General features: G+C 39.8%; 7 protein-coding genes and 2 pseudogenes across 12 annotated transcripts; 5 read left to right on the plus strand and 4 right to left on the minus strand.

Annotated features, from left to right (window-relative positions):
* Positions 1-1,529: 1,529 nt before the first annotated feature.
* On the minus strand, positions 1,530-40,263 carry KLHDC1 (kelch domain containing 1). The gene is made up of 13 exons (XM_068965270.1): positions 40,168-40,263; positions 30,679-30,749; positions 30,110-30,227; positions 29,563-29,681; positions 26,592-26,670; positions 24,905-24,988; positions 18,582-18,665; positions 18,053-18,111; positions 12,955-13,067; positions 11,385-11,457; positions 7,286-7,370; positions 5,161-5,213; positions 1,530-2,783 (listed from the first exon to the last, which is right to left on the minus strand). The coding sequence occupies exons 1-13, from the start codon at positions 40,261-40,263 to the stop codon at positions 2,597-2,599; spliced, it is 1,221 nt and encodes a 406-aa protein (XP_068821371.1). The 3' UTR covers positions 1,530-2,596.
* Positions 40,264-42,391: 2,128 nt separating this feature from the next.
* On the plus strand, positions 42,392-71,985 carry POLE2 (DNA polymerase epsilon 2, accessory subunit). 4 transcript variants are annotated; one of them, XM_068964911.1, is made up of 19 exons: positions 42,392-42,472; positions 45,216-45,316; positions 48,140-48,215; positions 50,336-50,413; positions 50,546-50,639; positions 53,952-54,026; positions 56,350-56,433; positions 56,995-57,051; positions 57,764-57,812; positions 59,222-59,294; positions 62,072-62,244; positions 62,809-62,898; positions 63,062-63,116; positions 63,820-63,879; positions 63,966-64,043; positions 65,580-65,688; positions 66,504-66,680; positions 68,746-68,813; positions 71,948-71,985. In XM_068964911.1, exons 1-19 carry the CDS (start codon positions 42,405-42,407, stop codon positions 71,964-71,966), a joined length of 1,584 nt encoding a protein of 527 aa, XP_068821012.1. In that variant the 5' UTR covers positions 42,392-42,404; the 3' UTR covers positions 71,967-71,985. The 4 variants fall into 4 exon arrangements, with proteins under 4 accessions (XP_068821012.1, XP_068821013.1, XP_068821014.1 ...); XM_068964912.1 differs by having other exon boundaries at positions 63,823-63,879; XM_068964913.1 differs by lacking the exon at positions 50,336-50,413.
* A 2,663-nt stretch (positions 71,986-74,648) lies between these two features.
* On the plus strand, positions 74,649-81,760 carry DNAAF2 (dynein axonemal assembly factor 2). 2 transcript variants are annotated; one of them, XM_068963981.1, is made up of 3 exons: positions 74,649-76,487; positions 79,605-79,748; positions 80,641-81,760. In XM_068963981.1, exons 1-3 carry the CDS (start codon positions 74,649-74,651, stop codon positions 81,142-81,144), a joined length of 2,487 nt encoding a protein of 828 aa, XP_068820082.1. In that variant the 3' UTR covers positions 81,145-81,760. The 2 variants fall into 2 exon arrangements, with proteins under 2 accessions (XP_068820082.1, XP_068820083.1); XM_068963982.1 differs by lacking the exon at positions 79,605-79,748.
* On the minus strand, positions 81,710-84,980 carry MGAT2 (alpha-1,6-mannosyl-glycoprotein 2-beta-N-acetylglucosaminyltransferase). Its single transcript, XM_068963984.1, has one exon. The coding sequence runs from the start codon at positions 84,978-84,980 to the stop codon at positions 83,640-83,642; it is 1,341 nt and encodes a 446-aa protein (XP_068820085.1). The 3' UTR covers positions 81,710-83,639.
* Positions 84,981-85,617: 637 nt separating this feature from the next.
* RPL36AL (ribosomal protein L36a like) lies at positions 85,618-86,857 on the plus strand. The gene is made up of 2 exons (XM_068965275.1): positions 85,618-85,678; positions 86,356-86,857. Exon 2 carries the CDS (start codon positions 86,387-86,389, stop codon positions 86,705-86,707), a length of 321 nt encoding a protein of 106 aa, XP_068821376.1. The 5' UTR covers positions 85,618-85,678; positions 86,356-86,386; the 3' UTR covers positions 86,708-86,857.
* Positions 86,858-89,765: 2,908 nt separating this feature from the next.
* LRR1 (leucine rich repeat protein 1) lies at positions 89,766-99,650 on the minus strand. Of its 2 annotated transcripts, XM_068966288.1 has the most exons (4): positions 99,438-99,650; positions 96,203-96,301; positions 92,894-93,615; positions 89,766-90,006 (listed from the first exon to the last, which is right to left on the minus strand). In XM_068966288.1, exons 1-4 carry the CDS (start codon positions 99,648-99,650, stop codon positions 89,766-89,768), a joined length of 1,275 nt encoding a protein of 424 aa, XP_068822389.1. The 2 variants fall into 2 exon arrangements, with proteins under 2 accessions (XP_068822389.1, XP_068822390.1); XM_068966289.1 differs by lacking the exon at positions 92,894-93,615 and having other exon boundaries at positions 89,848-90,006.
* Positions 99,651-110,183: 10,533 nt separating this feature from the next.
* Positions 110,184-111,995, plus strand: RPS29 (ribosomal protein S29). The gene is made up of 3 exons (XM_068965997.1): positions 110,184-110,297; positions 110,532-110,631; positions 111,900-111,995. The coding sequence occupies exons 1-3, from the start codon at positions 110,236-110,238 to the stop codon at positions 111,906-111,908; spliced, it is 171 nt and encodes a 56-aa protein (XP_068822098.1). The 5' UTR covers positions 110,184-110,235; the 3' UTR covers positions 111,909-111,995.
* A 22,239-nt stretch (positions 111,996-134,234) lies between these two features.
* Positions 134,235-134,688, minus strand: LOC138074109 (small ribosomal subunit protein uS19 pseudogene; annotated as a pseudogene).
* A 3,063-nt stretch (positions 134,689-137,751) lies between these two features.
* LOC138096426 (DNA mismatch repair protein Msh6-like) lies at positions 137,752-142,605 on the plus strand (annotated as a pseudogene).
* Positions 142,606-143,840: the final 1,235 nt, after the last annotated feature.

The following is a 143,840-nucleotide window of genomic DNA, read 5'->3' on the forward strand; positions in this document are numbered from 1 at the left end:
TATTCTACTTTAGTGAGTTTATATTATTTCTCTCTCACACATACATACATGTAAATAATGTATTTGTGAAAACGTCACTTTGTTTCTGGGTTGGCAGTATGAAGTTCTAAATATTTTTAAGCTTCTATCAAGAGGCTAATAATTTTTAAAGGTGTTTTTGCAAAGATACTACTTGGAAAAGATACTACTAATTTTGATATGCCATTTACTGTATCATTCTAAAAACGATAATACCTCAAAAGGATCCTTCCTGACAACTGGAAGAATATTCTGATACACATAATAAAGATGGGCAGAAATTCTTTTTCCTTGAGAATCAGACTGGAAACCTATTTTGTGAACCACCTGGAAAAAGAAAAAAGTCAACCCTCTAGACCATCTTTCAAACAGAGAACCCATTAGGGAGGATTTAAAGTTATGAGGCAGATGTTGCCTTGGGCTCCTAAGCACAGCACAGGTCAGCTACAGCAAAGTTGACAGTAAAGCCTAAGAGGTAAGAATGAGGAATGAATACTGCTTGACTAGGGATTTTCAAAACTGGTTTTGCCAGCTCCCAGAATTTCTACATCTCTTAGTAGCAGGGGGGAAGATCCCCTGGAGAAGGAAAATGGCAACCCACTCCAGTACTCTTGCCTGGAGAATCCCATGGAGGGAGAAGCCTGGTAGGCTACAGTCCATGGGGTTGCAAAGAGTTGGATATGACTGAGCGACTTCACTTCACTTAGTAGCAGGGAAGCTCTGCTTTAAGGCAAGTTTTGGAAATTGAAGATCAGATTAGAATTCCCTACAACTCCTACCATGGGGCTACCTTAGAACATAACTTTTTGAAGTAGTATAGCATAATCAGTCAAATAAGAAGAGCACCAGTTTTGTGTGCCAAAGATAATATATAGATTTTCATTCTTTTAAAGCGTTAGTCAAGTGTGTGTGTTTTGAGGGGCTAATCTAACTTTTAATGTTTAGGTAAACCATTTATAAACAGAAGTGCTTTTCGAAGAGGCTAGAGAAGAGGCTATTTCTGAATTGAAATAATTCAGAAGCCATTTAAAAAGAGGTCATCCCACTCAGTGTCATCTATCACTATCTAATAGATTTAGATAGTTTTTCCTTATAGACTGCTGATACTAAAGTTCATAGTAATAAAATTACTTCTAAGAGCTGTATTACCTGTGAGACTCACTTTCTAAATCTGTTATTCAGCCTAAAAATAGTAAGCAGAAATGAAAACTTATGCTCAAGTATTGTTTGCACAATTAATTCTAATGACTGGTTCACACTAACAAAACTAGGAAAATAGTAATTCTATAGTTAGTATAATAAATAAAATGCAAACACAAAATATTTCAATACATAAATAGAAGTTTTACACATCCAAAATACAGTACATATATATATATAAAATATATCTCTAAAATTTAAGAAGATTTACAAACTACTGTAATTGTCATAAATTACACATATACTTCAATATAGAAATACATTTAACATTTTAAATTGCAGAACCAACTTGCATGGTAGTATGGTAGAGAGTAATTTTATATATCGAGTTTTCAGTAATTCCTTGTTATAATTCAATGGACGGATATGACTGTGATATATGAAGAACTTCTTAATTATGGCAAAAGTACTATTTAAGGACTACAAAGATAAATATTCACGTTCCATTTCTTTATAGGGAGTTAATACTGAAAGCAAATGGGAAGATAACATATTTTTAATATCCTGGGTCTTGAGCACCAACTCTGTAAAATGGTATGGGCCAAAATGAATTTCTAGAAAGATAAATTACTAGGTTATCATCCCATTTCATAATTCACTTAAGGTTACTTTTTATAAGTATGCCCCTAAGACAAAATGTATTTTAAGGTGTATCAAAAGTTAATAACTATACTGCCTCTCAATATGTCAAACCCTGTATGATAAATCTCCACTGTAACACTTTCAAACATTGTCTTTATATATACAGAGAAAAATGGGACAATCTAACAACTTAGAGTAACAGAAAGACAATTGAAGACATTCATTTCCCTACTCAAATAAAGATGACCAAGAATACTTTACTAGATAAATGCTAAAAGGAGTTCAATATTTAATCCCATACCAATGCTTGCCTGTTTTCTTGTTTTGGCCAGCTACATTAGTTATTTAAGGAGAAGTTCTTTAAATAACTGAATTATTTAATGGGAAACTTTAGGTGACTTTAAAGTGACTTGAGAAAAATCTATTCTTTCTGAAAGCTGACATGAGGTGTTTTTATATATCTATTTGTCTTTATGTTGGAGAATCCCTAAGTCCTTGGGGGTAATTTCTTATTCTTCTCAAATTTGTATAATCTTTTCTGTAAAGAGGACACAGTGAGTTAAAGTCTCTGACAATTGTACTTACTTTCAGAAAGTAGATTTTTTTCTGCAATTTACAATTAAATTAATTTACAAATATAAATTAATCTGCCATTAACGTCTTCTTCCCATATATCTCATGCCATACAATCACTTTAACATAGAATTTCTGTTTCATCTTCTAAATAAAGCCTCCAATTTGGGGAGTAAATATACAGTCTGATTAAAATGTTTAAACATATAACATATATAACAACTTAATTGCTACTGATCCACTGATATTTATTTTCTGTTTCTTCTTTTTGGGCTCTTTGTTCTTCCCGGTGATTAGCTGCAGTCCAAAATGTTATTTTTTTGAGTACTTGTTGGAGAAGTTTAGGAGGTAATAAAGATATCTGACTTTCTAAAATTATAGCATTTTTACCAATGCAGTCAAGACATGACCTGTAAGCCAAACATAACAGAATTATTACTTTTTGAACCTGAACTTATAAAATATTTATAGGCAAGTATTGTAAAAATAAAATTATAAAAAATCTCACAGGATTATGTACTCGCTTTGTACTGTTTGGAACGTGACAGGATATATGTTCTTTCCAGAGCACCACAGTACTTGTGTATTTTTATAGCACAGTGCCTATGTCTGACCAAAATCCAGTTACAACTTACCATGCATACTGTTATTTAAGTAAAAAAGATTCAGACTTAATTTTGAAGCAAGTTAGTCTGAAGCAGACTCCTTTTCACATATTCTTCCAACCCAATAACCATTTACTCTTCTCTGAGAACTGTCTTCTTCTCCATCACCCTGAGATGCAACACTCTGCATCCTTTCCATCCGCTGTAACCCGACCCTCCCTGCAGCCTGCACCCACCTCCAGAAATGATTTCACTGGCCTAACAGCCAAGCTGAGTCCCAGCCTCAAAGGCAGGCACATCCAGTGTCCTCTTCCCCATCACTGCTTATCTCCCCTTCCAAAGCTTTCCTTGGTGCTTTTTGGAACACCAGTTGTATCCACAAACACTCCTGCTTTCTCTGACTTTCTGTCCCTGTTTTAAGTGAAATCTAAGGAAACTGCCTTCTGCGCAGCCTTCTTGAGAAAAGGGAACAAATTCCCCCTCATCCCCATTTTCACACGGGAGCGGATACTAGTATGCATTCTCCGTACTCCTCCCTCCTGCTTCCAGGCTGCAATCATTTCACCCTCCAGTGCTGCCATCTGTTAACCTCCTGCTCACTTCCCCCCATTACTGAGGACTTTGGCCCTGGGCTCATCACAGTCTTGTCCCTAGACCGATTTTAACATCTGTGGAAAACCCTTTTTACTCTTATGACTTCACTCTGGAAAGTTCACCTCTGAAATCTTAAATTTCTATCCTCCTCTTGGACCACAACCTTATATTCTTTTAACTTTTATACCCCTTTCCTCCTCTGACTCTTTCCGGATCTCCAAATAATAACACCCGTTCAGCTGTAACTTTCTTACCTAACCAGCGTGTCCATGTTCATTTCACGGTTTACCCATACGCATTTTCCTGTCCGGATGCACTTCATTCTTCATTCTCTTGCCACTGTCCCTCTGTTTATACCAGCCTGTCTAAACTCAGCCAGCCATCTCCTTCCTGCACTTACAACCTGGCTGCTTCATGGTGGAGAAAACCACGTTTCTGTGGATGTAGCATACAGATTCTGTTCCATCTCAGCTGAGCCCTCCTGAGTGCTCAGCAGGACAATGTTGTATTGATACATCCCTCCCCAGCATCTGCTCGCAGTCTCCTCAGCAGCTGTGGAACATCTTCACCACTCTTAAATTCATAGCCTCACCTCTCCTCCTCCTCCTCAGACAACCTTGCTGTCAGCCAAAACCTCCTCAGTGCCCTGCCCCAACCACAAAATCACCTATTTTTATAGCTATATTTCCTCCTTTCCCCATTATTTTAAAAGTACTCTTCCTCCAGTCAAGGGATAATTCTATTACCTGTTTGCTAAAATCAATCTCCTCAAGAGCCTGCTCCATTCATTTTCCCTTCATTTATTGTGTATCCAATAGCTGACTCGCTGATGGCTTCTCCATAAGCATGGAAACAAATACCCTCACTCCTCTGGTTGTGGTGCTCACCCCCGAAGTTATCCTGGCTTCCCCCGTACGGTACCAACAACGTCTTAGTACCGCCACACTCCACGGCCCTTGCCGGCCCAGGTGCTCCGTGGCCTCCTCACAGTGAGCAGACGCTCCATCTGCAGTGCTCTCCCCGCTCAGGTTTTGTGCTCCATACCTCCTGCTTCATCTTTAACTCTGCTCACGCTCTTGCGCCTCCTTGTTCTATTCCTCAAATGTTATGAGTTCTTAATGCTCAGTTGTTGGCCCCCTGCTTACTCTCAAAACTCTTCCTGGGCAGAGCTGACCCACAAAGTCACACCACTAACTAAACAACAACTTTGGGATTAAAAGAGAAATTCTATATACTAAATGAGACTCACATATATGTGTCTAATATTAGACACACTCTGATTTCAGAAAAGTTAAAATATGAAAAGGTCGGGCCTAGAATCAAGGAAATACACTATGTTTAACACTCCTACATGAACTAAATTCAATTTTAGAAACAAAATTGTGACTACACTGTATATTTTAATTTTTAGAAATTATACTGGTGTATGGTTCATCATTACAAATTTGGTTATACTCTTAGGCAGCTATAAAGTTAAATTCAAGTGATAAACTACTTGAAAAATATTGTAACACTTCCCAAAAAGGAAGAAGACAGAAATGATCATATATTAATAACATATATATTTTAAAATCATGAATTTTCTTACCTGAGTAATGAATAAGGCTGTGTCTGAAAGATCAATAAATCATTACAATGACCCTAATCAACATAAAAAAGGAGTTATCAAGACTTTTAATAAAAATAACAATAACATTAATAACTGACTATTTTTATTTTATAAATGTAGAAGAAATTATGTAAAGCAGCAAATAAATCTCTAGTCACACACACACAAATATATACATACCTGCTAGCTATACAAACTTTGGGTATATGGTTACCATTTTTTCAGTGACCCAACTTTTAACTAAGCACAGCCTATATAACTGCAAATGTTTTTTCTTAGAACAGTGGTTTCAAAATGAGAATGGTAGTGGTTTTCAAGTTTTTTGTCTTTTAAGCATAACTTTTTCTTCCAAATGACTCATTTTAAAATCTCTTTATTCTGTCTCCCTTTTCCAGGTGATAGATTCCCTGGGAATTCCTAATTTGAAAATCACAGATTCGGATGATTTTTTGGATAATGACTCTCTCATCTAAAAGTTAATGGGGAAGAGTCAGCAAACATTTTTCTTATCCTTTCAAATAGGTCTTCAGAATTTCACAATTTATGATCATGATTTTAATCAGAATTCATATGTTAATGATAAAGTTTGTATCCTAAATAAATAGAGATTTCTAGTGCCAAGAAAACAAAGACAAACCACAAAATTTGCTTTTTAAATAAAGGTAAAGTTGTGGTTTTAATCTTTTATTAAAGCACTGAGTTCTTAGCCAAAGAAAGTTCTAAAACTTTCACTATACCTAACATTTGATTTGGAGGCCCCAGAACCTTACAGTAAACCAAATTCCCAGGAGAAAAGCCACCTTATTTCAGGGCTTGCCACTCTGTAGGAGCAACTCTGGAGAAAACAATGCCTGAAGAGGTGAGAGGGCACTGGGGCTCTTGCGGGCGGGCTCTGGCTCAAGCGTAGCCCATCCCTGCCAGCTCGCAGTGTCAGCCATTCCCCAGCGTCTGATGCAAACCAGAGCACGCAATCCTGAGCTCCTGGTCCATCATGTACAGACTGTGCCCATCTGTCTGAATTTCCCAGGGTGCTAGGAGGGAAAGAAAAATACTTTCCAAAGTGAAAAGTGAAAGTCATGTCCGACTCTTTCCGACCCCATGGACTACACAGTCCATGGAATTCTCCAGGCCAGAATACTTGGGTGGGTAGCCTTTCCCTTCTCCAGGGGATCTTCCCAACCCAGGGATCGAACCCAAGTCTCTCACATTGCAGGCAGATTCTTTACCAGATGAGCCACACAAGCTACAAAATCTACTCATTTATTCCTTTGACTTTAGTTTTATCAGATTTTAAAATTAGAATGCATTAACTGAACTCAATTGTAAAACAGGGGTGGATAAAGCAGTGGCAAAGGGAACATAAAATAGAAATAAAATATACTTTAAACATTTCAAAGTAGTTTCCTCATGAAGGGAAAAGCTAGCATTGATAATGTTCCAGTTATTAAGTTAGGTAGCAAATTTCAGGAGTACTTATACTTAGTAGTTTACATATACATTATATGTATTCTTTTCATGTTTACAAATATTTTAATTTGATAAAATTATAAATACCCAGACTATGGTAAGGGTCAAAGAGAAAAGGAAGAGTCATCTTTTTAAAGCTCTTCTTAATAACTTGACTAATTTTAAGTTACCCCACTCCAGTACTCTTGCCTGGAAAATCCCATGGATGGAGGAGCCTGGTGGGCTGCAGTCCATGGGGTCGCTAAGACTCGGACACGACTGACTTCACTTTCACTTTTCACTTGCATACATTGGAGAAGGAAATGGCAACCCACTCCAGTGTTCTTGCCTGGAGAATCCCAGGGACGGGGGAGCCTGGCAGGGTCTATGGGGTCGCTCAGAGTCGGACACAACTGAAGAGACTTAGCAGCAGCAGCAGCAATGTTAAGTTAATAGACCTATTTTGATTTATCAACTCCAAATATCCTGAAATGCTTCACAAAAGTCACTCATTCTGGAGATTAATCATACAACGCTGTAACATTTTGTGCCCTTCCATATTTTTCAGTGTGGGAATATCAATAATCTTTTTGAACAGCCATTTAGCTTCAATAAAACAATTACTCAGAGAAAATATTTAGATATGAAAATTTCTTACTGTATCCAAGGAAAGTAAATCATCTTTGCTCCCACCAAATACCATTATTTCATTTTCTTTTCCCAAACAGGCTGTGTGCCATAACCTGTGATTGAAAATTATAAACAGTGAAATGCTATCAAGGAAGAAGCTGTACATCACATATAAATCAATTTTAAACTGAACACTCTAAAATTGAATCTGTTTCAAAAGAGGCATGATTGAACGTAAGCCTATATCCTCAAAGAGGTTAGATTTTAAAGATTCCTCTAGAATCATTAGAGACTTAGGTTCTAGGGTTCATTAAATCACATTATTTCAATGAAAGCGATGACTCCCAATAACTCTTTCATATTGTATCCTTCAACTTTTTTCCAATCTCTTTATCTCATAGATGCTGCTGCTGCTGCTATCACAAAATAAAACGATTTTAAAAAGAACTGACCGGCCTATTCCATAAACAGTTTCCTTACTGCTGTCTGCCATGGCGCTATTATCATCATTCTCTTTACATTGTCACATCAATCACTTTGGGCACAGAATGCCATAACATGTTCCTCATTTTTCTGTCTCTAATCTCTTCCAGCTACATAGAGCTGATAAATAATGTATTTCAAATATTTGTTGTTTTTAAACATGGATATTTCCTGATCAGGAAGCACCTGTGCATTGTTCCTAGCCTAAAATTTATGATCAACAGCTATTTCTTTTTCTGATAAATTGTAATTCTTTTCTCAAATGAACCCTCCCTCCAACTTCAGCCACATTCATTCATTTGTGTCCCCTAAGAGAAAAGCTTGTATCTCTAGGCTTTGGTTTGCCCTGTTTCTTAGGCTTAGAATGAGAAGTCATTCTCTCAGGGCCTAAAAATAGGCTCAAAATCCCCAGGAAGCATTCCAAAGACCACCCAAATTGGCTCTGTTACCCTCTCTGCTCAGCATCTTTCAACATTTATGTGCTTATTTTATAATATCTTAACTTACATTTGAAGACAAACTGCTCTATCTACTACTTCAATTGTTTGATGTAATTTGTTTTCTAACTCCCAACAAAAATTCTATAAAGTCTTTAAGGTCAAAAATGGCCCCAGTAGTGTGCTGAAACCATGGGTAAAGCCAGTTGTGCCTGGCAACTCCATGTTCAATGATATGCTGGCCACAGTGGAAATCAGCAAATGCTACAAATTAAGGATTTTTTTTGGTTTTGTTTTTCTTGGAGAGCAGCTGTTAACTATGTACCAGCACACCACTGGAATTTGGGTAATCTAATTTTATGTTCTCCTTAAAAATACTTAATAAGGTTTTCTGCATCTGGTAGGTGCTCAAAAACTTCTGACTAACAAAAGCAAACACAACATATTAGCATAATTTACTCAATACACAAATTATTTCAGAAAGAGCTAGAGCATCTCATGTTGTTTTGGAAATGGTTTGATAGCTCATATTCATGTATGATTTCATATTATTTACCAAAAGCAATGTTACATTTTTATAAAATTCAATGTTTCTGGGGGTCTAACTCTCAGAAAACAGTATACATAATTTCTCACTTTTAGAAAATAAATGAAAAGTTTCACAAAGTCATTGCTTTGTTTCTGAGAGTATTTGATTGCTTTCCTTAATAGACCAAATTGCTGAAGGAACAGATGCCTCCCAAATTACCTATTACCACGTCTTTTATTACCACACAACTATTTTTAGTACATTAATTCTTTTTATTTAATTCCCACAAGTGCAAACAGTGGGACTGTGCACAGTTTGTTAAAATAGTTTTCTCAAACAATCATGACACATTTAAGGACTAATGCACTTGGAACCCAGAATAGAACTGAGTCACTAGAAATTTTGTTTGGGAAATACTCTGCCCAATTCTCCAACTTGTATGTTAGAATATAAATTGTATAGATCTTCAGCAACACGCAGATTATGTTGTAGAACTGGGGACAGGGTTTGGAGGAGGGACTGAGCAAAGGAGACAGAGTATAACAAATGCCCTCACAGGAAGGAACAGCTTAATTTTGAGAAGAGAAAGCCATGTGTAACCTTGGCAATACTCATGGGATCCAACAGTGCCTAAGGCTCTACATATCAACACTTTACTGGACATCTTTTACAGAAACAAAAAAGGGACCTTGCTGATAGCCACCAATATAGATGATCTGATCTGATTACATAGATGGCTATTCACCCAAGCATAGTTCATCTAAAGTGAGAGCTAGTGAAGAGAGTGCTAGACTGTAGCACAGTGGTTCCCAACCAGGGTCAATTTTGTCCCCAAGGGGACATCTGACAACTGAGATATTTGATTGTTATAATACCAGGTGTGTGTGGCAAGGGGGAGTGGGCGCAACACCACTGGCATCTATTACGTAAAGGCCAGAGATGCTTCTAACTATCCTAAAATGCACAGGACACACCTAACAACAAAGAATAATTTGGTCCAAAGCATCAGTAACACCAAAGTTGAGAAACCTTTCCGTAGAATTACAAGCGGAGGATTAGGCAGCTTACTTTTCAAATTATAACTTGGAAAAGTTTGCACAAAATGCATTTTGATGTTAAGTACACTCTTACTTTCATAAAAACAACTAGTATATATACACTTATGTATGTTCTCCTTACAATAAACTGCATCCCACCTGTTCTCCTCCTCACCTTGTAACCTGAAGATAGGTCTGCCTCTGTCTTATCTGCCTGAGGGGAACTCTGGCCTGGACTTCATCATCTCGGGATACTGGAAAGCCTCTCCTGCCTCGATTTGGGTGACATCTAGCTTGCAACCTGATGTTTTTTCTACAGACTGATAGTTTATGTCCTCTCACAGCTGCTCTAAACTTATCACCTAAACATTCTAATAAAGCATATGATTTACATGACACATCAGTTGAGTTCAAAGAAATCTCTTTACATAGCTCAGTTCTAACTAGTATTTTATTGATAACAGTTGTATGGCTCTAATTACTCATTAAGGATTGAAATATTAAACAGGAGCAATGAAAAATTACACATATTCTTACTACCACTTTGGTCTGTAAGTAATGCATCCACACAGACAACTGGAAGAGAACTAAGAGCTCCTCTAGTCCAATTCCCTCATTTCATAGGTGAAGAAATTGATGCTCAGCTTCTTCAAAGTGACTTTCCCAAGCCAAAAAACTAAGCGTTAGCCGAGCAAGGACTAGAACACTGTGCTTCTGGATTTTAATATAAAACTCTTCAAATTAAACAATATATTTCAAAAGACCCAGAATTGCTAATACACTCCACTGAATTTTTATATATAAGAATATAATAATCACAGATGAAGTTATGATAAGCTCTAAATGTATTGTGCATATTCATATAGATATATACAATATATATATATATTTTTCAGGCCTTTTTCTCAAGTATGTTACTTGTTATTTCTTAAATTTCTGAAATACATAACATTAGGTTATGCATTAATATATCATTAATTAGCTTCACATTAATATAAATAATCTATAGTAAAAAATTCTGAAATACATGATATAAAAAGGAATAAAACTGCTTGAATCTCCTATGGATATATCTTCATTACATTCAATCAAATTAGAAAAAATAAGAATTACAATATGAATGTGATTTTCTTTGCAGTCTAATAATGATATATTTTTCTACAATTTTTTACTCTATACCACAAATAACTAATACATTTTCAAGAAATTTACATTAATGAGTATATCAGTTAATAAACAAAATAATAATCTGTCATCTACTTGATAAACATGAAAGCAACTTCCTCATTAAATTGCTATAAACCACTTCAAAACCCAAATAACTACTAATAAAACCAACCTCATTTTCATCTACTTATTAAAAATATTAACATGATATGATACTTTCAATTTCTTAGCCTTTTCATATTTACCAGGCAAGATTATGCAGTTAGCTAAAAGAGTAATACTTTCAAATATACAAATATGGATAGAAACTGAATATATCCTTTCTATTATCTAATTTGGGTAATATCAAGCTTATTTGAAATATATCCTTCCAAATGGTTTCCTGTTTTAATAACAAACACTATAAATTTACTGCTATATTTTAATACTTTAAAATTCTTAACTATTTCAATATTTGCCAACTTCTAGACTTACCTGGGTTTTGTTTTAGGTAAATGTGTAAGCTGCTTCCAACAATTTGTTATGACATTATGAATCCAACCATCACCTGCAATATTATGAGTTTAGAAATTAAGATCAGGTCTTTGGGATAGAATTTTAATTTTTCCCCCAAGTTTATCATGCTACATTTATATGACTATCTTTTGTGTGTGTGCATATTTTATCATAAAAATCCTCAAACATGGACAAAAGTCAAGTGAACATGACAATGAACTGTCACATAACCCAGATTCAACAGCTACTGAGATTTTGCCACATGCGCTCCATTTATCTCTTTTTGTTATTCTTGCTGCTGAATTATTCTAAAGCAAATCCTAGCTGTCTTATTACTTTCCCCAGTCATAGTTCAGTGAGCATCACTAAAACAAAAAAAAACAAACTAGACATTTTGTAATTAGCTACAATGCTATTATCATTTAACCACAATGCTACAGTCACAGCCAAGAAAACTACAAGCGGTTTTTTGGGGTCATCTGATACCCATGTGACTGTATCTTAAGCTGAATCTCTAAGGGAGGAAACTGACTGGAGTAGGAGTTAGGACATTTAGTTCTCCATAGTTCAATGACAAAAACCAGCATATAGGGATCTGAAGCACTAAAGCTCATGAAGATATATTAAATAAACCCTAGTGTACTGGGTAAATGTTAATTTTTTTCTTCCAGTTTTATTATTGAGATATGAGTGACACACAATACTGTATCTATTTAAGATGTAGCGATGTTAGTTTTTAAATTAGATTCCAAATCTCTTTTAATTAAAAAACCCACAAATTAGACAAGTATAAAAATTACAAAAACTGGCTGTCCCTCCAACCAGCATCTGGAGTTTCCTGGCCAGCAGACTGCCAGGTACACAGCTGGTGCTCAATAGAAATTTTTGTTGGAAAACAAGTAATTGTTTTTACACCCTATATAAAAATATATAAATGGTCTTAATGGTATATAAAGTATCTTAAGGAAACTGTCTTAAGCTATAGAAAACTCAGAATTAAATTACAAAACACTTAATATGTCAAACTAAGTGAATAATTCTTGGTTATTTGTCTATCTTGATGCCACAACTTTTACTGCTGAAGAAAAACTGGGATACAAACGCACAGCCGTTGGAATCAGCAGTGTCAGGAGTTAAAAATACTCTAGCTAAGCACTTTCTTTATACTTCTGGAACAAAAAGAGAAGCAACTGACATTCTCAGCTTGCTTTTCAGAGACTTCTGGGAAAGGCTCTTCTTCTAATCCCTATTCTAGACTACAGCATAAGCATCTGGGTCAAAAATTGGGAGGACACAAAATCACAGAATACTATAGTTGAAAAGGGCTTTAATTCCCCTAGGATCAACTACTTCCTTTCCCTACACCCAGGAAACAGGAGAACCTAAAGAGAGGTAAGGGTATAAAAGCAAAGGGGCCTTCTAATTCTTGATGTAACCACATAGTTGGGGATAAAGGTAAACTATAAAATCAGAAAAAAAGATACCATAGTATCAAATACAATCAGGTAAAAAGAATAAGATATTAATTGTAGGCTAAACTTCAGCTTACTTAATGGAATATTGTCTGCACTTAGGCCACCAAACAGGAAAAGCGTATCATCAGCTATTGGTGTTAAAGTATGCCATGACCGATGTTTAGGGTTTTCTCCATTAATAGGAATCCTGTGGTGAGGGGAAAAAAAAGAAAAGTCAAGTCAAAACAATTTTGACTATGTTAGTCAAAATAAAGATTTTTGATCATCTCAGATCTCAAAAGAAAAAACTGCCCTTCCCAGTTTAAAAAAATTTGATTCTACTAATCTCACCTACAAGAATATTTTAAAGCATTCTTAAATTCTTAGACAAATTTACACAATTTCTTTCCTTGTAATGTCTATCCCTCTTGCCCACAGAACACAGACTGAAAATTTTAAAAGTTAATTCCTAGTTATTCACAATGCATACTGAGCATCATTCCTACAGAAACTGAGCTGGATCCTGTGGGGCTCCTAGGCACAAAAGCCTTTCTGTGTCCCCTTCTCTGAGTTCCAAACAGCAGGTTCAGTTCAGTTCAGTTCAGTCGCTCAGTCGTGTCCGACTCTTTGTGACCCCATGAATTGCAGCATGCCAGGCCTCCCTGTCCATCACCAACTCCTGGAATTTACTCAAACTCAGGTCCATTGAGTCGGTGATGCCATCCAACCATCTCATCCTCTGTCGTCCCCTTCTCCTCCTGCCCCCAATCCCTCCCAGCATCAGGGTCTTTTCCAGTGAGTCGACTGTTTGCATGAGGTGGCCAGAGTACTGGAGTTTCAGCCTCAGCATCAGTCCTTCCAATAAACACCCAGGACTGGTCTCCTTTAGAATGGACTGGTTGGATCTCCTTGTAGTCCAAGGGACTCTCATGAGTCTTCTCCAACACCACAGTTCAAAAGCATTAATTCTTTGGAGCTCAGCTTTCTTCACAGTTCAACTCTCACATCCATACATGACCACTGGAAAAACCATAGCCTTGACTAGATGGACCTTTGTTGGCAAAGTAATGTCTCTGCTTTTGAATATGCTATCTAGGTTGGTCATAACTTTCCTTCCAAGGAGCAAGCATCTTTTCATTTCATGGCTGCAGTCACCATCTGCAGTGATTTTGGAGCCCCAAAAAATAAAGTCTGACACTGTTTCCACTGTTTCCCCATCTATTTCCCATGAAGTGATGGGACCAGATGCCATGGTCTTCGTTTTCTGAATGTTGAGCTTTAAGCCAACTTTTTCACTCTCCTCTTTCACTTTCATCAAGAGGCTTTTTAGTTCCTCTTCACTTTCTGCCATAAGGGTGGTGTCATCTGCATATCTGAGGTTATTGATATTTGTCCCGGCAATCTTGATTCCAGCTTGTGCTTCTTCCAGCCCAGCGTTTCTCATGATGTACTCTGCATAGAAGTTAAATAAGCAGGGTGACAATATACAGCCTTGCCGTACTCCTTTTCCTATTTGGAACCAGTCTGTTCCATGTCCAGTTTAAACTGTTGCTTCCTGACCTCCATATAGGTTTCTCAAGAGGCAGGTTATGTGGTCTGGTATTCCCATCTCTTTCAGAATTTTCCACAGTTCATTGTGATCCACACAGTCAAAGGCTTTGGCTTAGTCAATAAGGCAGAAATAGATGTTTTCTGGAACTCTCTTGCTTTTTCCATGATCCAGCGGATGTAGGCAATTTGATCTCTGGTTCCTCTGCCTTTTCTAAAACCAGGGCAGGTTGAAACAGTTGCTAATCAGGGAAAGGAGAGGGTATAGAAACAAGGGAGGAGCAGTGAAGAAACAAAAGCGTATTCTTGGGGCAGGGCCTGGTTCCCTCAAGGGATATGCATAATATCTTTGAACTCTTCTGTAGCACTGAAACCCTCACCAAATGGAAGATGTTAACTAACTACTCAATGAAACATTCATCATGGCAGAGAAGGTCAGAGTTTGCCCGTCATCATCTGACATCAGACAATCTCTGGACTGAAGGAATGTGGACCCTGCACAAACCCTGATCCTTATCAGCAGCCCTGTTCCTGAACTGTAAGACTCCTCACAAGCTCCCTCGGGTGGGGACACACAGTTTTGAGGGCATTAGCCCACTGTGGCCCCCTTTGCCTGGCAAAGCGACAGAGCTATTCTTTTTTACTTTACCCAAAACTCTATCTTTGAGATTTAATTTGGTGTTAGTGTACAGAGGCCAGATTTGGCTTCCCTGTTGGTAAATCAGCAAAAACTTCTTCAGGTTTTCAATGTAATTATTTTCATGTCTATCATTTTTTTGGCTGTTGTTTCACGTTTAGTTTTGTATTTTCAGCTGACTATGGGACTTTGTTGTCTTTTACTTTGGTCTTTTTACTATGGAATTTCCTGAAAACACTAGTTACTCCAACTGCAAAATAAAAGCATGCAAGCCATTCCAGATCCAGGATAAACCTCTAAAGATTTCAAACAAATATTGCCATATTCTTAAAATAAAAACATAAACACAAGGACTTCCTGGTGCATAGGACACAGGTTCAAACTTTGGTCAGGGAACTAAAATCCCAAATGCCATGCGTTGAGGCCCAAAAAAAAAACCCACACAGAAAGACCATAAGTGCAAAAGTTTAACTAACTTAGGAGGTGAGAATAACATGGGCCCGTGGTAGAAGACGTAATTTGTTTTTTCCAAAATGGAAATATTTTTACTGTTTTTATAACTATTAAAAAATATTTGGGTTACAAAATGTTCAACCACAAAATTAGTTTTTATAAAGGAGAGTTCTGTGATCCTGTTCTCCAGCAATAAGAAATCATAATTTGGTATATATCTTTCCTGACTTTTATGTACATTTAAACATATTTATTAAAAATATACAAATAGAATCACATATTCTGTTCTGTAAATTTTTTTCATTCAATTAATATGTTGCAGAATATTTCCATGAAGCATTGTTTCCTTTGGTAATGGAAGCATGGCAGTTCACTGGGCAAATGTACCATGATGTAACAGACCCCACTTATGGACATGAGGGTTGATGTCATGTTTTTGCTTTTATAAATAGTGTTGCCATAAACATCTTTGTTGTGTATGCACACACATATACACATATGTGCACACATATAAATACTAGTCCTATTTTTGTCTTAGGAGGAATTTGGATCAAAGTAGAAATTCCATATTTTAAACACATTGCCAGACCACCTTCCAGAAAATTGTACCAATTTAAACACCCACCAATTGTGTTGTTACAACCTAGGATACACTGGTCATTTGTAATTATTCTTCCTGGTAAGTGAAAAATTATTATTTTTATTTCAATTTCTTTAATAATTTATGAAGGTAAACAATTAAAAAATAATTTATAAATATTTGTATTTCTTCTATGAGTTGCTCATTCATGTTCCTTGTTCAGTTTTACTGTATCGTCTTTTTCTTACTGATTTTCTGAGCTCTTGTGAATCATAGCCCTTTCTGTTAGAATTACTGTAAATATTACTTTTAGTTTGCTTTTTGCTTGCATTTTCCAACTTGCCTCTTAACTTTTTATGGTATATATTTCTACACAGAAATATTTAATTCTTAAGTGGTCTTATCAGTCTTTTTATTTATGAATTTTAGGTTTATATCATCTTTAGAAAAGCTTTTTCTATGCCAAGATTTTAAAGATAAATTGTTGTATTTCCTTCTAGTACTTCTGTGGTTTCATTTTTTAATAGTATTTGTACTTTAGCATCTGAGAAGGCGATGGCACCCTACTCCTGTACTCTTGCCTGGAAAACGCCATGGACGGAGGAGTCTGGCAGGCTGCAGTTCATGGGGTTGCTAAGAGTCGAACATGACTGAGTGACTTCACTTTCACTTTCATGCATTGGAGAAGGAAATGGCAACTCACTCCAGTGTTCTTGCCTGGAGAATCCCAGGGGCGGAGGAGCCTGGTGGGCTGCTGTCTATGGGGTCGCACAGAGTCGGACACGACTGAAGCTACTTAGCATCAGCAGCAGCAGTACTTTGGCATAATGTGTTGGCTTAAAGCTCAACATTCAGAAAACTAAGATTATGGCATCTGGTCCCATCACTTCATGGGAAATAGATGGGGAAACAGTGGAAACAGTGTCAGACTTATTTTTTTGTGCTCCAAAATCACTGCAGATGGTGATTGCAGCCATGAAATTAAAAGACACTTACTCCTTGGAAGAAAAGTTATGACCAACCTAGATAGCATATTCAAAAGCAGAGACATTACTTTGCCAACAAAGGTCCATCTAGTCAAGGCTATGGTTTTTCCAGTAGTCATGTATGGATGTGAGAGTTGGACTGTGAAGAAGGCTGAGAGCCAAAGAATTGATGCTTTTGAACTGTGGTGTTGGAGAAGACTCTTGAGACTCTCCTTGGACTGCAAGGAGATCCAACCAGTCCATCCTAAAGGAGATCAGTCCTGAGTGTTCATTGGAAGGACTAATGCTGAGGCTGAGACTCCAATACTTTGGCCACCTCATGCGAAGAGCTGACTCATTGGAAAAGACTCTGATGCTGGGAGGGATTAGGGGCAGGAGGAGAAGGGGACGACAGAGGATGAGATGGCCGGATGGCATCACCAACTTGATGGACATGAGTTTGTGTAAACTCCCGGAGTTGGTGATGGACAGGGAGGCCTGATGTGCTGCAATTCATGGGGTCACAAAGAGTCGGACACAACTGAGCGACTGAACTGAACTGAAGTGATGGCTCTGATTCTATCTCATTACGTGAACAGCTGAATTGGTAGCTAAATATATTATTGTATTTCTAAATATATTTTAGGAGCAATAAAATCTGATTTTGACTCACTTGATTATCTGTTTGTTATCTGACTCCATTAAAACTTCATTATTTCTTAAAGACCCTTAAGAATTTGTAATATAAAACCAGTAATTTCAAAAAAACCCCAGCACGTTCACATAATCAGTTTTTAACTGTTAGTGTCCTCATGTTTTAGGTAGCCTGATTAAAGAACCAACTCTATATTTATATCTATTTATTTCTTGCTTAGGCAAACAATCTGAAGGGGAAGAAAACATCTGTTCAGTTTTACAGACCCAAATTTGGATTATAGCATGCATGTGCAGACACACACAAACTCAGAAATACCTATAGGTTAAAACAATTCTTAGAATTTCGAACTTACCTTCCAGACCAGGTCCAGGTATCTAAGTTTAGATAGTGCAAATCATTCATCCTAGTTTGCTAAAATAAAATGTATGAAATTGGTCAGTGTTTTACATATTTAACGGACTTAAATTTTGGCTTTAAAATAAAGTCATATTAAAAATAGATCAACTCTATTTTACTTAATATCAGAATTTACATATTGGGAAACAATGTTAAGCATTAATAAAATTAGCATAGAGCTACCAAATTAATGTGTCAAGGGAGAAAGGAAAAAATGAGTATAAATTAACAAGATTTAGATAATAAGTAAAGTTTTTCTGATAAATCACTGAAGTGAAGGATTCTCCGCATTAAAGTATGATTTATAATCATCTGTGATTACTCAGATACGGTCTGTTTGGTTAATAGAAGATTTTTAGAAGTTATTATTGAATGGTGTTTTAATCTCCAGACTATCTGAATGTTCAGCTATTCCACAAAATCAAAGGATAAATTTTTATAGGAAACATCAAACAAAAAAGACCATTTCCATAAAAAACACTAACCAACACACGTCCGCCAAAGATATAGCCCTTATTTCCAAGAACTGCACACGTATGCGCGGCTCGTGGCTGTGGTGGAATGCCACCCTGCAAGCAGAGATCAGAAAACAGAGCACAAAGGCTTAGAACATCTATAAGTTACATTCCTATGCTCAGTATGCAAAATTCTTGCTGCTAGGTTACAATTATGTATGTAACTTAATTAAAAACCCTAATGCAAAAGTCTGTTCAAGGTAGTAAGCAATTATAGACAAATACTATCTTAAGGAATTAATTCACTCAGATCTTTATTTTTTTTAATGTTTTCCTTAAATACCTGACACTATTTGGCAGCATGAGATTTCACATTAATTTTAGCTCAAAATGTAAAGATTAAAAAATTAAATTTAAAGACATTTTGTCTCTCTGACACACCCCACCCCTTCTTTCCTCTCTTTTCTCTCTCTCTCTCACACACACATACACAGAGTTAATATTATGAAAGACAGTACACAGAGTGGTAATCTCAGAGACTCTAATAAAAAAATTACATCTGTCCCTGAAGGCTCTTGGTGCTTCAAATTCCATAATAAGAACTCTACTCTTGGCTTAAGCCAGTGTTTTATCTCTTGCTAAAACTCTTGACTAACTGATAATACACCTTTATCCTTTACTTTGAATAAATATAGCAGATCTTTTCTTCAGAGAAGTTTTCGATTGGTGGGAAAAAAGTACAATGAGTAGATGAATGAATAAAATATAAATAATTTTCTGCATAATTTCCACGTGTTCATGATGAGTACTTTTCTGTTTGTATTTTTCATTCCAAATTCTGAAGGAACCCAGTATTTTCAGCTCGTTGGCTACCAAATGTAGGCATACAAAATTTAATCTCTGCATCAAAGATCATAACTTTCTACACTTTTCAGGTTTATTTGAATAAGGTCAACACGGTTAAGAAATAATTCTGATATTACCTATATGTGTGTGTGTTAGTTGCTCAGTTATGTCTGACTCTGCGACCACATCGACTATAGCTCACCAGGCTCCTAAGTCCATGGGATTCTCCAAGGCAAGAATACTGGAGTGGGTTGCCATGTCCTTCTCCAGGGGATCTTCCCGACCCAGAGATCGAACCTGGATCTCCTGCTCTGCAGGCAGATTCTTTACCATCTGAGCCACCAGGGAAGCCCCTTTACCTATATAAGATTTTTAAATAAATGTGAGGGAACCATTTGTGTTGCAGTTCCCAACTCTTCAAGCAAAACAAGTTTTAGTATCCAGTCTCTGATGTGAAATTTTAGAAAAATTCTTCTACTACATACATGTTCATTGTGAAATAAATGAACTTTATCCTTTTTTATTTATGAAATACATTTAATAGCCAATCAAAGATTCTGAATAAACTGGGTTCATATCAATCCAAACAAAAACAAAGTAATGGCATTTGCATTAGCCTATGGAAAAAGCAAGAGAGTTGCAGAAAAACATCCATTTCTGCTTTATTGACTATGTCAAAGCATTTGACTGTGTGGATCACAATAAACTGGAAAATTCTGAAAGAGATGGGAATACCAGACCACCTGACCTGCCTCTTGAAAAATCTGTATGCAGGTCAGGAAGCAACAGTTAGAACTGGACATGGAACAACAGACTGGTTCCAAATAGGAAAAGGAGTACGTCAAGGCTGTATATTGTCACCCTGCTTATTTAACTTATATGCAGAGTACATCATGAGAAATGCTGGACTGGAAGAAACACAAGCTGGAATCAAGATTGCCGGGACAAATATCAATACCCTCAGATATGCAGATGACACCACCCTTATGGCAGAAAGTGAAGAGGAACTAAAAAGCCTCTTGATGAAAGTGAAAGAGAAGAGTGAAACAGTTGGCTTAAAGCTCAACATTCAGAAAACGAAGACCATGGTATCCGGTCCCATCACTTCATGGGAAATAGATGGGGAAACAGTGGAAACAGTTTCAGACTATTTTGGGGGGCTCCAAAATCACTGCAGATGGTGATTGCAGCCATGAAATTAAGACACTTACTCCTTGGAAGGAAAGTTATGACCAACCTAGACAGCATATTCAAAAGCAGAGACATTACTTTGCCAACAAAGGTCCATCTAGTCAAGGCTATGGTTTTTCCAGTAGTCATGTATGGATGTGAGAGATGGACTGTGAAGAAGGCTGAGCGCCGAAGAATTGATGTTTTTGAACTGTGGTGTTGGAGAAGACTCTTGAGAGTCCCTTGGACTGCAAGGAGATCCAACCAGTCCATTCTGAAGGAGATCAGCCCTGGGATTTCTTTGGAAGGAATGATGCTAAAGCTGAAACTCCAGTACTTTGGCCACCTCGTGCAAAGAGTTGACTCATTGGAAAAGACACTGATGCTGGGAGGGATTGGGAGCAGGAGAAGGGGACGACAGAGGATGAGATGGCTGGATGGCATCACTGACTTGATGGACGTGAGTCTGAGTGAACTCCAGGAGTTGGTGATGGACAGGGAGGCCTGGCGTGCTGCGATTCATGGGGTTGCGAAGAGTCGGACATGACTGAGCAACTGAACTGAACTGATTGTGTAAACTGTGCAAACGATGCACAGTGCTTATTAAGTTGTTTGAAATACTCAAGATAATGCAATTCTGTTCTCATAGGGTTAAGAATTCTGTGTAGGAAAACTCTTTCAACCTTCCACTTTATGGATGACACACTATGTGTGTGTGTTAAGTCGATTTAGTCATGTCTGACTCTCTGTGATCCTATGGGCTGTAGCCCACCAGGCTCCTCTGTCCATGAAATTCTCCAGGCAAGAATATTAGAGTGGGTTGCCATGCCCTCCTCCAGGAGGTCTTCCTGACCTAGGGATTGAAACCAGGTCTCTGGCATTGCAGGCAGATTCTTTAAGTATTAAAAACCAATGCATCTCCTCCATTGGCAGGTGGGTTCTTTACCACTAGGGTCACCTGGGAAGCCTATGTCACCCTCTGCTGCTAAGTCACTTCAGTTGTGTCCGACTCTGTGCGACCCCATAGACAGCAGCCCACCAGGCTCCTACGTCCCTGGGATTCTCCAGGCAAGAACACTGGAGTGGGCTGCCATTTCCCTCTCCAATGCATGAAAATGCAAAGTGAAAGTGAAGTCACTCAGTCATGTCTGACTCTTGGTGACCCGTGGACTGCAGCCTACCAGGCTCCTCCATCCATGGGATTCTCTAGGCAACAGTACTGGAGTGGGGTGCCACTGTCACACTCTATGGCTTATCTAAAAGTACACAGCTCTTTCATGACACAATTAGAATGCAAATCCAATTTCTTCAACTTCAAAACAAGTAACTGTTACACTGTATCAAGTTACCTTGCACTTTGATGCAGATATTGAGGAACAATGAATTAATTTAACAAAGTGTCTAGAAAATAAAGAAAACAGATTCTAGCTGCAACCACATCAGAAAAACTTTCAGATAGAATATAAACAATGTAAGAGTTCTTTGTTGGAGAAGACTCTTGAGTGTCTCTTGGACTGCAAGGAGATCAAACCAGTTAATCCTAAAAGAAATCAGTCCTGAATATTCATTGGAAGGACTGATGCTGAAGCTGAAACTCCAATACTTTGGCCACCTGATGTGAAGAATCAACTCATTGGAAAAGACTCTGATACTGGGAAAGATTGAAGGCAGGAGGAGAAGGGGATGACAGAGGATGAGATGATTGTATGGCATCACCAACTTAATGGACATGAGTTCAGTGAGCTCCGGGAATTGGTGATGGACAGGGAAGTCGGGCATGGTGCAGTCCATGGGGTCAAAAAGAGTCAGACATAACTGAGTGACTGAACTGAACTGAACTGAAGAACATATCGGAAGAAATGATCAGAGAGATCACAGTGAAAATATTGTTAAACATTAACGAAAAGTGTCCTGTGCCTGTTAGGCTGTTGGCACAGAAGGATGGGAGGGTTACAAACTACGGTAAGGAGAGACAGTCACAGAAAGACCTGAAGTCCTAAAGAACTCCTTATAAGCTACCTCAGCGCACTGATCCCAAGGAGCACATTCTAAAACTATGTGTGCAGTAGCTCCAGATTTTTGCTTATTGTCTAAGGAAGCCAAGTGTTAAGAAGCCTGAAAGAGGTCTAGGATGAGTTTTAGTAGATCCAGTGTCAATAAAATTTCTCTCCACTTGCTTACTGATATGAAATTATTTTAAGAGAGACAAGATGCTTTTATTTCATTAACACATAAATCTTAACATTCAAATACTGACTGCAGGAAACGTCCATCAACAAATATGATGACGGATAGCTGATGAGTTCCAAAATTAGAATAGAACAGAAGAACATTGGAAATGTGAAAGCCACTGCTAGGAAAAAGAGGATGCTGAGATGGGTCAAGCCTTGTAACACTTTTTATTTTGCATAGAACTTCCCTCACTTCCATTTACAGAAGCAGAACTGCAAGGAATTTTATGCATACATGTGTGCTGTGGTTTATTCATTAAGTTGTGTCCAACTCTTTTGCAACCCCAGGGACTAGAGCCCACCAGGCTCCTTTGTCCATGGGATTTTCCAGGCAAGAATATTGGAGTGGGTTGCCATTTCCTTCTCCAGGGGATTGTCCCAAACCAGAGATCAAACTTGTATCTCCTGCTTTGTCAGTGGGTTCTTTACTGCTGAGCCAACAGGGAAGCCCATATGCCTGTTAGTGGATAAAAATTTGGTCTTTCCCTAGGCTATAGCAGCATCACCTAGCAACTGTTCTCATAACATTGCTTGCATGACTCATAACTGTACTTGTTGACAATCCTCCAATCCTCTCAAATCCTCTCTCCTCTCTTTTAAAATCGCAGAGAATAGAATTTGAACCAAATTTTGGGTTTTGTTCAAAAATTTGAACACAAATTTTGTTCAGTATTTTATTCTGCACAGTTCCAGTGATCTGACCAACACAATACCTTGCTCCCCTAGGGACAGGTCTCAAACTCGGGCCTGGCCAATCATACCCTTGGCAACGGGGATTGATATAGAGGAGGAACACACCTAAGTAGAGCCAGAGTCCTTTTTCTAGGGTGAAGATACAGACATTGAGAAAATACAGCACCAACCGAAAGAACTGCCGGTATAGGCAGGGCTATATTCCCTCCTAAGTGAGCTGGCCAGTCTGCAGCAGACAGAATAAGCTAGCACACAGAGAAGCAGGGAGAAGCCAATAGAAAGATGGAAATATTGTGATGAGGTTGGGTAAATTGATCCAGTTCTTAAGGCCCTGGTCCCTGTAGCTTTTCCACTGTGTGAGCCACTTCAAAATATACCTCCCAGCTATGCAAGAATTCTTTATGGCTTAAGCTAATGTGAATCTGTGTTTGCTCACTAGCACATGAAAGAGTATTAAGATTTCATGAGTTTTTGAAATATAGGCTTTTCAAAATCATGAACTTTGCTACAAAAGGACTTTTAAAAAGAGCCTTCATTAAATTAGGGCATTACACAGAGAAACAGTGGAAACAGTGTCAGACTTTATTTTTTGGGGCTCCAAAATCACTGCAGATGGTGACTGCAGCCATGAAATTAAAAGACGCTTACTCCTTGGAAGAAAAGTTATGACCAACCTAGACAGCATATTCAAAAGCAGAGACATTACTTTGCCGACTAAGGTCCATTTAGTCAAGGCTATGGTTTTTCCAGTAGTCATGTATGGATGTGAGAGTTGGACTGTGAAGAAGGCTGAGAGCCGAAGAATTGATGCTTTTGAACTGTGGTGTTGGAGAAGACTCTTGGGAGTCCCTTGGACTGCAAGGAGATCCAACCAGTCCATTCTGATGGAGATCAGCCCTGGGATTTCTTTGGAAGGAATGATGCTAAAGCTGAAACTCCAGTACTTTGGCCACCTCGTGCAAAGAGTTGACTCATTGGAAAAGACACTGATGCTGGGAGGGATTGGGGGCAGGAGAAGAAGGGGACGACCGAGGATGAGATGGCTGGATGGCATCACTGACTCGATGGACGCAAGTCTGAGTGAACTCCGGGAGTTGGTGATGGACAGAGAGGCCTGGCGTGCTGCGATTCATGGGGTCACAAAGAGTCGCACACGACTGAGCGACTGAACTGAACTGAACTGAACACTTGTGGGTAAAGAATGATGATGGCACCTCTCTAGAGTTTTCTAGAAAACCTTAACCTGGAGAAAAATATGTGATAAAAAAACAATAATAGTGACTGCACTCAAGAGAACCCCTTTGTATATGATTACAAACTCAATTATTAACAGCCAATAACTTAGTAAAAGAAATTCACTTTAAAAGTGTTAATGAATATAAAAACATAAAGGTAACTTTTCAGAATACTTACTTTAATTTCGGGTTGAAGCCAACTCTGTGTCTTTGTGTCAAATATGTGAACATCATTATGCCATCCCCAGAATATCTGCTCTTCCTAAAACATAAATTTTTAAAATATTTTAAAAGTTTTTAATGTCTTTTAGATTTGTATGATAGTTTCACTGCATATTTACTGGTGAAATAATAGACAATTTTACAGAAATACAGTCAAGTGTGACCATAGTTATAAACTTAACACGTATCACCAGTGGCTCACAAAGTGCAATCCCTAGGCTATAGCAGCATCACCTAGCAACTGTTCTTCTCATAGCATTGCTTTCATGACTCATCACTGTACTTGGTGACAATTCTCCAATCCTCTCAAAGGACTATCTCTTTGAAAATTGCAGAGGATAGAATGATATTTAGATTTGAAAATCTGTTTTCTTAAAGTACATGTGCCAAATTTCTAATCTTTGCTGTTAGAAACTTTAGGGAACAGTGGTTCTTTTTGTAAAAGAATTCTAATAACTTAACTAAGCAGCTTATTCTTATACATTAAATGTATGCTTACTCTCCTTTGTTTTCTAGGAAGACTTGGCAAGGCAAAGATTTAGCAGTTAGACTGTATTTAGTATCTTCTGCATTGCTGAAATCCTCTGCCACTACTCAAGCTTACCTCTGCAGCAGTTTTGTGTCATACGTCAGGACTATATCATTCATTTTCATCAGGACTTGTCAAACAAGTCAAATAAACTACACAATTTACCTAGTTCAGAATCTAAGTGAAAAAAATCTACCTGTACACCATAAACTTCAGGACATGATCATTAGCCTAACTATCCTAGTTGAGAAAAAAAATGAGAGCTTTCACTGGTGAGCAAAAATAATTGGACATAATTAGTGGGAAGTTATATTACTAAAAATTATCAGTAATACTGTCAGTAGCAAAACTTAAAAGATACTTCATTTTAAAAACTGAAAAACCATGTAAACTACTTTTGTCACTTAAAAACCATTCAATTTTATTAACATATATTAATTTCACACATAGTCTAAGTAAAGCCTATGGAGAAATTTTAAATACTCATATACAAAGAGATATACATGATATGTACATTTATCTTTACATTAATAATGAATAATAATAAAATGCACTAGTAGAAGGTAAAAGTGAGGCTACTGTGTATCTTAGTGGGAAGATCAATGGCTTTTAAAGTTATCTTTTAAAAGATTTCATTTTTGTAAGTCATGACTTCTTTCATTAATATAATAGTTTATTCTCTAGCCAGTAAGAATAAGTAGAAAAAAGCAGTATCACTACCAACTTACTCACTGTCATACAGAAGCCAGTCTGAGCTATGAATAGTTCTGGCGGACGGACCTAAAAGGAGGTGTATGTCAGCAACAGCCACTGTGGTTACCTATGAACAGAGTTTTTCAAGTTGTGCTAAAGCCACTACTTGTCTACTAGAAGCATCTGTAAGTGATTTATGACATCAGAAAAGAAATTACTCTGCCAGTAGCAATGAAGGCTGGTACTATTAGGTGAGAAAATCTCTTGCAACTGAACCCAAATTCAAAAGAGAGAAAAGACACCTTTTTTTTTCATAGTATCAATTATAGCAAATTAAAATGAGAAGGACTGGGCTCATTATTTCTAAAAACTTTAAGGCGACACTAAATTAGAGGAAAATGTAAAGTGATTACTCTCTTACCCAAGACGCATCATGAACATCAAAACAATCTTGGAGTTCATTATGTCTCCTACACCCATAGCCACCAAAATATATTAATCTGAAAAACAAAACAAAGGATACACTTTGGGAGTTCTGCTTTCAGCTTGTTCACAGAAAGTTGAAAGATATCATTTCTCTCACAACCTAAACAAGCCATATAAACTACAAAACCATAATTAAAAAAAAAAAATCAAAGCGCTATGGGAACACAGAGACCTAAGCGAACTAATTCCAGAAAGTGATGAGCCTGCAGTAGGAGAGAGAAACCCATGCTTTCATCCTTGATGCAACAGAAGGAAGAACCTGTCACACACAGGGTCTGTAAAAGAAGCCAGCCAAAATTTTAGCAGTCACATGTAGGTTCACACAGCAAACTAGAACCTTAAGAGACTCAGTCACCTAAGGAGTTTGAATCTATTCAAAAAGTATTCACATAATCTTCAGAGAGGACTTACGGTCAGTCACCAAGAGAATGAAGCAGCAGAGAGCAGCGCAACTCTTCTTGAGGCAATCTGAGCTATCAACTCTAAAGTTTGGGATCAGGACAGGAAATCTGGAGGAAACGCCTCAGAGTGCTGCCCGCAAAAGGCCAGGGACGACATGCAATGCTTAAAGAGATCACTCAAGGTACAGAAAGTATAAAGTGGAATTGGGGAGCAAAGAGAACTCCCTAGCAACCTAAATTCCTACCAATTAGGCTATGAAACAAGGAGGGATCTCTCACAGTTCTGAGAAGTAGGAAAATGGCTGTGAAGCCCAGCTCAAAATCTCTACACAATCCCTAGTGCTCAAAATGTGGGGCCCTAGCAAAGAAAAGTCTTGATCCTGCATCAGAACATTTGAAGCCAGTGCTAAAACTGAAAGAAACTAAAGCTGCAACAAAGTCTAAGCACAGGCCAACTGCAGGTTAGACTGACTTAAAGCATACTCCAGCAGTCTGAAAAAGAAAGAACGGGCATGTCCTTTTCTGGAGAGATGCATTGTTTACTACAACTTTACTGTTCTTTCAAACAGAATGTCTGTCATATGATGTAAAATTAGAAAGTATATGAAAAGGCAAAAAAAAGTGACATGGGATCAAGAGAGGAGAGAGTCAATATAAGCTGACTTCAAGGTGGCCCAGATATTGGAATTAGCAGACCTGGCCTTTAAAGTAATTCTAACAGAAATAGTAACAGACCAATTTGTAAAAGGTGGACAAAGTTCAGGAAGAACGAGGTAATTTTGGCAGAGACATGGGGACCCCTATTATAGAGGCAATCAACTTAAGATGAAGTGATTAGGGTAGGCACTAATTCAATATAACTGGTTTTCTTACAAAAGGGGGAAACTGGGAGGAAGACAAGCAAGTACAGAGAGACTGGTACGCGACTACGAAGGCAGAGATCTGAGTGATGCTTCTACACCCCAAAGATTACCAGCAAGTTGCCAGAAGCTAGGGAGAGGCATGAAGTAGGTTCTTCCTGAAAACCCAGAGAATGAGCCAACCTTGCTGACAGTCTGATCCCAGACTCCTAGTCTCCAAAACGACGAGACGATACATTTTTTGACACACCCCATGGCATGCGGGATCTAGTTCCCTGACCAGGATGCACACCTGTGCCCCTTGCAGTGCAAGTGCAGAGTCTTAACCACTGACAGCCAGGGAAATACATTTCTGTTGTTTAAATCATTCAATTTGTAGAACTCTATTATATCAGCCCTAGCAAAATAAACATTTACCACAATTATAAATATATTATCCTTTGATCCAGAAATCAGATTATGAAATTTTATGCAACAAATAGATCTGCATATATATGTATATAAACACAAAGATATTCATTAAAGCATAGTTTGTAATGGCATAGGAATTGAAATAATCTAAGTGTTGCTTCATCTATAGGGAAAAAGCTAAATAAACTATAGTATATCCTCATGGGAGATTACTATGCAGCTGTAAAAACAAACAAAAACAAAAAAAAAAAACAGCTTTCCAACTAGAGATATAGAAAAATGAAAGTTCTCCATGGTAGTGTAGACTAAAAGCAGCAGTAGGAAGCAGAATAGTGTAGAGTACACAGATGTTTGTGTAAAGAGAGGCAGAAAAGATACAGATAAATATATAGAATACTATTATCTCTATATATATTTATACATATGTAAACGGGGCTCCCTGGTGGCTCATAGGTTAAAGCATCTGCCTGGAATGCAGGAGACCCGGGCTTGATCCCTGGGTCAAGGAAGATCCCCTGGAGAAGGAAATGGCAACCCACTTCAGTATTCTTGCCTGGAGAATCCCACGGAAGGAGGAGTCTGGTAGGCTACAGTCCATGGGGTTGCAAAGAGTCAGACACAACTAAGCGACTTCACTTTCACATATATATACATACATATGTATTTGCTTCTGTTTGCTTAAAATAACAGAGGGCAATTGTTCCCAAATGTGTCTGCACCTTGGAATTACTTGAGCAGCTTAAAAAAAATCATACTCCCATTGATTATAATTTAGTTAGTCTAGGGTATCACCTGGGCTTCACAGCATTAAAAAAAAAAAAATCCCTATATTATTCCTATGGCAAACAAGTTTGAGAACCACTGCTATAAAAATACAAAATATGTTGATAAAAGTAGCTATTTGTGCATCTGGAGGGCTAGGAACAGGATGGATGGGAGCAACAATGGGAGCCAGACTTTTTAATATGGTTTTGATTTTTAAACTGTGTGACTATAGTAACTATCCAGAAAATTAATAAAGTAATTAATTTATAAAAACAAATAGTTGCTTCCACCATATTTATTCTTATGACCTGGTTCTTAACTAGGGTTCAAAACTGCCTTTACCATCAGTGTCAAAATAGTTTGTAATTATATCTTGAAAAAAAATTCAGAGTTTCAAGTTTTCTCTGTTTTGGACACAAGCTATAATCCTTACTTGAATGCAGTTAATGAGGTGGTTTTGCTGCATTACCTGTCTTTATATACCCAGCAGGAAAGTTTATCACGTGGTGTGGGTGGTTGCCCTTCAAAGTTGGTGATTTTTTCCCAAACGTAGGTTCCATCTCTTGTTCGCAAATTAACAAAATAAAGCTTTTAAAAGAGGAGAATACTATTAACAGACAGGGCATCAGAAAATTAAATATATGTCACAGGGATAGGTGATTCAAAATTAATATTACTTTTTATTTTTAAAGGTAAAACTTTTAACTGTAGAGTTAATGAAAATGGGACTATGTTTTAGAAGCAAAAATGGTATATGAAACATACTGAAATGAATCTTTACCCTTCTTGTTCTTGCCCTACGGATATCAACCAAGTAAGCAGTTAATTCTGAAGCAGAAGGATCTGGGATCAGAGAGGAGCAGGTATGCTGTATTTTCACTCTGTCTTTTAAAACCTTATCAGTTAGCTCAAGCTTTTCTACATGTCTTCTTTGCAAAATACTTGTAAACTTGTGAGATGAAGTGACACATTAAACATTACATTTTCTGCACTCCTGAATTGAAAAAAAAAATTACTCGATTGCTGTATCCTTTGTCATCATATCCTCCAAAAACGTACAGCTTTCCATTTATGCAAGCACCGCAACTTCCTGACATGGAGGTAGGCAGTTCTCCTTCCATGAGGTGCATTGTCCTGCAGCAAGAATAACGTGGAATTCCGTAACTTTCCAGAAAGGCAAATTAAAATTCCTTTTGAACTCCATCAGTATTTTTTCAATGAAAATTGTCACTGACGATTACAATTAAGATATCATGGTAGCCAATACTCTAAAAACTGTAAGAAGATCCATGGTAAAGATTTTTCAACCTACTGAGGGAAAAAGTTACAAAATCTTCTCATGTCACCAGAATTGGGAAATAGTAGAACAAAACAAAGTCTTCAGAATGGTAAAGGACAACGAATGAAGAGGGGAAGGGATCTGGGGAGAGAAACATCCAGAGGGAATAAAGCACTGAAAGAAAAGGAAAGGGAGACAGCATAATACTGCAGTATGTTCCGAGTATGGTCTCAAATCTCCTGTTGTCTATGACAACAGTTACAACAGGTACTAAGATTGGACATTATGCAGTGTAAAATTACTTACCACAACCCACTATCAATATCATAGGTCCAAATCTCATCATTAGGCAAATATACTTCATTGTCTTCAATAGACTAAAAACACAGAATACATAAAATTATGTTTATTATTTACAAAGTAACAACTAAATAGTTGCTCAGGATGGGAAAACCACAATGAAAACAGTGAAAAAGACAAAAGCAATAAACAGCCTCAAAGATGGTTTTTTCAATAGAAATTAAGATAGATCAAAAGAGAAGGGGAAGAGAGACATTTTCTCAGAGAAAGTAGGCAAATACAAAATAGCAAGTACATGAGGCTCAGAAAAAGACTGAGGGCCATTAAACTTTCCAAGGAAGTTCAAGAAAGAGAAAACAGCAGAACAGTAACATTAGAGCAGAACACTGAAGACTATGAATCCAGAAAGAAAAGGAATATTGAAAAAGGGCAATATATTTGTGGTAAAAGGGAGGAGGTAAGAAAGGAAACTTTTATGAGCACGATATCATATACCTTGATTCACTGGACATGTTTTTTGAGTGCCTACTATGTGCAAGGCATAGTGTTAGATGTCGATTAAATATAGAATCTAAGGATCAAGATAAATTTAGCTAGTCAAAATGTCAACTCCAAATATTAATAATCTCTAAAGATGCTGATAACATATACAGCACATTCTGATATTTATAATGAAAAGAGAAATAAGAATAAAATAACAATTTTCTTTATGTTAAAGTTAAAAACCTAGGGATTAAAACAAATCCTTACATAAATCTGTCAGGATTACTTAAAAGTTATAAAATAACTCAAAAAATAGCTAGTTGCAAAAGATGTTTAAGAATATCTAAGAATTAAATGCCTAAAAATTTAACAATTTCTGTATGATGTATAAATTATTAACATGCTAAGTAGAATTAGTTAATTCTCCTTGCTCTATTAGTTAAAAATTTTAAACTAGTATCCTGACTACTGGGTCTGTCTCTAACTCCATCTCTGTTTCTGTCTGTCTCTCTCCCCCGCCCCTACTCTCATACACTTATGCTCAGAATAGAAAAACATTATAATAATATTTCCAAGGAAACTTCCACTCTGACTGAGGAAACCATGTCTGACTGATGGACGAGTAAACAACTGTTAAGAGAGGGAGTTAACTGCATGACTCTAAGGGTTAACGGCACCCAGCTCTAGGAGCCACATGAGTGCACCTTTACAACAGGAATAGTATGGAAATGGCTTCTGTCACTCTTCTGCTGAAGCCCCTTCAGTGCTTCCCTGTTGCTCTCAGGATGGTCTAAAATTCTTATGATTCTGTGCTGTATGGCACCTGCTATCCCTCCAAAGTTCTTCTTGCCTTTAATCGTAAGTTCCAGTCGTCCTTCCGTTCCTAAACCCATGCAAGTTTCCAACTGGACCTTCAGCTATGCTCTTCTCTCTTCTTGCAGTGCTCTCTCAGAATGTGTTTGGCTAATTACTCTTTCTTTGGGAATCATTCTGTTGCTTCTTTAATCTTCTAGAATAAGGTTAAGAGATTAAGGTCCCTGTTAAATGCTCTCATAAATCCTGTACTTTCCCTTTCAAGTCCTTTGTCTTTATCATATACACACAGCACCACCACGGCCACGATACAAGCTTCATGAGTGCATAGATCATGTTTATTTTGTTGTTCCCAGAGTCTCACAGTGACTTGGACATACAAGACAAATAGAAAACTTGTGGCTTAAGAGAATGGATACATGAATAATACTTATTAAACTTACTGTATGCTCATCTCATGAATAAAAAGAGAAGTCCATTTAACTAATCTTTAAAAGCGGTGTTGCAAAAAACCTAATGGAGCACAGAATTGAACAATTTGACCCTAGTTCCTTATTTTCTCAGTGATTTCACTCCTAAATTATCCCTTTTCTTTTACATCATCAAATTTTGCTTCTGTGGTAGATCACCCCTATTGATACTCAAACATGCCTTAGTATTGCTCATCTGAAATCAAAACTCTTTCACAAATCCTTCTCTTATTTCTCAGCTCCCTTCATAACAAAGGTTCCATACTGAGTTATAGTGGAACTCTCCATTGCTTCACTGCTCATTACAACATCAACCCAGATTAATCAATTCAGACTCATTCCACTAAAACTGCTTTTGTGAAGGTTATCCTAAAAAAAAAAAGAGAGAATTAGTGAACTTATTAATCCAGAAACATAGCCCAGAGAGATGGAATATATAAAAAAGAAGTTAAGAGACATGGAGGAAGAGAGAGAATGAGAGTGAGGAAACTTGACTCAAGAAAAATTGGAAAATATGAATAATCTCATAGTTTTGATTGAATCAGAGATTTAAAATCTCCCCCACCCAAAGTACCAAACCAGATGGCTTTACAGATGAGTTCTTCCAAACACTCACAGAACAAATAATTAAATCTTCCAAAAAATCTACTCCAGAATATAAAAGAAGGAATACTACCCAAACCACTTTTGAACAGAGATGTAAAACTGCTTTAAAAAGTAATGAGTAAATAGGATCCAGTTGATGTATATAAAAGGTAACATATACTAACTTGTACTTAATCCAAGGAATGGAACATTGATTTAATATTACAAATATTACTACTATTTTTTATAAGTCATCACATTTGGCGAGTAAAGAAGAAAAAACATAATTATCTCAGTATAATGCAAAAGTCACTCTTGGAAACTCAACATTCATAAATTGAAAAAGGACACCTACAAACAAACAAACAAAACCCTAAGCAATCATCAAACTTAACGGTTAATAGTTTAAAACAATCCCTCTGAGATTAGGAGCAAGAAAAAAATAGCTTTCGTTTTACACTGTACTTTAGGTCCACCAGTGTAGTTTTAAAAAAAGGAATAAAATTAGGATGAAAGAAACAAAACTGTCGTCATGTGTAGAGTCCACATAGAAAACAAAGATAATTAACAGATGGATTTTGAGAATGAATGTATGTTTAGAAAGTTTGCCAGAGTAAAAAATATTCAAGTTAGTTGTATTTCAAAATACCAGTGATAATCAAGAAATTTACTTTTAAAGAAACTAACATCAAAAAATACAAAGAAGCCAAGAGTAAACCCAATAAAAGATATATAAGATATTGATGAAGATACTATAAAACTTTATTGAAAAGACATCAAAAAGTCTTGAATAGAGATACACTACATACTTGGACCTGAAGTCTCAATTTCATAACATGTCTATCACTCTCAAATGATCTGAAGATTGAGTACAGTAACATAAAATCTTAATAGAGTACTTTATTTGACAATCTGATTCTAAAGTTTATACAAATGAGGAAGTACGTGGAAAGCAAGTTAGCAGTTCTTCTAAAAGTTAAATGTGGAATAACCACATGACCCAGGAATTCCACTGCTACGTATCCAAAAGAATTGAAAATAGGGGCTCAGATACTTGTAATACCAATCTTGATATCAGAACTATTTATAATTTACAAAAGGTGGCAACAACCCAAGTGTCCCAACAACAGATGAATGGATAAACAAAATGTGGTATTCTCCATAAAAGGAGTAAGTTCTGATCATACTGCAACACAGGCAAACCATGAACGTAATATGCTGAATAAAAGAAACCAGACTCACAAATACAAACACTGTTAGGATCTCATTTACATGAAATATCTAGAAAAAGGCAAATGTATAAAGATAGAATGGTTAGGAGTTAGCAGGGACTGGGGTAAAAAGGGAGGGAGGCAGAATTTCTGTTTGGAGTAAGAGTTTTGGAACTAGACAGTGGTGCAGGCTAAGTCGCTTCAGTCAGGCCCAGCTCTGTGAGACCCTATGGACTGTAGCCAGCCAGGCTCCTCTGTCCACGGGATTTTCCAGGCAAGAATACTCGAGTCAGTTGCCATGCCCTCCTCCAGGGAATCTTCCCGACCTAGAGACTGAACCCATTCCTCTTACATCTCAAGCACTGGTGGGCAGGTTCGTTACCACTAGCACCATGTGGGAAGCAGATAGTGGTTACACTATACAACACTGAATATAATGCCACCAATTGTACACTAACTTGGTGAAGATGACAAATTAAATGTTTTATACATTTTACTATAATAGAAACAGTAAAGAAAATGTATATGAAACAAAAGTCCCTAAATAACCAAAATATTCCTCAAGAGCAAGATAGAGTGTGAGGGGGGCTTTTACCATCCAACATTCAGTCTTCTAGTAAAGCTGTTGTAATTTAGACACTGAGGGAGGTTCTGTCACAATAAACAGCAAACTTCACAGAATAAAGAACCTAGAAACAGATGACACAAACATGGAAACTTGATGCGTGACAGAGTTTGCATATTAGTAGGGAAAGAGGAGACTATTTAATATATGACACAAGAATAACTGATTATCCATATTGAAAATATAATAAAATTGGATCCCTACCTATAACCAACCAACCAAACACAAAATTCAGATTAAAAAACATTAAATGCGGAAGGCAAAACCAAAAATTGTTTAGAAGACAAAATAGGAGACTTTATGATCTCCACACTGGGAAAGATTTAAGATGCAGAAAGTACAAAGCATTAATGTCATTAATTAAAAGCCTCTGTTGAACAAAATATAATCATCAAGAAAATACAAAGATAAGCTGCAAACTGAGAAAAGTCAAAGTTGCTCAGTAGTGTCCAACTCTGCAACCCCATGAACTATACAGTCCATGGAATTCTTCAGGCCAGAATACTGGAGTGGGTAGCCTTTCCCTTCTCTAGGGGATCAAACCCTGGTCTCCCACATTGCAGGTGGATTTTTTTACCAACTGAGCTACCAGGGAAGCCTCAAACTGAAAAGACATATTAAACTCATACAACTATATAATTAAAGAATTCCTATAAATCAGTAAAAAAGAACTCAATAGACAAGTGAGCAAAAGACATGAACCAGTGTTTTTACAGAAAACACAAATAGTTCATAAAGCTATGAAAAGACACCCCACTGTATTGTAATTATGGAAAGCAAATAAAAACCACAATGAAATATGTCATCACACTCACTGGATTGGCAAATTTGAAGGCCAGATGGTACCAAATGTTAAGGATGTGGAACAAGGAGGAAGTTGGTGAGGGTGGTATAAATTGATACAAATATTTTGGTAACACTGATGTTTCCAATTTAATTTGGAAGTGTGTGACCAGGCAACCCAGCATTCCATCCCTTGGTGTATGCCCTAGAGAATGTATATGCCCCCTTGCATGTATAATAGGAGACATGTTACAAAGAATGCTCAATGCAGCATTGCTTACAATTCCAAAAAAAGAAAAACCTGAAACATTCAAATATACATCAATAGTGGATAGATAAGGAAATTGCTGTGAATTCACCCGAGAATATTATATAGTACACACATCAAAAGAATAAATCTAGGGGAGATTTCCAAAATATTTAATAACTGCACAGCATAGAAACTGACCAAACAAAACAAACACTAAGCAAACACAGTCACAGCCATCCAAGTGCCCACTAGCTGAATACAAATAATGTATGAGTCCAAAACACACAATGTTAACTAAGAAAATTAAGTCATGAAAGAAAACCCATGCTCTGATTAAAAAACCAAATAATATATTGTTTAGGGACAGATGCATAAGTGATAAAACTATAAACAAAATGGTGATTAATAAGAAATCAAGATAGTGGTAACCTATGAGCATGGGAGGAACTATATAATCAGGGAAGGATAAACAGGAAACTTCTTAGGTACTGATTTTAGCTGATTTCTTAATCTGGAAGTACAACATGATAGTTATTCTACATATCCTTTTGTATAAACATTTCAAAATTTTAAATTAAAGAATAAAATTCTAATAAATGAATATTAGGTAGCTCATGGAATCATCAGGGAAGCTGGAGAACCAGCTTATGATAAGAGAAGCAAGACCTAAAAACCCAGAAAACCAGACTGAAGTGCAAACTGCCCCAGTCGCTGGTGAGCAGCTTGTAGAATTGCCTTTTATGCCAGGGACCTTATCTTCCTACAAATTCTATGGGTAGCTAAGAATCCTCTTTAAGTCATGATTTTTACATCTTTATTCTTAAGTCCAAATCTACCACACATACATCTAACCAATAGCATCCAGGCTACTTGCCCAGAACCTAGCTGCAAGCAAAGCTGGAAAAAACCTGGCACTCTGGTTCTTTTTTATTGGGCACCTACTATGAGCTATGTCTGACTCAGGACACCAAGGACAGAATAGGGAACAAAATTCCTATCTTTACAGAATATGTTTTCTATGAAGGTACGTAGGAGGTACTCAGACAACTAAAATAAATACTCACACAACTAAAATAAGACTCACTTAGTGCGGGATACTACAACAGGAAGGGGATTCAAATTCTGGCCATCTAAAAAGAATTAACATCTCCACATAATATGGGTGGTCTGTGTGACCATCTATGAATAAATCATTAAGTTAAAGAAATACTCACTTAAGGCTTTTAATACACATTGCTAACTTTCTCTCCAAAAAAGTTTGCTAGTGCATGAGTAATTCATTTCCCTATGCTCGTCTCAAAAATTTTTTAATATTTGCAAATTGGGAAAGAAAACTTTCATGTGTGTTTCTTTGAGTCACAATCTATTTCTTTCCTTTTAAATTTCTGTGCATGTCCATTGCTCATTTTTCAGAGAAATAGCAACCTTTATTTTTACAGACCTCTTGTCTATGACGTATGTTGCAAGTAACTTTGCTAGTTTGTCATTCACCTTCTCACTTTATGGTGTTTAAAAAGCACAGAGTTTAATTTTTAAAACTTTGATCTTAACTGCTCTAAGATGATTAAGCAATTTTCCTTTTATATTAAAAAACAACTTGCAAACTTTTTCCCTTACAGTTTTTTCCCAATTCAGTTTTTCTTTTCCCAACTCAGAATTTTACAAGTCACATATTTTTTTCTGGTATCAAACAACTTAATTTCTCTATATTTGTCAATCCTAAACTCTACTATCATTTTCCTCCAGTAGTCCCAGGAACATATTGAATAAGTAACTGTTTTTCCAGAATTGAAATGCTGCCTTTTATATACAAAATACTCTTATATGCTTGGTTGTTTATGTAATTCCTTCTCCATTCCATCACGCTATTTTAACTTGTATCACTGATTTGTTTCAGTATTGTGTTATGTTTTAAAATCTAGTACTGTAAACCTCCAACTTTCATTATTTTCAAACATTTTCTAAATTGATTCTTCTTTCCTTTAAGTCCTTTTCCAGAACAGAAACATATAGTTAAACAGATTCATGCAGCTAGTTTGTATAAGGAAAGGTTTAGGGCAAAATGTATTAACATCAATTGTATTATGCAAATAAAAGTGTTCATATGATTAAACCTTAAGAGGAAAGTATATAATCTGTAAACACACTAAAACATTGTGCTTCTCCTCAAAAATTTAGAAAAAACTACTCACAACTTTTAAATGTTCCTAGTTGTAATACTAAAGTTTGTATGAATTTCAGTAGTGTGGAAAATATATGAGAAAACTAGGAACAAGAGAATATTCTGGCACCAATTAGAATTTACTTTTTTCAGCATTGCTGCTCTTACCTCTAGAGGCAGGGCTATTTTCAGACACACTGGATTTTACAAGATGTTCAATAATAGGGTAATAATAATTTAGACAGATAAATGTGGGCCATTCAAGTTTTAGGATATACTTTTGTCAATTTTAACACACATTGCGTTCATGAGGAGGAAAACTGGGTTTGGAACAAACAATCTGGAATCAACTGAATACTATTCTTAACAACTGACTACTGGATTATCTCTAGATTCCAGGGCCTTTTAGCTGTTCAGAAGGATGTGAATAAAAGAACTGTTGGAATGATTCTACTTTTTCATCATGATACGCCATGTCTTCTTTTCTGCCTCCCACTCTTTCCTTCTGCTTATGCCTTATACATAATACAAGTGCTGACAATCCCTGGATTTAAAAGTAGGCTTGATCCAAATCTGTGCGGTACTTTCCAGGGTGGTTCTTATAGCATTTACTCATCGGATCAGTAGCAGGAAGTATTTCTATTTACTGACTATCACCTGAAAACCTGGAATCTTACCAATTACACAATTTTCAAGATTAAAATGAAATGTAAAAACTCCAGACATTTCAGTTATGGGCCCAACAGAAATCTATATTGTCACCAGATATGAGATATTACAGATTACTATCTTAAGTGAGATTTTTTTCATCTGTCACAACACTAAGAATTAATATAGCCCTGAAGTCTGACAACTGTACATCTTCAAGTGGTATACCTCAAAACAATAAAAATATTTCTTCTGCAAAAACCATCATTATATCTAGACTGTATTTTCACCAAGAACATGAGGTGGAACTATTAGACCTTAAGAAAGCCTAATTTATGTTTATCATAGAAAAAAATAGGCTTTGGAAATCCAATATATCTCATTTGGAATCTGCTGCCCGTGCAGCCAAACGGTCAAATTATTTACTCTTACTGACTCATAGACCTTAACTTTAAAATAGTATATTACTTACCTTAAAAGGTATAGTAAGGATTATTTAAGATTAGGAATATGAGATTTCCTAACACATGCCACGTATAGTAGGCACTCAAATGTGAGTTCTGATTTTCCCATCCTGACACTGAATCAGATTAAAAATAAACACAAACAAAACAAAAACCAACTTGGATGTGAGAATCATTTAACATACACAGTATGTTCTTTATTTCTTTGAGCGATTCAGTCATGTTACATCTGTCACATAACAGTATCGAATCAGTCAGAAAAATATCTGTTCTACCTCCAGTAGAACTCCAGATGGATCGCTTTTTTTTTTTTTTTCTTAAATCTTAAACTAAAGGGGTCGGCATATATTCCTGAACTGCTTTCCATCTTTAGAATCCTTGATTCTATAATCCTACGATTATAGAAACAAAGCACATTTTCAAACCTCCACTGTAACAAGAATTTTAAAGCCTAACATTCATACTGTTAATATGAGCCTGTTTTCAGATTCGGGAAAAAAAAAAACTTGTCATTACCCACTGGTAAAGGAATGCCACTAAAAAAACTACTTAAGAATGCTTAAATGCTTCAATGATTCCGAATCGCGCCGCGGGAATAAGGAAATATTTATGGAATAATATAGGACGGCATCCTCGGTGGGCTTTTGCGTCTGCGTAAGCATTTAAAAATGATCATCAATCGCGCAGTAACCGCCTGAGCGCTGAGCAAGCCGAGCTATCCGCCAGCTGCGAGGACCCGGCGGACTGGAGAATGGGAAGGGCCCCGGAGCGGGCTTTGAAGGCTTTCCTAGTGCAAGCAACGGCGGCTCGGCGTCCAGCCCCGAAGCGGCGGAAGAGCGGCCGACAGCAGAGGGCCGGGCGGGGCGCCGACGGCGTCGGCCAGGGCCGCGGACTGGCCCCCGCCTCTGGGCCGGGTGTGGGCGGGGGCTAGTCGGCCGGTCGGGCCGAGAGGCCGGGCGGTCTCCCGGCGCGAGTCCGCCCCGTCCCGCCTCTTCCCCTTACCACGTAGCCCCCCCATACGTAGAGGAAGTTTCCATCCACCACGGCACAGTGGCCGCTGCGCTCCTCGGCCACGCAGAACAGCTGCGAGTCCGCCATCCGCGCGGTTGCTGGGCCCAGCCGCTCGGCGCGCCGCAGCCCCTGCCCACGGAGCGGCCTCTTCTCCCGCCTGGCTCCTCCACGCACGAACGGAACGCGTCGAGGGTCGAGATTGGTGGGAAGGCGGCACCAGTGCGGCTGCGCCGTCCCGAAGCCCGCCCGGGAAGCCGAGCCCGGGGTGGCGTCGCCAGTTAGGGATGCTTGAGGTCTGAGTGGGCAGGGAGGTGCCTTCGCTTCTCCGCAGCCCTGCCACTCGCCGATTTCGTGTCACTTGGATTGTGTTGTGTGGGCGGAACAGCCTAACTCTGTACCTTATCCAGTGACTCAATGGACTTCTTGTACACGGACTTGATGTTGCTGTGATTTAAATCAATGTATTAGTACACAAATGCTTTATGAGAGTTTGCCTTTTCCATTCAACTTCCAGCAGAGATGGTTATCCAGAGAGAGAGAGCGAGAATAGGAGAGAATGAGAAAATATATATATATATAATATATATATATATTTTTTGAAAATTTTCTAAAACGTACGCCAACAAGCTACAGCCTGCAGGCCAAATCTTTACGTGATTCTGTGGCGCCCACAAGTTAAAAATAATTATACATTTTTTAATGGTTGAAAAAAATTAAAAATTATATTACTCATAAAAAATACAAATCCAAATTTCAGCATCTGTACATAGTTTATTGGCACACAGCCACTCTAATTCGTTTAAGGACTGTCTGTGGCTGCTGATGTAAGCCACAGAGCTGAGTAGGCCCAGCTGAGTACCTGCAACAAAGACCAGATAGGTCTCACTGTGGAAAATGTTTACTCTTTGGCCCCTTCCAGAGAAAGCTGCCTAACCCTTGCTATAAAATGATGTTACTGAAGTAAAACTAGTGCCAAGAGGGAAGACAATAATTATGCCAGTGTCTATAAATGCCCCTGTCCTTTTAGAGAATGTGGCTGCTCACCCCCTCAGAACGTTAATTCATTCATTTATTCAGCATATGATTATTAAGTGCCTGCTTGCTGTAGCTAGTTGGTACAGAGGCCGCGTTAGACACAAACGCTGAAATAATCAAGTATTATTGACTCCTCAGAGTCTCGTAGTAATAGATACTAAATAAATTCTAAATATGTAGATACTGGCCTTCCCTGGTGGCTCAGCAGTAAAAGAATCTGCCTGCCAGTGCAGGAGACCTGGGTTCAATCCCTGGGTTGGGAAGATTCCCAGAAGGAAGAGGCAACCCACTGTACTATTGCCTGGGAAATCCGTTGGACAGAGGAACCTGTCGGGCTCCAGTCCATCGGGTCGCAGAGTCGTACATAAGCAACAAGTCGAATACACTGGAAGCCACTGTATAGTAGTTCTTAGGAATCATCCTCACATTTCATAAGACTGCACGTTCACTTATAAGCACTCCAAGGTTTTTATTTTAACTCATCGGAGCAAGCGTTTTGACGCGTAGCAAATTAACAGCTCACTTGCTGGAAAGATTGAGTAATCCTGGCTCCATCCATCGCTCACTGAATGTTTTTCATCTTGAATGAGCCATCTACCTACCATATCTGTGTTTCACTTTTTTCATCAGTAAAAGGAAGATGTTGAAAAAACAGCACACAACTCATTTGGCTTTACAAGCAATATATTAATACATTTAAAGCGCTTAAAGGCAGCCCTCAACTTAAATATAAAGTGGAGCGGTTGAGAATTATGGTGAGGTATAACAGCTGCGAGTGAATGTCGGGGAAAAACCTGTGGTGAAACAGAGCATTTCCAGGGCTTGTGAGAAGCAGAGAACATAAGTATTGAAGGGCCCCAAGGTTCGGATGAGCCCGACGGGAGTCACCGAAGGTGGAAGTGGGTTCCGCGAAAGCACTTGAGATAGGGAAGCACATTCCCAACCAGACAGCAGCGCACTCGCTGGTCAGTATCCCAATAACAGAGCAGTCTAGGGTCGTTTTCTCCTGCAACTTAGAGGGTGCAAGGAGGCAGCCTGCCTGGCCCGCGGAACCGCGGATCTTTCCACGCACTGAGAGGAGTAGTGGCCTCCGGCGCTATTTAAATATAGAGAACTGGCGTTTCTGAGGCGGGGCCAGGACCCGGCTCGCCCGGGAAGGGGCGGAGCCGGGGCCGTGGCGCCAAAACGCAAACATGGCGCCTGAGCGGTTAAGGAGCCGGGCGCTCTCCGCCTTCAAGCTTCGCGGATTGATGCTCCGGGGGTGAGTCGGCCGGATAGCTGGCGGGGTAGGAGGGCAGAGCCAGGGCCAGACCGCTGTGCGGGGCAGCGGAGTGAGCCGCACGCCGAGACGGAACCTGGCCTCTGGCCTTAAAATGACAGAGACCCTGAGAGAGTTCTAAGAACCGAAGAGGATCTGGCGATGCCTTCTTAGATTGCCCGACGCGGACTCGTAAAGTTTCTTCCGGAAGGGATGAGGCTCTCCTGCACTTGCCAAACAGCAGGAGAAGTGGCGATAGGTTCCGCAGCATCCGTATATTAGCACGGTGCTTGGGCCCTCTCTGCCCGCTTAGTCTTTTCCTCTGCGGCATGGTAATCCCAGCATCGCTGCTCACGTGGTTACGGAGACAGCGAATGAGCGACCTGGGAAAGCCCATTGCTTGCCAGTAGCTGTCAGATTGGTACAAATTGTGGGCCCTGCCAGCTCTCCCAGTTTTAGGTCAGGTCCTATTCTTGAGAGAGAATTCGTGAAGGGTTAAAAAGTGGGTAGGTTTGAAGCATGTCTTTTTTTTTTTTTTTTTTTAAGATTTCCTTTAGAACTTCTCTTGCCATATCCGTGTTTTCTACGATTTGTAGAATGATCCTATACAAGATTTTTCTCATTAAATCTGCCTTAAAAAAAAACAACAACGGTATTTACATATGTAAATACCTGCTGGACGGGACACACTTCTCTACCAGGTTTTGCTTGGTCTCGTGTGTGTAGAGGTTTTTGGTTTGTTTTTGTGAAGATGAGTTTTATGGGACTTTTACCATGTTTTGGGGTTAGTGAACAGGGGCAAGAGTGGATATTCTGTAGGAGAAAATAATAAATTCTGATTATTTGATTATCTGTTGATCCCCGACATTTAAAAAATACAAGCAATAAATCAGTTGGTATTTTTCTTTTCACTTAGGATTTGACTTAACACCGAGCTGTCATTCATTAATTCAGTCAGAAATACACTGAAATATATTAGCTGCAAAATACTTATGGAGCAAGGGAATAGGAGAGTACAACACTGCGGAGGTCGGGGGGCAGATAGTGTATTAATTATTTATTGCTGCATAACTCATTACCCCCAATTTAGACGTTTAAAACAGCAGGCACTTAAATTCTCACATTTTCCATGGGTCAGGAATTCAGGTAGGCTTACTTGGGTCTTTAGCTTCACCGTCTCTCAAAAGGCTGCGGTCAAGATGCAGTCATCTCACAGTCAGTTGGGCAGGGTTTGCTTCCGAGTTCATTCAGTGATTGGCAGGATTCAGTTCATCCAGGATTGTCCGACTGAGGGCTTAAGTCCTTGCTGGCTATTGGGCCTCCCCAACATGGCAGCTTACTTTATCAAAACTAGCAAGAGAGTCTGCTTGTAAATTAAAGCCACCGTTTTTTGTAACTTAAGGCAAGAAAGTGACATCTTGTTACTTAAAAATGTTTATTTTTAAAAGTACAATACAAAAAGTACAATACAGTAAAATATTTGATCACTCGTGCCATATTCTATTATTAGAAGCAAGTCATTAGGTTCAACCCACACTCAAGGGGAGGTGATTAAACAAGGTGATTACCAGGAGGTGTGGATTATTAGGGGTCATCTTAGAAGTCTGTCTGGCATGGATATTAAATAATTCACAATTATTTACTTTCAATTGTGAAAAGTATCCAAGGAAAGAAGTGCTGTGATAGCGTATAACCAGGTGTATAGAGTTCTAGAGTCAAGAAAGGCTTCATTAAAGAATGATTTTGGGGAAAAAAAAGAATGGTTTAAACTGAGTATGAGCAGGTCTTGAGTAGGTAAAGAGTAGGGGAGAAGTGACCATATCAAGATCTTGAAGCAGGAGAGCATCAGGAAGTCCAGAGACACTGGATAAGACCAGTGAGCTTTGACAGGGACAAGCTCCGGTATGACTTTGGTCTATCCTAGTAGCTTTCCCAAGATTCACGCAGTACATATGTGATTTTAGGGAATCAATCATGTTCTATAATAAACTAAAGGGATGAGACACCCACACATGAAACAATAAGCAACCTAAGATATATGACTATAACAATTAATATTGATATAAAGTGTAAAGTTGTGGTCCACAAATACAGAATGGCCTGGAAATAGCTAATTGTTTAAGGAGACAGTGTTCACTCTGAGAATTATTATTTAAATCAAGAATTCATGTGGTTTATTAAAAATTTCAGTTTTATTATTATGGGTGCGGGCGTGAGGGATTCATGTGATTTTAGTGAATGTTATTACCTCTACGACGATATTCAAATGTCAAAGTTTTTTCTGGCCCATTTTTTCCCCTTATTTTACAGTTGAAAACGATGATGAAATTACTGGAACTTAAGCAAATGCATTATCAAGTTAATAAATATTTATTTAATTGTTATATTCAGAACATTGAAGCAGACTGAGTTTATTAATGTTAAGTCATACATAGTACAAGGCTACTTGATGTAGCAGATGTAAGGTACCTATAAGTGAGATTAACAATTTCAGAAGGAAGGGAAGATTGTAGCTGGTAGAGCTGGTTTAGGAACTCTTCCCTAGAAGAAGGATGTGATTTGGGATTTTAAGAATGGTTCTATTGGCAGTGGGTAGGGGAAAGACTGTTCAGAAATCACAGGAAAGGGGAGTATTGCTTGCAGGGCGGAGTGAGTGAGTAGGTCTTAATTTCAATGCTGGATTGACGAATGTTTGCCAGATTTTGGCATAAAACATGTAGCCTTAATTACCAGTCTCTCTTATCAGCGAAGCTGTTAAGTACCTCACAGAAGCTCTTCAGTCTATCAATGAAATAGAGCTTGAAGATGCACTGGAAAAGATCATCGATGCAGTTGAAAAGCAACCCTGTAAGTAACATTCTCTGTAACGTATATTGTTCATATAGTTCTACATCCTCAGTTATCTTAAAAAGTTTAAGAAGAAGTTGAGGACTCAGTATTGAATGTCTCGATGGCATGAGACATACCCCTGGTAGCACTTGTTGCTAAAGGGGAGCCTCTAATTCTGTTGGAACCTTGGGGCATTCCCAGAGTCTCTTTTACAGTTCTTCCCTTTTATGAAATTTCCCTCTGATTCCATTATGGTCACTTTCTTTTATCTGTATGCCTATTTCTTTGTGTTACTTCAGTTCAGTTCAGTTGCTCAGTCATGTCCAACTCTTCGCAACACCATGGACCATAGCACTCCAGGCCTCCCTGTCCCTCCCTCTCATCTCCATTGAGTCAGTGATGCCATCCAACCATCTCATCCTCTGTTGTCCCCTTCTCCTTCTGCCTTCAATCTTTCCCAGCATCAGGGTCTTTTCAGATGTGTAGCTCTTCGCATTAGGTGGCCAAAGTATTGGAGTTTCAGCTTCAACATCAGTCCTTCCAGTGAACACTCAGGACTGATCTCTTTTAAGATGGGCTGGTTGGATCTCCTTGCAGTCCAAGGGACTCTGAAGAGTCTTCTCCAACACCACAGTTCAAAAGCATCAATTCTTTGGTGCTCAGATTTCTTTATAGTCCAGCTCTCACATCCATACATGACTACTGGAAAAACCGTAGCCTTGACTAGACGGACCTTTGTTGGCAAAGTAATGTCTCTGCTTCTTAATATGCTGTCTAGGTTGATCATAACTTTACTTCCAAGGAGTAAGCGTCTTTTAGTTTCATGGCTGCAATCACCATCTGCAGTGATTTTGGAACCCAAAAAAATAAAGTCAGCCACTGTTTCTACTGTTTCCCTATCCGTTTGCCATGAAGTGATGGGACCAGATGCCATGATCTTCGTTTTCTGAATGTTGAGCTTTAAGCCAACTTTTTCACTCTCCTCTTTCACTTTCATCAAGAGGCTCTTTAGTTCTTATTCACTTCCTGCCATAAGAGTGGTGTTATCTGCATATCTGAGGTTATTGATATTTTTCCCGGCAATCTTGATTCCAGCTTGTATTTCATCCAGCCCAGTGTGCATGTAAGTTAAATAAGCAGGGTGAAAATATACAGCCTTGATGTACTCCTTACTGTTGCTTCCTGAGCTGCATACAGATTCCTCAAGTTAGTTATTTTTAAATGTTTGAGGGGAAAAAAGTGAGCGAGAATAACTTTCCCTTCCTGCCTCAGCCTTTCTTGAGGGATCTTTTTGTTAAATATTCAATCTTTTGCCATAAGCATGGACCTACAAAAGAGAAATGCTCTTCTAGAAAAAAATGTCCCGTTTCTAGAGCACTGAAGAAGGGAGGTGGGTGTGCCTTGCTCTCATAGGTTGTACAGATGCCGGTTTCTTCAGTTAAATGGGTGGAAACTTTCTATGATAGAGGAGAAATTGCTATTATATCTCATTTTTACTTCTAAGGGTAGAATTTTAAACATATCTTTGTTTTAAAATTTTCCTTATAGTTGAAAATTTAGAAATGATTAATTTTAGAAAATTAGTATACATTAATAGCACATGTATGGACGCGAGAGTTGGACTGTGACGAAGGCTGAGCGCCGAAGAATTGATGCTTTTGAACTGTGGTGTTGGAGAAGACCCTTGAGAGTCCCTTGGACTGCAAGGAGATCCAACCAGTCCATTCTAAAGGAGATCAGCCCTGGGTGTTCTTTGGAAGAAATGATGCTAAAGCTGAATCTCCAGTATTTTGGCCACCTCATGTGAAGAGTTGACTAATTGGAAAAGACTCTGATGCTGGGAGGGATTGGGGGCAGGAGGAGAAGGGGACGACAGAGGATGAGACGGCTGGATGGCATCACTGACTCGATGGACGTGAGTTTGAGTGAACTCCCGGAGTTGGTGATGGACAGGGAGGCCTGGCGTGCTGCGATTCACGAGGTCGCAAAGAGTTGGACACGACTGAGCGACTGAACTGAATGGCACATGATGGCATTTTGCCTGAGAACATACCACAGTGGTTAAGGGCACCCTATCACCAGGCCCTGGTTTGTGTTGCTCTCTACTCCTTCCAGTTATGTTCATCAGCAGGTTATTTGACCTCTTGGAATTGCGCTTTTCTCATCTGTAAGACATGGCTTGAACATCAGTCTTATAGGACATCTATCCAGTAACGCTTATGAAGTACTGAGCATAGTGTCACTTGTTTACTAAGGGCTTAATAAATGGTGGCAGTTATTGTTATTACTGTTACTTTCATGCCTGTTGAAACATAGCAGTTGTGGGAACTTCTCTGGTGGTCCAGGGATTAAGAATCTGCCTTCTAGTGCAGGGGACGTGGGTTCTATCCCTGATAGGGGAACTAGGATCCTGCATGCCATGGGGCAACTGGAGAAGCCTGCACACCGCTATGAAGACCAAGCACAGCCACACACACACAAAAAGGAAGAAACATAGCAGTTGTGATGAAAAGTTATACGTATGTAACCATATTAACCTAGGAGCTTACAGAAGCATTTGTATACCTGAATGTATATTGCTAAACACTATTTAGAAAGCTGAGGCATTTGACTGTGTATCAGGGTATTATAAGTGTATTTGAGAGAAGAAAATTAAGATATTTGAGATAAGACTTTTGTTAGTTACTGTTCTAACCTAACATGCTTTTCCCTCCTAAAACCTATGTAATGAGAATCTTGGGGTTAATGTTTAAAGATTATTTTAAGGAAAAACAGCCATATATGGAGAGAACTAAATTGTATGCCTGTTTTTAAAATGTGACTTTGAGCTTCTCTTTTCAGTGTCATCAAACATGATTGAGCGATCGGTAGTGGAAGCAGCAGTCCAGGAATGCAGTCAGTCAGTAGATGAAACTATGTATGTGGACAAATTTCACTTTTTCCCTGTACAGAAGTGTTATTGAGTGCTTATTTTAAATTATTTTCTTGGTCACCATCTCTACAGTGGTTCTTTCTTTGTGTTTCTTTTTGGTGATAGCTTCCATTATAAGCTACATGGGCTTCCCTGGTGGCTCATGGTAAAAAATCCGCCTGCTATGCGGGAGACCTGGGTTTGATCCCTGGGTTGGAAAGATCGCCTGGAGAAGGGAATGGCTACCCACTCTAGTAGTCTGGCCTGGAGAATTCCATGGACAGAGGAGCCTAGCAGGCTGTAGTCCATGGGGTCTCAGAGTCACACGACTGAGTGAATATTATAAACCTCAATATTACATGACTCATCTTTACTATTTTTATCTCAGGATTTGAGATTTTGATGTGTTTGTACCATGACAGACTTTTGCCACTTACCCAACTGATTTAATATTTTATATGCTACAGGTGAATTGAATTGATTATTCAGAGGTATAATTTACTTTTTATCTTAGTTTTGAAAGGGCTGAGTCCCGAAAGTTCAGGGACTTAACTTGGGTAACATGCTGAATGGCGAAGGAGGGTAGAACCTCAGCTTTATGACTTGTTACCCTGTCTCATACTGTTAGAGCTTAGGAATTTATATGGCAGTAATTTTTCTGGGTTTTATTCCCAGGTGTACCTCTTTCCTTTTCCTTCTACTTTCCAAATTCACAGGGTTTAACTGAAACAAAAACATCTGGGAAAAATGAAAAGAAACAGTTTAACACTTTTTTTCCTACTGGGGCAATGGAGATAATTGAAAGGAGTCATTACTCCTTTTGGTCAGTAGTTTTCATCTTTTTTTTTTTTTTTTGCTATACGATAGGTTTTTGTTGGTTATCTATTTAAAACATAGCAGTGTGTGCATGTCTATCTCGAAGTTTTAATCTTTTTCCTATTAGAACTTATTAGAGCTGCAAAAAATAAGAGAAATTAAGGTATTTAAATTTTATCCTTGCCCACTCATTGTTTAAGATACTAGAGTACTTGCTCCTAAATCCCTCATTAGAAATTCAAACCAATTGTATCAAAGTATAAGGATTATCATCCTAAAGTAGGCATTAAAGGTACCCATTGTTTCTGTCAAGCTGTTCATATGCTGCTGTGCTGTGCTTAGTCGCTCGGTTGTGTCTGACTCTTTGCAACTTCATGGACTGCCCGCCTCCAGGCTCCTCTGTCCATGGGGATTCTCCAAATAAGAATACTGGAGTGGGCTGCCATGCTACTGTCAGCCAATACAGAGGTCGAGTGGGGACTGAATTATAAATCATCTTTGCAACTCCAGTTGTCAGAAAGTCATTATATTATAGCAGAAGGGAGAGAGAGGCTCTCATTATTATAGATGCATAAGGAGCATGGGTAAGTTAAATAACTTGCTGAGACTGATCCACTAGAAAACCATGGCACTGTGCCTAGAATCAAGGCTTGCTTCAGGTTCACTGGTTTTCTGTTTCTCTATACTAGGTGCTACCAACAGGTGAGCATGAAGTTTTTTTGACCATTTTCATTTTAGATATAATTTTAGGGAATTTTTTTTTAGATTGGCATATTTATGCAGTAGTGCTGAGAATAGTGCTATTTAACCTCATTCAAACATGGTTATATTAGAAGTGTCTGAAGGTAAATTATTTTGTGAATTGCCCTTCTCTAACACTATACATGTCAATGATATAGTCATAATTTGGGGGGCAGTTCTTTTTTCTGTTTACATCTTTTCCTGGGTCACTTTTGCATGATATTTTGGATTACAAAATAGTTGGAAATGAATTATATCCTTTTGTAGCTTATAAAAGTAGTATATATTAGAGATTTCTTTAAGATGTCACTATTTTATTATAAATGTTCTTTTCCAACAGATGACATTATTAATTAGAAGTTGATTAAATTTTTTGTTTGTTTGAGAGTATTGGCAGTGCTTTCCTTTCTCTGAGAGGAAAATATACAGGCTAAAAACCTTGTATTATTTTTGACACTACAAAAGAAAAGTATATGTGTATGACGTAAGATTATAATGCAAGTTTTCATGTTCACTTGGAATACTTATTTTTTAGTAAATCAGGTTTGTTCTTATGGGTTGTTTTTCAGAGATCATATCTTCAATATCATAGGAGCATTTGATATCCCACGCTTTGTGTACAATTCAGAAAGAAAAAAATTTCTTCCGTAAGTATGCCATCCATTGATTTAAGCTAATTTCAAATGTATATATTTTTTCAGAAGGTATACAGTCTTTCATTTTTGATTTATCTTTGTGTATTATGATACTCATAAATAGACATATTCTTTTTTTTCTAGTTTATTAATGACCAACCACCCTGCACCAAATTTATTTGGGACAGCAAGAGATAAAGCAGAGCTGTTTCGTGAACGATACACAATTTTGCACCAGGTGAGTTGGAGTGGGAGAAAGAGACTATTTCAACTTAGGTTAGACTCAGGAATAATCAAGGGATGGGCTTTTGTACTCTGAAGTTTGTCATTCAGTAGACTGTTGTTGGGCTCTCTATTTTGAGACCATACAGAGGATACATATATGAAAAAAATACTTTAACAATCATGATGATGGTAAAAATAGTAGCTAACATTTTTCACATGCTTTTGATATGCCAGGCATTATTACTTTACAGACGTTGCTTATCATTTAATCACCATAATATCAACATTCAGTAGTATAAATGCTATTATTCCCATTTTACAGATGGGAAACTAAGCCATAGAGAAGTTTAGTCACTAGCCCAGAGGTTATATCTAGTAAGTAGAATGAGGATTTGAATCTAGTCAGTCTGATTTGAGCCCAACATTTGCCTCCTACTATAGTCTATGAAGTTGAAGACATGTGCACAAATAAAATATAGAGTAGAATTTTATACATGCTTTAGAAGAAATACAAAGAGAATGCATTCTATAGAAAAATCGGAGACGGCTTCAGGGAAACGATGGCATCTGACAGGGATGTTGATTGCTTTGATCTTGTGGAAATGGGGGAAAGGTGGTGAACTGTGAACAAAGAGCTAAAGGTTAAGTGGACTCTGTGCAGGAAATGATGAGCACTCAGTCCTTCGTGTGGAGAGGAAGGCTCGTGAGGAGGAGTGGCATGGGATAAGTCTGTAAAGTCAAGTGGCAGCTAAATCATGGATGTGCCTTGGATGCCATTCTTGGGAGTTGGACTCTGTTCTCTTGGTACAAGGAGCTTTAAAATACCACAGCGATTCATTACGGCAGGTTCCTTGAACACTTCCTCTCTCAGTAGATTTTAGAATGAATTAGAGTATGAGAGAAGACTTACAGGTGTGTGTGATATTAGTCCTGGCATAAATGATAGCCTGAATGAAAGCAGGCAAGGGGAGCAGAAAGAGGGGACAGTCCAGGAACATGGAAGCCAGTTTCGTGGTGACTGGACAAGAACAGGGAGAGTGAAAACTCCAAGATGATTAAGGTTTTGAGCCTGAGAGAGTACATGGGTAGCGTAATGATAAAAAGTTAACAACTAGGAAAAGGAGAAGGGGGAAGGTGATGGCAGGTTCTATTTCAAACAGTTGAGTTCAGGTCGCCAGCGGGATATCAGGTGAGATGCATGTCTGCAGGGAAAGAAAGAGATCTGGGTAGGGAGAGAGATTGAGGGGCATCTGCCTTGAGTCACAGGTGAGGCTGAGCTCCTGAGAGATAACGGAAAAGGGAAGAGGATAAGTTTGGGGGCTAGGTTAGGGTGCTGTTATACGGCAGAAGCACTGGGAGGTTTCAAGGAGGAGAGGGTGGTCAGCAGGAGTAAGCACTGAACAGAGCTTGAAGAGAATGAGCCCTGAAGACATCTATTCTCTCCTGCCTCCATCCTCTACACAGTGCTGCCAGATTGCTCTTCCCAAAGTTCGGCACCGATCCTGTAATGATTTTGCTCACAAGTCTTTCAAGGAAGTTTACTACTTATTGGATTAAGTACAAATCTTCCAGTCACACATTTTTGGCCTAATCTCTACTTTTCCCTCAGAAAAGTAGAGGAGCCAAAACGGAAACGTGGAATTTTTCCGTTTCTTCACTTCTTCTGTGACTTTGCGTAAACTATTCACTCTCTTGCTGCTCTTCTGTCTTATCTCTACTGTTGAAACCCTCCTCATTCTGGAAGGGCCCTCTCAGATTCCTCCTGTTTTCCGAAGCCCTCTGTGATCTCCAGTTGGATGCAGTCTCTTTCTGCTTTCAACCCTCTGACGACTCAGTGTATCTCCTGTGTCAGTTACTAGAGCTGGTCCTGCTAGGCATTCGGGGTGCGTAGCCCTGTTGTCAGACTGCACACTCCTTGTTTATTTCCTCCACCACATTTGGCATAGTGCTTTTCACAGAAAAGATGCTCAGTAAATACCACTTTCTTTTTCCTTTCTTTTTAAAAATTATGTGTTAAGAGCCTACGATATTATTTGGGGGTGTCACTAAACCCTTCCGAGCCTCATTAAAAGGGTTGAATCTGGTGGTCCAGTGGCTAAGACTCTATACTCCCAATGCAGGGGGGCTGGGTTTGATCCCTGATCAGGGAACTAGATCCTACATGCCACAACTAAGAGTTTGCATGCTGCAGCTGAAGATCCTGCATGCCTCAGTGAAGATCCAAGGTCCACTGTGCAACAGCTAAGATGCAGCACAGCCAAATAAATAAATACATACATTTTTTTAAAGGGTTGAATTTTAGTCCGTGCATATTTTTATTGCAGTTATCTTCCTGAACACAAATCTGCTTTTACCATTCTACTTCAAAATTGTTATTTTCAATTGTGTGTAAGACTAACTTCTTAGTTTGGCATGCAGAGTCTGTATTGTTAGGGCTTTTCTATTAGAGGTAATGGAAACTCAAACTGGCAAAAATAGACAAAGGAATTTCTTGGCTTGTGGAGAAGGTCCAGCTGTGTCAAGCACACCTGGAGCCAGGTGCTCACACAATGTCCTGAGGCATCTAGTTCTTTCCATCTCCCACCACCTTTAAAAATTCATCTTACTTTCAAACAAATTCTCCCCATGAGGTGACAGATGTGGCCTTAGTGACTCTTAGAGAGTTGTTCTTTTTCAAAAGTTCTAGTAACTGTCACTTACTGGCGCAGCTTTAGGCACTTATTCAACCCTGAACCAATCAATAGCCAAGGGGATGGAGTACTTTGATTTGCTAGGAGAGACTCCAGCCAAACTCTCACATTATCTGATTTGTGCACCTTGTGATCCAACTGTACTAAACTTCACATCACGTCCCTAACACTCCTTGATTCTTTAGAACTCCTTCTGTGACAATTCCCTTCCTCTGCCTAAAATATCTTGTCTCAGTCTCCTCTTGTTTCTTACTAGCAGAGTCCTTTTTATCACTTAGGATCTCATTGAATGGCCCCTTCTTCTCAGGGTCCTTGGTTGTATTGTGAACTATTGACACTTCCCACTGGCCCCTGCCTCTGAGGATGACAGCTTTAGTTTGTCATTTCATATCAGCCCAGAGTGCATTACTGCCAGGTACACAATAGACCTTTTTAAAAAAGCCTTAACGTTTTAAAAAAAAATTGCATTTCTAGATATTTGTACATTAAAGTATGTGGGGTTTTCAAATCTGTTGAGAATAAATAATAGTAATGTTAATTTAAGAACAGTGGTTTGTCAGGGTGCTATTTTAATGAATAGTGCTCTGTTTTAAAGGTTTGCCTCAGTAATTCATGTGAATTTTTCTTTTTTCTAGAGAACCCACAGACATGAATTATTTACTCCTCCAGTGATAGGTTCTCACCCTGATGAAAGTGGAAGCAAATTCCAGGTTAGAACGTTGTTATTATTATTCAGGGGGTGTAAGTATACGAGTTTAATATTTGTTGCTTAATTCTAATTTATTGAATTTTAAATGCAAATGAACCACTGATAACTGTTTAGCTAACTGACCTGCGTGTACCCCATCTTGGCAAAGTCTGTGCCTTATGTCACGGGTGCTACAAATCTCTAACAGAATCATCCACTTCCTTCTTCGGGGCAGGCCCTGAGATGCTGGTAGCCCCCAGATAGTCTCTCACCACCAGGACAGAACCCTAGTCCTCCTGGTCCATTTGCTGACTTTCTGACCAACCCTCAACATTACCCATCTCGCCCTCACTCCCACTCTGAAATCCTGCTCTTTGCCCAATCCAGCCATCTAGTGACCACCACACACTTGTTCAGCCAAGACATGTTATTTCAGTTGGAGTGAAGACTTTACTGAAGGCGCTAAGGAAACCACATTTATAGAATGCACGAGAAAGCGCAGACAGGCCACAGTGTCGTCCAGGGAGAGGGGGAGTGTTTCCTGCCACCTGTGCTCCTTCTGCCGTTTAATTTCAGGAAGCAGTTACCAAACAGCACCGTCACTTTTGTCCCAGCCACATACCTGGTTACTGTCAGTGCATCAGTGGCTTTGTTCCCTGCTTCAGCACATGGAACCCTGCTGCAGGACTGTCCTTAGCTCCTTCTGGCTAGGCCCCACCGTTTCTATGCGTTTCCGCATGACTTCTGAAGAGCCCAGGCTCTGCTCAGGCTCACTCAGCTCTCTACCATGTTAGATCAGCATTCGTAAGGATGAGCAGCCTGATGGATCCTAAAACAATAATACTAGATGATGCTTAAATTAATGTTTGATGGCAGCACCATAAGGACAAAACATTGATAGTGTTTGATAGTTTCTGCTATCAGAAAAAATATAAAGTTTTGGAACTTGACATTATTTATATTTCTCTACCAATGATTGTCTATGTGTTTTCTCATATATATTAGGTTTCCTATAGCAACTCAGATACCTACAGACCGGAAGCATTATTTCACCTTTCCTCTTTGCCAAAGTAACGTTAAGGCTTAGCTAAATAATTTATTGTTCTTGTTATCTTTCCAGGCTGTTTAATTTTGTATCCCTGTTGGTATATTATTTGAATCCCCATTTATAGTCCCTGTATGGCATTCTACCTTTGCAAACTACAAATATGGTATCCTCACTTTGTTATAGCTTTGTACTCCTGTGTTGCTTTATTTACTGATTGCGAATTGCAATATTTTTCCCAGTCTGTAAGTTGTCTTTTTATTCTCTCAATGGTCTTTTTGAAATACTTAAGTTCTTAATTATGTTGAAGTCTAGCTTATAAGTTTTTTTTTTTTTATGGCTCATATTTTTAGTATTGTTTCTAAGAAATCTTTACCTAATCCAGTTTTTAGGATACATGTCTTTTCTTCAGATTTATTCCCAAGTATTTCACTTTTTAAAAACTGTTTAAAATGAACATTGTATTCTTATGTCACTTGAGGTTCATGTTTTTAAAGAGAACTTCAAGGTCATGTTAACATTATTATGGGATGTTGTGATTGTGTCCTTTAAGTTGTTTGGTAAGTTGTTGTATATATATCGTAGATATTTCTATCCATTAAGAAGAATGAAGTATATCTAAATATAGTTAAATGCAATCATGTCTAAGATGTATTAAACTTAAAAAGTTAAGTTGAAGAATAATACAAATAATATGATTTCATCTTTGCAAATAAAACAAACTGTATGGGTATGTGTTTATAAATTATGTATGTGTATACTAATATATTGTTAGGATTATATGTATAGAAAAGGGTCAGAAAGGATCCCTTTAAAATAGTGCCCCAATTATTACTACCTTTAACTTTCTGATAAAAATATAATGATCAAATTGAGAATATAAGTAATAATGACAGACTTTCAAAATAATAAAGTTACAGTAGAATATAACTTTTTAAATAGCCCACTAATTTGCAGGTGCTGAAGAGACTGACAAATAAAATTCATATTCTTCTATACTTTAAAGATAAATATTCTTATCATTATTCAAAATAATATGATATGAAACTTCAGTCATTGGTAAAGGCCTGTGTTGACATGGTGTTTCTTTAGGCATAATTCTCCCAAGACATCATCAGTTGCTATTTTAGCTTTTTGTAGGATAAAATTATATTTTCTGAGTTTTATTTGATTTTCTACTGTAAAATAGGTGTAAATACTGCAGTGTGCACTCAAAATTTACTTATTTTTAGGAAAAAAAAGATTAGTTTCTTAAAGGAATATATTTTCAGTCCTTAAGAGTTTATTTTGTTTATCTTAGCTGAAGACAATAGAAACCCTATTGGGCAGTACAAGCAAAATTGGAGATGTGATTGTTCTTGGGATGATAACCCAGTTAAAAGAGGTAAGTGAAACTTGATAAGCATTCATCTTTTATTTTCAGCCTTCAGACTGAAATGTCAGTTAAATACAGCATTTTTTACAGAGGGCACTGGAATGTATTCTTCATTGAAAGCAGCTACTTCAGTTACCAAGTAACTTTTTCATTTGCATTTGGTTTCCTGAGTAGACAAGCCACCAGTTTGCATAGCCTGAAATTAGTTCCCCAGTAATCTCTGGTTGACTTCTCAGTTTCTAAGCATTCAAAGCTGCAGACCACATCCTGCTCCCTGGGAGATGCGGTTGGTTCTCTTAGGTGAAGGCACCTGGTGAGGTCCCTCTTGTGGCAGCCAGCAAATGTCCCTGCTGCCATCTCTTGATCGGCAGTAGTCATTGTTTGATACCTCTGAGGACTCTGAGTCTTAATTAAATGATGGAAAAGCCTAGACTTGGAATTACTGATTTTTTAAAAAATCCACAGTACTCTCTACTATATTCTGTTGTCAAAATTGTCAGTATCTTAATTGTTTTGCCATAGTATTCATTTTTACATAAATGTGGACGTATTTCTTTTGATTTTTTTTAGGGAAAATTTTTTCTGGAAGACCCTACAGGAACAATACAACTGGATCTTAGTAAAGCTATATCCTTCACTTTTATTTTTTTAAAATCTGTGTTAAATGAACTGGGGAAATTGATTATATATCATTTTCAAATTTACCTATTTGGGTACTTAGTGTAACTTCCATATGGTGGTGTAGGAATCTAGAGACATAATCCTAACCAGAGACAGAAATGTTTAATTCCCCCTTATTTGCTGTATCTAGACAAATAACTGAAAAAGTTTATAACATGCTAAAAATGATCTATATCTTCAGTATTACATCTTAGAATCAGATATGGGGATACTTAAACCTAACATTTTTTAAGCTATAATCTATTCAGAGTTTTAAATGTGTAGTCTTTGAATGTCGGAGAAGGCAATGGCAACCCACTCCAGTACTCTTGCCTGGAAAATCCCAAGGATGGAGGAGCCTGGTGGGCTGCAGTCCATGGGGTCACTATGAGCCGGACATGACTGAGGGACTTCACTTTCACTTTTCACTTTCATGCATTGGAGAAGGAAATGGCAACCCACTCCAGTGTTCTTGCCTGGAGAATCCCAGGGACGGGGGAGCCTGGTGGGCTGCCATCTATGGGGTTGCACAGAGTCGGACACGACTGGAGTGACTTAGCAGCTGCAGCAGCAGTCTTTGAATGTATTATTTGAAAGTCCTGTTGAGCCCAAAATGTATATCGACTTTATCACCACCTCAAGCATAGAAATAGAATTATTTTCCTTAATTACTGTATACCAGTTTCATAGTGGTTTATACACAGAATCATGCTTTGTCTTAGCAGAGGGTAAGTTAGTATTTTTTTTCCCCTGCCCTCCTTATCATTTTACAGTAAAACCCTTTCTACACTGGTTAAAATACATTAACAGTGTAACTCAGGGGAATATTGATTATCAGAGCATACTTTTGACATTACTTAACTCTCAGACTTCTAATGGGCACAGGGTTTCTTTCTGGGATGATGAAAATATTCTGAAATTAGTACTGATGGTTGTACAACTTGTGAATAGACTAAAAACTGCTGAGGTATGCACTTTTAATTTATCTCTATTGATTTACTTATTTTTGGCTGTGCTGGGTCTTTGTTGCTATGTGTGGGCTTTCTCTAGTTGTAGCAAGTGGGGGATATTCTTAAGTTGTGAGTCATGGGCTTCTCATTGTGGTGGCTTCTCCTGTTACAGAGCATGGGCTCTAGGGTGTGTGGGCTTCAGTAGTTGCAGCTCCCAGGCTCTAGAGAGCAGGCTCAGTAGTTATGGCAAAGGAACTTAGTTGCCCTGCAGCATGTGGGAATCTGGCCAGACCAGGGATCAAACCTGTGTTCCCTGCATTGCAAGGTGGCTTCTTAACCATTGGGCCACCAGGGAAGTCCTGAGGTATACACTTTTAAAGGGTTGTATGATGTGTGAATTATATCTCAGTGAAGTTAAAAGAAAAAAAGACTGCACATAGAGTCATAAAACGAGACATTTTTATGCAGATGTAGAGAATGGACTTGTGGCTACAGGGGGGAAGGGGAGGGTGGGACCGATTGGGAGAGCAGGATTGAAATCTATACACTACCATGTGTAAAATAGGTAGCTGTGAGAAGCTCCTGTACAGCACAGGCAGCTCAGCTTGAAGCTCTGTGATGACCTGGAGGAGTGGGATGGAGGGGGAGGGAGGCTTAAGAGAGCGTGGATATATGCATACATTTAGCTGATTCACTCTGTTATACACTTTGTTATATAATTATACTCCAATAAAAAATAAATGTAAAAAAAGCACATTTTTATCTGTGTACCTTATCTGTCTGTACTCTAACATGTAATGTGAAATAAGAAAGGGAAAAGTTTTACTTCTATATCTATTACAATTTCATGACTTTTTTTTTAATAGATCTGGGACTATCAGGAATTCTCTGGTGGTCCAGTGGTTAGCACTCGGCATGTTCACCTCCATGGTCCCATGTTCCATCCCTGGTCAGGGAACTAAGATCTTGCAAGTCACATGGTGTGGCCGAAAGTAAAAAACAAAAAAGAACTGAGACTGTCTCTGAACCTGAAACTGTTTTGTAGCTCAGTGGGGCTGGTGAATTCTGTGGTTAGTTGACCGGGGATTAAACGATGGCCTAGCATTACTGCTTTGAGTTCCAGTTTTGTCCTTTCGAACAAGAAAATTGGAGAAATGAAAGTGATTTGTTACTTATCTGTTTTTCAGGTTGGTTTGAAGATCAGGTGTTTCATGTCAATGCCTTTGGATTTCCACCCACTGAACCCTCTAGTACTACTAGGTATAAAAATGTTTGACTTAAACTCTATAGAAATTTTAGAATACTGGCAGCAATAAATGTAAGATAGTATATCAGGTGTCAATTATTACAAGTCCTCAGACTTTGTGTTAGAAGGTGAAGAGCAATGGAAAATGAGAGTTAAAAAACTGGACTTTATATAAAACTGAAAACTAGTGGGTTGACTCCAGCCTGGTTGCAATTGCGTCTTTGTATTTGGCTTTCACTGGGAAAGATTTCCAATCCATTGGTCTTCTCTATCTATAGGACTGAGGCAAGAGATAGGAAAACAGAAGAATATAATTCCCATGTTAATATAAAGTTCTTATTTTTGTATTTTACTGAGTGAAAGCTATAAGAAGCAAATTATATAGTTATTTAATATATGCAAAATCATTATAATATTAGAGGGGTTCCAAAAGGACTTTCTCTAGAGGAGTGAATTCCCTGTCACTCAAGGAATTTGACAGAGGCTGAATAATGGTGTGAAAGTTGTAGCCGGTGGCCTGTGGGTTGAATGTAGTCTATAGACATTTCTTGTTTCTCCTTGGAGGTATTTAAGCATATTTTGAATTAGTGTCCAATATTTGAAAATTAGGAGATTTCTGAGTTATCTTGAACAATCAGCTCTGGCAGTACTTCGCACCTAAATTCTCACCTGGAACATCTTCAGTGATGGCTCACTTTGGGCAGGATAAATGTATGCATCCTCATTCACACCTAGTCAGCCTCAGCTGGCTGCTGCTTTGGTATTTAGTATTAGCTTCCTGGAGCCTGTAGGCATCTGGGGTAATTAAAGTAGTTGCATTCTAATCCTGAGATTCCATGATGATGGTGATGATTTCAAGGAGTCTGATGATTAAGATTTTAGATCCAGTCTGCTGTTATGAATCAGGTGCCAAGGCCATGTTTGCTGGCGAGGAGTCACTGGCAGGCAGCTTTTGCTGTGCATCTTCTTCCTGAAGTAAATCCAGGGTAAAGCGCTGGTCATGCCACAGAGAATACAAGCCCACATCAAGCCAGTTTACTTTTAAGTTTGTACTTTCAGTGCTAGTTTGTGGCTAGGTTTACATCATGGTAGGGTTTCTTGGGGCTATATTGAAAGCATAATTGCTGTTGTCTTGGTGTTATAGTTTCATACAAGCCTCAAAATTACTCTTCCGAATGAGAGGTATAAACAAGGAAGCTGGCCTTAAGTGTTACCATTCGTTTCAGTTTAGCCAAGCATTCATCTTTGTAATGTCTCAAATAACCGTCTATTTAAATTGTCCCACTTTCTCTAAATTAAAGTACAGATTTGCTGGGATTCCATTGCCATGTTGTTCTCTTTCACTGGTACAAGACATGTGACCTATGTTTTCTGAGCCTGATGTATTGTTAAAGTTCCTAGAATTCCTAGATCATTTCTTGGGAAAACAGCCTTCCTCTTGCTCTTGTCTTTGAACCTTTATTCCATGAATCAAGGATGGAAGGTGTTACTGAGGCCTTTTTAAGCTTTAATTTCTCAAGAATCAGCTTACTAGGTATTTCTGTTTGTAATGTTCTGGTTTATGTAATGTTCTGGTCTTATTTCATTCCTCTGATAACTGCAAGATTGTAACCTAACACCGTCACCTGTTATTGGGATGGCCTCAGGCATGTCACTTAATACTTCTAAACCTGAACCTTGCTTTCTCTTTTGTAAGATAAAGAAAATAGAATCTACCAAGATGAGGTGTTTTATGATTTAATATTACAATCTGTCTGATACCAGTACACATTTTCCTTAAGAGCAAGGTTCAGTATTCCCTAATGCAGTGTTTGCAGTGACTTTATAGGATATAATTACAGTGACTTAATAAGAATATACAGGTTCTATATCTATTCACTTTTTTGGATGCTGAAAATGAATACATACTGTACAATGCTTTGTAACCTGCTTCATCATCTAATAATATTCAGTCAACATTTTCCATTACCATGAAATTTTTTATTACATGATTTGTGCCATTCAGCAATGTACTTTGAGCACATACTATATTGCCAGACTCTGTGCTAGGTGTTGGATTAGAGAGACAGACATTAAACGTCACCCAAATAATTTGCTGATTACAAATTTGATAAGTTCTATGAAAGAGAAGTACAGGGTCCTCCAAGTGTGTGTAATGGGGAAATCTGACTTCTGTTGCGATCCTCACGGGACAGTTCTGTGGGATAGTATTCAACATTTAAACTGAGGACTGTAGAATGGCAGCCGGTGAAGGGTGGGTGGCAAGAGCAGTAGAGGCTGGGAGTGCAGAAGATCACTCGTTTCTATTTTGAGCAAGCTTTAGTGTTTCTTCCAGATTTTCACAATTCTGGGATGTAGATAAGTCTCTGTAGACATCTTTAAATTCTTAGAACAGATATCTAGAAGTGAAATTGCTTGGTCAAATGGCTAGCGCTTTTTTTTGAGACTTTTATTAGTTATTATTCAAATTGAGTACCTATTTCTCCTACTTTCAACTATATAAGGAAATTATGATTTATTTTAATATTTGCTTTAGTAAGTTTTAAAAGGTCCAGATATAGTTTACTTATCACTTTGTTGACTGCCTCAGTGTTGCTTCCTTTCTCATTCTAGAATGTTTAAATAAACTTGTTTGCTTTTTAAGTGGTACAAATAATACATTTGCATGGTACAATTTACATTGATGGGGAAATAACCTCATTAGATAGACAGCTTAATTTGTAGAATTAGCAGAAAAATATCTTCAACAGGATATAGGATAGAAGGTAATAATTGTGTTGTAATTACCTAGGGCATACTATGGAAATATTAATTTTTTCGGAGGGCCTTCTAATACATCTGTGAAGACTTCTGCAAAACTAAAACAACTAGAGGATGAGAATAAAGATGCCATGTTTGTCTTTATATCTGATGTTTGGTTGGACCAAGTAGAAGTATTGGAAAAACTTCACATTATGTTTTCTGGTAAGTGTCATTTGTTTCTATTCTTTTTTATGAGAGCTCATGTCTTAAAACTAAATTCTTTTTAAAAAATGTATCTTTTTGAGTAGTCTATTTTTGTTAAAAAAGTTGATTCAGCGGTGAAATATTTTAAATAAATTCATCTTAAAGAGTTACATTTTTACATTTGAAAAATAACTGTATGTGTGTGTTCATGATAAATAAGAATTAGTCCTAAAACAGTACAAGAGTGGATAACAGCTTAGGCTTTGGAGTTTGACAGAACTGGGTTTAAACTGCAGCCTAATACTTTGGGCAGGTTATGTAATCTCTCTCTCAGTTTAGAGGGATGTTGTAAGGATTAATCAAGCCATTGCAGGGCCTGCCACAAAATAAGTGCTCAATAAATGGACACTATTATTACTATTTTTTATAAGAAGTTGTTATTAAAATAAGGTATTGCTTTTAGACAGTAAGGTTTTATTATTAAAAACTCATGGCTAAAAAAAGAAAAAAGCTTATAGCTAAAAGATTTTAATATGATTTCTAGACCAGAAAAGTGATGCTCACTTATTCTTTTATTTTTAGGTTATTCACCAGCACCTCCAACCTGCTTTATTCTGTGTGGTAATTTTTCATCTGCACCTTATGGAAAAAATCAAGTTCAAGCTTTGAAAGGTATTGAGGATCTATTTAATAAGTGTTCCTACATTTATATAAACTAAAATAATCTATATTAATTTAAATTTATTAATAATATGTAGAGTTGTATCTGGTCAAATAAAATTTGATTTATGCATATCATATGTAAATTAAATTCAATATCCCTTTAAAATTTTAGATTCCCTAAAAACTTTGGCAGATATAATATGCGAATACCCAAATATTCATCAAAGGTAATGATTTTTGTTGCTATATTTTTTCATTTAAAGGGTTATTTGAGAAACAAAAATAAATCCTAATTTAAGAAATGAGTGGAAGAAAAAGTTGAGAAAATTAGTATAGCTGGGAGATAAAATTATCCTTTTATCACAATAATATATGTTACATTCTAGTAGAGATTTATATTGAAAAGTATTAAATGGAAGAGATAATTTCAACCATAATCCAAATTTCTTGATGACATTATTACTCCAACGGTCTAGAACTATACTCTTTAATATAATAGTCACTGGCCACATGGATCTCTTTAAATTTAAAGCTATATCATTTAAAGGAATTGCCTGGTGGTCCAGTGGTTAGGACTCTGTGCTTTCACTGAGGAGGGGTCTGGATTCGATCCTGGTCAGGGAACTCAAAGAACCCTATAAACCTGGCAGTGCGACCTAAAATAAAAAAACTAAAAAAAAAAAAAAATTCAGTCACACTAGCCACAGTTCAAGTACTCAGTAATTAAGCAATACAGATATAGAACACTTCCATCATTGCAAAAAAGATCTATTGGATGGTATTGGTCTAGAGACTTTTATTAGTTCATTTATTAAAATGTACAAAAATCAGTTTTAAAATTTTATAATTAAAGGCAGTAACTTGGTTTTAGACTATTGGGTAGCAGTATGATAATATTTTTAGAATGAATTATGTTGAATTTTGCTACAGTAGTCGTTTTGTGTTTGTACCCGGCCCAGAGGATCCTGGATTTGGTTCCATCTTACCAAGGTAAGTTTTATTCAGATATTTGCAACAGTAAAGAAAACTTCGTAAACTAAAAAATATATACTGTATCATCTTAATTGTATTTATAGGCCACCATTTGCTGAAAGCATCACTAATGAATTCAGGCAAAGAGTACCATTTTCAGTTTTTACTACTAATCCTTGCAGGTAAATATTAGTATTTTGTATTGTGTTTTTTTTTAACCTTTCATTTAAAAATTAACATTTCTTAAAATTTGTCTTTAGATTTTGGTTGTCATGGGATAAAAAGGAAATTTCTTTATATTTTAGGTTTCTCAAAACTTTAACAAGGCTTTAACTATATTTAAATAATTCACTAACATTGAATTTAGAAACTTAATAATGGATAGAGATTTTAAAATAGATATTCCGATTATACATCCTTTAAGAAAAGTTACAGTGGAAGAATGGAAAGATTACGCATTTACTGTATGTGCCACAGTGACCATAGCTTCTTACGGAGGGAATGCTTTCAGTCTTGGGTTCCCTCTTTTCTACCTAAATTCACTCCTTCGGTGACTTTATCCAGTCCATGAGCTTTAAATATCCTGTATGTATTGACAACTCCCACGTTGATATCTCTCTCTCAAACCCTCTCCCTGACTCCAGACACACATATTCAGCTGCCTACACATCATCTCCCCGTGGATGTCTAATAAACAACTTCAAACCAAACTTCTAATCTTCTTCCTCCATCAGCCCCACCCTGTCCTGTAGCTTTCCTCATTGTAGTTCTGAACATCTTGATCCTGCCTATCATTCATTCAGGCCGATCTTCGGGGTTTCTCCTCACATGCAGCCTTTTAGGAAGTCCTTCAAAAATCTGAAGAAAGACTTCAGACATTTATATCCCGAATCTGGCCATTTCTCTATAGTTCCCCCTCTATGACCCTCTGCCATCTTCTCTAGCCTTGACTACTGTAATAGCCTCCACACTGGTCTCTAGCTTCCACTTCTGCTCCTCCGTAGTCTGCCCTCAACCATGTCAGTGATCCTTTAAACCAGAAGGCATATCACACTGCCCTTACGGATTCAGAAAGATGGACCATCGTTTTATTTGGTAACAGCCCATGTCCTATGCAATGGTGGTCGTGGCCCTGGTGACCTGGCCCCGTCTCCTCTGTGATTTCTTCTCCTCTTTTATTCCAGCGACTCCAGCCTCCTTTTGTTCTTCAGATGTGCCAGGCGTGGTTTATCCTAGGGCCTCTGCTCTGCCTGCTCCCTCTGGCTGCCTCTGTGTGTCTGCATGACTCTCTCACTTCCTTCAACTCTGTGCTCAAATCAAATTTCATTATGAGTCCTACCTGTTCCAGTCCTCCTGTTAAATACTCCAGCCTTTGACCTTCTCTTCCTGCAAATGATCCCTGTTAGTCTTTTTCTTTTTGCTGTATACTTAATCATCTCTCAGCATACTATTAATTTTCATGTCTGTTGTTTATCGTCTCTGAACGCCCACCCCAAGTAGAATGAACTGCATCAGGGCTGGGGTCTTTTTGTTTTGTTCACTCATCCCTAAAGTAATGCTAGACACATAGAGAGAGCTCAATAAATTACTGTCAAATGCATGGATGAATAGATTATGGTTGAATTTGAAGTGGGAATGTATTATAAAACATCTTGCCTTTGAAATTACATTATATTTTTTTCTGAGGAAGTCACATTCAACTACCATTTTCATTTCAGAATTCAGTATTGTACACAAGAAATTATTGTCTTTCGTGAAGACTTAGTAAATAAAATGTGCAGAAACTGTGTCCGTTTTCCCAGTAGCAATTTGGATATTCCTAATCATGTAAGTTAAGCATCTTCTTTATTAAGGTATCTTACATGTGACTTTACATAAAATTTTAAGTCACTTAATCACTTGCCCTTTTGCTTTTTGTTTATAGTTCAAAATAATTTCAACACGCTTTTGTCCGTAAGGTAATTTTTGTTCCCTAAATCAGTGTTTCTCAGTTTTCTTATTGAGGTATCCCCTAATGGACAGAAGGAAGCACAGAACAAGCAGGAAATTTCTTTGGAGCTTCCTGTTTTGCCTTTAGAACTCACAATCTTACATCATACTTATATATATTTAAAGAAAATGTGTTTTTAATCATGTTTATTAAATATGTCCTATGATATGCCCACATTAGGAAGATGTTGTGTTTATCGAGATTCCCTGACATACAGCTGTCAATCAGTGGTTACATGTATCCTCATTTATAAGTATGGAAATAGATCACACACAGCATTTTTAGTATGTATTTTATAACCTTCAATGTGTATGTAGGTCAAGTATATATTCTTGGCATTACCTAAGCTGTGGAATTATTTTTAGATGAACAGAATTAGGAAATGAGTTTATTGTACAGCTAAAAATATAACTGCTCCAAAATGACTCTTTGGGGAAGAAGCTTTTATAGTATTAAGTGAAAACTCATAAATTTCTCCTAAAATACAGGATAATTTCATATCAGTGTTCCCAAAGCTCTGTGATTCAGTTTTCCCAAATGTTTCTCAAATTTTCTAAGTCTCTTTGATAATCAGTATTTAATTTGAAATTCTCTGTTGCTCTTTTAGCTTTTACAAATGCACTGAAGTTTGTTTTGTGTCGTTCTTTTGTAGTTCGTAAAGACTGTCTTATCCCAAGGACACCTGACTCCTCTCCCTCTCTATGTCTGTCCAGTGTATTGGGCATATGACTATGCTCTGAGAGTGTACCCTGTGCCTGACCTACTTGTCATCGCAGACAAATATGATCCTTTTACTTTGACCAATACCGAATGCCTCTGCATAAACCCTGTAAGAATGTAGTTAACATTATGTATCATAATTTGTCAAGATTAGAGTGTTACTTCTTTAAAGTATATGTTTAATCAGTTACTGTTGAAGTAAAAACTTACTATCAATGAAATAACAGAATTAATTTGGTATAAAGAGAAAATTTTTGAACTTTCAAAAGAATGTGTGACTATAAAGTAATGTGACTTAGTCTTTTTAAAAAAGGCACCATTATAAATCCAAATGCGTATTTTCCCCTTCAGAGTAATTTGCCTTGGGATTCCTGTCTAGAAATTACTTTGAGTATATATCCTGTGTTCTGTACACATATTACTGGTACTTGTCCATTGAGAGTGATTTTTTTTTTTTTTAAGAAATTGTCCAGGTCTCCAAAATCTAAGCCTGATGAATGCTGAAATTCTTACTGGGACACACTTTAATATTTCATTTTTATGTGGAACCTTGAAATGCTTCAGAATCCTGAAGTTGCTTCTGAATTTCTGTAGAAGTATAACTGACTTTTTGAACTTGGGGGGTAAATGCTGCATAAATGTTGCTATTTATATCAAGTATCTTCACTAGTGATTTTTAATATGTATGCTTCCTTGATTCTTATGAATTTTAGACTTTAATTTTTTGGTTCTTTTTTTTTTTTTTTTCTTAATCTAGGTCACTTTTAGAAACATCATCCCTTACTGCTTTTCTCACACATTTATTTTGTCCAGCTTCTTCAACCACACAACTACTGACATTTTGAACCAGATAATTCTGTTTTGGGCACTGTCCTGTTCATTTCAGGGTGTTTAGCAGCATCCCTGACTTCCACCCATTAGATGCCAGTAGCAGCCCCCAGTTTTAACAATCGAAAATGTCCTTAGGTATCTGCCAAATGTCTCTAGGGGACAGAACTGACCCTGGTTGGGAACTACTACTATAAGGATGTACACAATTGATTTGGTTTCATTGTTTTTGTAATTTGTGGCCTAATTTTTACAGAATCTCTATTCATATTTCAATATTGTCATAATGAGGCTATTTCCTTATTTAAACTGAACTCTTTGTGTGTTCTCATAGTTAATGCTGCATTTGAAAACACTTTATTTCTGAATTTTTCTTCTTTTTCATCTTGTAAATGAGTAAACCACCATTTTACATTATTTATACCTTTGTGGACAAGCTCAAAACTTTTTTTAAAAATAATTTTATTTATTTTTGGCTGCACCGGCTCTTTGGTGCTACATGTGGGCTTTCTCTAGTTGTGGCGAATGGGGGCTATGTTCTAGTTGCAGTGCCTGGACTTCTCATTGCAGTGGCTTCTCTTGTTGCAGAGCATAGGCTCTAGGGTGAGCGGGCTTCAGCAGCTGTGGCTACCAGGCTCTAGAGCACAGGCTTAGTAGTTGCGGTGCATGGGCTTAGTTCCCCTGCAGCACATGGGATCTTCCAGGGGCAAGGATCGAACCCATGTCTCCTGCATTAGCAGGTGGATTCTTAACCGCTGGACCACCAGAGAAGTCCCTAAAACTTGGTCTTGACATTGTTTCATCCTTTCTTGATACTTATTCCCATTAATGAATGTCTGCAATAGGCCACATTTTGAGCTAGTGCCAGGGACACAAAGATTGCAAAGATAAGAGTCTGCTTTATTTAGAGTTTACTAATGGACAGTTGTATATGTGACCCTGCTCTGTTGCTTTGAGGGGACCATGGTGGGGCATCAATCCCAGGTTTTCACTAGGGAGAGGGGCAGGAAAGATTTCTTGAACAGGATGTTTGAGTCTCTTATATGCTTACTAAGCATCATTCAGTACTGCTGATTTCTTACACTTAAGCAGACCCACTCCTAAGCATTTCTGGCTACATTTTTTAGCATGACTGTTCTGGTCAACTTTACTTTTTCCTTCTAGTGGAGATACTTTAATAGTAATATTTTTTTATCTACAAAGAGCATACAGAAATTTGTCTCCTTACTTTATAGTCACATCTTGTACCTTCATCTTTAAGCCACGAGCGAGGAATTTGATTTTAAAAATAGGGGTTCTTTTTTTAAAAGTTGAGTATTCACTTATGGTTATTTTTCTCTCCAAAGGGCTCTTTTCCAAGAAGTGGATTTTCATTCAAAGTTTTTTATCCTTCCAATAAGATAGTAGAAGATAGGTAAGTGTGCCTTCAGAAACAGCTGTCTCTTGGCATAATACTGCTAAAAATCAGATGTTCTGAAGGTGTGCTGAGTTTTTAAAAAATTACTACAGTAGCTCATTGGCAATGTTCTAGGCTGAACTTATTGTGTTCATGCTGTGTGACACAGAATTGTATGTACTTGATGGCACATTTGTATGAGATACACCAAGAACTGTTTTCTGCGGGAAATCTCAGATTGGCTGTAGGGCTGGGCTAGTTCTTTTATAGGCTGACTCGTGATGAGGTTATTATTCCGAAAGGGCAGTCTTGCCTTCCACATGTGAAAGTCCCTCAATCATGTCTGACTCTTTGAGACCCCCTGGACTATACAGTCCATGGAATTCTCCAGGCCAGAATACTGGAGGGGGTGGCCTTTCCCTTCTCCAGGGGATCTTCTAAACCCAGGGATCAATCTCAGGTCTTCAGTATTGCAGGCGGATTCTTTACCAGCTGAGCCACTCAAAACCCAGGTAATCTGCCTTAAATTGGCAGGAAAGAATTGTTGGTGTGGGGAGGTCCTGAGGGAAAAAAGAATAATTACCTGGTGGGCAGTAGTTTTCAGAGGGTGTCCTATAGACCACATGCATGAGAATCCTCTGAGGTCCATGTTAAAAGTGTTAAATTACAAGATCCCATCCCAACCTTATTAAATGTCTCTCCAGTTGTAGCACCCAGAAATGTGCATTTTTAACAGTTCCCCTTAGATACAGGCATCCTAACATGTGATTTCTCCATTAATTGTATTTTGTTTCCCACCAGTTAAGAACAGTAACCAAATATCTGCAGGTTCTTGTTAGAGAATATAATCTTGACACTCAACCTTTTTTTACTTTTTATAATTAACAAATTTATTTAAATAAAAGCACAAATACATGATAAAAATTTCAAACAATGCTTAAAAGTATAAAATAGAGAAAGAAAACACACCTCTACTTCATAACCCTGAAATCATGATTAATAGTTTCTTATATATATTTCTTGAAAAAAATTTTTTGCATTATTTTTGCTGCTCAGTATTCATGGAGGAAAAAGTCTGTTCACTTTGGGACACACTAAATTTTATTATTGGATTCGCTCATTTGACATGTATTTGATTCTTACTGCATTCCAGGCACAGCTTAGTTTTTGGAATATAACCAGCCAGATACTCATAAAAGTCACTGATATTCTAGCCTCTGTTCCATAAACTGAACATATGTTTGACTTTAGTTAACAATGAATCCTTAAAGAAATTTTTTAAATTTGGAATGCTTTTAGGTAAGGGCAAACACTCTTACCCTGTCTCAACTACTCCCTGTTGTTGACAGTGATTTTGTGACCCCAGGATTAAGCTACCTCTGAAGCATATTTTGTCCATCTTTCAAAACAATCTTTGGCTGCACTATGCCAGATTTCAGAATCTTAGTTCCCAAACCAGAGATCAAACCCATGACCTTGTCAGTGAACATGCAGGGTCCTAACCACTGGACCACCAGGGAATTCCGTTTTGTCCACCTTTAGATTGACTTTTACTGAACTGAGTTTTGTTGTAAATTAACAGACATATGAAACTTATTCTGCTATGAAAACCAATAGTGAGCACTTTCAACAGGTCTCAGAACAAAAGAAATCTGTGCCTGTCCCAAGCAGCTGTCCATTTCCATCTTGGGAAGACTGTACATCTGATAGACTCCCTTTGCTTTCGCTGCCAGGAGCACCGCCAAGTGTGCAGCCCACCTCTACCGCAGCAGGAGTCACTAGCATAAACGTTGGCTCTGGCTCTGGCCTCATCTTCTTTGATCTGTATTTTTCTCTTACCTGAATTTCCTTCTTAACTTTTATCCTTTTATTATATCCATCTTAGCAAACCATTTAATATTCTAGAGACAGAAAAACCACAATAGGATTAAACTGATTTATTAATTATGATGGCACAGGACACTTCAGTTAAATTTCTTATAATGCTTCCTGAATGACATGCAGAATTGTTTAGTGTTTTAAGGACTGTATACAGACTTCTACGACAGTTCTTAATATGCTGTATGAGAAGTCACTTATGTGCCTGTCCCTCTTAAAGTTTCTAGCACAGGCCTTGACTTGAAGTTGATACTATTGTTGACATAGTTGGTCCATTTATCATCTGTGGAGTCAGATACTAAAACCCTTGACCTAATTTCCAAACTATAATTTAGTAGTGATAATTTAAGGAATTTTTTCAGTGCTAGATCAAACAAGTTGATGTATGCTTTTTTCTTTTGTTTTGAAAGAGAGAAAAAATTTTTATGATACAGGGAAATAATTTTGTGAAATAACTTAGATTTATAAATAATAGTTTCTCCTAAAAAGAATTTTTTCTTAGAATATTTGTGAAATCATATTTTAGAGTTAACACAGAAACGTAGCCAAAGTAGACTGAGGGTTAATCCTGTTTCAACACGGGCTTTCAAATATAGTTGTTTTATTTAAAAACATAATGTTAGTGATGTACAGGAGAAACACCCATTCTCACACAATAGTCGGTCAGAATAAAAATGGTAAAAAAAACCCCACGCAAACCTCTACAGAGGGCAATTGAACAAGATTTCTTAAGACCTCAACTGCATATACCATCTATTTCATTTCTAGGAATTTATCCTACAGGTATACTTGGGTTTATGCATAAAAGTGGGTACAGCTGTTTTTACTGTAGTTTTTATAACAGCAAAACAAATAGTTTAAATATATACCCATTTAAAAGTTATATTCTGACTTTTCTAATTTACATTAATTTCAATAAAGGATTAGTTAAAATTATAAATATATCGTGTATTTATTACTAATTGAAAAAAAGGCATAGAATAGTGTTCATGTATTCTACCACTTGTGTTTGTGTTTTCAAAGCATTTACCCCTACACATGCTTATATCCGATTAGACAGTCCTTTATATATGATTAGACAGTCTTTGTAAGGATATAACTTGCTTCTAGAGAACAGGAATAGAGTGAGACAGACTTATTTTCTGCTGTGTCCCCTTTGGAATTTGGAGCAATGTGCATGTATTGACCTATTTTTAAAATTAAAACTAGATATTAAGAAATGTATAACTTAGTTTTCCAAGATGTTTAATTTTGTGAATATTTTTTATTTTCAGCAAACTTCAAGGGTTTTGAGATTTTTAGACCATCTGAAGAAACAGAATTCATCAATCATCTGCTTATTTTATGTAATTTTGTTATTAAATTATAATAAAATTATGGTAAACTTTAGAATGTCCTGTTTAAATTTCTATTTATAACTTTTTATAAACATGATGGTACACTTTACAAAGTTTCACAGGAAAAATATTTTCTGTATAATCATAAGGAAAATATGAAAATGTGTAAAAATACATAATCTAAGTATATATTTGTATATAAAAATTTAAATTTCATTATTTCTATACTAGTTATATGCTTGGATATGAATTTGAGCAAACTCTAGGAGATAGTGAAGGAGAGGGGAGCCTGGCGTGGGAGCAATTGAACAATTCACATGCTAACTGTTCACCATAAGAGTCTTAATGGTGTATTTAATAATTTCAAATTGTTTAAATTTCAAGTCATAGAATTTATTCTAATGATAGTGAAAACGATGTTTCAGGATATTACTGTGGTATTCAATACATTACCTTTTGCACTGAAAATTTAAAAACATTGTCCCCACAGTTTTTACCTTTAAGAGAAGTAATATTCACTTTGAAGCAGCCCTGTTTTTCTATTTTGGGCATAACCACTTAATACCATCCCCTTATCTTTTAATTTATGGCGGGAACTACAATGAGAGCCCAGAAATCAATCTGAGTGATAGGACATTGTTAAAGGTACAAAGAGTGTTTCAAACATAGGAATAATCTTAATATTATAGACAACTTGGAATGGAAGACCCTTCTTTCAAAGAAACTTATCTTTGGGGGGAAGAGATACTAATAAAACTAAAATGACATTGAAGGAAATTCCTCAAGAAATTTAATCTGCATACTGTGATAAGCGAATTGTGGTTAAGGATGAAGTGGCAATTTGAGATATGGTTTGAGGATGTAAATTTTCAAAATATTAGAAAAGACCTGATGTTAAAACAGCAAGATAGAGCTTTAATCTCAAGAATATTAAAGCCTGGAAATTTTGATTAAAAGTGAAATCAAGGCATAATTCCAAAAGCTACTAGATTACTTGGAAAAATTTACAATCTAGGCCTTGAAACTAGTACTGAAATAGACACTGCCAGATTGTTGGTCTAGTTTCAAGAACCATAGAGCTAAACATGATTTCTTTAGGAACACATTTAATGCCTAGAAATACAGGGTGCCTTAGGGGTTAGCAAGGTGAAGAAAGATGAAGCAGAGCAGTTAACTATGAGCAGGTAAATCACCAGAATTATAATTATTAGAATAAGACAAATTAGAACCAGTTAGTGGTGGACATTGACTGGAAATTAAAAGGAAGCATGGATCTGAAAAATGGGGTAGCAGACAAACAGTACTGCAGGAGTACCCAGAGCTAATACTGTGAGGACCAACAGAGAGGTGGTGTGCTCGCCTACTTGGTGTTTAATCAGCATGGCTGACCTCACCTCAGAGATCTGGGTCTAAAGCACCATCATGTGACATTATGCCTTAAGAGGCCAGGTAGATCACACAAGAGGGGAGTGGGTTGAGATTTCTGTGCTATGAAAAAAGCCAACACTTGGTCTCAGTGTGGGGAAACCACAGGAACTGTATCTGATGAGGTAGGAGGAAAACCTGGATAGTGTCTTGTCACTGAGGTAATGCCAACATTATGTTAAATGTTGCTGAGGCTGTCAACAAAATGAGGACAGAAAAATGATCACTGAATTTAACAACTACCAATTAATAACTACTTCAGTCAATAAATGTTCTTCTATAATATCAATTCGAATGGCTGCTTAGAATCCCATTGTATGGCTCTACCCAAATCTGCTCAACCAGTCCCACTGTTGAATTCTTAGATTCTTCCCAAACCTTTAGAATCGTAATAGTGCCTTGAGCATGTTTTTAGAATTGGAATTTCTGCATTAAAAAAAGGATGCACATTCTAAAGGCTTTTGACATAGATACCAAACTACTTTCTAGAAAAATTTTAATATAAATTCTACCACCCCAAGGAAATAGAGTAATTTTTTTTAAAGAAAGCCTTTTCCATTTTTATAGGTGATATGTGGTATCTTATATTTGCATTTTTATTATTAACAAAGTAATGTTTGCTGATGATTGGTTATTTATGAATAACCTGCACATAACTCTCACACCAAGTGAGAGTTGTAAATAGGGTAAATTGGTGAAATATCTAGACGAGTGAAATGTTGATTTAGCGAAGTGAATAAAGCAGAAAAACTTACGATAGAATCACAGTTTGTGACTGCTGGGTGGTGCATTAGCTGTGTGACTTTGGTGAGGTAACTTTTCAGGTCTCATCTCATCTGTGAATTGAGGATCAGGTCTACCTTCAAGGGTTCTGAACAACGAATAACGTACATAATGCTGGAAATTACAATTATTAAGATGCTTATTCTGCAGAGGTAACTGCACATGGCACAGGAATCTAAAGAACGTAGGATGTTGGTCTGAAGAAACTAAGGCTATTTCTGTCATTTCCATCATCCCTGTTCCTGCCGCTCCTCCTGGGTGTTGGTGGTGTCACTATGGCAACGAGCACGCGCCGCACAGGCTCAGTTCTGAAGCGGTTACAGACCTCCGCCGCCTCTCTCTCCGCAGACTAGCGACTTCACCGCTCGTCCCACCCACTAGGTCTCAGATCCATCTCCCTTGGCCTCCGCGCAAGGAGCCGAAGGGCAGCATGGCCAAGGCGGCAGCCTCTTCGCCGTTAGAAGACTTGGATCTGAGTGGAGAGGAGGTCCAGCGGCTCACCTCCGCCTTCCAGGACCCGGAGTTCCGGCGAATGTTCTCCGAGTACGCCGAGGAGCTCACAGACCCTGAGAACCGGCGGCGCTACGAGGAGGAGATCACGGCGCTGGAGCGTGAGCGCGGAGTGGAGGTGCGGTTCGTGCACCCGGAGCCGGGCCACGTATTGCGCACCAGCCTGGACGGGACCCGGCGCTGCTTCGTGAACGTGTGCAGCAACACGCTGGTGGGAGCGCCCAGCACCCAGCCCGGCTCTGGGGGCGCGGTCTCCGGCAGCCAGTGGTCCCTGCCCTACAGCCTGGCCCCCGGCCGCGAGTATGCTGGGGGGCGCGGCACCCGCTACACTGTCTACGATGTGGTCTTCCACCCAGATGCGATCGCGCTGGCCCGGCGCCACGAGCGCTTCCGCCAGATGCTGGACGCCACGGCCCTGGAGGCCGTGGAGAAGCAGTTCGGCGTGAAGCTGGACCGGAGGAACGCCAAGACCCTGAAGATCAAGTACAAGGGGACCCCGGATGCCGCCGTGCTGCGCACGCCCCTGCCCGGAGGCGCGCCGGCCCTGCCCGAAGTGGAGCCGGAGAGCTCTTTCCCCGATTTCCCCTACCCCTACCGATACCCGGCGGCCGGCGTGAGCGCTGCGGTCCCCCGGCCCCAGGAGCCCTCCCCTCCGGAGGCTGTCCGGCAGCCCGCCCCCACCAAGCCTCGCTACAGCGTGGTGCAGCGCCACCACGTGGACCTCCAAGATTACCGCTGCTCCCGGGACTCGGTGCCCGGCACCGTGCCCCAAGAGCTGGTGGTTACCATCGAGTTGCCGTTGCTGCGATCTGCCGAGCAGGCGGCGCTGGAGGTGACGGGGAAGCTGCTATGCCTTGACTCAAGGAAGCCCGACTACCGTTTGCGACTCTCGCTCCCGTACCCAGTGGATGACAGCCGCGGCAAGGCACAGTTCAACAAGGCCCGGCGGCAGCTGGTGGTCACGCTTCCCGTGGCGCCGACCGCCTCGCGCCCGGAGCCCGCCGAGTCGCCGGAAGAGGCAGCCGACCCGCCAGGAACTGACGGCGTGGCCTGCGCTTCCGCTCGCCGGGGGGAGGCGGGCCCGGCGGGGGTTTGTGCTGGAGACGCAAGCTCAGGTCCCAGCCGAACCCGGGCTGCAGACACCGGGATCACCACACTGGACACTGCCGGGAAGGAGCGCGTCGTAGAATCCGAGGAGCGGGATTTCGGCGGGCAAGAGATACCAACCACGGGGACCGGGGAGGAGCCGCCTCCCGGAGCCGGGAACTCACCTGGGGACCGTGGCGGAGGCGCGCTTAGTACTTCCTGCGGGGACCTTGACGCGGGCCTTTCTGTAGGGAGCCCGAGCGTGCGCCCGACCCTCGGCGTGGAGGCTCGCGAGACCCGGGAAGGCACCGGCAGGGAGCCGGATTATCGAGCGATGGGTGGTCCCGGGACCGCCCGCGGGGAAGCTTTGTGTCCGCCTTTGCAGTGTAGTCAGGATGAAGAATCCCTGACTCTGCTCATTCAAGTGCCTTGGATCCTGCCTCAAAGTCTTCAAGGGGAAGTGAACCCCCTCTGGTACAAACTATCTTTCTCTACCCAAGACTTAGTTTACTATTCCTTCTTTTTGCAATTTACTCCAGAGAATAAATTGAGTACCAAGGAACCAGTGGTTAGCATTTCTTCCAACAATGCAGTGATAGACCTGGCCAAATCTCCAGAATGCCATGGATACTGGAGAGAGTGGTATTACGGTTTAAACAACTGTTGTTTGGAGGTAACAGTTCTTTCTTGAGTCTTAATGTTTGACATTCTATTCCACTTATCACAGTCATCCTCACAGTTTATCCTGAACAAAGAGTTTTCCATTATAACTTCTCTCCTGACGACTTGAAGTTGATAACCCTTGATGAAAGACGTCAGTACACGTTAAACGCATAATTGGGGGGGGGGGGAACCAACAACGAAGAAAATTTAACGCATACTCTCTGGTAGATGGGTTTCAAGTCTTCAAAGTTACCCTCAATGCATGAGTGGATTCTCAGGGATCCGTAGACCTCTAAAATTGTATACACAAAGTTGAGGGTTTTCTTCTGGGGAGAAGGACTATAATAACTTTAGTCATATTCTCAAAGGGGTTTGTGACACAAATGGGGAAGAGACATTCTATCATAGCGTTATTTTCAGTTTTAAATAGCTTTTCCCAACCTTAGAAAGTAAATAATAGTTTACTTCCAGAGAGCAAAATTAACTCGGCCTGTGCCAGTTTTTCTGCGGGAAAACCTTAACTCAGACCCAGGGCTGAATCTAAATACCTTGCGTCCTCTGCCATACGGTGCAGCTTAATTTTACTCTCTGATGTTGGTGGGATTGACCTCTAGTGGTCTTTACATTACACTGAAATTGCTTCTTTTGGCATCAGTTTTAATCTCTTCCCTATTAGCATAATGGCTGTCATTTAACAAAGTGTAATATAATCCTTTGTTAGTACCGACATCAGCTCCATCTCTTTTAGTCAAAAACTGAGGGTGACTCTTAGGTTTACCTAGGATATAATTTTGTAGTTACTACTAGGATCTTGAGAGTCAATTCAGTACTCCAGAACTATTGGCAAATACTGGGGGAGGTGGGTGGGGAGAGAACCTACTTAAAATTTGAACTTCTATAGAAATTTTACACTCATAAGTCAACAATTAATTGGTATTTTGATTGAGGTTTGTATCAATGTTACATGTAATTTTTTTTGCTCTTATAAGATCTTCAAGGGTTAAATTCCCTAATTCAGAACACTAGTTGCACAGATTATATATTAAAATTTAAGCTTTGGGCCTTGGGGTTTATTTAACCTGCCAGAAAGTTTTACTTCTTCCTGTGTTTTTCTAGAATTTACTAGTAAGTTAAATTTTTATATTTATGAGGTGTATCTTGTATGAGAAGTGGTTAATTGAAACCCTCCAAAAATGGTAAAATAAATAGGCAGGGCTAGGTAAGATACTTTGTGAGAAAATAAAATATGAAATTGACTATCTGTTTATGTCATCAGAAAGGGGAAATTTAGGAAAGGGCAGTCTTTTTCCTGTAATTGTTTTAGTAAATGAGAAAATAACTCACAAGGTGGGACGAAAGCTTTAATGGACAGCATTTGAGAGAATACTAAAGAATATATTTTAATCTGATTTTCTAGTATCTGAATGTTATTTTAGCAAAGAAACTAGACCAAAATGGGATTAGGGCAACTGTGTTTTATATTTTTGAAGCCTGAAATAGATTTATAATTATAATTACTTCATTAATCATCACATTTGCTGAGGCTGATGGAACCATAATGTTCAATTTTTTTCCTTTAAATTTTACTGGCCTGGCTGTATTAAAGTAGAAAAAAAAGTTTTTTAAAAAATCACAACAGTATTTTGTGAGTAGACATATATAATGATTACATTATTATATGCATTATATGAAAATATTATAAAGAGACTGATTTGTGGCTGTCAAGGTCAGAATTTGTTACTTTACACACAAGTACAAAATACATTTCTGTAAACCTTAAGTCTTCACTGGGAATTTTCGTAGAGCTTTAGGACCTCTGAATTTATTATCTTTTATAGTAAAATTAGTCATTAGATGGAGAGGGCAAGTTTATGCAAATCCTTTCTATTTTAATCATAACCATTGCCATTATAAATGTTACTTTTCTGAGGTAACTGAACTGTCTGGTGTAGTTTTTGCAGTTAATGTGTAAGTCTTTTGCAGAGACATGGACCTTAGAAATGCTTTGCGGGGGAGGGTTGTTTGTACCCTACAGTATTATTCTGTCGCCTAGATCTTCAGATAATACAAGGCAGATTATTTCAAATGTACAGTTTTTCTTTCAGCAAAGCTCACTTTTGTTTGGTAGGTGTTCACAAGTTATGTTTAATAGAAGGGAATTCGAAACATCACTTTCTGATTCCCCTCCCCACCATGCCCCCAGTTTGGACCAAATAATGCATTTGTGTGTATTTGTAATTAATTTGTTTATATTGTAGTACAGAGGAAAAATTTTTATTTGGGGCAATGGTGAACTGATTTGAAGAATTTAAAATATAGTTATTCCTTCAAAGACCTAACCATATACCTATATTCACTTGACATACTTGAATAGGAACAAATTGCTGTGTCTTTGGGATTCCCTGCAAAAGTGATTTTTGTATATCCTATAGTTTGGTAATCTACCGCCTTCCTTTTTTTAATTTTTAAAAAATTTCATTAAGTATAGTTGATTTACAATGTTTTGTTTCCTCATTTTTTTTTTAGATTAGTTGACTTATAGTGTTTCCTCATTCTTACATAGTTATATGCTAGTGTTGCAATGGATTATTACAGTGCTTAAAAATAGAATATAATTATCTTAAATAAAATATTATACTTGGCTCTTACCTAGCCAAGAACTAAAAGGCAAATTGGTCATACAAAATTTGAATGCATCCTGTCTTGTCTATCTTTAGCTGACTCATTAGGAAGTGTTCTAAAATTGAATTACATTTTATAGTTTGGACTACATTTAAAACTAGAGGTGATGTTATTCTTACAAAATACTGAGGGGGGGAAAAAAGGAAGATATGATTTGTAAGTAGGATTATCTGGAGGGAAAGCATACCTGATTTATACAGACCTAGACAAGGAACTATGACTTTATTTTTGGATCTTCTTCTATATATGTGTGTACTCTTGCTATTCTTTTTGCTCTGTTCAATACTGTTTTCTTTGGCCAAAAAAGCATAGGAAGAACATGAAATAAACATTTTAAAAGTGAAGACCTGAACTGTGTGAGAATTGTTATGAGCTGATTTTAGATACAATTCTGTCTGTCAAGTATGACCAATAAAGTAGAATATTTTTTCTCTTTTTATTTTAGGAAAGGTTATTTGTCAATGAAGACAATGTTAATGAGTTTCTTGAAGAGGTCCTGAGCCCTCCATTCAAACAGACATTACCCGTGACTCCACCATTAATTGAAGTTCTTCAGGTTACTGATAGTAAGATTGAAATACATGCAAAGGTAAGGATTTGGGTAGGCTTTATAGATTAGTGATTTGGGGCAAGGTTGAAGCCTGACAAATCACTTAATTCTTGATTTTTTATATCATAACTTTAAATGCACATAATGGCTGGGAAGAGTGATGTTAAGAATACAGACCTTTTTTTGATGTGTATTTTACTATTAAACATCTATGATTCATTTTCACTTATGTTATCTCATTTAATCCCAAAATAACTGTTCAGTGAGGAATAGAGAGAAACTAACATTTGGGAAATGTATTAGTCCAGGGACTAACAACTCTTTTTGATTCTCAAACCACTGGAACTATATATGTTATATATGGTTTGTTCATTCTTTCTAGTTTAAGTTTGGTTATAGTCTTTTATATTAGACAAATAATTTAGTAACTAGCACAGTTGACTTATATGTGAACTAGGTGAGAAAGAGGTTCTGAAGAATCACAGAAATACAGGAAAATTCAAGAATGCCCTTTTTAAATTTTTTGGCTGCTTCTGGAGGCCAAAGAAGAATCTTAGTTTCCTAATAAGGGATTGACCCCAGGTCCTTGGAAGTGAGAGGGTGGAGTCCTAACCAGTGAACCAAGAATGCCCTTATAAGAATAACAGTTACTGGGCTTTATAGGCCATGTTAAAAGATTTGTAGGCTAAGATTGTTTTATCCTGAAGGAGATGAAGAGTCAGTGAAAGGATTTAATTAGAGAATCAATGCCAGGTTTGCACTGATAAAAAATGACTGGCAGCATTTGGAGATTGACTTTGAAGGGGAAGCCAGGAAGTGGATTTGCAAGTCTACCAGCTTATTCCTTCACAACTTAAAAGTTTCCAGAGGGTATAATTTACTTTTCTGTTTGTTTCAATGAATTATTAATATGCTGTTTCTCTTAACATAGTTGCAAGAATGCAGTAACTCTGAGCAGCTTCATGAAAAAGAAGAAAGAGTCCATGAAGGAAGTCCTCTAACAGAAAAAGAAAATATAGAACATGCTACCACTTCAACAACTGATTCTGATTCATCTGTAGCAGTCACAGTACTAGAAGCAGACAGTTGTTCAGTCACATGCTTGCAACAAGGGGCTCTTGATGTTTCTCAAAAGCTGTTTGCAAAGTCTCAGCAACCTAAGTCAGAAAAGGAACATGAATTTATAAAAGACAAAAGTGCTGTTTATGCAAATGAAAGAAAAGATAACTTAAAAGAACCAGTAATAACTGAAGAGAAAGAATTGGATGGAAATCACCCATCTTCGTTACTGAACAAAACTGCAGTTCACAATACACCTGGTTTTGACCACATAAAGGAAACCAATATGCAGGATGGTAGTGTGCAGATCTTTAAAGATCATGTGACTCACTGCTCATTCAGTTTTCAGAATTCTTTGCTTTATGACTTGGATTAATTCTGTATCATTTTTTAGAGGCTGAGTAAAAACTTTTGGACATGAAACAGATTGTTTACTATCTTAAAACCAAAAGTATTCAAAAAAGTATAAAATTAAAATTTGTCTTTTTATTCTTATGGGGAAACTGAAGGTATATTTTGTGTGTGTACGTGTACACAGAGTTTATGTCAATACAAAGCTTCCTTAATTATGGACGTAAGTTTTGTGATTCCTCTGTTGTATGTTTTTTCTAATGGAGAGTTAAATGTTTAGTGTCAATACAACCTGTTTATAGTCTTATTTTTGGCTTTTGTTTGCTATTACTTTAATAAAGTTTCAAAATATAGTGTCACAAAAAGTAATTCTCAAGAATGTAATGAACTAAAAGCACACACAATAGAGTGTGTGTGTTGGGGGAAGGAGAATCTCAAAACTATGTGTTTATAAGTCTCACTAAATAGGATTTATTCAGTATTTATGCTTGTCATAGAGATTCTGAAAGAACTTTATTAACCAATGTTAAATGATCCAAACAATACAAATACACTGAAATTTAGCATTTTTGCTTCAACTCTGTATCTTATTCTTCTCATATGTAAGTCACCATATAAATGTGTGGGTATACACATATATATAAATAAAGGTTATTAATGACTTTGAAAACTCAAAATTTAAAATAATTTTTTGGAAATCAGTAAAACATTCCTTGGTTTTATAAAATTAGTTTACAAGTTTTAGAACAAGACAATTTAAGAAAATCTGAGAATTTACTCCAATAGGAAAATTGTCTTCCTTATAGTATTACATGAAGACAACAACAAAAGCTAGTGTTTTCTAATCAGTTTCTTTTATAATACCTAAAAGAGGGCAACAGATGTTTTTTAATAGTTGCTAAATTATGAGTTTTGTGGAATATTTTATATAAGGCCAGGAGAAAATTGCAATAGTTTCTTTTTTCTCTCACAAAAAGTTTTAGGACAACAGGAAAGAAAGTATAGAAAGGAAAATATTTGTTGATCCATTTGCTGACCCCAAGACCATGAGCTGATGATGTATTTCTGTTCCGAAGTCAGCTACTAACTCAAACCTCTGGCCTTACCTTAGTCCAGGAAACTGCCTAATTTCTTTAGTCTTTTTGAACTAGGGAGGTCAGGTCAGAGCACCAAAAACCGAACAACCCCTGGCAGTTCATCCTGATATACACTTTATCTCCAATAAAACCTGGACCCAACTGGGCTGCAGGCAGTATAAAGGAACCCATAAAACAGAACTATTTGCGCCATTATAGATGACCACATACATTTTTCAACCATGACAGGAATTATTTGATTCAGTAATAATTTTGTGACTGTCCATTAGGGTACACAGTCTTTAGGCTGAAATGACTATTTGCAGTATCAACACAGAAATTAGTCTATGAGTATACTTTCGGTTGAATGCAATTATGTATGTTAAGGGAAACATATGTTAAATATGGAATAAATTTTAAGCCTGTTTCTTGTTTTAAAAAGTGCGATTTCTGGTAAAATAAAGCCTGCTCTAGAACATGTTTCACTTTGGCAGGACTGAACTTTGTTTCATTTCTGGCTGTATTTCACTTACACAGCAGCTTTTTATTGCTCATTATCTCTACATGGCTAATTTGAAAGCCAGTTTCCTCCAAAGGGAATGGACTGTCAAGAGCTGGGTTTTATTTCAAACTTACTTATACAATGTAGAAATAAAATGTAATGCTAATTTTAAACCTTCAAGAGTGTCTTTAGTGGACTTTGATGTAAAATTATTCTGAAAAACGATTAGGAACCTTTTTATGGAAAAACAAATATTTTATTTTGGCAGCACTAAAAGAAAAAAAAAATCACTGTATTTCTACATTGAGGTGAAAAGTGTTTAAACTTTCTTATCAGTCAAATACATTCCAAAAGAAAGTGTGTTCTATGCAGGTTCCAGAGCACAGGCAATTCTTAACACAATAATACAGGAATCTTTAATACTGAAAATGACTCTGTTCTGACAGGGTGTTTAACAAACCTAATTTTCGAATTATAAAACCACTGAAGCAACCTCTTCCTAGTTACTGTGTCAAGAGTGAAGCTGGGCTTGTTACATTAATACTCAATTTCACTGTAATACTTTTTACTGATATGACAATTTTAAATAAATTTTGCTGTACTTAAGTCTTGAAAGTGAAAAAGTGTACAAAGTTCCAGATAAAAAGATTAATAGATGCAAATAAAGTTTCCCCTCTTCTATCAATTAACAGTGATTACCTCTAGCAGATACACACTGAACTTTAAAACGCAATTCTCAAAATGAAAACTTGCGTTTTAAATCTTAATCAGACATAAAAGGAAAAGATGACTATATTTGGACAACTTTTACAAGAATTTTGTTGTATTAAAGCAGAAACCAGTTCCTAAACTTTTTTATTCAATTGTATATCCTATTTGGACAAATATCAAAAATAGAAGACTGTCACTACTTTTGCTTTTGTAATTGTGATTTTCTTTTTTTTACTGCAGCCTTCTATAACTTTTACAGAGTTCATGGTCCCTAATATCTCCCCACCCTCCATTTTTCCTAGGTGGGGAAAGGGCTGTCATAAACTTCTCACTAATAGTTAGAGTTTCTGGAAACAGGTACTGTTTGTTATTATTTAAGAGTGACTCAAGTTGGGCACTCTGGGTGGCTGGTCTACAAGTTTTTTGGTGATGCATACCACAGTCTCCAGCATGAAAAATCCTAGGAACTTGAGGAACCAGCACTTTCCAGAATTTTGGAAGACAAGATACAGTCAAATATTGAAGGGTCCAGTCCCAGTTATAATCATCGTAAGTACAGAAAGTGTCTGTGCACTCAATCAGCTTTTGATAGGCTTCCCGGGTCAGGGCCAGACCCATATTGTGCTCTGTGGATTTCCACGTTTTCACATCTACTTTGTCAGCCACGTCATAGAAATTTCGAATGGCAGTATAGGTCCCCAGGGAGAGAACATCACACTCAGGGCACTCTAGCTGCTTTAATTTCCACATCTTTTTGAAGACATGGTAAAAGTCTGGGGCTAAGTAGTGATCCTCTTCTAGGAAAAGTATGAGGCCAGCATAGTCTCGAAGGACTTTGACCCTCTCCCATACAAAATGCAGCTTCCACCACCAGTGGTGTTTGGTTTGGGAGAACTTGGCCTCTCTATAATGGCCGAAGGAGTCGGGATATTCAGCATTAATGCATCCCATCCGCAAAGCTGCATTCTTCTCCACGTCTCTGGGGCAATCTCTGGGGTCAGTGCCCGGGAACTCGTTAGGGTACAACTGAATGCTGAAAGGAAAGAACACCTGCAGAACTGGACAGAAATCCACCCCAGCAATCAGCTGATTGATTTCGGTCGACCAGAAGTCATGGCTAAAGATGACGAGGATGTCGTCGATTCCCTGGGCTTTTCGAAGTGAGTCCAGCAGCAGTTTGAGGTATTCGGGCCGGTTGTGCACCTGGACCACCAGCGCCAGCTCTCGGGGGGTCCAGGACCCGGCCTTATCTACATTCCTCAGCGTCTGGTCAAAGTTCAGCTGGTACACTAGGGACCGGTACCGCAGCGTCAGATTGTCCACCTCGGGCTGCGGGGCCGCGGCGACCAGCGGAGCCGCCGACTCGTTGGAGCCCCGGCGGATGCCCACCGACACGGCGGGATGGTCCCCAGCCCGGGCGCCCGCACCCCGCGCGGGGTCGGCGTCCAGCAGCGGCGGGGCGAGGGCCTCGTTCTTCCTTTGTCGCCCATTGCTGCTCCAGAGGACGAAGCCGCAGGCGGCCACCACGAGCGTCAAGATCAGCACCTTCCGCTTATAGATGCGGAACCTCATGTTCTCCGGGGCCGGGAGCGCGGGCAGGCGGGCGGGCGGGCGCGGAAAGCAGCCAGCGGCCCCGGCGGGGAAGGGGCGGGCGGGCGGCAACCGTGGCGGTGGCCTGCAGTAGTCGGAACTGGCCCCCGAAGCTGCCCCGCTAACTCATCCCGGGCCCCGGGGGTCCCGAGACCCGCAGGTTTTCAGCTCCCCCGCGCCGCCCGGGCTCCACACATTTTCACCTGGCAACTGCAGCTCGGGCAGCGGCCCCGCCGCTAGGAGCAGAGGCACGGCGTCGCTTCGGTCCTCTCCATCCAGCACCGGCCCGGGAAGAAGCCCGACGCGGCCCCGCTGTACCTCGACTCCGTTACCTGCGCCTCCAGCGGCCCTGCGTCCTCCGCGCTCTCATCTCTATTCGGCCCCGGACATCCCGGAACGAGAAACACAACCTCGCCTGGCCTCACTCCGGCGGCGACTGTCCTGACAGGCAGCAACTGGCCCGCCGAGCACCGCGGCCCGGGGACCCACACCCCTCCGGCCCGCCCCTGGCCGTCGGTTGGCGCTTCCCGGACACGTCCGGAGACGCCCGGCCGTCGCTGCCCGCCACCTATTGGTCCGCGGCACTGCCGCTCAGGCTCAGTTCCTACTTCCGCCACGTCCCTCCTTTTCCTGTGAGGCGCGAGACGAGCGAGACAGGAACGTGGACGTCGGGTCTCTCGGTAAGCCAGGTGTCGGGTGGTGGGCGGTCACGGCGGAGCCTCCAGTGCTCAGGATTCGAGGCTGGCCGGGCCGGACCTGGTGAGCCCTGTGAGGAGAGGGAGGGCGAGGTTTGCCGCCTTGGTTAGTGGATTTCCAGAATTCACTTTTCCCTTCCGGAAAGGGCGCTCCCATGGCGGCTGCTGGGCCTGGCGGCACTCAGTAAGGACACGTCAGCCTTTAGCGCTTTTACGGGTGACGGTGCTTTGAAGGCAAAAGTGAAACTAGGCAGATGCAGTCCTCGAAGGGACTGAGCGGGGCCGTGGCGGTGGTTCTACACCGCGCTCCGAGCCAGGCATGCCCGGGAGCTAGAACATGGAGGGAAAGGGTGCGCCGAGAGTCGAAAATAAACTCTAGCCTCGGCCCTCTCTCTGCCGGAGAAAATAAGGTATCCCACCACTACGCTTTAGTTGTTGGGCAACCACGATAATATAGCCCCAAAGGATCCCACTTTGTACGCGGGACTGACCGTACTGGGCGTCCCTGTGCTGCTACTCTTGCTGTTTTTCAGTGAGTCTCATTCTGTAAATCTAAGCATTCCAAAAAGTTGTGCACTTACTCATACGGAAAATGAGTACTTGGTGGATTTATACGTTGCTGTTTCAAGTGTTCTAATGTTTGCTCCCGTGTCTTACAACAGTTTGCACCGCGAAGACACTTCTGCTGCAAAGATGGTCAATGTACCTAAAACCCGAAGGACTTTCTGTAAGAAGTGTGGAAAGCATCAGCCTCACAAAGTGACCCAGTATAAGAAGGGCAAAGATTCCCTGTATGCCCAGGGAAAGAGGCGCTATGATCGGAAGCAGAGTGGCTACGGTGGGCAAACCAAGCCAATTTTCCGGAAGAAGGCTAAAACCACAAAGAAGATCGTGCTGAGACTTGAATGCGTTGAGCCCAACTGCAGATCCAAGAGGATGCTGGCCATTAAGAGGTGCAAGCATTTTGAACTCGGAGGAGATAAGAAGAGAAAGGGCCAAGTGATCCAGTTCTAAGCTTTGGGATTCTTTTGTTCTTATGTTTTGAGAGGAAAATGTTGAAGTTAAAGAAAAATTGCCTGAATGAGAATAAATAGTGATACTCCTACTAAAATCTTTTGTATGTTTTACATTAGTTGCATGCCTAATATGGTTCTAAATTAAAATAATGGTAAATTATTTGTGGGTTAAAGTTCATCCTTTTATCAAATTCATTATTTAAATTTTGTTCCACAAGAACTGGCATTTTATATTTATATATAAAGAAGATAGGAGTCCCACCTCAAGTTTTCTAACTAGGTTATGGAGATAAATCATAAAGAAGGGAAAAACTGATGGTTTACTTTTTCAGGTTAATTTCAAATATGTATTTATGTTGGGTGAATTCATAATTATGATAGATGAGCTGCTGGGAAATCAGATTTGGAAAAAAAGTAAATGACAAGTGCTCAGCCATTAAAAAGAATGAAATAATCCCGTTTGCAGTAACATGGGTGGACTTGGAGATTATCATACTAAGTGAAGTAAGTCAGAGAAAGACATGACATGGCTAAAAGATAAAAATGAATTTAAAATTGTACAAAACAGACTCAGATTGAGAACAAATTTCTGATGGGGGGAAGGGACAGAGTGGGAATTGGGGATTGACATGTACACACTGCTATATTTAAAACAGATAACCAACAAGGACCTATTGTATAGCACAAGGAATTCTGTTGAATATTCTGTAATGACCTAAATGAGGAAATAATTTGAAAAACAGATCCATGTATAACTGAATCACTTTGCTGTACGCCTGAAACTAACACAATATTATTTGTGCTATGCTCCAATATGAAATTTGAAAAGTGAAGGGGATAAGCTAGACCTGTGAATAGTGGACTGAGTGAAACAGAGGATCCAAATTGAAAAAATTAAAAACTGACATTGGGAATTCCCTAGTGGTCCAGTGGTTCAGACTGGGTGCTTTCATTGCTAATAACATTGGTTCAATCCCTGGTCAGAGAATTAATATTCTACAATGGCTGCCAAAAAAAAACCCTGACTTTTCTGCAAGTGTACACTCCAGCAGGGACTACTAGCCACATATAGCTACTTATATTAATGCAATGCCTCACTTACATTACATTTATTGCTCAATAGCCACATGTGGCTAATGACCACCCTATTGGACAAGAGACAGAACAAACAATTCCATCAGTTTTTTGGACAGTACCTTTTTAGACCTCAGTCTTGAATGTAAGGTAGGAGTTGATAATGGACTTCTAACTACAAAAAGTTCTGAAGCTTGTTAAAAGAGCATGATTTCATGAAAACATAAATTCTTGTTTGAACCCTTTTGAGCATACTTGGGGTGGGGGGGTACTCAAATGTTATAAATTGACTGTGGGGAGGGTTGAGGAGGTAAACAACTATGAATAAAACAAAGGTAAAATCAGAATGAAAGAAGTGAGTCTAGTAAACACAGGCAAAAAAGAAAAAGGAGTTTGCATATCGAGTGAAAGGAAAAATAAATTGGGAAGGGGTATGGTTATGAGAACAAATTTTGCTTTCTGTACATGAATTTTAAGTAGGCTAAGATACTTACATGGAGATGGCTTGTAGAGAGGAAGAATGCAAAGGGCTGGAGTGTAGGAATAACATGATTAGCACTTATTCCCAACATAGACTATTATACCTGCATTTATTGATGAAATAATTCTCTACAGGAATATGTAAAAATCAGGTAAGCACTGAATTACTTTTTAAATATGTCCCCCTAATCACTTTTTAAAGAACCATGTTTTTAAAGTTACTAAAATTTTATAATATTTTTGGTCAATATCTCAGTAATGAGTTTAGAAAATCCTAAGATTCTTATAAAATTCTTCGTTTTAAAGACCAAAAGTTGGTGTATAGCATAGGAGCTCAAGTTGGTGCTCTGTGATGACGTAGAGGCGGTGGGAGGCTCAAGAGTGAGGGGATATATGTATACGAGACTCCTATGGATGGAGGAGCCTGGCGGGCTACATTGCAAAGAGTCAGACACGACCGAGTGACACACACAAAACAATGACAGCTAATTCACTGTTGTACAGCAGAAACTAACAACACTAAAGCAATTATACTCCAATTTTAAAAAACTTGACCAACAGAAAAAGAACAGCCCTCATATAATACAGTAAAAAAGTAGCAATTTTCTCCTATTCCTCTCCAACACCAAAACCTTATTCCAACCCTAAAAATGGAAAAACCTAAAAATCACAACAAAGATTATGCAGTTAATATAAAACTTTTAAAGGCTGAAGTCTATTTGTCCAAAACAACTTCTACTTTATGGCTGGTGAATATAAAATTCTGTATATAGAAAAACATACCTGAAAATACAAGTGTTTAAAAACATATGTAGTTTCATATTGAACAAATTTTCACTACAATTTAGACTGTATTAGTCCAAAGTATATTTTCTATATACAGAAACTCAATTTAACTTAAATGCAAGACAAAAATTTATTAAGAAAATTCTATGAACAGAATGGTTGGGATCAGTATCTGTTTAACATTAAAAGATAACCCCACAACCAGTACTCTTGCCTGGGAAATCCCATGGACGGAGGAGCCTGGTGGGCTGCAGTCCATGGGGTCGCTGGGAGTCGGACGCAACTGAGTGACTTCACTTTCACTTTTCACTTTCATGCACTGGAGAAGGAAACGGCAACCCACTCCAGTGTTCTTGCCTGGAGAATCCCAGGGACAGGGGAGCCTCGTGGGCTGCCGTCTATGGGGTTGCACAGAGTCAGACATGACTGAAGTGACTTAGCAGCAGCAGCAGCACAACCAGAAATACTAGGCCAAAATCAACACAAGTGTGATAAACTGATAAAAGTTAACACCACAATAAAATGAACCAGGTTTTAATGAAATTAAAATTTTACAGTCAAACAATTGAAAATGTTAGACTACCACACATTCTTCCCCTCAATCAAGTATACAAAATCCATGGAAAGCTGCCCTTTCTCCAATTTGACATTTAAACCATAAGTGAATCCCAAATTAGTCTGAGACTAAATGGAATTTCTTTTTGTGGTATCACCTATTACTTGAGCATATCACAAGAATTTACATAACAGGCTAGAGAACAGAAGTAAGAAATAACAGGTGCTTCGGTACCACCCATATTATCTACTAAGACCACAGTGTGAGCAACAGAGTGTAGATTCATGGTAGTAGTTCCTTGAATAAAACTGCTTATACTGTATCTTCCACAAACACAGGTTTTTGCAGTATCCAAATCTTGACAAAGATGGAAAGGAATGATATGAGAGCCATATGGAATCCTATTGGAAAAAAATATTTTAAAGATATTTTTTAATGATTCAAAACTTCATGTATTAGGACATCAATTATTAGACACTGAATTATAACCATGAGAAAATAAAATTACTCTATTAATTCAGTATATTGTTTTTATTTTCCAAACTGGTACAAATGGGAAAAATATACTAAATAACAGCATATGACATAAGCCTAAGAGGATCTATACTACTCCATAAAGTAGTGACCTTTTAGTATTGCCACTTAATAGTATAACTTACTGAATACAAGGAAAGAGTCATCTGTCCTTTATATAATTATACTGTATGACCAGTATAACATAATTTAAATGTACGGCTCTCTCATACAATTCCTAAAAATGGTAATGAGAGAATTTCTCAGTTCTATCTGTGAAGAAACATTTATTTAAATAAATACATATGCACTCCTAGGCATCAAGTGTTCAAAAGAGAATCCTAAACTGTGTGAAACAAATTTTTAAAATGTTGTGATATTAGTTTTACTTTACTAAAGCAAGCAAGGCTCCTAACAGTGCTTAAATTAAGTCATTCACCCTCTTACTTAAAATTAAAACTTCAGTGGCCCCCAATACAATTGCTCTCACCCTGCATAACACTGAGACAATCTCTTGAGATTGCCCGCCCAGTGCCCAGGTCTCTCCTGCACCCTGAACATAATCATAGCCCAAGTGCTTTGTGTCTCCCATACGCTTTTCTTTATTCTTTCTCTAGTACGTAGGCTGGCACATTAACAGGTGTTCAGATCTTTTGCAACAAGTGAAACCTACTATTATAATTTAAACTGGTGCTGTTTTGCTTTGCCACACAGCATGTGGGATCTTAGTGCCCTGACCTCTGCCCCCTGCACTGGAAGTACAGTCTTAACCACTGGACCTCCAAGGAAGTCCCTAAACTGGTGTTTAAAACCCTAGTAGAAAAGTGCACATCAAATAAAAAATAGTGGCCTACTTACTTAAAGGATGGGATTGACTTTGTTTACAATTTTTCATTTTTCCCACATGTACTAATCTATTAACTTGTGTAAGTAACTTTAAAAAAAAAAACAAACCACTTACTTTCCAGTCTCTTGGTTATAGACCAAGAAAAACACGAAACAGTTAAAAACTGTATTTTCTACCCAATGTAAGTCCCCACATATTTTTCTAAGACTATAACTTTATGTTTGTAACCAGTAGTTAGGACAATCTATCAACAGCTAAATAGCAGAGATTGTTCTCATGGCTTTGGATCTATATTCTTAAACCAAGGGAGCTGGAAATTTGCAAAATTATACTTCAGTAAAGATCAGAGTCATCCTAGCCAATTTATGATCCTTTCAAATCATCAGTGACCATTTACAGTATTTCTCACTTGGACATAATTTTCAAAATTGAATAAATACGTTATTTTTTTTTATACGTAAGTCTCAGAGAAAGCAAAGAACAAGACACTTGGGAGTAGTTTATTGCCAAAAGACACCATTTAGAGTTCTCTTAAATCAGCAGTTTTAACCTGAATCATGAGTATCACTTCTGGAGACTTTAAAAAATATATGACACACAGTAGGGGCCCATCTCTGGAGATTCTGAACTAGTTGATCTGAGGTAGAATCTAGGACCCATATGACCAGATCTAGGTATGTATTTCACATCTATATTATTTAGAAGTTCCTCTACAACTAATGATAACACAATTAATGATTTTTAATTTGTCAAATAAGCAAATTACATGTATTTATAAATCCAGTGAGTATCGAGACCTATTATGAACTAGGCACTGTTCTTGGCACTTACATGTACGGTCACTTAAGAGAGAATTTTAAACTCCTAGTTAAGAGTCAATACCTTAAACCAGCAGTCCCCAAGTGTGGTCCCCTGACCAGCATTATCAGCATCTCCTTGGAACTTGTTAGACATGCAGTTTCTTCATCCCCATGACAAATTTACTGAATAAGAATCTCTGAGGGTTGGGACCAGCAATTTGCTTTAGTTAAGTACTGTGTTATAATAAGCATGATTGGTGATGCATTCTTCAACTTTCGAGGATCACTACCGTAAAACAATAATGAGCCCTTAGTTACTTTTGGTGGTGGTGGTGGTTTAGTAACTAAGTCGTGTCTGCCTCTTGTGACCCATGGACTGTAGCCTGCCAGGCTCCTCTGTCCATGGGATTCTCCAAGCAAGAATACTGGAGTGGGTTGCCATTTCCTTCTCCAGGAAATCTTCCCAACCCAGGAATCAAACCCAGGTCTTCTGCACTGCAGGCAGATTCTTTACCAACTAAGCCACAAGGGTAGCCCAAGTTACTGTTAGAGCCTTAGTATTCAAAGTGTAACTCATGAACTAGCAGCCTCACCTTGAATGCAGTTTAAAAAGCAGATCTCCACTTCAGACCTCTAAAACAAAATCTGCTAAACAAGACTCCCAGGAATGTGATGAATATTAAAATTTGAGAAGTAAGCCAAGGCTCTTACTCTGTACATTAGAAACACCTGGATAGTTTAAAAAAAAACAAAAAACTCAGTCCTACTCCCAAGCATTCTGATTTAATAAATCTTGGGTGGGGACTAACCATCAGAATTTTTTAAAAGCTCCTTAGGTAATTCTAATGTGAAGTAAAATCTGAGAACCACTGCTTTAGGATAAGAGCACTTAAGCTAGGGATGATGAAGAGGGAAGACTGGCTTGGGTTTCAGTGGATGTCTATGAGCACTATGAAGTTTATCTGTGTTTATTCATATGCCCATTCTTCTAGACCCATAACTTTTGTCATTTCTTTTTAAAAGAAGGCCACTGGAGCAAAGGGTCAGATTGTGCGTAGTATAAACAGCTATGTTAAAGACTTAATTCTTGAGAATGATGAAAATACCATGATGCTATCAAAGGCTTACCTATTATATAATATGGTTCGTGCAGAAGATTCCAGTAAAGTTAATGGCATTTGCAGGTGTATAACTGGAAGGACTTTAGGTTGTTCAAAAGTATTTCCAAAAAGATCCAAGTACTCAAGGGATAAATTTTTAAATTCACTAGGCAAAAATGGAAGCTTATTTCGAGCTGCTGACAAAAACCGCAGGTTCCTGAGTTGTCCCATCTTGAAAGGAAGGCGAATCAATTCATTATCATCAAGTTTTAAATATGTAAGTTCTCGGAGCTGGCAAAACTGCACGGGGAGTGCCTTAATTTTGTTCTTGCTGATATCCAAACTCTGAAGTGACTTCTGGAGTGTAGACTGACACAAGGCTACACTAAATGATTCCAAGTGGTTATCATTCAGGTTAAGTTCTTGAAGGTGGATGAGGTCTCCAATTGTAGGTGGAAGCTTTTTTATATGGTTATGACTCAAGTCTAATTTTCTAAGGTTTTTTAAGCAAAGCATACGCATATCAACCCGGACAAGCCCACAATAAGAAGTCTGAAGATGTTCCAGAGAATAGGGGAAGTTCTTGCTTAGAGGATAGTCCTTTTTGGATGTGATAACCATTTTAGTTTTAAATTTTTCAAATTCTGAAGTCTTCACTGGTGTGAGGGTTGAAAGTGGTGCCTCAACATCACAGCCTCTATGAGCCAGTCGCACAGCTGAAAGGAAACTCTTTAGACTGCTGGAATTGGCCTGAAGATGTAAAAGTAGGTTGTACAATTATAAATTCCATTTTAGGTAATAAATGCATGTTAATTCATCCTAAACAAATGTGGTAAAGTTGTATATGTAAATCATGCAATTATTTATTGAAAATTACTAAGTTTTTTTCAGTATTCTATTTTCACTAAATTTAATTACATATACAAAAATTTATTAAGTTTTTGAAAAAATTATGTTGACACACTCTAAATAAAACTGTTCACAGGGGGAACCATATAAGCATAAAATAAAACAGGAAAACATGAAGATTCCACTGAAGACTTGGATTTAAGACGAACTGACCCATCAACTATAACCCAATAAAAATTTTTTAAAAAGTTATTTTAACCTTAGTAACCAAAAGAAAATGAAAAGATGAAATGACTTAAATCTCCGGTGCCTCAGAGACAGACTGAAGTAGTGTTGTACAGGGCAAAATACCCAGGGGGGTTATTCACCAAGACTAGGAATTGCGAAAAGCAACAGCCCTGTCAAAAGCAAGGCCAAGGACTTCCCTAGTGGTGTAGTGGATAAGAATCTGCCTGCCAATGCTGGGTACATGGGTTCGAATCCCTGGACCAGGAAGATCCCACATGCCGCAGAGCAACTAAGTCCAAGAGGTACTACTGAGCCCACATGTCACAACTACTGAAACCCACTCACCTAGAGTCTGGGCTCCACAAGAGAAGTCACTACAATGAGATGCTCATGCACTGCAATTCTCAACACAGCCAAAAATAAAATAAGTAAAAATTATATATGTATATATCAAGAAACTTTTAAAAATAAAAAAAGGCAGGTGTAACTTAGCACTTACTGAAAAAAGTTGTACAACACATCGAAAGCAAGAGACCGCTTCCAGCTGGACCGAGAAATCACTATTAAAGTGATATGTGAATTAAGTCAGCAATAAAAATACTTGCTGGATACTTTAGAAGTTTCAAAAACTTTATATATGAAGGATTAGTGAACTTTCAGCAAGTCTGGGAAACTATTTGGTTGGAATGGGGGAGCTTTGCAGAGGAGTAAAAGAGTAGAAATACTGTATGGTTACAGAGTATAAATGAGTACCCTTGATGCCAGGGTAAGGAGGACAGAATGATCAAGCTGTGGGAAATCACTGAAGAATTGTGAGTTGAGAATTATGTAACAAGAGCTACATATTATTCTTGTAGCAATATACATAGCGAAGTGGAGTGAGGAAAGTCTGGTGACCTGGGGTAAGTAGGTCCAGCAGAGGGACCTACTTGGGAGTTACATACTTGGGAGTTACACGCATCAAAGGGAGCTGTGGTAACAGAAAGCATGTATGGCAGAGAACAGGCAGAGGATAGGAATAAAGTCTTCACTCCCAGGATAGAAAAAAGGTTGCCAAGAAACAGGAAACAAAGGAGCGGCTAAGAAAACTGAAGATAAACCAGCACAGTGCCCTATCCCAGGTGGCAAGAAAGAAAAGTTATTATGAAGGGAGTGGTCATCAGTGTCAAATTCTTCAGAGTTCAAAAAGGATGAGTAATCATGGCAATGTGATTAGCAGATAGGAAGAGATCACTGACCTTTGACAGTGTTTTATGAATAAACCAGTGAAGTGAAAGTGAAGTGAAGTCGCTCAGTCGTGTCTGACTCTTTGCGATCCCATGGACTGTAGTCTACCAGGCTTCTCTGTCCATGGGATTTTCCAGGCAAGAGTACTGGAGTGGTTTGCCATTTCTTTCTCCAGGGGATCTTCCTGAACCAGGGACTGAACCCAGATCTCCTGCATTGCAGGCAGACGCTTTACCCTCTGAGCCACCAGGGAAGCCCAAACCAGTGAAAGCAGAGGTCAAAAGAGATACTGAGAAAGTGGAACCAACAGCTTTAGCCTCAACTTTCCAGAAATTTGTCTTTTGTATTCTAATTGGTAGGACTCTCAGCTTGTTTGTAGGTAGGAGTCAGTGGCAGGACAGGCTGATTAGCAAGAGAAAATGAAAAACCAGAACAGGAGGAGGTAAGACAAAGCACCTCCATTCAATAAAACAGCTTAAACAGTTATTAAACTTTAAATGTTTAGAAAGCACTTGACTTGGGGTCAAGGATAAAGGCAAATGCAAGGTTGAACAAATCACAGCTCCTACCCTCTGGGAAGGGAAAAACGGAAAAAGTGAGATAAGGCAGAGAAGAAAACAGTTTTTTATCTTAATGGTTTATATATTTTAAAAAATGATTACAATAAGTAAAATATCCCCTAAAGTGTTTCTAATTGTATTTTATCCATTTTTTTAACACCAAATTTAGATTTGTCACCTGTGATTCAGCTGGCAAGATGCAGACCTGTGCCACCTGCTTATAGAGTTCTAAGAACACCCCAAGGCTCCATCTTGGGCATAGAAGCAAAATCAGTTTTTCTTCTCATCCTGGGCAACTTTTCTAAGACTGACTCTGCTCTTTTCAAGGCCACACAAGCAAGCCAGGGAAGCTGCCATCACTTCCTCAAACATGCCTGCAAGTGCCTATCTCTGTTCAGCTCTGTGGGAGATCAGGCTCCTAATACAGCCTCTATTCTCTTTACAGTAAACCAACCTACGCATTAATACCATACCTTACTGAGACAGATATCCACGGGAGGCTCCTTTAACCGAACAGTGGCTTTCCCCTCATCCACAAATTTGGTGAAGAACTGCTCAATGTTCTCCTTTAGCTGCTTGCAACCAATGAGGAGGGTGGGGGAGAAAAATGACAAAACCAGGTACTGTTATTCAGTATTTATTACACCTGCAATATGCCACTTTGCCAGGATTCAGTTTGGCTTATAGTCCTTACATCTGGGTGCTTTGTGGTTTTAAGATTTAAAGGTTTTTGTTTGATTGCTTTTGGGGGTATTTACACTCCTTATCCAGCTTTGGGTAAGATAGAATTGTTCTACCTGTCCAATAACCCTTCCTCAAGAACAGAATCCCCTTTGTTTGAGGAGAATGCTTCTTCTCTCCCATTCTAACTCTGGGTGTAGTAAGAGTTGCCAATAGTAGTTACCTGCTTTCTTAACTTCAGTCTACTAGCCTGGGGTAGGCATGCCTCCCACAAGATATAAACTTGATGAAAGCAGGAATCTTCTCTCCTTTGTTCAGTATTATTTTCCCAGAGCCAGAGGAGTGACTAACATATAATAGCTGCTCAATAATTTTTAATAACTGATGTTGCTTCTGCTGCAGACTTTAACAACTATTTATTGAGAAGCCACTATGTACCAGGCTCTATGACAGGGGGCTTGGGACAACAGTGGTAAATAAGACCAGCATGGTAACTACACTTATCAAGTTGCCAATTTCATGACAGAAAGTTTATTAAACAAGTAATTATAAGCATAACAAATATTAAGACAAGGAAGTACAGGCCGCTATAAGACCTTATATAGGAAAGGACTTTTACCTGGTCTGGAGGTATGAAAGAGAACTGAAATGAGTAAGAAATGAAGGATTAAGATGTTAGGCAAGTGAAGATACTGAGGGAAGGAGAGGGAGGTAGTATATAAATAAAATGGAATAGTGTGCAAAGCCTTGAAGGTAAGAGAGTTTGGCAACTGAGGAGGTGAAAGACGTTCAGTATGCTGGAAGATCCAGTGAAAAGAGGCAGGTGAGTGTAGAGAGGTAAACAGAGATTAGATGATGGAGATTAGATGAATATTCAGCGGATATTACCGTTAGATCTACATTTTGAAAAGTTCCCTTTAACTACAAAGTTTAATAATGAACTTTGGGAGAGGGGACAATGGGATGGAGAAAAGACAATGGTAGAGGTAAGGAGATCCTTTAAGAAACCAGCCAGGCAAGGGACAATGGTGGTTTAGGCTACACCTGGGATGGAAGGGGGTATGAAAATACAAAATTACCCAGGAAGCAGAATTGAAAGAATTCAATAATATGTTGGATGTGGGGAAGGAAAGCCTTTAAGGTTCCTGGAGAGGGACAGAATATTACTTAAAGGAGCTGCAGAACACTATCAGAAAAGCTGGGTTAGGGGTGGCAAGGAAAATTAATCTGGAGGTATTCTGAGTTTGAAATACTGTGACACAACCAAATGAAGATTTCCAGTAGGTAGCTGGCTCAAGTTGGAAATTAAGGGAGAGGACTAGCAAAAGATACAGATTTGGAAATCAGTCAGATGGATGTCAGCGTCATGGGACAGAAAAGTAGAAGGTTGTAAGAAAGAGACCCAAGGTGCTTCCACACTCAGCACTAATTGCTACTCCTCAAGGCCAAAACCAAACCACCTTATTAAATAAGTGTTTACTTGACACCTACTATGTTCCAAGCCCTGTGGCACCACTTCTTCCACAAAACTTTCTCAAAGACTTGAATCGGAATTCATTTCATTTTTAATATTATACTATATAATACCACTCTGCTTCTCCCTTTATTACAGCAATTACAGCCCACCTTTGTAAGTGGTGGTTTCTGTTTTTCCCTTTCTAGTCTTGGAAAAACAGTGATTAAATCAGGTTTATTTCCCATAGTATCTATCCAGCAATGCACCCTACACACACTGTTTTCAACTAGTGGTTTACAATAAAATTTTCGTTAGGATTTTCAGCTACTGACCTTAGCACAGCGGAAGTTTTAAAGGAGAGATCATAACAGACTCTTAAAACAGACAGTACCTAAGGTGGGCATGAAAAGATAGGTTTTAGGGAGGTCAACAGGGAAAAAAGGGAGACCCAATTCTGGTTATGAGTTTGCTTTTCTCACCTAACAGTTTTCTAATCTTTAAAATTTGGTGACAGAAGTCCTTTCCATTTGAAAAATTACATGAGTTGATTCCACCAGAAGAGAGGAATTATTTAGACTTTCAACTACTTACACAAACATTTACGTGGCTCTGAATAAAACAGCAATAACTCTTCCTCAACTAAGAGTATTTACTGAGGATACAACACTAAGGGAAACAATCCCACAAATTGTATAAAACCCAGTCAAAAGTTAGATGCAACAGAGGGTGATGAATCACCCCTCAATTTTATTATAGTAGGCACAAGGGTATTCTAGTCATTTTCACAAAAGAACGTGCCTGGGAATCAAGGTAAAAGGATTTTATAAAACTTGTGCTTTAAAAATTCAATTTCCAACTTCTAGAGGGTTTACTACTGTTATGTAAATACAAAAGAGCCCCGTACCTAACAAATCAAAACTTAGGAAATTAAACAGTTAAGAAAGAGCGAGAGATGCAGTAGCCAAGAATTTTAATAAAATTATCAAGATGCAACCCAGGCATCACTGCTTTACCACTGTACTAACCGGGAAGATCCCCTGGAGTAGGAAATGGCAACCCACTCCAGTATTCTTGCCTGGAAAATCCCATGGAGCCTGGCGGGCTGCAGTCCCCGGGGTCGCAATGAGTCGGACACGACTGAAGCGACCGAGCACAGCACAATCTGGCCTAACGACCTTAGACGCATCCCACAAAGCCTTAAAAACAAATTTAGCGAAGAAACTGGGAGAAACAGAATCTACTGAACCAAGGTGTAGTCATTTTACGGTCCTCCCAAACAGGACTGATGCTACTGATGCCGAAATTTCAAAGGCATTAAAGGGGTAGGGTTGCTATCTACTACTAAACAGCAAGGCTGTCAACAAAGTCGCAGAAATGGGCAAGAAAATTAAGAAGTGACTCTTAAAATCTTTCCGCCTTCGGGTCCGTAGGGAGACGCCAGGGTCCGGGTGATGGTGGGGTTCAGGGGCCGGCGGTCGGGAACCCCCAAGACGGAGTCCAGCTGGGCAAACAGTCGGGCGCTTAGGGCAAGAGCGCCTGGCTGATAGCCCTGACCCGCCGGCTCCACGCACCTCATAGCGGGTCCCGCGCTTGTCCTTCAGGGTGGAAATGAACAAGCAGGCGGGGTGACGGCCGCCCCGCTCGCCTCCAGCTCTGGGACCCGGCGGAGTCCTGGGCGCCTGCTGACAGAGGCTCAACACCGCCCGGACGCCTTTGCCCCGGTTCCTCAGCCCCAAGGCCGGCAAGTGCCGGCTGACCACCTCCACCTCGCAGTACAGCTTCATCCCGCCGGGAAGCCAGCCACCGGCTCCCACCGCTCGGCTTTGAAACTTCCCCTTTCCCGCCCCACCGCGCCGCCGCCGGGGCCCTCGAGCGCGGGCTGTCCGGGGATCTGCCTGCCGGCTCGCGGTGCCGACGTCCCTGTTTCTTCGAGCAGCGGCTCCACGAGTCCTGCGGGGGCGGACGGGGTCCCCTCTCCCGTGCAGGACCGAGTCTACACTGTGGCTGCGGACCGCGGACACAGACCGCCGGAGGATCCGGCTCGCGCCTCCCGAACCCGGCGATCGGCGGGGGCGCCACGTCCTTTCCCAGGAGCGCGCGCTGACGGCCCCAGTGTAATACTTGGGGGGCGAGTCCTAGTTTCCACTGCTGACAGTTTACACGCTGCCCGCACACGTGGGGTCTTTGAGTTTCCCAAGAAAGGCCGTAGTTCCTGTGTTTTGGGGGGAGTCTTTTTGCCTATCCAGCTTTGCGAGGGGCCCACTGCCAGCTGGGGCGCTGATAGGCTGGTGTTTTGTTTTGCGTGCCCTGGAGGTGACAATTGCCACATCAGAAGGGAACTTGATATGACAGGATTTATCCAAGACTTGATTTGTTTTGGATAAATGATGGAGAGGGAACTGGCAACCCACTCCAGTATTCTTGCCTGAAAAATCCCATGGACAGAGAAGCCTGGCGGGCTACAGTCCATGGGATCGCAAGAGTCCGACAAGACTTAGAGACTAAACACCAATTCCTATTATACAGATTCCCTGTTTACAACCGCTAGTGGATTGGATGGAGTGACTGACTTGACTGCATCTTAGACTTGGAGAGACCTTCCGGACCTTTCCGACTCCTTGTCTGACTCTTTGGGACTCCATGAACCGCAGGCCAGGCCTCCCTGTCCATCACCAACTCCCGGAGTTTACCCAAACTCATGTCCATTGAGTCGATGATGCCATCCAACCATGTCATCCTCTGTTGTCCCCTTCTCCTCCTGCCCTCAATTTTTCCCAGCATCAGGGTCTTTTGAAATGAGCCAGCTCTTCGCATCAGGTGGCCAAAGTATTGCAGTTTCAGCTTCAACATCAGTCCTTCCAATGAACACCCAGGACTGATCTCTTTTAGGATGGACTGGTTGGATCTCCTTGTAGTCCAAGGGACTCTCAAGAGTCCAGCACCACAGTTCAAAACCATCAATTCTTTGGCACTCAGCTTTCTTTATAGTCCAACTCTCACATCCATACATGACTACTGGAAAAACCATAGCCTTGACTAGACGGACTTTTGTTGACAAAGTAATGTCTCTGCTTTTTAATATGCTGTCTAGGTTGGTCATAACTTTCCCTCCAAGGAGTAAGCATCTTTTAATTTCATGGCTACAATCACCACCGGCAGTGATTTTGGAGCCCCCCAAAATAAAGTCAGCCACTGTTTCCATTGTTTCCCCATCTATTTGCCATGAAGTAATGGGACCAGATGCCATGATCTTAGTTTTCTGAATGTTGAGCTTTAAGCCAACTTTTCACTCTCCTCTTTTACTTTCATCAAGAGGCTTTTTAGTTCTTCTTCACTTTCTGCCACAAGGGTGGTGTCATCTGCATATCTGAGGTTATTGATATTTCTCCCGGCAGTCTTGATTCCAGCTTGTACTTCTTCCAGCCCAGCATTTCTCATGATGTACTCTGCATATAAGTTAAATAAGCAGGGTGACAATATACAGCCTTGATGTACTCCTTTTCCTATTTGGACCAGTCTGTTGTTCCATGTCCAGCTGTAACTTGCTTCCTGATATGCATACAGGTTTCTCAAGAGGCAGGTCAGGTGGTCTGGTATTCCCAACTCTTTCAGAATTTTCCATAGTTCATTGTGATCCACACAGTCAAAAGCTTTGGCATAGTCAATAAAGCAGAAATAGATGTTTTTCTGGAACTCTCTTGCTTTTTCGATGATCCAGCAGATGTAGGCAATTTGATCTCTGGTTCCTCTGCCTTTTCTAAAACCAGCTTGAACATCTGGAAGTTCACAGTTCACCTATTGCTGAAGCCTCGCTTGGAGAATTTTGAGAATTGCTTTACTAGCGTCTGAGATGAGTGCAATTGTGTGGTAGTTTGAGCATTCTTTGGCATTGCCTTTCTTTGGGATTGGAATGAAAACTGACCTTTTCCAGTCCTGTGGTCACTGCTGAGTTTTCCAAATTTGCTGGCATATTGAGTGCAGCACTTTCACAGCATCATCTTTTAGGGTTTGAAATAGCTCAACTGGAATTCCATCACCTCCACTAGCTTTGTTCGTAGTGATGCTTCCTAAGGCCCACTTGACTTCACATTCCAGGATGTCTGGCTCTAGGTGAGTGATCACACCATCATGATTATCTGGGTCGTGAAGATCTTTTTTGTCCAGTTCTACTGTGTATTCTTGCCATATTTTCTTAATGAATATCTTCTGCTTCTGTTAGGTCCATACCATTTCTGTCCTTTATTGAGCCCATCTTTGCATTAAATGTTCCCTGGTGCTGCTGCTGCTGCTAAGTCGCTTCATTTGTGTTCGACTCTCCCTAGGTATGTTAAATTTTCCTGAAGAGATCTCTAGTCTTTCCCATTCTATTGTTTTCTTTATTTCTTTGCATTGATTGCTGAGGAAGGCTTTCTTATCTCTCCTTGCTATTCTTTGAAACTCCACATTCAAATGGGTATATCTTTCCTTCTCTCCTTTGCTTTTTGCTTCTCTTCTTTTCACAGCTATTTGTAAGGCCTCCTCAGACAACCATTTTGCTTTATTGCATTTCTTTTCCTTGGGAATGATCTTGATCCCTCTTTCCTGTACGATGTCATGAACCTCTGTCCATAGTTCATCAGGCACCCTGTCTATCAGATCTAGTCCCTTAAATCTATTTCTCACTTCCACTGTATATTCATAAGGGATTTGATTTAGGTCATACCTGAATGGTCTAGTGGTTTTCCCCACTTTCTTCAATTTACATCTGAATTTGGCAATAAGGAATTCATAATCTGAGCCACAGTCAGCTCCCGGTCTTGTTTTTGCTGACTGTATAGAGTTTCTCCATCTTTGGGCGCAAAGAATATAATCAATCTGATTTCGGTGTTGACCATCTGGTGACGTCCATGTGTAGAGTCTTCTCTTGTGTTGTTGGGTGTATGCTATGACCAGTGCATTTTCTTTGCAAAACTCTATTAGCCTTTGCCCTGCTTCATTCTGTACTCCAAGGCCAAATTTGCCTGTTACTCCAGGTGTTTCTTGACTTCCTACTTTGCATTCCAGTCCCCTATAATGAAAAGGACATCTTTTTTGGTTCTTTTTAGTTCTAAAAGTTCTTGTAGGTCTTCACAGAACTGTTCAACTTCAGCTTCTTCAGCGTTACTGGTTGGGGCATAGACCTGGATTACTGTGATATTGAATGGTTTGCCTTGGCAACAAACAGAGATCATTCTGTCGTTTTTGAGATTGCATCCAAGCACTGCATTTTGGACTCTTTTGTTGACCATGATGGCTACTCCATTTCTTCTAAGGGATTCCTGCCCACAGTAGTAGATATAATGGTCATCTGAGTTAAATTCACCCATTCCAGTCCATTTTAGTTCGCTGATTCCTAGAATGTCAACGTTCACTCTTGCCACCTCCTGTTTGACCACTTCGAATTTGCCTTGATTCATGGACCTAACATTCCAGGTTCCTATGCAGTATTGCTCTTACAGCATTGGACCTTGCTTCTATCATCAGTCGCATCCACAACTGGGTGTTGTTTTTGCTTTGGCTCCATCCCTTCATTCTTTCTGGAGTTATTTCTCCACTGATCTCCAGTAGCATTTTGGGCACCTACTGACCTGGGGAGTTCATCTTTCAGTGTCCTGTCTTTTTGCCTTTTCACACTGTTCATGGGGTTCTCAAGGCAAGAATACTGAAGTGGTTTGCCATTCCCTTCTCCAGTGGACCATATTCTGTCAGACCTCTCCACCATGACCCATCTGCCTTGGGTGGCCCTACACGGCATGGCTTAGTTTCATTGAGTTAGACAAGGCTGTGGTCCATGTGATCAGATTGGCTAGTTTTCTGTGATTTTGGTTTCAGTCTGTCTGCCCTCTGATGCCCTCTCTTAGCGCCTACCATCTTACTTGGGTTTCTCTTACCCTTACAGTTTATAGTATTCTAATTCAATTCTCTCACTTTACACAAGAGTAGTGAAGGCTGAAAAGAGTAAAGGAATTTGCCTGTGACTTCACAGATAGTCACTGGTAGAACAAATAGTACTAGAACTTAAGTCTCAAATGCTGTGTTTAATTCTTCCAAGAAACCTTCATGGATTTCCACTCTGCAGTTTAATTGAATACAGTTACCCAAAGCCTTGCCTCTTTTTCTCTTTGGAATCCAGGTCCTATAAACTAGCTGGACAAATCTCTCCAGAGCAGCCTTTGTAGTTTTCAGTTACTTCTTAGTATGTGATCTTTGAGAGTCCATGGAGCTCAACTCTGCCTTTTAAAATGTACCATGTTTCTTCTAGCAAGTTTGGATGTTCACAGCAAGAGGAATCTTAGGTTATCTTGTCTAAAATAATTGCTATATGATTACTTATTTAATGCCTGTCTTCACCAATAGACTACAAGCTTTCTGGACAGCTTCTTGAGTCACTACTGTTGTATTTAAGATCAAGCATAATGTTCACATATTGTATGTACTCAATGCATATTTGCAGAATAAATGAATGAGTAAATGAATATCATTTAACAAATATGTATGAGAGCCTGTATTGTGCTAGAATAGAGTAAGATTACTGATTAATATGCATTTGGTTAATCCTTCTTGTGTTAGAATAAGTAGCTAGCCAATTGGTAGGGAAAGAACTGGATTCTCCTGTACTCATCAGGGACAGAGACATAACTTTTGGGTGGATTCAGGATTTAAAATGAAAACCAAAATTATAACAGTACTACAAGAAAACACTGGAAAAAAATTTTAAACCTATCAACTATAAATTTTGATACAAAAACTTTAAAACTATTTGCAACCAATATGATGATCAAAGGGCTAATTTTCTTTCATATAGTCATTTAAAAATACACAAACTACAGCCCAGTAAAACATTAAGAAAGTGGACTGTAGACTGGAAGGAGAAATTATCTGATAAAGATACATGGCTGTCTTATAAACATAGGAAAACATGCTCTGCATCATCAAAATTCAAATAGAAAGAACAGTTGTCATCTTTAGGCTATTAGAAGGCCAAATATAAAAAAAGTTTGTTACTTCACACTGTTGGGGGAGTGTGGAAAAACAGATACATTCTATGGGTATGAGGCTGAATTGTTATAATATCCATAGAAGGCAAACTGGTAATCTCTATCAAAAATTTAAAAGTTCATATTCTTTGGTCTCTGAGTCCCATTTCCAGAATTTTATTTTATAGACCTACTTTATAATATAGATATACTATATAGATATGACTACACTTTAAGTATGCAAAAGAATGCTCAAAGATGTTTCCATTTAATTTCATCTTCTACTTTTGGTACTTCTTTATAGATTTTATACTCTTCTAAGATGCTTTATGACCTATTTGTGAAAATACTGGGTATGGTATTCTGTTTGTATAAATGAAAAGAGAAGTAATAAACATATATAAAGATAAGTACAAATGTGTATATGGACACATTTATACATATACATAGATATAACACACATACACTTCTGAGTGGACGAATACATAGCTAGTAGACAGATAACACTGTTTTTTAAAGATCCTCTCCAAAACTGGTAACAGGTGAGTTTGGACAGAGAGACTGGAGAAACAGGGATCTGGGTTGAATAAAAACTTACTTTTAAAAATATACTTTATGTATCTGTGTTTTGCTTTACAGTATATGCTGTGCTGTGCTTAGTCGCTCAGTCGTGTCCGACTCTTTGCCACCCCATGGACTGTAGCCTGCCAGGCTTCTCTGTCCTTGGGGATTCTCCAGTCAAGAATACTGGAGTGGGTTGCCATGCCCTCCTTCAGAGGATCTTCCCAATCCAGAGATCAAACCTAGGTCTCCTGCAATGCCACTGGATTCTTTACGGTCTGAGCCACCAGAAAGCCCGCTTTACAGTATACAATTAATTAAAATATCAATATCTGTTGAAATATTTTATAAAAGAAAAATCTGTTAAATTTTTGATGGATATTATCAATTTGCCTTCTATGGAAATTGTAACAATTCAACTCATACCCATAGAAAGTATCTGTTTTTTCACATTCCTCAACAGTGTGAAGTAGCAATCTTTTTTTTTTGTACTTGTCCTTCTGATAGCCTAAAAATGGCAATTCTTGTTTCTATTTGAATTTTGATAATGCAGAGCTTAATGCATCATAAACATATATATGTTTATATATATATATCCATTTTAATATATATATTCAATATATATTTTGAAATTGAAGACAGCTCAATAGAGATGTAAGTCTTTAATTATGGATGCAGAATCACAAATAATTGTGAGACTAAGTTAAGGAGGAAAATAGGTGATATCTTGCATAATGATGTCTTAACATGCAGATCATTCCAATGTGTTTAAATTAAAAAATAATATCTATACTCAGGTGAAACAAAATATTAATAGGGGTTATCTGGGCTAGGAGATTAGTGGCACATTTTTTCTTTTCCTTTGAATTTCATTGTATTTAAGAAAGAGTCAGTCAGTCAGTTCAGTTCAGTTGCTCAGTCTTGTCCGACTCTTTGAGACCCCATGAATCACAGCACGCCAGGCCTCCTTGTCTATCACCAACTCCCGGAGTTCACTCAAACTTATGTCCATTGAGTCGGTGATGCCATCCAGCCATCTCATCCTCTGTCGTCCCCTTCTCCTCCTGCCCCCAATCCCTCCCAGCATCAGAGTCTTTTCCAATGAGTCAACTCTTCACATGAGGTGACCAAAGTATTGGAGTTTTAGCTTTAGCATCAGTCCTTCCAATGAACACCCAGGACTGATCTCCTTTAGGATGGACTGATTGGACCTCCTTGCAGTTCAAAGGACTCTCAAGAGTCTTCTCCAACACCACAGTTCAAAAGCATCAATTCTTCAGCGCTCAGCTTTCTTTATTGTCCAACTCTCACATCCATACATGACTACTGGAAAAACCATAGTCTTGACTAGACGGAACTTTGTTGACAAAGTAATGTCTCTGCTTTTTAACATACTGTCTAGGTTGGTCATAACCTAGACTACTTGGTATGTATTATATTCAGGGAAAATGTAATCTAAAAGAAGTATTTAAAAGCCGAATACAAATGAGTAATAGGATTTTGTAAAAATAGTATAGAATTAAGCTAAAAGCTCTTTACAAATATTGGGCTAAAATGGACTTTTATTTATGTATTTATTTTATATTTTAAAATCTTTAATTCTTACATGTATACTATCATGTAAGAATTGAATCGCCAGTCTATGTCTGATGCAGGATACAGCATGCTTGGGGCTGGTGCATGGGGATGACCCAGAGAGATGTTATGGGGAGGGAGGTGGGAGGGGGGGTTCATGTTTGGGAACGCATGTAAAATGGACTTTTAAAATGGTATTCTCAGCTTTCTTATTGAAAAAGAAATTGATAATTCCATTGATGGAGATAGATGGTGCTACATCATCTAAAGACTGATTGCGAAGTACAACTTTTCAACTGAAGTTTTGTAATATCTCCATCAAGGAGAATAATTTTCAAGACCAGAATAAGACCAGAATAAGTAGTTTAAGAACTACTTGAATATCACCATAGTTCAAGACAGTTTAAGCTGTAAGAGATTGTTATTGTTCAAGTGTAATTAATTGTTTCTTGTTTATCTTTGCCCTGCTCCCTTGAGGATTTTATAGCAGAGTACTGAAAATATTTATGGAATTGATCTCAGTACCATTGTCATCTTTTAACAATTATGGAGAACAACGAGGAAAGGCCTGAGAGACTATAGGCGGGGAAAGGTTTGATTAGCTTCTGAGAAGCATATGGATTTTGTAAACTACACATCGATGACTGATACAAATCCAGGCAAACTGTAGAAGCTCGACATTGGACCTTCTACAGTCAGGCTTTAAATTTTAATTAGTCATCGGTCACTAGATCTTTTGTGCATCCTCCTCTCTACTTACAAAGGGTTGTAATCCTCCCTAAGCTTTTCCCAGCTCCAGTTCTGGGCTCAAAGTCGTCCTCTCACTATATTCCCTGCTGCCTGTGTAAACCTCACTCTTCACTTAAGCTCTATTTCAAAGGCCCCTCAAATGAAACTCACCCTGGAATTAATCTCTTTCTTCTTTGCTCTTCTTGTGCTCTATGAGTACATCTATCATTGGATACAATTGTCCTACCTACTTAGAGTCATGAACGTTGAACCTGAAAACAAAACAAAGAAGCTGAAACTGGAAGGAAGGGCTCTGAGATAGTTCTATTTTTCTTAATACATTCGTTCTGAGAGCAGGATCAGGTCATAACAGTTTTTTAAATCTCTGGCTTGACTACTTCCTTTAGCAGGTAACAAAGTGCCTAATTTAGGTTGGGAGGGGCACTAGACCTGAAAGAATATATCTTCAAGCGGTATGGTATTTCAATTCTAGTATAAGAGTTCATGTGTAAAAGTTTCCTGCATTATTGCACCCTGTGGTACATTTTATAGATCTGGTTAAAGCTTTGATATCAGAGCCATGTATAATTTTAGGTTTATTTAGAGACATTATAAATGACTACCTGGATTTTAGGGACAGCAAAGTGAAGAGGAACTAAAAAGCCTCTTGATGAAAGTAAAAGAGGAGAATGAAAAAGTTGGCTTAAAGCTCAACATTCCGAAAACGAAGAGCATGGCATCTGGTCCCATCGCTCTATGGGAAATAGATGGGGAAACAGTGGAAACAGTGTCAGACTATTTTTTTGGGCTCCAAAATCACTGCAGATGGTGATTGCAGCCATGAAATGAAAAGACGCGTACTTCTTGGAAGAAAAGTTATGAGCAACCTAGATAGCATATTCAAAAGCAGAGACCTTACTAAGGTCCGTCTAGTCAAGGCTACTTCACTTTCACTTTTCATTTTCATGCATTGGAGAAGGAAATGGCAACCCACTCGTGTTTTTGCCTGGAGAATCCCAGGGATGGGGGAGCCTGGTGGGCTGTCATCTCTGGGGTCGCACACAGTTGGACACGACTGAAGTGACTTAGCAGCAGCAGTCAAGGCTATGGTTTTTCCAGTAGTCATGTATGGATGTGAGAGTTGGACTGTGAAGCAGGCTGAGCGCCGAAGAATTGATGCTTTTGAACTGTGGTGTTGGAGAAGACTCTTGGGAGTCCCTTGAACTGCAAGGAGATCCAACCAGTTTATTCTGAGGGAGATCAACCCTGGGATTTCTTTGGAAGGAATGATGCTAAAGCTGAAACTCCAGTACTTTGGCCACCTCATGCGAAGAGTTGAGTCATTGGAAAAGACTCTGATGCTGGGAGGGATTGGGGGCAGGAGGAGAAGGGGCCGACCGAGGATGAGATGGCTGGATGGCATCACTGAGTCGATGGACGTGAGTCTGAGTGAACTCCGGGAGTTGGTGATGAACAGGGAGGCCTGGCGTGCTGCGATTCATGAGGTCTCGAAGAGTCGGACACGACTGAGCGACTGAACTGAACCGAACTGAACTTTCACTAGTTTATTGGATGGCATTTGGTTTTCACAAGTTGTTTTATTACCGAATCATCTAGTCAAAGCAGCACACATTGGCTATTTACTTTTTCTTACTTTAAACTCAACTAGCTACACTTAAATATTAAAGACATTGTCTCTTGTCATTCTTCTGGAATAGTGTAGGTGTCTCTAGAAGCTGTGTGCCAATTAAAAAGAAGTCGCCTAACAAAACAGCAACTCCTACCGTCCACTCCTAATTATTACAGTTGATTTTAAGTTATTTTACAATTTTATTCCAGTAGGTGTCAGTGCTGAGTTCAGGAAAAAAATCCTCAAAAGTGCAAACTTTTAATTCGAAGAATGTATAAAGGTTCAGACGACGAGAACAAAGTTACATCGTTTATTTCTTAAAAGTTCAAAACTCTTTCCAGGAGGTTCAAAAGAGACAGGGTCTCGCTATGTTGCCCAGGCTGGAGTACAGTGGCTATTCACAGGCGCGATCCCACTACTGATCAGCACGGGAGTTTTGACCTGCTCCGTTTCCGACCTGGGCCGGTTCACCCCTCCTTAGGCAACCTGGTGGTCCCCCGCTCCCGGGAGGTCACCATATTGATGCCGAACTTAGTGCGGACACCCGATCGGCATAGCGCACTGCAGCCCAGAACTCCTGAGCTCAAGCGATCCTCCAGCCTCAGCCTCCCGAGTAGCTGGGATTACAGGCGCGCGCCACCGCGCCCGGCGATCACAGACCTGCGCAAGACAACACTTGAGGCTGAGGTGTGGTGACGTCATCAGCTGGGCCCGCCTAGAATATTTGCAAGCCTCTCTCCGCCCCTGCGACTCCGTGGACACATTGCGCACGCGCCATTTATCAGCACTGCCTTCTGGGTAAACTGTGTCCTAAAATTTTGAAGAGCGCATGCGTACACTCGCTCCTTCCTTTTACCTCGTTGCAGCCGAGAAAGCAACATGGGTCACCAGCAGCTCTACTGGAGCCATCCGAGAAAATTCGGCCAGGGTTCTCGCTCTTGGTGAGAAACAGAATGTGGTTGTTTGGAAGGGTTGCTTTGGGGCGCGACACTGCTTGAAATATAATGTAGAGGAGCCCTCGGGCGGCGCGTGGGGGGAAACGGAATCGGAGAGGTGGCTGCCGCCATTTACAGGCCTCAGATGGGTCCGTGGAGACCTGCGGTGCGAGGGGTGGCCCCCCGGAGTGCCGATGCTTTACTTTCTGTGGCTAGCGATAACGCCGTTTCTTTTTGCAGCCGAGTCTGCTCAAACCGGCACGGTCTGATCCGGAAATACGGCCTCAATATGTGCCGCCAGTGTTTCCGGCAGTATGCGAAGGACATCGGCTTCATTAAGGTACGCTGGTGGACGCCATGGTCTCCTGTTTGAGTTTTTCTCTTTCAGCTAGCAGGGCTCTTCCTTTGTAGCGGACAACACAGTTGAGAGGCTCAGCAGTCATCTTAATAGGATTGAGGGGGATGTGAAGGCGTGGAAAAGTAGTTTTTCTAATACATTTTTACCCACTTCTATTAGTTTTAACTGCTATATGTAATGTTGCATAAACATTACTTTTCAGAAGTCGCTAAAATGAAACATTAGATCACTAATCATATCTTGTTAATTTTCGGCACAATACGTGCCTTGACTGCTGCCTTGAAGTAACTGAATAGGGTCATGTAGTGAAATGAGCTTGAGGTTTGGGGCCAGATAGACCTTTTTAGGATTCAGAGGTCTGTCATTTAATAGTCTTATGACTTTGGTCAAGTCACTCAAAGTTAAGTTTTTTCCTGTGAAAAATGAATAGTAGGGTTATTGCAAACATACGTGACGGTTTCTTGCCTCCTAAAAGTCACTTAAATGTTAGTTTTTTAAAAAATTTAAGTTGATTAATTTCTAACTGGCTCTTTGAGATATAAAATTTTGTCACTACCTTTTTATTAGTAATTAGAATGCAACAATGTTGAGTAGAACGTATTTGTTTAAATTAGAAGTTCTTATGTTGAAGTGTTACCGTGGGTATAATTTGTTAATGTAATAGCAGAGATGAATTGTTAATGTGCGATTTCTGTGACGAAGTATCTTAATCTTAAACTTTTGACTTTGACCAGATACCTAAGAAATACATGTTTAGTGTTACGGAAGCTGAAATAACTCAGTATCACAGATGGGAGAATGGACTCAAGTCTGCCAGTTTTGTGTCCCATTTCTCAGAGATTAAGAATGAATGAATTGATTTATGTTTATGAATGTCTCATAGAATAGTGTCTGGCACACAATGAGTAACAAAATATTAGCTGTGTAATCAGTTATTACTAAATAACCGTCTTGAGCTTTTGGTAAGGATCATTTTCTGAAGCAATGTTTTCTACTGGGAAATTTCTTTGATGGTAGAAGTGGATATCCCAATACAAAAATTGAGTTACAAATCAAGCTGAGATTCATGGAGCAGTTGGTAGTAGGTGTTCAGTAAATATTTAAGGTATTTAGATCTGGATTACTAGTTTGGGTGGGTCAGATTTCCAGTTTAAACCTCATTCTACAATGAACCATTTCCTTCTGAGGATAAAATGGTGATGTTTAAGGCATTTTGAATTAATTAATTTTCTTTTTTTTTTTTTCCCCAGTTGGACTAACTGAACTTCCTCAGATGGCTCATCCAGCACATCAACCTTAGGCAGAAATACTAGCTCTTTGTATATAAAATAAAAGTTTTCAAAACTTCAGTTATGAGTGAAATTTTTTAAAAATTTACTTTTCAGGATTCAACTTATTTTCCCTGACTTATGCGAAAGTATTCATGCTGAACTCTTGTGGTGTCAGTTTTAGCTTTATACGGCAAAAAAGCCATTTTTTGTTAAGGTGTCCACTACATGTAGCAGCATCCAGCATATAACCTGAGACAAATTGGACTCTTGAGTAGTTGCTGTCATTAAGATCTGCTCTGAGCATTTACCTGGTGTTTAGTAGTCCTGGCTTTTGGGATAATTCACCAGTTTACAAGAAAGCTTGTAAATTTCCTAATGTGTTTCGGTGAGGTGATTAAAAGTGAAATGGGTCTTAGGAACAAAAGTAGCTTTTAGTGGGCAAGGTTTAACAGAAAAACAAGTCTATCAGAATAGGCAGCATAAAAGTTGAGCTAGTCAACTAACACAAGTCAAAATGACTTCTTAAGAGGAAAACTGGATTTGTTGAAGGATTAGGTGTGGGAGAGAACCAAGAGTGATTCTAAGGGTTTTGGCCCAGGCAACTGGAAGGGTTACTCTTGAGCCAGGACCGAAAAGTTAGCTTGGTTTAGGGAAGAAAAAGTGTTGAGTTTCAGGCATATTGAATTTAAAATGCTTATTAGACATTTGCGTTAAGCTCTGAAGTAGGCGTTCATCTGAAATTGACAGGAGCCTGTCCTGGGCTCCCTCTGGGGCTTGCTGTTGCCTGGGGATCTTGCAGTGGGTGGTGTGGAATTGTCACTGAATAACCTGGAGAAAGAAATGGCAACCCACTCCAGTATTCCTGCCTGGAGAATTCAGAGACTGGAGCATGGTGTGGGGTCACAAAGAGACAAGACTTGAGTGACTAACCTGAACTGAACTATGACAAGATAGGCTTGACTGGTTTTTCTCAGGTTATGAGTAGTATCTGCTGTTTGGGGATCTCATTCTCCTGACTGGGTGAGATCTTATCCCTAAAGTCTAGAGATTGATACACATGGAGAAGGCTGTTCTGGGTTATTTCCAAGAGAAGGGAAGAGGAAGATAGAAGGGAAAGCAAAAAAGTGTTATGTTAGAAAACCTCGAAACTTCAAAAACTTGAACACAGTGTAAGACTTGAAAGGAGCTCATGGAGGTTAGGGACCCTGAAGCTTAGGTCTCAAGAGCTTCATGGTAAATTCAGCTCTTACTGGCCCTGAGTCACAAGAGTACATGGTAATTCTGTGATGGACTTCTAATGAAATTTTAACTGTTTCTGGGAAAGTGTTTAGGGAACAGGTTTCAAACGGTAAGGAAGTAGATAGAATTTTGGGAGAGGAGATGAAACAGGAAAGTTTTCTATATTACAGATAAGAGTGGCTGGGTGAGAAGCAATACCAGCTGAGCAAGTGTAAAAAATTTTAGGTGAAGAGGAGAGGCCTAAACAGTGATTTAAGTAAATGAAGTGATATATTTGGGTATGAGAGCTGGGGGAAAGATGAGCACTGCTCTAGTTGGATAGTCCTGGGTAGATGCTCCTGTAAGAATTGTGTGTTAGTTGAGAATTGTATGGAAGGGAACATTCTCTAGCCAGTCCTGGCCCTGTGGTATGGGTAGGAAGGCTGGTGTGGGCAGATGGTCTTCTCTATTCAGAGTTGAATAACTAAAGATTGTTTTAAAATGTATGTGCCCCAATATTGTATATCAACTATGACAACAACAAAAATGTATGTGTGACACTTTATGCTAAGTGCTTTTATGTGTATTATCTTTTTTGAGTCTCAATCCACATTTGTGCATTGATATATCCACATTGTGGATATCCACATTTGTGGGTATCCTTACAAAGCTAGAGATTAAGCAGTTTTTGCAGTCTTCCTAAGTTAGAATGGCATCAAGGCTGGAACTTGAGACTGACATCAGTGCTAATATTCTTAATACCCACAGCACACTTAAGGTTGAAAGACTGTACCTCTGATCCCCAAAGATGAATTTACGTAACAGGAAGTACTATTTTAAGGTTGAAAGACTACCTTGTCCCAAGAGGATGAATTTACATGATAAGTTATCTTCATATTTACCACAGCATGTAGCATTAGACATTGTGTATTAATAGTAGATACTGAATTGTTGGAAGAGTTGAATTAAATTTGCTAGTAAAAGGTTGAAAATTGTTTCTTTTTAACCACACCTTGCAAGTGGGATGTTAATTCCCTGACCAGGGATTGAGCCTGGGCCTTTAGCAGTGAGAGCTTGGAGTCCTAACGGCTGGACCACCAGGTAAGTCCAAGCTCGATAATGTTGATGGCAAAACACAATAGATTGTACAGGAGAGGTGTAAGCTACCATCAAAGAGTAACAGTGTCAGACTTTATTTTTGGGGGCTCCAAAATCACTGCAGATGGTGACTGCAGCCATGAAATTAAGACGCTCGCTCCTTGGAAGGAAAGTTATGACCAACCTAAATAGCATATTTAAAAGCAGAGGCATTACTTTGCCAACAATGGTTCGTCTAGTCAAGGCTATGGTTTTTCCAGTGGTCATGTATGGATGTCAGAGTTAGACTGTGAAGAAGGCTGAGCGCCGAAGAATTGATGCTTTTGAACTGTGGTGTTGGAGAAGACTCTTGGGAGTCTCATGGACTGCAAGGAGATCCAACCAGTCCATTCTGAAGGAGATTAGTCCTGGGTGTTCCTTGGAAGGAATGATGCTAAAGCTGAAACTCCAGTACTTTGGCCACCTCATGCGAAGAGTTGAGTCATTGGAAAAGACTCTGATGCTGGGAGGGATTGGGGGCAGGAGGAGAAGGGGATGACAGAGGATGAAATGGCTGGATGGCATCACGGACTCGATGGACGTGAGTCTGAGTGAACTCCGGGAGTTGGTGATGGACAGGGAGGCCTGGCATGCTGTGATTCACGGGGTTGCAAAGAGTTGGACCAACTCACCAATTCCTGGAGTTCACTCAAACTCAACGTCCATTGAGTCGGTGATGCCATCCAGCCGTCTCATCCTCTGTCGTCCCCTTATCCTGCTCCCAGTCCCTCCCAGCATCAGTCTTTTCCAGTGAGTCAACTTCGCATGAGGTGGCCAGAGTACTGGAGTTTCAGCTTTAGGATCATTCCTTCCAAAGAACACCCAGGACTGATCTCCCTTAGAATGGACTGGTTGGATCTCCTTGCAGTCCATGGGACTCTCAGGAGTCTTCTCCAACACCACAGTTCAAAAGCATCAATTCTTTGGCGTTCAGCTTTTTTCACAGTCCAACTCACATCTGTGCATAGTCTTAGGTTGAATTACTGAGTTTGGGCTGAATGGGACCTGTTAAAGGACCTGTTTAAGAATTTACTCAACTTATTAATGAAACCAGTAAGATTTTTCTACCAGTTCAAAGGAGAATTGAAAGCATCACAATAGGTGAATCAAGGATTTTTATAATTAATTTAAAAATAAATGTAAAACTGGTTTTTGTTTTTTTTCAACAGAAGGGAAGTCAGTTTTCCACCAGACAAATGTGCGTGGTTACATGTGTGTGGACAATGTGCATGTCTGTATCACTTATGTATAACTTGGAAAGTTGTAAAATAGCTCTTAACACAAAAGCTCAGGGTTCTTTACCTGAAGTGTGTAGGCAAGGATTCAAGTTCCTTGAAAAACAGCTAGTAATCTTTTTGTCCATTTTGAAGTCTTTCACAGTAGTTCTCCATAGACTTAATGCTTTTACCTAAAATTGATACAACTTTTTGAGTGAATGCTGTGTCAGGCACTGTTCTTAATGTTTTACTTAAATTAACTCCTTTAATAAAATAACTCTGTGAGGCATAATCCCCATTTACAGATGAGGCAAGTGAGGCACAAAGAAGACCTTTCCAAGAAAGCACAGTGAGATTCAAACCACCAGTAGGATGTCTTGAGAACTCTTGCTCTTACTGTTAAATTCTAAATGTCCAACAGTTAGAGAAAACTTTGGTAAATATTGGTAGTCTACAAAATAGCCCAGAGAAAATTTTCAATAAAAAGTGAGAAATTGTATATATGCTACAAATTCACTATGTTAAAAAAAATGCATAGAAAAAAACATGCTAGTATGTTATCAGTGATTGCCTTTGGGTCATAGAGTTAGAGGTGATTTGCTCTGAAGCATCAGATTAAGATTTGTTTTCAGTTCAGTTCAGTCACTCAGTCGTGTCCGACTCTGTGACCCCATGAATCGCAGCATCCCAGGCCTCCCTGTCCATCACCATCTCGGGAGTTCACTCAGACTCATGTCCATCGAGTCCGTGATGCCATCCAGCCATCTCATCCTCGGTCGTCCCCTTCTCTTCCTGCCCTCAATCCCTCCCAGCATCAGAGTCTTTTCCAATGAGTCAACTCTTCTCATGAGGTGGCCAAAGTACTGGAGTTTCAGCTTTAGAATCATTCCTTCCAAAGAAACCCCAGGGTTGATCTCCTTCAGAATGGACTGGTTGGATCCCCTTGCAGCCCAAGGGACTCTCAAGAGTCTTCTCCAACACCACAGTTCAAAAGCATCAATTCTTCGGCGCTCAGCCTTCTTCACAGTCCAACTCTCACATCCATACATGACCACAGGAAAAACCATAGCCTTGACTAGACAGACCTTAGCTGGCAAAGTAATGTCTGCTTTTGAATATACTATCTAGGTTGGTCCTAACTTTTCTTCCAAGGAGTAAGTGTCTTCTAATTTCATGGCTGCGAGGTAGGGTATCCAGTGGTGCAGTTTACAGTGTCCCAGGTAACAACTTTCCTAATTAGGCTTCTGCTCCTCCCCATCTGATTCTATCTTTAGATTGCTCTGAGAGCAAGTTCTTGTTATTTCCTTCCATTGCTTTCCACCCATTGATATTGATTCTATGTGGTCCTATATAAAACAAATCTAATCTTTCTTCTGCAAGAAAACTGGTTAATTATTTAGGCATGAGGATTCTCATCTTCTGAAACCTTATTTCAGGCAAAACCATTCCTGGTTATTTGAACTGTTCCTTATAGGATCTGATTTAAGGGCCGTCTTTGGTGTTCTCTGATTTCCACTCCAGCTAGATCCTAACAGTGCCCAGCATAGCATGTTTCATAGGGCAGGCATGCAGAAAAAAATACAATGAATGAATGAGCAGATTTGTTAATGACTTTAATTTGGTTGGCCATCATTATTTTTTCACTTTTTATGGACCCTTTTTACTGTTTCAGAAAGACCAGAAACCCTGGCCTTCAACATCTATCTACATGGCTAATGCCCCTGAAAATTTTAAATTAGCTTGCTCTTCATAACCTCTGTCTGAGACATACTTCTTGTTGAAAACTATCTTTAAAATTGGTACCCTAGAGAATTGGGCTTTTGGGTAGGAAGAACAAAGCTGTTCTAGTGGAATGACTAAGGGTAAAACAAGGTGTTTGAATTTCTTCAATATCCACAAAAATTGAAAAAGGGAAAAAAGAGAAGGATGAGCTACTAGGTATTTCTTGAGGGTTAATCTTGAAAATTAAAGGCTCAGTTTGTTGATTTCACTGAGTATTTGACTTCCCTGGTGGCTCAGACGGTAAAGCGTCTGCCTACAATGCTCGAGACCCGGGTTCATTCCCTGGGTCGGAAAGATCTCCTGGAGAAGGAAATGGCAACCCACTCCAGTATCTTGTCTGGAAAATCTCAGGGACGGAGGAGTCTGGTGGGCTACAGTCCATGGGGTCTCAAAGAGTTGGACATGACTCTCAAGGGTTAATGTAGAAAATTAAAGGCTCAGTTTGTTGATATCACTGAGTATTTACATGGGTAGTAATCAAAGTTATATAGGGGCCAAAGATTAGATTATTGGCTGTGCTTACTCCAGGTGTCCTCTGTCTATAAGAGCTTTAAAAGAATTGAGATTGAAATTGACAGATTTATCTAGATGGGCTAATTATCATATAATGTCTCAATTTAAAGTCATTTGGTTAATGAGAAAATAAAGCAGGGCTGGCTTTGTTTTTACTGAAAATCATTTTAAATTTAGACTACTATGTTCATCAGTGCTGACCACTCCCTTGAGCTAATTCCAGACGACCTTCTGAGTTCTATAAACAGATGCTGGATTCCCCAACAGAAGAATTGAAAGGCTTTAGACCCACAATGCCCCACCCCCTCCTCCCAACCCCTCACATTGTTCCTATTAGTCCCCTCATCCCCTAAACATCTTGTCTGCTTGCGAAGAAATCCCTAACCTACCTAAATTGTTTCAGAACCACTGATCGTAGGGCAAGGACTAAAATATCTCTGGTTCTCAGAGTGACTGCTGGGGTCCTCAACTGGACCCCATCCTAAGAGTTCAAAGGATACATTTCAGGAAGCTGTCCTCCTGGCCAAAATGGCCAACATTTCCTTTACCTTGGAATATCTGCTGTTGGTCACTTTCCTGGACTTGTTTTGTCAGCAGATCGGTAGGAGATCATCAGAGAAAGAGAACCAGTCATGGCTTTCTTGACAGAAGAGAAGGCATTTTCGGCTAAGCCATTTTGTGATCTAAACCTGGCCGCAATGCTTGTCCTTGAACAGTCTTTGTCCTTAAACAGACTTAGTAATAATGATCTTAGGAGAACAAAAGGACAAACTTCCAGGCAAGAGAAATAACAGTAACAAAGATAACAAGTTAGTTGTAAAGACTCCCAGTTCTATTTCAATGGTAAAAACTAAAGCACTGCTGGAGCTACTTTGCAGAATTTAAATCCTCCCTTGGGTGCCAGCTATCAGATTCAGCTGGAATCTAAGGGATGATGCTGCTGCCCTTTTCTGGGTGACTCGTTTCCCTGGTGGCTCAGGCGGTAGTGTCTGCCTGCAGACAGGGAGACCTGGGTTCGATCCCTCGGTTGGGAAGATCCCTTGGAGAAGGAAATGGCAACCCACTCCAGTACTCTTGCCTGGAAAATTCTGTGGACTAAGGAGCCTGATAGACTACAGTCCATGGGGTCGCAGAGTCGGACACGGCTGAGCGACTTCACTTCCTGACCAGTACTTTGATGTCCTTGGTCAGCTCACTTAGTTGCTCAGCAGACTGTCATTCAGCTGTTTCACTGTAATGTTATTGTTGTCATTTAGTCTCTCAGTCATGTGTGACTCTTTTGCAACCCCATAGACTGTAGCCCTCAAGGTTTCTCTGTCCATGGGACTTTCCCAGGCAAGAATACTGGAGTGGGTTGCTATTTCCATCTCCGGGGGATCTTCCCAACCCAGGGATCAAGCACATGTCTTCTGCACTGACAGGTGATTTTTTTTTTTTTTTTTAACCACTGAGCCACCAGTGAAGCCTGTAAAACCTTTATTAATTCTATTAGGGGAACAACTGACCGAAACCACCCGCCCTGACGCAGCAAGATAGTAACCTCTTGTATGTATGTGTTAGCTTACAGCAGTGTTGCAGGGAAAAGCCAATTCTGACTCCCATTTGGAACCGTTTCTTTGACTTGCTTTCCACTGCATTTTAAAATTATAATAATAACATACTGGCCTGCCTCAGAGAATCCTGCCCCTCGGCCTGACTGTTAAACTAAAGTGCCTTTGTTCAGAATCCTATCCACCTGTAGATGGCAAGAAGGAAGAAATTAACACATCCTCTGCCTGAGGCTTGCCATTCTAGGAAATATTTGCAAGATTAATGACTTTTTCCCTGTTTCCTCACCTGCCTGCATCTTGATCTATAAAAGAACCTGGCATCCAAGACCCCAATAAGATGGTAATTTTGAGACATTCGTTTGCCATCTTCTTAGTCAGGCAAGCTCAGGAACAACAGGAGTCCTGGTAGGGAATGTGGAACTAATAAGCTGCTACCAACTGGAAGTATTGGGGAAAGGTCAAAAGGAGAGAAGAAACACCAGCCCATGTATTTTACCAACCTCCCAGAATCCTTTTCGCTGGCATCCTTGGCTGAGCAATGTGTGTGCCACCGGGAAGGACCCTGAGATCAGAGTGATTGGCCAGAGACAACCCAGAAACTAACCCCATTGCCATTAAAACCCAAGATTGCCAGCCACATGACACTGCAGTCTTCCTGGGTTCTCCCTGCTCTCCACCCAGGTGCCCCTTCCCAATAAAGCCTCTTGCTTTGTCAGTATATGTGTCTCCTTGGACAATTCATTTCTGAGTGTTAGACAAGAGCCCACTCTTGGGTCCTCCTTCCTGCAACAATTTAGATAATCTTAGAACTCAACAGCGTTAACAAAAGGAAAGGGAGGAGTGAATTTCTGTCAACAGGGACTATGACTAGAGTTGCTGAGTTCCCAGTGAAAGGCGGGAGACTGAAGAAGTACCTGGAGAGATGAGGAGAGAGATTAGTGATAAGAGAAACATCAGCCTTTTTTTTGCTTATATGTAACAATGATTCTGGGGCCAGTAATGCAGGATCTCATTGGCTTCTTCAAACATTTTAAGACAGGTACATATACAGGAGGTACTGTGTAACTTCTTACTGTGTATAATCCAGGCTTCAGAATAGGATTACTGTAGGTATGTTTATCGGAGAAGGCAATGGCACCCCACTCCAGTACTCTTGCCTGGGAAATCCCATGGACAGAGGAGCCTGGTAGGCTACAGTCCGTGGTGTCGCGAAGAGTCGGACACGACTGAGAGACTTCACTTTCATGCACTGGAGAAGGAAATGGCAACCCACTCCAGTGTTCTTGCCTGGAGAATCCTAGGGACAGAGGAGCCTGGTGGGCTTCCGTCTATGGGGTTGCACAGAGTTGGACACGACTGACTCGACTTAGCAGCAGCAGCAGCGGCAAGTATGTTTATGGTTTTAGATGTTGCAGCAATGAAAGGAAAAAACAGCCTTGCTTAATAAAGTTGTAAAGAGTGTTAAGTACCAGTAGCCTCATGCACATTATACAACCCAATAATAATTATGCTGATCATGTAAACAGCTTCCCTGCGTAGACTAGCTGAGCCTCCACTGACAAACATCAAGAATTAACAGCAGGAGCTAGAAAAATCAATAAGCCTTTACCCAGGGAACCAAAGATATGTAGGTTACTAAAACTGTTAATAGTTGCCCATAAAGAGTAATATCCCATTATGTTAAAGCTAAAGGAGGTTTTGTTTTATTTCCTAAATAATAAAAAGATTACATAATAAAGAACTAGTTGACAAAGTGATATACATTCATGGCAGCAACAGCAAATCAATAAAAGCATCAAATAAGAAAAAATGGAACTTTTTCTTGGCAATCCAGTTAGTTGCATTTCATGGACGGAGTCTGGTTTATCTTGTGGCCTCTTTTCACATACCCACAAATCCCATTTTAAGATGACAGTGGTGCATCTGTTTGTCCTTTGATGCTAATTAACTCCTACTTCCATTCACTCAGATTAAGTGGGGATGGCTAGCACAGATGATACATTCAGTCCATCATGAAAAAAAAATGTATTCATATTTGGAACTTCTTGGGTAAGTAATCTTCAACACAATTTCCTTTAAAGTTTTCTCCGTGATCAGGAGTCTTCATTATCTGATTCCTGAGTATCCTAGCTTCTTTATTACCAAGGGAGCACCTCATGGAGATGACTGCTCCTCATTTGGAGCCTTCGTTATAGGTTTCCTAAATAACCTTATCTCGTGTTAATGGCTTTAATTTGTTCCTGAAAACACTGCCACTAGGTTAAAAGCTGTTAAATAAAAAAATTTTTTTCATTAGTTTTATTAGGAAAAAAATATGGTGTGTTCCACTGCCCCACAAGGTCCTCGAGTAATTTTCACAAATACAAAATTTACCAAAATACAAAATATACCAATTAAGTAGTGGGGAAATAAAAAAGCTTATAAAAGTAATAATAATTGGAAAGTGTTCTGATACCAACCAGTATACTAAAATTTAATTCTGGTATTGACTAAGATTGAAGGCAGGAGGAGAAGGGGATGACAGAGGATGAGATGGTTGAATGGCATCACCAACTCGATGGACATGAGTTTGAGCAAGCTCCAGGAGCTGGTGATGGACAGGGAAGCCTGGTGTGCTGCAGTCCATGGGGTCGCAAAGTGTTGGACACCATTGAGCGACTGAACTGAACTAAACTAACTAGAGTTAGCACACACCTCACAAGTTAAAGGTCATAGGTCCGCAGCCATACTGCCCCCACTTCTGATGCTAGCCACACTGGGCAAGTCCCCAGGCTACCTGCAGGATATTTCTAGTGCAATGCTTTGTGGGAAAATGAGACAAAAGTCTGTCAAACTTCTTGACAGAAATTGGAGCTTAAGTGCATAGCCTCTGCACAGGGTACTTGATTCTGAGACCTAATTGTGCCATGTGGATGCCTGAGTCAAGAGAAGTATCCTTGTGTCTGCCTGGAACTACTAGGTCATACAATTCCTCCACTGTTGGGCAAGACAGAAGCTAAGCCCTCCCAAGAAGTGAGGGAGAGAAAGGCAGAGATGGAGAGAAGTGGAGGCGGAGGAGTTGGGAGGTACAATTTGTGAGGCTCATTTCTTGAGAGCCTGTACAGTAGGATAGATCAGCATCTAATACAGCTGTGGCAACCTCCATGCAAGTGTATGCCTCAGAATCTCTCCTTGCAAGTTCAACTTCTCTTTCTTTGATTTTATATTTATGTGGAAAATAGCTGGTTTACAGAGTTGCCTAATCACCCCAAATAACCCCTCCTGTCTGAGTGAAAATCCCACTCTGCTTTTTTATCTTATCTTTGGCTATGCGGGGTCTCTGTTGCTGCATGGACTTTTCTCCAGGTGCACTTGAGCACAGGCTGCTCTCTAGTTGTGGTGCCCTGGCTTCTCACTGTGGTGGCTTCTCTCGTTGCAGAGCAGAGGATTTAGAAAGCTTGAGCTTCAGTAATTGCAGCTTGTGGTCTCAGTAGTTGCTGCTGCCGTGCTCTAGAGCACAGGCTCAGTAATTGTGGCTCATGAGCTTAGTTGCTCCACTGCATGGGGGATCTTCCAAAGCAGGGATCAAATCAGAGTTTCCTGCATTGTCAGGTAGATTCTTTACCACTGAGCCACAAGGGAAGCCCTCCATTCTTACATTTAAACACACTAATTGGTTAGTTATTTCCATAATAAAATGTCAATGAAATGTGGGTCCTTCTAGAGGACAGCAACCTCATCTATAAAATAAGCATAATAACCAGATTTACCTTATGGAACTGTTGCAAGTATCCAGTGAGTTAATGTGTGACAGTGCACAGATTGTTGACTGTGGATGGTTTTGGGTGGTACAGGGCCTTAAAGACTGGATACTTGACGCAAGACTTACTCTAGGCATCTGAGGACCCTCAAGGAGATGACTGAACGTGCTAGGAGCACACATCTCACTTTTGTTGGCCCCTTGAATAGTCACCAAGAGTTGGAATGGTCGTGGCTCCAAGGGTCTGAAGAGTGTATTGACTACCTGAGCTCTGCTGTTCCAGGGGTTAGAATATCAAAGCACTATGGAATGAGTGCCTTGTGTATCTGAACAGGTCACACTCTTTCTGGAGATCAGTACCCTGTTTTCATTGTTCTATGTATTTGAGAAGAATGAGTATTTTGCTGCTGTTGAATAGCATGTTCTATGTATATCTGTTAGGTTCATTTGGTCTGCAATATGGTTCAAGTCCAATGTTTCCTTATTGATTTTCTGTCTGGATTATCTATCTATCCATTATTGAAAGAGAGGTATTGAAGTCCCCCACTATTATGTTGTTGTCTATTTCTCCTTTCAGATCTGTTAGTACTGGCTTACTATATTTAGATGTTTCAATATTAGGTGAGAATGTATTTAACATTATTATATATTCTTAATCGGAGAAGGCAATGGCACCCCACTCCAGTACTCTTGCCTGGAAAATCCCATGGACGGAGGAGCCTGGTAGCCTGCAGTCCATGGGGTCGCTAAGAGTCAGACATGACTGAGCGACTTCACTTTCTCTTTTCACCTTCATGCTTTGGAGAAGGAAATGGCAACCCACTCCAGTGTTCTTGCCTGGAGAATCCCAGGGACGGGGGAGCCTGGTGGGCTGCCGTCTATGGGGTCCCACAGAGTCGGACACGACTGAAGCGACTTAGCAGCAGCAGCAGCAGCAGTAGCAGCATATCTTCTTAATGAATTGACTCCTTTATCATAAACGACCTGTTGGGACTTCCCTGGCAGTACAGTGTTAAGACACTGTGCTCCCAATGCAGGGGGCATGGGCTGGGTCCCTGGTTGGGGAACTAAGATCTTGCGCACTGTGTGGCACAGCCTAAAATATAAAAAAAATTAAAAATTATATAGTGACCTTTGTATTTCTTTCTCTCTCTTTTAACTTAAAAGTTAATTAATATATAAGGTCAGAGGGTCTGAAGCCACAGACTAGAAAATGTCTTACATTACTGTGGGGTAGGGAACTTCTTTCGTGAAAATATCTGTTACCACTGATGCTCAGAACTGGATGCCAGAAATTCCACTGCTGCTACCCCTCAAGGAGTGATGGTGGGGTGGAGATAGAGGTGAGGATGAGTGTTAGGATTAGAAAGTCCTGGCTTCAAGTCTATAACTCTATAGTCAATCCAGTGAAGAAAAATATGCTCATACATGCATTCATTCATTCATTTCACAAATATATATGAACTGTCTCATTAGTGCAAGCAACTGTGTTAAGTACCAGGGATAAAGTGATGGCAAAAAAGAATGTTCACAGTTCTTGCTGTCATGATGCTTAGAGTCTGCTGGATAAGATAGAGCTAGTAAGCCTATGTGGAGAATGACAGAGGCAGAGTTCTGCCGAGGAGTGTAGTGTTGAGAAGGAAGCAAAGGAGGAGGCTGTGTGTCCTGTCTTCTGTCTGCAGTAGTGTTTCTCCAGGACCTTTAGCTGCAGACTTATAAGATTCCCTCTCCACTAAATCACTGATGTCTCTGTTGCTGCCTTTGGGCTCCTTCTTTGGTCTTGTGGCTGGGCAACTAGAAGGCTTGTGGGCCTGTGGGTTGCAGCCCAACACTCCTGCTCTACTAGGTATCTGGAGAGGGAGCTGTCCTTACCATTGGAGATTTTCCTTGCAAATGTAAACGTTTCTTACAAAAGGTAAACTTCTACTTGGTTTTCAAAGAATCTGCTCTCTCTTACAAAATAACCAGGGTGGCAAATTCTGTTCCCCATTGAAGGCAGGAGAAGGGGACGACAGAGGATGAGATGGTTGGATGGCATCACTGACCCAATGGAATGAGTTTGAGCAAGCTCCGGGAGTTGGTGGTGGACAGGGAAGCCTGGTGTGCTGTAGTCCATGGGGTCACAGAGAGTCAGACAGAACTGAGCGACTGAACTGAACTGAGCTGAGAGTAGCTTAGATGTAGCAAGTTTAAAGAAACTGTTGTTGTAGAACACACACAGACTATTCCAAAGCAGTTTCTCGTTTCAACTAAATTTAGAAGATTTAATCAACAGATGATGGATGCTTGGTGTTTTGTATGGTGGCTTTTCATGTTAACTTCACTCACTTTAAGTCTTAAAATCTGCATTCCAGATTCTTGAAAAGAAGGAATGCTATTCCATTCTTTTGTTTTTTTTTCCAAGCAGAAATCTCAATGGGCTCAGTTCTCTCGCACCACCTTGTAGACTGACCTTTCTGACAAGGATGTCTTCCTGTTGAAGAGACAGCATGCTTCTTGTTCCTGCTGTGTGTATGTGTGTGTGATCGCTGAATGGTTGTTAAGTAATCTAAACCAATGCATTTTAAACTAAAGCAGCGCATAGCCCTAATATGCCCCAGGATAGTCTCACAAACAGCCGTATAGGCTTAGGAAGCTAGATGGCAGAGTAATCACACAGTTAAAGGCTTTATGTGGGGTTCGAGAGAAGATAAACCCTGTCTTCATTAAAAAAAAAAAAGAAATTCCTGTTTGCCTGTCTGAATGATAGAAAAGAGACAGTTGAATGTGATGTTTAGGAGGTTTAAGAGGTTTAGAAGGAACAATTTTTTCCAGGTTACTGAGATATAATTGACATATAACACTGTGTATTTGTAAAGTTTGCAGTGTTTGATACAATATATTTACATATTGCAAAATGATTACCACTCACCATAGCATTAGCTAACACCTCCATCACAGAAACACCCTATCAGGTAATTACCCGCTTGTTTGGTGGTAAAATCATTTAAGATTAGTCTCTTAGCAATATTCAGTGTATGATACAGTATTATTAGCTATAGTCACCATGCTGTACATGAGATTCCTAGAACTTGTTAATATTATAACAGGGTTTGTACCCTCTGGCCATGATCTCCCCATTTCTCCTACTCCCACTCCCTGGAAACCACCTGTCTACTTTATTTTTAAGAGGAACAATTTTTTTTCTTTTATTGCAGTAGAGTTGCTATACAATATTATATGTTACAAGTGTACATATAGTGATTCACTTTTTGAAGGTTATACTTCATTTATAGTTATTATAAAATACTGGTTATAGTCCCCGTGTTGTACAGTATATCCTTGTAGCTTATTTTATACCTAATAGTTTGTAGTTCTTAATGCCCTACCCCTATTTTGCCCCTGCCCCACTCTCTCCCCACTGATAACTTCTAGTTTGTCAGGCGAACGTGATAGCCACTACACTACGGAAACCTGCCTTAACCCCTAGTTTGTAAGAGGAACAATTTTCAAGGTGAAAAAAAATCAGGAAAATTGTCCCCTATGACAGGAATTTGATTATCATAACCAACTTCATGCAAAAGGGTTCTTTAACCCTTTTGTGGGGTTATCAGTGGGGTAGGGGGTGTATTAGAAGCATGCAGTGGGCATGAGCCTGGATGAAGAGTGTCTTCCAAGCCCTTTTAATGATTACCCTGTTATTTAGGCTTCTCCTCCTTATGGTCTCACCTGTAAAGTATACACCAACTCCTTTAAATTATGATTAAATAGGTTTAGTTGCTCAATCATGTCCTACTCTTTGTGACCCCATGGAATGTAGCCTGCCAAATTCCTCTGTCCATGGAATTCTCCAGGCAAGAATACCGGAGTGGGTAGCCATTCCTTCTTCAGGGATCTTCCTGACCCAGATTGAACCCGGGTCTCTAACACTGCAGGCAGATTCTTTACCCCCAGGGGAAGCCCTTAACTTATGATGCTAAGTAACAAATGCAAATGACTTAAATACTTAAGACAATTGATTAAAGTTTATGCAACCAAGGAAGAATATAATAGGGTAATAGGTGCCTGGAACTGTGAAGTCACCAAGTTTCCAATCCTCAGGCTTAGGACCTCAGCCCAGTTATACAGTTTCATTGTCTCATTTCTCTTATTAGTAAAAATGGAGCTTACAATGGTACCCATATCACAGAGGTATAAACATCTTAGAAGCAGACAAGATAGGAAAGTTGCCCAAGCCGAATCCATCCAGAGTTGGAGACTATAGGACTTAAGGCTCAGAGGCACGTTCTGCATCCCTCTGCCGAGGTGGGCAGAGGGTGACCAGGAAGGAGCAGCCAGTTCCAGTGGCCTCAGACCCAATGACTGGTGAGTCTGTTATAAGAGCCTTGAAAGCAGACATCTTCATCTTTGTATCCCAGGTCCTAGTATGTATGTGTCATTGCAGGTGCATAATAAGTGTGTGTTGACCTGTATGTATGAATGCCCCAGCAAGAGATATTCTTTCTATTTTAATGACTGTGTTGAGATGGGATAAGAAGTATTAATATGAGGGAATCTGTGGACTTTCCATCCTGCACCCTGGAGTCCATCAAGATGATTCTGCAAGGGTCAGCTTGGGTTCTTTATCTCCCTATGGGGAGATGTATATCTGTGTGTTTTTGTGTGTGTGTTGGTTATAAACTAGGCATTTGTATTCATATGCTTGGATTGCCATAACAGAATACCTCAAACTGGGTGGCTTCAATAAGAAAAATTTGCTTTTTCACAGTTCTGGAGGCTGGAGTCCCTAGATCAAGGAGCCAGCAGGGTTGGTTTCTAATGAGGTTTCTCCTCCTGGCTTGCAGACCGTGCCTCCTCATTGCGTCCTCACATGTTCTTTCCTCTGCATTGCCTGCACTCCTGGTGTTCTCTTCTTGTTGGATTGGAGCCCCACCCTTATGACCTCTTTTAATATTAAATACCTCCTTCAATGTCCTATCTCCAAATACAATCCCCCTGGGGGCCAGAGCTTCAACCTAGGAATTTTGTGCAGGTGGCATACAATTTAGTCCATGACAACCCTCTTCAACACTTGTTGAGGAATTGGAGGAAATATCTTTAAAATTATTCTTACTACTAAACACTGTACTTGTTTGATCATGGCACAGTTCCAGGGCTGGCTCAAGTGAATCCACAACTTTACTAGAGTCAAGAAATAACTTAACTAGCAGAGCTGCCTGCAAACATACCAGCAAAACTGGTGGGGGTGATCCTGGAACACAAATTCTCTTTATTTTGTTTGAAGTTCAAAGCTAGTTGATCACTTCTGAGGTCTCATTCCACACTGGTCTTTTTGATTCCTTTCTTCCCAATAAAGGGAGACCCAGGTTCAGGCCCTGGGTTGGGAAGATCCCCTGGAGAAGGGAATGGGAGTCCTCTCCAATATTCTTGCCTGGAGAATCCCATGGACAGAGGAGCCTGGAGGGCTACAGTCCATGGGGTTGCAAAGATTCGGACATGACTGAGCAGCTAACACTTTCAATTTTCCCAATAAAACCCAGAAAACGTGACTTAGCACTGTGTGCATTTGTAGATTGTTCATCAATGGGTGGAACTGTGTTCACATATTCAGCCTCAGTCTCTACTTAGAGCAGAAAGTACTTTTTAGGAATCAGCAAGTAAGTGGGGAGAGATTTCCCTGGGTGACCCTTGAAATTACCCTTGGTCTCTTTTTAATACTGACTTTGAAAATACCCCTTATTTGTCTCGTTGGTCAGGGCCAGGAAGAGAGGCAAAGGGATGTGTCTCCACTCTAGGAGGCACCCCTAGTTTGTGAGGTCTGATAGAAACCAACTCCCAGGTCTTGGGCACAGATTACATGGTGGGACTTCTCTCTCTCCTGGTTACTCCTCCTTGATGTTTATAGCCAGCTCTCTTTTTCGACAACTTTACTAACTTTACCTCAGTATTTTTCTGGTTTTAAAAATTAAGCCTCCCAGGTGTTTATTTTGTAATTTCCAGCCAGTTGACCTTACCTTACTTAGAGTCTAATGACTTTTATCTAATTACTTTTTTTTTTAAACTGTAGAATCCTCTTGCCACCTTTTCAGAACACGTCTACATATTTTATGTTATTTCCATTTCTGATAATTTTACTGATAAATCTGTGTGGGAACTGAATCTTCTTTATTAATAAGAACAGCTCTAGAAGGTATAAAGGGAGCCCTGAGGAAAACCTGACTCACTTTTGGACCCTAAATTTAGCCAATATTCCTCTTTGTAGTGTTATTCAGTGGTATTTATTTACATTGTTTTAAAATTCAGCATCTTCATTACTGGGCCTGGGTGGAAGTCTGATAAAATATTGATAACAATGCACAGTGTCAGCAAATAAAGCCTGCTTGGGTTAAATAACAGCACGCAAAGAAAGATAATGAACAGCAGAAGGAAGAAGGGGACTAGTTCCCCATGAGTGGCAGAGACAGAGCTGTGGGCATTCAGTGAGGGAGACAGTGTTGTAGGTTGGCACAGTGGCACTCTGCAGAGGAGGGAGGCCCTGCTGAGGCCTTTTGGGATCTGCAGCAAGGAAGGAAGTGGTGGGGTGGGGGTGGTGGGGACAAAGGGCTGCGGAGGGAAGAAGCTAGGGTAGCTCGGAAGAGGAACTGAAACCCTGTGAACAGTAATTCTGTTGTAACAGTGCATTCCTGAGGATATATCTGCGCCTGGCGCACCTGTAAACATACTGTATATTGTCTTTTTAAAATATATATATGTATGTAAAATTTATTTATATATTTTGGCTGGGCTGGGTCTTTGTTGCTCTGCGGGCGCTTCTTCAGTCGTGGCGAGGGGAGGCTATTTTTCTTTGTGGTGTGTGGGCTTAGTGCAGTGGTTTCTTTTGTCTTAGAGCTCTGGGTCTAAGCATGTTGGCTCAGTAGCTACAGCTCCCAGGCTCTGGAGCACGGGCTCACTAGTTGTTGCGCAGGGGCTTAGCTGCTGTACAGCACGTGGGATCTTCCTGAATCCGGGCTTGAATCCACGTCTCCTGCACTGGCAGGTGGATTCTTTACCACTCAGCCACCAGGGAAGTCCCTATATACTGTCTTATTGCGTGCTGACCTGTGACCTTGGCAGGCAGGCAGTTAATAAGATCCTCCTGAGAAATGAAGCACGGAGAGGTTCTGAAGTCCATGTTCTGAACCACCAACAGTTCCCCCATGGAAAAGGGGGTGCAGGCCAGGTTGGTGGGACATGAAGCATCCTGGATTTACAATACTGGGGAATTCAGTGTCTTAGGAAAGTGAGAAGATGTTGTTCAGAATTTCAGTATCCCTGGTCCACAGTAGTTCGGGACTGCGCTGGCCAGACAATTCAGAGCCGATTTTTAGGGCGGCAGCACAGTGGAGAACGAGTTCTCACTCAGCAGGCAGCTATTCTCGGGAAAATGAAAACAGAACGACTCCTCAGCAGTTTCCTCAAAATACTGCTGAAGCGTTTTTCTGGGGGGAACTATCTCCCAGGTGAAAGGAGGCAGAGGGAGTAAAAGGAAAGTCTGAGGGCAGCCGGAGGGAAGGCAGAAATAATAACACCAGCCACAGGCGACGAAGGGAGGTGGGCCGGCATGCTGAAAGCACAGGGATATTGTTATGGTTCTAATCAAAGAGACAGCATATGTCGGAGAGGAGCATTTCCTGCTAATAAAAGGTCTGCTATGACTCAGGAGTTGACAGTGGCTGAGAGACAGGGTTCTTTGGGAGATGTGGCAGCTGAAAGGAATTCCCCTTTTCTCTTTGGGCAGCACTTTACAGTTGGCCAAGTGCTTTTTCTCTCTGTAATCTGTTTGACATCAGTGCTGTGAAGCATGGCATTGTCAACCCTGTGTGACAAATAAGGAAGGAAGTTGCAAAAGAGAAAGGTCTTATCTGAGTTCCTGTGGCTGCTTAGATGGAGCTGAGAGCAGAACTTGGATCAGCCCTGTTAGCCTTCAGCACCCTCTTCTGTCAGGAGGATGAGCAGGGTCATCCCAGAGTAAAGGAAACTTCGGGAAAGAAGCTACCGAGCCACCTTGGAAAAGTTGAGAATCCTGGGGACTCTATTCGTGTCTAATGACTTTGGAAAGTTTCTTTGAAATCCTTCCAGTTAAGACTGACTATACAGGAACATCTTATTAATTTATATTCAGGTGACCAGAAAAAGCAACCTTCAATACAAAGAATTTGAATTATCTGATACCCTTGTTCTAGCAGAAGAGTAAAGCATTCATTCTGGATTTTTTTTTTTTAAAGACTGATTATTTGCCTTTGCTCTCTTTCCCCAAGGAAAGGCTTTTCTGTTTTCTCTCTCTCCTTCATAATGACACTTTGCATTTGCTTTGAAGACACTGGGTTTCTATTGGCAGTGCTCCCTCTAATAGCAGAGCCACCTCACTGAGCGTAGGGATCCGGTTTCACCACTGAGTTTCCTGTAGATTATGATATTTATTTTAGCTTTCCCCATACCAACATGGTGAGATTTGTGTTCTCCAGTTTCATTTTCTGATGCTCTTCAATACACATAGGTAACTCCATTTCCAGTCCATCTCATTCTGTCCATAGTCTTGGTGTTTCTCCCTTACTTTTCTATCAAACCACTGCTATCTGGAATTTTATTATCTTTCCACGTGGTCAGCTATCGATTGCTGTGTAACAGATTGCCCTAGATTTGGCAGCTTGAAGCAACAAACATTTCTAGGGTCAGAGTTTCTGTGGGTCAAGAATCCAGACACTGGCTCCTGATCTCTTGTGAGGTTGCAGTTAACTGGTCGGCCAGGGCTGCAAACATGTGAAGAGCCGGAGGGTCCATTTTCAGGATGTCTCATGGGGGTTGTTGGCAGCAGCTACAGCTCCTTGTCATGTGAACATTTTTGTAGGGCTTCCTCAGAAGTACAGGATCAAGGACAAAGAAGGAGGCGGTGAGAGCACCCCAGATGGAAACTCCAGTCTTTATATAACCTACTATTACAAGAGACATCCTGTCACTTCTGCTTTAATCTATTCAATAGATGTGATCCAATAAGTCCAGTCCATACTCAATCAGAGAGAAATTAAACTCACCCTCCATTACAGTCCTTAATATATTGAGAGAGTTGTTTTTTGTGGGGGTGTGGTGGGGATGGGGAGGGGTGCACCACTTTAGTTGCCCCATCAGGGATGGAACCCAGGCCCTGGCAGTGAAAGTGCCAAATCCTAACCACCGGACAGCCAGCGAATTCCCAATCATGGTTGTTTTAAATTCCCATTTGATCGTTTCAACATCTTTGCCATATCTGAGTTTGGTTCTGATGCTTGCTTTCTCTCTTCAAGCTGTTTTTTTTTTTTTGCATTTTATTATGTCTTGTAATTTTTTGTTCAAAGTGGGATGTAAGGAACTGCAGGGAATAGTCCTTCAGGGATGTGGTGGTAAGTTTTTTTGTGGGGGCAGAGGAAGTGTTCTACAGTCCTAGGATTAGGTATCAGTCTCTTAGTGAGCCTGTGCCCCAGGACTGTGGACTTCACAAGTGCCCCACCATCTTAGCTGGGACAGGATGGCTAGAGGGACTAGAGTTGGGCATTTCCCTTCTGCTGGGTTAGTTAGGCTCGGATAAAACCCAATAATTTAGGATCTGGTAAAATGATTTCTCTTGAGGGCAGGCTCTGCTAGAATAGGATACTCTGATTATTTCAAAATGGTTACTTTCCCCCTCCCCATGCAGGAAGCACCAGGGGATTTTTTTTCTTTTTTTCCTTTTCTTCACTGTAAGAACCTGGAAGAGCTCCTGGAGGTAAAACTCATAGAATCCACCCCCTGCCCCCAATTATTCCCCACTCCCACATCCAATGATTGGGTCCACCTGGAATTTTCATCTCTCAGATTTATCCACATTGAGCTTCCAGCAATTTGTCAATTACAGTTCAGGTTTTCTTACCCCAGCAACTGTTTCTGTGGAGCCTTCTGCCTGCGGATTTCTGCTCTAATATGTTGTAATTCTCAGTATCCCCCTGTCTGTCTCTCCAGTTTTAGGGGTGTTACCTTGTAATCTCAGTTCTGCCAGATCTAAGTCGAGCTGCTGATTTTTCAGTTTGTTCAGCTTTTTACTTGTTAGGATAGAGGGATGTCTTTTTTTTTTTAAATTATTGAAGTATAATTGTTTACAATGCTGTCTTAACTTCTGCTGTACAGCAGAGTGATCCAGTCATACACATATATATTATTTTTCACATAATTTCCAAACTCCCAATCCATCCTCCCCACTCCCTGCCTGCAACCACAGGCTGTTTGCTATGTCTATCATATGGGATTCGTCTTTCTCCTTCTGACTTACTTCACTTAGTTTGACACTCTCTAGGTCCATCCATGTTGCTGCAAATGGTATTACTTCAAGAGGGAGGACTTTAAATCTCCATGCATGTTAATTGCAAGCCAGGTTTTTTCTTTAAACATTTTTTTAAATTTATTTTTTTCATTAGAGTATAATTGCTCCACGACGCTATGCCAGTCTCCACTGATGTGAATCAGTTATAAGTACACACGTATTCCGTGCCTCCTGAGCCTTCCCAGTAAGCCAGGGGTTTTGTAACATCATTATTGTGATTATCATGTGACTGTTTTCTGGCCTATTTTCTATTCAGTGTTACTGAGAAATTACTACATGCCAGGCACTGTTTCAAGTTCTCTTCTTGTATTATCAGCAACTTTGTGTGAGTAGTACTGAACTTAGTTTGGGCTCTATAAAAACAGAGTCTGCAAAAGCAATTTGTGTGCATGAGGTTTATTAAGAGTTCCTTAATGTTCTTAAGGAAAACTGGTAAGGGAGAGAGGGAAGCAGAGTAAGAAAAGAGAAGGTACCACACAAGGATGGGATTTCGGGTGAAGTATGGTCTCAGCGTGATGTCTGGGGGCTCTGGAGTGGAAATGGTACCTTGCCTCATTGCTAGGAATGGGGGAGGGCTTTTGTACCCTCCCCCCAGCTAGTCATTAGTTAAAAGCCATGATGAGGGCCCCCCTACTCTTTCCACTTTATAGATGAGAAACTTTAGGCACAGAGTTGTTCAATAAATTAAGTTCACATGGCCAAAAACTGGTGGGCCTGTATTTGGACCCTAGGCATTTTGGCTCTGTAGATATATTTTATACTGCATTTAAAAAATGTATCTATTTTTAGAAGTCTCTGTTGGCCAGCAGGCTACTTGACGCGGAGGAATCAGGAGGAGTGTGTGGCTCCATGCCTGGCCCGCTGTGCTTCACCGGCTTGTAAGTGATGGAGAACTCGCCTAGGTAGTGGCCAATCATCTCAGGCTTGATTTCCACCAGCTTGAAGGTCTTGCGGTTGTAGACGCCTATCATGCTGTCCAGCATCTGTGGCAGGAAGATCAGTTTGCGCAGGTGCGACTTCCCCACCTCGGGCTTCTCCAGGGGCAGGGCATCCTTCCTGGCCTTGTGCAGCTGCTTCCGCAGTCTCGCTCCAGCAGTCTCGCTTCCGCTGGAGGCCGCGGTTCAGCCGCCACCGCCGCCTCTCACCTTACAGCTGCATCGGCTGCTCATAGGACATGTCCAGGTTGTAGGACACGGTCGAGATCCACGCCACGGTAGGTGAACTTGCGGACGGTCCGCTTCTAATTCTGTTCCACTTCCGCCATCTTGTCAGCTCCTTGGAAAGGATCTGTGCTGCATTTTAAAAAGGCATACTCAGGCACTTGTCTGATTTGACCTTCCAAAAGCTCTGTGAGGTAGTTGGGGCATTGATCATTATTCTAAAATTTCAAATGAGAAAATTGAAAGTTAGAGCTATGTTTTTAAAATACTCTCGGTCTTGGTCTTGTTCTGTGTCCGCGTAATGTCTTGCTCTCTTCAATCAGCCAGCCTTTATTGCACTGACTGTATGATTACAATAGTAATCACCTGACTTAGAAGCACATCACTTAATGGATACAGAGTATCTATATTCTGCGCTGTTTGCTGTTCCTATTATTGAAATGGAAAACTTCATCTCTCCAATAGAGGAGGGGTCCTAGTCTCTACTTAGATGTTATTTTAAATCACAGGCTGACTAGCTCTCAAATGAATGGATTTACTGCTTTGTAGTTGCAAAGTAATAACAAGAACAGCATCCCATTGTTGAATTCCTGATGGCAGAAGAGTTAAAAATTGTGTAAAAAGAACTTATTCATGGAAACAACTCAGGATGATATTGGGGAGAATCATACAATTATTTATTATCTTCATTGAAGAAAAGGAATTATAAAGTAACAAATAGGTAAATTTCAGCAGCAAATGAGGAAGGAGAAACTTGGGGAAAAGCTATTCCATTTAGGGAATATTAACTTGAAATAGAGCTTCTAAAATCAGCAGTTAGGCATTAGCTTCCCCCCAGTCAACATTCAGAAAACTAAGATCATGGCATCCAGTCTCATCACTTTATGGCAAGTAGATGGGGAAATAGTGGAAACAGTGGCTGACTTTATTTTTCTGGGCTCCAAAATCACTGCAGATGGTGATTGCAGCCATGAGATTGAAAGACACTTACTCCTAGGAAGGGAAGTTATGACCAACCTAGACAGCATATTCAAAAGCAGAGACATTACTTTGTCAACAAAGGTCCATCTAGTCAAGGCTATGGTTTTTCCAGTAGTCAAGTATGGATGTGAGAGTTGGACTATAAAGAAAGCTGAGCACTGAAGAACTGATGCTTTTGAACTGTGGTGTTGGAGAAGACTCTTGAGAGTCCCTTGGACTGCAAGGAGATCCAACCAGTCCATTCTAAAAGAGATCAGTCCTGGGTGTTCATTGGAGGGACTGATGTTGAAGCTGAAACTCCAATACTTTGGCCACCTCATGTGAAGAGCTGACTTATTTGAAAAGATGCTGATGCTGGGAAAGATTGAGGGCAGGAGGAGAAGGGGATGGCAGAGGATGAGACGGTTGGATGGCATCACTGACTCGATGGACATGGGTTTGGTTGGACTCCGGGAGTTGGTGATGGACAGGGAGTCCTGGCGTGCTGCGGTTCATGAGGTTGCAAAGAATCTGACATGACTGAGCAACTGAACTGAACTGAATCTCAGGAATATAAGAATGCAAACAGGACCAAGTTTGCACTGATACACTGAAATAGCAGAAAGGACAAATGTGTGGTTTGCATTTGCTGCTTCTGTTTCTTATTCCTCAATTCCTTGTGAATCCTCCAAAGTCTGATTTCTACCCAGCTATTTGCAGTTGCTCCCAGATTCATTCTCTGCTCTTTCCCTGCTGTTTGTATCAAGCCTACAAAGCCTTTCTGTGGCACGTGTATCTTGGTCTTTGTTTTGGCATGCTGGATTTTTAGTTATGGCATGCAAACTTTTTTTTTCTTTTTGGATTGAATAATAATTGCTTTACAGAATTTTGTTGTTTTCTTTCAAACATTAACGTGAGTCAGCCATGGCCCATGAAAGGAGCTGGCAGGAGACTAGGGTGGTTTCTCAGTCAGTGCTTCAGTCTCTGTCATTTCCAGCTCAGTAGACCGTACCCTTTCCCTGTAGCCCCAGCTCATGGTAGGCAGCCTCGGCTCCTGTCCTTTCCACCAAAAGTCCTGATTCTGGTTTCTGGCATCATCGTCTCCTTCTTTTGTTCTGTGAGGCCCAGCGGTGGCAAAAACTTCCTGATATTGCCTCATTGTCCCTTTAGTGTCTCAGCTCTTCCATCACTTGGTAACTAATTACTTTTATTGAGTTTCCTTTACTTGAGTTGCCTCTCCTCAGTTTTTAATTATTTGTGCTACTTACAGCTCTGTTCTTGATCTCCACAGTTTTCTTTCCACATTGCTTTAACTCAGTGAACTTACCACTACCTCTGCCTCACTGGTATTTGCCTCTAGTACCATTTTTCCACCTGCCTAGAGGATGTCCCCACCTGGCAATGCTGCAGAACCTTTGAGATCCAGATGCCCACAGGTTGCTTAGAATACAGAGGTGATGGTGGGGGTGGGGAGCTCTTTGGCTCAGAGACACTTGGAGATTGAGCAACAGTGGTAGGGAATAGCAATAGGTATAAAGAATATTGTGGGTAAGTGACATGAAATTTAGATGATTTTTCTGCTTTCCACCTGCATGGCTCTAGTCCAGAACCTCAAGCTACATTGCTTACAGGGTTCCAGGCAGGTAACATAATTGAGTGAAGTGAGCTGGATGAAAGAAGAATGGTCTCTTGATTTATACCCTTTTGACACAGAAACACTTTGTGTGCATATTATAACACTGTGGAAATGCTCTTCCCTTCCATAAAGAAAATGTTCTCTTCCGTTTTTCAGGAAAAATTCAGCCCTCTTTTGTTTTTCCACCTTTTTAGAGACTTACAGGTTTCCCCTGCTATTCAAAAGTAGAGCATTCCTATGAAATCTTCTTTAAGCTGAAAGATATACGGCAAAGAAGCAATTGTCTTAAGACACATCTTGCTAATGGCGGCACAGGATAAATTGAGAGAAGACATAGATGCTCACAGACAGAGCTCAACACTACTGCGGCCTGATGCTGAGATGCTGCGTGTCATTCCCGAGGAGGGAGCTTAGTGGGCCACTCTGGCTTCTCAGGGTGCAAGCTGATTTTCTTAAGTGTTTAAGGGCTCACTCTAAAACGAATGTGGAACACTATTTTTGATTTTCATCTTTCTTTGGTAAAAGCAAAAATCCTTCTCTGATTTCTTTTGGCTGGTGAAAATAGGTACTAATGTACGTCTTTTATAAAAGTGAAGTGATGAAAAGCAAACTTGAAAAGCAGGGGATACCTGTGGATCCAGAAAAGTACTTTTCTACTATAAGTAAACACCCTTGTTTACCTTGAACTTACACAGTGCTCTTTGTCAGTTATATCTCTTTTCTTAAGTTTTATTTTTGTGTGTGTGTGTTATATGTCATAACATATATTTCATTAAAACTGGAAGAAAAAATATTGCAAATTTAAAAAGAAAGAGAGATCTTCCGCCAGCAGGTCCCAAGCAGTAGATGCCTTACCTCTAGTGGCTTAGTACGACTGAGTGGTTGAGCCTTGGCAACTGTGGCTGTGTCGTGACAGAACACACTGTATAGCTTCTTCCCTAAGTTTCCAGCCGTGAATAATGCCAGCAAAGCCCCTGCCAGGGCCTCAAGTGAAAGCAGAGCCACTGCCACTAGCACTGGGGCCTCCCTTTCCCCAGGCGGGGATGTGGCCTGGAGCGAGGCTGGGCCAGAGCCCCTAGCGGTTACCATGTCAGGGGCTGAGGCCAGGAACCTCAACGGAGGGCTGTGGAAGTTGGCGTCCCCTGCAGTCCCCACCAGCAGTTCTTGTGACTTCTCACCAGGTGATTTGGTTTGGACCAAGATGGAGGGTTACCCTTGGTGGCCTTGCCTGGTTTATAACCACTCTTTTGATGGAACATTCATTTGTGAGAAAGGAAAGTCTGCCTGAGTTCATGTACAGTTTTTTGATAATAGCCCAACAAGGGGCTGGGTTAGCAGAAGGCTGTTAAAGCCATATACAGGTTCACATTCAAAGGAAGCCTAGAAAGGAGGTCATTTTTACAGTGCAAAGCCTGAAATACTCAGAGTAATGCAACGTGCAGATGAAGCCTTGAATAAAGACAAGATTAAGAGGCTTGAGTTGGCAGTATCTGATGAGCCCTCAGAGCCAGAGGAGGAAGAAGAGACGGAGGGAGGTGCCACTTATACATCAGATGAGAGTGAAGAGGAAAATGAAATTGAGAGTGAAGAGGAAGTGAGGCCAGAGGTGCAAAGATCAGGGCGAGTTCAGTTCAGTCGCTCAGTCGTGTCCGACTCTTTGCGACCCCATGAATCACAGCACGCCAGGCCTCCCTGTTCATCACCAACACCTGGAATTCACTCAGACTCATGTCCATCGAGTCAGTGATGCCATCCAGCCATCTCATCCTCAGTCGTCCCCTTCTTCTCCTGCCCCCAATCCCTCCCAGCATCAGGGTCTTTTCCAATGAGTCAACTCTTCGCATGAGGTGCAAAGATCCAGGTGAAGTAGCCGCCAAAAAAAAACAAAAACGAAGGGTCATATTAGACTCTGAGAATGATATTGGTGGCTCTGATGTGGAATTTAAGCTAGACGCTAAGGAGGAAGGGAGCAGTGATGAAATAAGCAGTGGCATGGGGGACAGGGACACTGAAGGCCTGGCCAGCCCTGTCAGAGATGCTCCAAAGCGGAAGAGAATGGTAACTGGGAATGGTTCCCTCAAGAGGAAGAGTTCAAAGAAGGAAATGCCCTCAGTCACCAAGTGAGCAACTGACATTTCATCAGAAGCCAAGAATACTTTGAGTGCTCTCTCTGCCCCTCAAAATTCTGAATCCCAAGCCCACATTAGTGGAGGATGTGACGACAGTCAGCACCCCACTGTATCATGAAACTTTAGAGAGGCTTAAGGAGGAAAAGAGAAGCGATGTGCACAGGAGGTGGCCCGATCACCCTCATTTTGATGCATCTACACTCTGTGTGCCTGAGGATTTCCTTAATTCCTGTACTCCTGGGATGAGGAAGTGGTTACAAATTAAGTCTCAGAACTTTGATCTGGTCATATTTTATAAAGTGGGGAAGTTTTATGAGCTGTACCACAGGGATGCCCTTATTGGAGTCAGTGAACTAGGGCTGGTATTCATGAAAGGCAACTGGGCCCATTCTGGTCCCCCTGAAATTGCGTTTGGCCGATACTCAGATTCCCTGGTCCAGAAGGGCTATAAAGTAGCACGAGTAGAACAGACTGAGACCCCAGACATGATGGAGGCACGATGCCGAAAGATGGCACACGCATCTAAGTATGACAGAGTGGTGCGGAGGGAGATCTGTAGGGTCATTACCAAGGGCACACAGACCTACAGTGTGCTGGAGGGTGACCCCTCGGAGAGCTACAGTAAGCACCTTCTCAGCCTCAAAGAGAAAGAAGAGGAGTCTTCTGGCCACGTTTGTGTGTATGGAATATGATTTGTTGATACCTCACTGGGGAGGTTCTTCATAGGTCAGTTTTCAGATGATTGCCACTGTTCCAGGTTTAGGACTTTAGTGGCACACTATCCTCCAGCAGAAGTCTTATTTGAAAGAGGAAATCTCTCAACAGAAACTAAGATGATTCTCAAGAGTTTATTATCCTCTTTGACTCCCTGGTGGCTCAGATGGTAAAGCATCTGCCTGCAATGCGGGAGACCTGAGTTCGATCCCCAGGTCGGGAAGATCCCCTGGAGAAGGAAATGGCAACCCACTCCAGTACTCTTGCTTAGAAAATTCCATGGATGGAGGAGCCTGGTGGGCTACAGTCCATGGGGTTGCAAAGAGTCGGACACGACTGAGCGACTTTGTCTTCGCCTTCTCTTCAGAAAGGTCTGATACCAGGCTCCCAGTTTTGGGATGCAGCCAAAACTTTGAGAATTCTCCTTCAAGAAGGATATTTTACAGACAAGTTAAATGAGGATGGTAGGGTGATGCTACCCCAGGTGCTTAAAGGTATGACCTTGGAGTCAGATTCTGTTGGATTGACACCAGGAGAGGAGAGTGAATTGGCCTTCTCTGCTCTTGGTGGTTGTGTCTTCTACCTCAAAAATTGCCTCATTGACCAGGAGCTTTTATCAATGGCTGATTTTGAAGAGTATGTTCTCTTGGATTCTGACAGGGTCTGTGCTACAAGACCTGGTGCTGTCTTTGCTAAAGCCAATCAACGAATGGTGCTAGATGCTATGACATTGAATAACTTTGAGATTTTTTTGAATGGAACAAATGGCTCTACTAAAGGAACCTTGTTAGAGAAGATTGATGCTTGCCATACTCCCTTTGGTAAATGGCTTCTAAAGCAGTGGCTTTGTGCCCCACTATTAACCCTCATGCTATCAGTGATTGTCTGGATGCCACAGAAGACCTAATGGTTGTGCCTGACAAAATCTCTGAGGTTTTAGACCTTCTTAGGAAGCTTCCAGAACTTGAGAGACTACTGAGTAAAATTCATAATGTTGGCTCTCCCCTCAAGAGCCAGAGCCACCCAGATAGCTGGGCTATACTGTATGAAGAAACCACATACAGCGAAAAAAAAAAAAGATTATTGATTTTCTTTCGGCTCTGGAAGGATTCAAAGTAATATGTAAAATTATAGGGATTATGGAAGAAGTCATTGATGACTTTAAGTCTAAAATCCTTAAGCAGGTCCTTACTCTGCAGACAAAAAATCCTGAAGGCCGCTTTCCTGATTTGACTTTAGAACTGACTACTGGGACCTTGGACCATGAAAAGGCTCGAACGACTGTTGTACTGATTACTCCCAAAGCAGGATTTGACTCTGATTATGATCAAGCTCTTGCTGAAATAAGAGAAAAAACAGAGCCTCCTGGAATACTTAGAGAAACAGCACAGTTGAATTGGCTGTAGGACCATAGTTAACTGGAGAATCGGTAGGAATCATTACCTGTTGGAAATTCCAGAGAATTTTATCACCCATAATTTACCAGAAGAATATGAGTTGAAATCCACTCAAAAGGGCTCTAAACAATACTGGACCAAAACAATTGAGAAGTTGGTTAATCTGAAAAATGCTGAAGAACAGAGAGATGCGTTATTAAAAGACTGCATGGGGTGACTGTTCTATACCTTTGATAAAAATTATAAGGACTGGCCGGCTGCTGAGTGCATCACAGTGTTGGATGTCTTATCATGCCTGGCTAACTGCAGTCAAGGGGTGATGATCCTATGTATCTTCCAGTAATTCTGTTGCCAAAAGAAGCTACTCCTCCCTCTCTAGACCTTAAAGGATCATGCCATCCCTGCATTACAAAGACTTTTTTTGGTGATGACTTTATTCCTAATGACATTCTAATAAGCTGTGAGGAAGAGGAGGAGGAAAATGGCAAAGCTTATTGTGTGCTTGTTACTGGGCCAAATATGGGAGGCAAGTCTACACTCATGAGACAGGCTGGCCTATTAGCTGTAATAGCCCAGATGGGCTGTTAGGTACCATTTGAAGTGTGTAGGCTCACACCAATTGATAGAGTGTTTACTAACTTCGGTGCCTCAGACAGAATAATGTCAGGTGAAAGTACAGTATTTGTTGAATTGAGTGAAACTGCCAGTATACTTACACAAGCACATTCTTTGGTGCTTGTGGATGAATTAGGAAGAGGTACTGCAGTGTTTGATAGGACAGCAATAGCAAATGCAGTTGTTAAAGAACTTGCTGAGAATAGAAAGTGTTGTACATTGTTTTCTACCCACTACCACTCACTAGTTGAAAATTATTCTCAAAATGTTGCTGTGCACCTAGGGCACATGAAAATGAATGTGAAGATCCCAGCTAGGAGACTATTACCTTCCTCTATAAATTCATTAAAGGAGCCTGTCCTAAAAGCTGTGGCTTTAATGCAGCTAGCCTTGCAAATCTTTGAGGAGGTTATTCAAAAGGGACATAGAAAAGCAAGAGAATTTGAGAAGATGACTCGGTCACTGCAATTGTTTCGGGAGGTTTGTCTGGCTAGTGAAAGGTCGACTGTGGATGCTGAAGCTGTCCATAAGTTGCTGACTTCGAGGAATTATAGACATTGGAAGCTTTGAGTTCACTTTTGATAAAGGTGGTAAATTCAGACAACATTATGATCTAGTAAACTTTATTTTTTTTAAATGAAAAAAAAAAAAAAAGAAAGGAAGAAAGAAAGAAAATACTCCTTAGACTGATTGACACCTCCAGGCTGAAAACTCACTCTAGACCTCAGTGTTAGGCATGGAAGAGAAGGTGGTGGGGTCCGAGGAAATTTGGAGAAGTCATGCCCTGTCTAAAGGGGCTGCGGTTAGCTCCAGCTGAGCATTGCCCTATAGGAAATGGGCCGAGTGTTGCTGGATCTTCCAATTTTTAAAGAAAAGCCAGAAATTATATTTCTTTGTGATATCTCCTGATTTGAAAACATTTGCTGTTTTTGATTTGAAAATATATATACCCATATGTTCTATGGGCCAAACAAAACCTGTCTACATTCTGAGTTTCCTGTGGGTTTGGTTTGTGACTTCTGGTTTAGTCCCAGTCTGCATGCTAAGTCTCACCTGCTTCTTTAAACCAGTGCCTCTGCTAAAGACACGTGCTGGAGTATTAACACAACTCTTCATATACTTTGTTAACTCTGCTGCATGTTTTTCGTTTCTTCCACCAGATCTGCTCCTCACACCTCTCCCTCATTTTTTAAAATACTTTTTATTTATGTATTTAATTTTTGGCTGCACTGGGTCTTCGTGGGTATGCATGGGCTTTCTTTAGTTGCAGTAAGCGGGGGCTACACTCTAGATGTGGTGGCTTCTCTTGTTGCGAAGCATGGGTTCTAGAGTACACGGGTTTCAGTGGTTGCGGCTTGTGGACTCTGGAGTACAGGCTCACAAGTTATGGTGCATAGGCTTAGTTGTCCCGAGGCAAGTGGAATATTCCTGGACCAGGGGTCAAACCTGTGTCTTCTCCATTGGCAGGCGGATTCTTATCCACTGTACCACCAAAGAAGTCCCACACACCTCTCCTTCGTTCTCCCTGTCCTGGGAAGCTAACCTGTGTGTGTGTCTTGCATCCATAGCCTTTCTACTTGGTTTCCTGCTGCTTTTGGCCAATAAGAGGCATGGGGGGAGAGGGGAGAATGGAGGAGATCAAGGTCTCAAAGTAGATTATACGTGCGGCTGGACAGTGAAGGTCATCCCTCTTGGACTATGACTTTGGCTAAACTGACGAAATTATGAGTTGAGTAATATTTCAACCTGCTACCCAAAAAAGCTAGATTTGCACCTCAGTAGTCATGGTCCTTGACAAGTCTTAA

The sequence above is a fragment of the Capricornis sumatraensis genome, chromosome 2 (genome assembly GCF_032405125.1).
Source record: "Capricornis sumatraensis isolate serow.1 chromosome 2, serow.2, whole genome shotgun sequence".
Taxonomy (NCBI): domain Eukaryota; kingdom Metazoa; phylum Chordata; class Mammalia; order Artiodactyla; family Bovidae; genus Capricornis; species Capricornis sumatraensis.

Coding starts and splice junctions, on each gene's coding strand:
- POLE2 (XM_068964911.1), top strand. CDS start 42,405: ATGGCGCCTGAGCGGTTAAGGAGCCGGGCGCTCTCCGCCTTCAAGCTT. Junction 57,052..57,763: donor AACTGGATCTTAGTAAAGCT/ATATCCTTCACT, acceptor ATTACTGTATAC/CAGTTTCATAGTGGTTTATA. Junction 64,044..65,579: donor TTTACTACTAATCCTTGCAG/GTAAATATTAGT, acceptor TTTTCATTTCAG/AATTCAGTATTGTACACAAG.
- RPS29 (XM_068965997.1), top strand. CDS start 110,236: ATGGGTCACCAGCAGCTCTACTGGAGCCATCCGAGAAAATTCGGCCAG. Junction 110,298..110,531: donor GGCCAGGGTTCTCGCTCTTG/GTGAGAAACAGA, acceptor TTCTTTTTGCAG/CCGAGTCTGCTCAAACCGGC.
- RPL36AL (XM_068965275.1), top strand. CDS start 86,387: ATGGTCAATGTACCTAAAACCCGAAGGACTTTCTGTAAGAAGTGTGGA.
- LRR1 (XM_068966288.1), bottom strand. CDS start 99,650: ATGAAGCTGTACTGCGAGGTGGAGGTGGTCAGCCGGCACTTGCCGGCC. Junction 96,302..99,437: donor AGCGCGGGACCCGCTATGAG/GTGCGTGGAGCC, acceptor GGTTGCAAGCAG/CTAAAGGAGAACATTGAGCA. Junction 90,007..92,893: donor CGAACCATATTATATAATAG/GTAAGCCTTTGA, acceptor TTTTTCCAATAG/GATTCCATATGGCTCTCATA.
- KLHDC1 (XM_068965270.1), bottom strand. CDS start 40,263: ATGGCGGACTCGCAGCTGTTCTGCGTGGCCGAGGAGCGCAGCGGCCAC. Junction 18,112..18,581: donor TCTTTGGCGGACGTGTGTTG/GTTAGTGTTTTT, acceptor ATTTTATTTTAG/CAAACTAGGATGAATGATTT. Junction 2,784..5,160: donor CAGCCTTATTCATTACTCAG/GTAAGAAAATTC, acceptor TTTGGCTTACAG/GTCATGTCTTGACTGCATTG.
- DNAAF2 (XM_068963981.1), top strand. CDS start 74,649: ATGGCCAAGGCGGCAGCCTCTTCGCCGTTAGAAGACTTGGATCTGAGT. Junction 76,488..79,604: donor TAAACAACTGTTGTTTGGAG/GTAACAGTTCTT, acceptor TTTTTATTTTAG/GAAAGGTTATTTGTCAATGA. Junction 79,749..80,640: donor AGATTGAAATACATGCAAAG/GTAAGGATTTGG, acceptor CTCTTAACATAG/TTGCAAGAATGCAGTAACTC.
- MGAT2 (XM_068963984.1), bottom strand. CDS start 84,980: ATGAGGTTCCGCATCTATAAGCGGAAGGTGCTGATCTTGACGCTCGTG.